Source organism: Choloepus didactylus (genome assembly GCF_015220235.1).
Source record: "Choloepus didactylus isolate mChoDid1 chromosome 25 unlocalized genomic scaffold, mChoDid1.pri SUPER_25_unloc1, whole genome shotgun sequence".
In the NCBI taxonomy this organism is placed as follows: Eukaryota; Metazoa; Chordata; class Mammalia; order Pilosa; family Megalonychidae; genus Choloepus; species Choloepus didactylus.
This window is the reverse complement of record NW_023637606.1, coordinates 3586265-3727063: the sequence shown is the minus strand read 5'-3', so window position 1 is coordinate 3727063 and position 140799 is coordinate 3586265. Positions and strand designations below refer to the sequence as shown.

Sequence of the window (140799 nt, the reverse complement as noted above, 5' to 3'; positions counted from 1 at the left end):
GAAGCTCTTTTCCTACTGGTGGTCGTGGTGGGGGCAGAGAGGAGAAGAGTGTGGGAGGGAATGGGAGAAAATTTCTCTGTGTGCAGGATTGCTAATAGAACAGCAATAAAAAAATGAGTCATCCAGGAGATCAGTCAAGGGCAGAGACCTCAAATGTCTGAAAAAGGCTGGAGAGAAAAATCAGGAATGTGCTGTTGTACCCACTTTCAAGGAGGATGGTATTCATGGCAATGTGTGTGAGTCAGAGAATTCTTTTTTTTTTTACTTTTTAATTTTTTTTATTGGAGAAGTTGTGGGTTTACAGAACAATTATGTATAAAATACAGGATTCCTATACACCACCCCAGCACCAACACCTTGCATTGCTGTGGAATATTTGTTACAATTGATGATGGCATGTTTTAATAATGGTGCTATTTTTAAAATAGTAGTAGCCAGCATTTATTGAGAAAGTCTATGTTCTAGGCATTGTGTGAAGCAATTTAATGGATTACCTCATTTAAAACACCCAATACACAGGCCTGTGAAATATGTCCTAGGGATTTTTAATTTCCATTACTTTTCAGCTCAAGAATTAACATTTAGTTCCTTCTTTTTCATTTTTTTTAAATTCAGTTTTATTGAGATATATTCACTTACCATACAATCATCCATGGGGTACAATCAGCTGTTCACAGTACCATCATATAGTTGTGCATTCATCACCCCAATCTATTTTTGAACATTTTTCTTATAGCAGAAACAGTAACAATAAGGATAAAAAATAAAAGTAAAAGAGAATACCCAAATCAACCCCCCCATCCCACCCTATTTTTCCTTTGTTTTTTTGCCCCCATTTTTCTACTCATCCATCCATACGCTGGATAAAGGGAGTATGATCCACAAGGTTTTCACAATCGTACTGTCACCCCTTGTAAGCTACATTGTTATACAATCATCTTCAAGAGTCAAGGCTACTGGATTGGAGTTTGGTAGTTTCAGATATTTACTTCTAGCTATTCCAATACATTAAAACCTAAAAAGTGTTATCTATATGGTGAGTAAGAATGCCCACCAGAGTGACCTCTCGACTCCATTTGAAATCTCTCAGCCACTGAGACTTTATTTTGTTTCGTTTTGCATCTCCCTTTTGGTCAAGAAGATGTTCTCAATCCCACGATGCTGGGTCCAGATTCATCCCCGGGAGTTATATCCTGCGTTGCCAGGGAGATTTACACCCCTGGGAGTCAGGTCCCACTTAGGGGGGAGGGCAATGAGATCACCTGCCAAGGTGGCTTAGTTGGAGAGAGGGCCACATCTGAGCAACAAAGAGACACTCCGGGGAATACTCTTAGGCACAATTATAAGCAGGTCCAGCCTCTCCTTTGCAGTAACAAGCCTCATAGTGGCCAGCCCCAAGACAGAGGGCTCAGCATGTCAAGCTGTCAGTCCCCAGTGTTTGTGAGAACATCAGCAGTAATCAAGGTGAGGAAGTCCAACACCTCCACATCCTCCCCCAGCTCCTCAGGGGGGCCCCAAATATATATTTTTATTCTCCGCCCAAATTACTTTGGGATGTGTTGTTATTTCAGGGTCAGAGTATTTTTGTGTAATAATGTACAGACATGTGGGAACACTATGGTAGATGATGACTGATGACTTTTTCAAACCTTGAAATCAGTCTTTGAATTTCTGGATGAAGAACAAACAATGATTGAAGTTTCCAGGGTTCTAGGACACAAAATTATCCCTATTGCCCCAGATGTGGACATACCTTCAGTCTTGGCATAATACATCAGAAAGGTAATCCAAAATCTCTGCTTGTGTCTGTGTTGGAAGCAATGAGATTTTTGCAACCAAGAGTGTATCAGTCAGGGAAGGCTAAGGTTATGCTGCAGTTACAAACATCCCCCAGTCTCAGTGGCTCAAAACCGAAAGCTATATTTCTTATTTGTGTTACCCCACCATTGGGGGTTGGCTGAGGGCTCTATGTGTCTTCCTCTGGGGTCTAGGATGATGGGATAACTACCACCCCAAACTTTGGCGGCCACTGTAGCCAAGGGAAAGAAAAAATGTGGCAACTTGTGCCCTGGCTATTAAAGCTTACACTTGGAAGGGTCACATGTCACTTCAGCTCAAATTTAATTGAGCAAAGCAAATCACACAGCCCCATCGGACTTCACTGGAGGCACACACCAAGGAGAAGAACTAGAAATCTTTGGTTTCCAACGATTTAGCCAATGGCTAACTCGGAGTAGGGGGTGTTATATTGTAAGGACTAAAATCTCAAATGCTACCTTAACATTTTTGATCTTCCCAGTGTCCTAAGGACCTGACTGTGAGTTCCCTAGCTCTCACCAGATATGTCCCTTCCCTTCCAGAAAGGCTTTCCACCCTGCTAGTTCCTGGATCAGCTGGACTTACTGCCCCTCACCCAGTCCTCAACCTAATGGGTTTCATTTCACAAAGAGGGTGCAAAATGGAGGTGATCATACCATATTTCATTGATTCTAAGCTGTGCATTTTTTAACATTTCTGAAAGCCAGGTATGTCTTGTAATGATTAGCATGCCAAGGCTTGACTGGGGGCACATTTCTTTTTTAAGATGTGGTCACACCTTAACTAAAAACAATATCTTCCAAAGGTCCTATTTACAATGGGTTCACACCTGCTAACATATTTTTCTCTGGGGTATGTAAGTCAATCTGCCACAACTGTTCAGGTGTTTTGTAGAATGTCCCTCAATGTAGGTTTTTGTGATGTTTTCTCATAATTAGATTGATGTCTTGCATCATAGACTGGAAGTGGTGCTATGTCATTCTCAGTGGGTAATTTCAGGAGGCATTGATTAGATATCGATGTGTCTAATCACCAATGTGTTGACTTTGGTTGCTTGGTTACCATGGTGCAAGCCAAATTTCTCCACTGGAAAGCAACTACTTTTCTCTTTGCAACTAATACGTATCTTGGGTGAAATACATTGAGACTCTGCAGATATCTTGTTTCTTTGTCTTGAACTTTTGCGTGCTGATTTTTTTCTGCTGTTTATTAATATTAAGTAGAATTTTGACCAGTTTCCTCCATTTCTATAGAAAGTGAAACACAGATTCCAAAAATGAGTTTGGATAGATTTACAGAAGATTTTCTTTGTCTTAAAATTTCATTAACTCCCAGGGATGAGCCTGGACCCAGCATCATGGGATAGAGAACATCTTCTTGACCAAAAGGGGAAGATAAATGAAACAAAATAAAGTTTCCGTGGCTGAGAGATTTCAAATGGAATCAAGAGGTCACTCTGGAGGGTATTCTTATATGTCATATAGATACCCCTTTTTAGTTTTTAGTGTGTTGGAACACCTGAAACTGTGGAAATGCAACCCAGTAGCCTTGATTCTTGAAGATGATTGTATAACTATGTAGCTTAAACAGTGTGACTGTGTGATTGTGAAAACCTTGTGGCTCACACTCCCTCTATCCAGTTGTATGGGCAGATGAGTAGAAAAATGGGAACAAAAATTAAATGTATAATAAGGATGGGGAGGATAGAATGTTTTGGGTGTTCTTTTTTACTTCTATTTTTTATTCTTATTTTTACTGTTTTTGAGTAATGAAAATGTTCAAAAATTGATTATGATGATAAATGCACAATATGTGATGGTACTGTGAAAACTGTACCCTTTGGTTGATTGTCTAGTATGTGAATATATCTCAGTAAAATTGAATTTAAAAAAAGGAAACAAAAGTTCATAATAGGCTGTGACAGATGATGGTAGATTTTATATTTTCAGAGGTAACAGAGTTTGTCTTGGATGGTGTGAAAAATGTACCAGTCTGCTGTTACAAAGATAACGGAATTTTTTTTTCTCTCTTTTTACAATTTTATATGCCTTCTGTGGATTTTGGCACAATAGGTTCATTAATTCATTCAATGCATATTTACTGAGTACGTGGTAGGTGTTAGGCTCTAGCCCACGATTTTGGCTTTTGTCTGTGGGTCTTGCCAGCAACGATTTCTGTGGTGTTCCGCTTTCCTCTCTATACTTTTGTCTGCTAATTTTAGCATGTGGATATATTTTGAAGGGAAAGCCTTGCGATTCCCAAGTTTCTAATTTTTTAGGCACTTTTGGAACCCACCCCCATCCTTCAGCCCACTCCAGATGTCACCTGCCATCGGTTTCCTATGGCTTCTTGCATCTTGCTAGTTGAGGGTATTCTCTGATCGGGGAGCAGTAAATGGCCAAGAAGTGACCCACAAACAGTGAGATGCAGAGTGTGTGGATAAATATCCTCACTTCCTTGCCTCTCGGGAGACACAACACTGAAGCGTGTTCTACATGGTTTTCCTGAAGCTTCCAGCAGGCACAAGCCCCGGTTGCCCACAGAAAATACCTCCTGCCTATCCCAGTCCCCTCCTGGGGCATTCTGGCTCCCACATGAGCTATTTGCCCCAGAACCTTGTCTCAGGAGCTGCTGAGAGGACCTGGTGTTCAGAAAACTCTCAGGAGTTCCAGCTTGGATCTGGGGATGCTTTAAAAAAAAAAAAAACAAGAAAAAAAAAAACAAATTTATTGGAGATATAATCCACATATCATACACTTCACCCCTTTAAAGTATACAATTCAAAGGTTTTTAGTGTATTCACAGAGTTTTGCAACAATCATCAGCACTAGTTTTGGAACATTTCATCACCCCATACCTGTTAGCAGCCACACTCCCCATCCCCTTTTTTCCCCTGACCCCTGGCAACCACTAATCTACTTTCAGTCTCTATAGATTTGCCTGCTCTGGACTTTTCATATACATGGACTCATACAGTTTATGGTCTTTTGTGTCTGGTTTCTTTCACTCAGCTTCGTGTTTTCAAGGTTGATCCACGTTGTCGCATGTTATCAGAACTTCATTCCTTTTTCATGGCTGAATACTATTCCGCTGCATGGAGAACCACTGTTTATCCATTCATCCTTTGATGGACACTTGGTGGTTTCCACTTTGGGGTTGTTATGAATCAAGCAGCTATGAACACCTGCATACAAGTCTTTGTGTGCACGTGCGTTTTCATTTCTCTTGGGCACGGCCTAGGAGCGGAATTGCTGGGTGCTGTGATAACTGCATATGCCACGTATTGAGGATGGGGTTGCTCTCGAGCCCTCTGGCTGAACAACTGCACCCACTGCCTACAACTATATGTACCTTATACAGGTAACTATTGGCCCTTCTGTGCCGCTACCAGCTCCACGAGGGCAGAACATTTCAAATGTTGTTCACTGATGGCCCCAGGGCCTGGCACCCAGGAGAACTTTGATAACTATTTGTTGAGTTAAAGAAAGAAGTAAAAGTAAGGGACAGCGAGAGTTTTAGCAAGTGTCTGGACACAGTTGGAGCACCATACCTAGGAACTACTGATTTTATTGCCAAACTGCCCCCCAGGGAGTGTGGGAGGCCAGGGAGCCCAAGGCTGTGATCGGAACCCCCCAATCCCCCATCTTTCGGTCCATTGGCTGCATCCTTTCTCTCTCACTCTCTTCATCTCGCCTTGAGGTCTGTCTGCACTTTTATGTCCGTGGGTCTTGACCTCTTTCTTGGTTTGTGTTTGCTTGTTTGCTTTTTACTTTTTTTAAAATCCTCTCTGTCTCCTTTTCTCTCTCTGTCTCTGGATTTCTCTCTCTCTCTGTGAGTCTCTCTTTCTCTCTCTCTCTCTCTCTCTCTGTCTGTCTGTCTGTCTCTCCCCTCCCCTGCTTCCCCTCTTTCTCTTTCAGGTCCCCCTGGCTCCACATTCTGTGAATCTGTGTGCACCCCATTCTCTTTCTGTCTGCCTTCCTCCCTGCCCACGAAATGCCCTTTCTGTCTGACCTCCCTCCTTGTCTTGCTGTTTGTCTGTCTTAATCTCCATCTCTGCCTCTCTGTCCCCTTTTATCTCTCCGTCTCTGTCGCCTGGTGTCACTGGGTCTGTCTTTCTCTTGGTCCCTGCCTCCACTTTTCTGCCTCCATTGGACTCTGTCTGTGTTTGTCTGTTCTGTCCCTCTGTCTCCCCACCTCAGGGCTCCCAGCCCCATCTCCTTTAAGGGCAAACGGGAGGAAATGCAGCCAGTGAGTCTGTGGGCGCCCCCCACCCATTGCCAGGACGCCGAGGCAGGGGAGGGGTGGTAGACCCTAATGGCCTCTTCCAAGGGTGCCCAGCAGCCAGGAAATGGACCACTTAGCCCTATTGGGGCTGACAGCTGCTTGTGGCCACCTCTGCCCACTGCAGCTGCCTTCACTGGCTGTGCAGGCAGAGGGGCGGAGAGAGTGGGAGAGGGGAAGAAAGAAAAGGGGGGAGAAGGAAGGAAATGGGGCCGGCGGGGAAGGGAAGAGAGGGTGGAGTGGCAGGAGAGCGCACCTCCATTTGCAGAGCTCATCAGAGTGTGCAGGAAAACACACTGGGCTTGGGCTGGCTGGGGGTGGGGTGGGGGGCACCCCAGGAACAGGGGAGCCCCATCCCGCCACACGCATTTGCACATCCCATTCCCCACTTCCCACTCAGGGTCAGCAATCCTAAAAACACAACATGCTAGCACACCGTGCTTCATGCACACAGTCACAGAGAATTAAAAGCATGTGCACCCTCCCTTTATCCAGTGTATGGATGGATGAGTAGAAAAATGGGGACAAAAACTAAATGAAACATAGGGTGGGATGGGGGGGATGGTTTGGGTGTTCTTTTTTACTTTTATTTTTTATTCTTATTCTGATTCTTTCTGGTGTAAAGGAAAATGTTCAGAAATAGATTGGGGTGATGAATGCACAACTATAAGATGGTACTGTGAACAGTTGATTGTACACGGTGGATTACTGTATGGTATGTGAATGTATCTCAATAAAACTGAAAAAAAAATGAAATGAATGAATAAATTGTCTTGCCTACTGTCACCAGAAACACTTATGGGCTGTAAATACATCTGGAGTAAGTCCTGAGTGTTATGTACAACTTCATATGGGTTGAAAATACACCTTCGCGCCCACGTCTGGGCACAACCCATCATAAAAACACACGTAGATTCATAGACTTGCAAACACGCAAGCACACGTGTAAATGGACATGAACGGTTGCACACAACACACGCAGCCCCAGTCACCCACGTGAATCCACACCAGTCTCAGCTCGCAGCCAGAGACCGTTACCAGGCAGGAAAGCAAGCCCAGCATGGCAAGAATTGACCTTTTTTTTTTCCAGAGAAGTTGGTAATTTGAATTTTAATGGAAAACCGTTTAAAATGCAAAAGAGAGAGAGGGAGAAAAAGAGAAAATAAGTAGCATGTTGGCCAAACCAGCTGAACTAGCCAGAGAGAGGGGGCTCCCTTCACACCGTTTTCTGCCCCCCAAGAGACCCCCTGAGCATGCTGTTGGGAATTTAATCATGTCCCCCCAAAACGCATGTTCACTCCCAACCCCTGCCCTATGGGTGTGCACCCATTCATAAATAGGACCCTGAAGCTGTTACTGGCTAATGGCTAAATATTTAACAAAAGGGCGGAAGTCCTCAGAAGCAGAGGAAATTGGATACACAGAGAGAAGCTCCTGGAAGCAGCCAGAAGCTGGGAGTTCAATGGAACATGGAAGAGAGAGAAGACGCCACCACATGACAAGCCAAGGACCGAGCTTGCAAGCAGCCAGCCTGGAAGTGCCAGTTTTGGGGACAAAGCATCGCCTTGCTGAAGCTTTCCTTGATTTTGGAGATCTCCTACTCTCAAAGCCATGAGCCAATAAAGTCCCACTGTTTAAGTCAGCCCGTTGCATGGTATTTATTTCAGCAGCCGGGAAACGAAAACACATGGGGGCCCCCAAGTGCTAAAAGACACAGGGATCCCTGAGCTCTCCAGGCTTTCACCCCCATCTCCCTAAGGGATCCCAGCTGCACCCCTGGATAGCCGGGTACCCCTTGGGTTCTCTGAGTCTAGAACGTCTCTTCTAGAAAAGGCAGTCAGGACATGCTTATCTCACAGGTCTGTTTTGAGGACTGACTTAGTCTGAGCCTCCTGCCCTCTCTACCTGCATGTTTCTGTCCCTGTCTTTTGCTTTCTCTGTCCTCTGCTGTGGCCTTACTTTACCTGGGTCTTTCTGTCACACACACACATACACACATTCACACACCTGGCCAGGGTGCTGATAAGAAGGAAGCAAGGAGGGGGTGCCTTCCACGAGGCAGAAGTGGAGTGTGTGTGGGTGTGGGTGTGTGTGTGTGGCTGGGCATGTATGTGTACCTTCTGGGTTGTTTGTGTCTGCCCAGTGTGGACCCAGGCTTAACCACCTGTTGTGTGTGCACTGGGTGGGCGTGGGGGGGTCTGGGGAGAGGCTTGTGTTTGAGATGAGCCTTCATTTCTCCAGGACACCGAGCAGCTGGCTTTTCATTTTGCTCAAAGGCCCTTGAGGACCCTTTGCCTTTGTGTGGCCTGGAATCGAGGCCCCTCCAATCCTTTTCAGCAGCAGCCGAACCTCACCTGAGCCCCACGGGAGGCTGAATGGAGGTATGTCCCCCACCACCACCTCCCCCCGGATCTCTGGGGTCACGCTGACCTGTCTTCCCATCTTGGTTGCCACTTTTTCTCGTTCTGTGGCCTCGGACAAGTCACTTCCCCTCTCTGAGTCCAGTTTCCTCTTTTGAAAAGTGGGACGAGTCCCCTCTCTGAAAGGGGCCTGTGAACATTAAAAGAATTAAAAGAACAACTAAGAGAACCAAGAATTTAAAAAGCAAAGGATTTACTCCCAGGGAGGAATGTAGACCCGGCATTGTGGGATGGAGAACATCTTCTTGACCAAAAGGGGGATTTGAAAGGAAATGAAATGAGCTTCAGTGGCAGAGAGATTCTGAAAGGAGCCAAGAGGTCACTCTGGTGGGCACTCTTACGCACAATTTAGACGACCCTTTTTAGGTTCTAATGAATTGGAATAGCTAGCAGTAAATACCTGAAACTATCGAATTACAACCCAGAACCCATGAATCTGGAAGACGATTGTATAAAAATGTAGCTTATGAGGGGTGACAATGGGATTGGGAAAGCCGTATGGACCACACTCCCCTTTGTCCAGTTTATGGATGGATGAGTAGAAAAATGGGGGGAAAAAAAAGCACCCATTGTTCTTTTTTACTTTTAATTGTTCTTTTTCACTTTAATTTTTATTCTTATGATTTGTGTGTGTGTGGTAATGAAAATGTCAAAAGTTAATTTTGGTGATGAATGCACAACTATATAATGGTACCGTGAACAATTGAATGTATGCTTTGTATGACTGCGTGGTATGTGACTATATCTCAATAAAATTGAATTTAAAAAAAAAGCAAAGGATTTGAATAGACATTTCTGCAAAGGAGATACACAAATGGCCAACAAGCAAATGAAAAGATGGTCTGCATCATTTATCATCAGGGAAATGCAAATGAGAACTACAGTGAGATTCCACTTCTCACCCTCTAGGAAAGCTAGACTGGAAAAGACAGATCGTAACAACGGTTGGTGAAGATGGAGAGAAATTGGAAACCTGGGGGAATATAAAATGGTGCAGCCACCGTGGAAAACACTTTGGCAGTTTCTGGAAAAGTTTAATAGACTTTCCATGACCCAGCAATTCTATTCCTAGGTAGATGCCTAAGAAAAATGAAAACATGTGTGCGCACAAAAACTGGTAAATGAATGTTCCCAGAAGCATTTTTCATCATAAGCCCCAAAGAGGAAACAATCCAAGTGTCCATCAACTGATGAAGGGACAAACAAATTGTGGCTCATATACAAGACAGAATATTATTCCACAGTAAAAAGGAATAAGCTCTGATCCATGCTACAACGTGGATACGTCTTGAAGATAATGTGCTAAGTAAAAGAAGCCAGACACAAAAGGATACGTATTATATAATTTTATTGCTATGAAATGCCCAGAACAGGCAACATCTCTAGGGACAGAAAGCAGAATAGTGGTTTCCAGGAGCTGGGGTTGGGGAGAATGGAGAGTGATGTCTAATGGATATGGGGTTTCCTTGGGGGATAATGAAAATGTCCAAAACTTAGATACCAGTGATGGTTGCAGAACCCTTTGAATATACTAAAAACTACTGAATTGTATACCTTACATGGGTGGAATGTATGTTATATGTGTATCTCCATAAAGCTGTTTGGAAAAAAGAACAGAGGAAGGAGGTTAGTAGGGAACCTGTATATAGTAGGTTCTCGAGGGATGGGGTCATTGCTGTTTTGTTATTATTTTGAGAATTCCTGCAGCTTGGCTCCAGGGAGTAGGGGAAGATGTGGACACTGGAGTCTCACCACTGATTGGTGAGACAGGCAGGGTCCAGAGTTTTTTCTCATTTTGCCAACAAGTCTCAGCAGCTCAGAGACATGAAGCTATTGGCCCAAAGACACACAGCGGGCTGTGGCAGAGGAAGTTTTCAAACCCTACATCCGGGATCAGCCACGAGGCAAAATGAAGACGTGAGGTCCCCAGTTCAAGGAGAAGGATAAAATGCCATGAAAGAGACCAAAATATATCATTTTTTTCCCTTTCCTCCGCAGACTCACAATTTCTGGTGATGTTCATTCGCTTGCTATTTAATGTTGTTCTAAATAAAGAATACGCAAAAGATTTAAATTATTAGCATTAATTTTACCATCCTTCTTTTTGTTTGGTTGTTTGGTTGATTGGGTTTTTTCCCATTTTTTAAATTGTGAACTTTAACATAGATACATAACGGTGATAACTTTCAATGTATGATTTCACAAGTAGTTAGAGACCAAATCTCAAAAAATGTCATGGGTTACAGTTCCACAACTTCAGTCATTTCTATTATTGTAAAATACAACAAACACAGAAAGGGGTCATCTCTCGATATACAGCTCAACAAGCAGTCATATAGGTAATTTCAAAAATTGTTATGGGTTACATTTCAACAATTTCGGTTCTTTCCTTATTATGCAATACAGGGTGTAGAAGAAAGGCACAATTCAATGAACAGCTATAGGGCAATCCCACGGGATGCTAAACATCCTTCTTTATGTAATGCAATGCTGGTTCAAAAAACAAAAGTGAGAGCACTTAATGTGTACACAGAATCTACCAACACTCTCTGTCTTTAGTTTAGTAATAAGCAAGGAAGGGCTGAAGTGAAAGTGACTATGGTGACTTTCCTTTACTTGTCCTACTATATTGTCATTTTCTTTATGTTTGGCTTACGGAGGGAAGCAACACAAGTACAAAAAGATGGGAAAGGGCTCCTTGTGTGTGTGTGTGTGTGTGTGTGTGTGTGAATATCTATTTATATTATATATAACATACAGAATTATATAAAAACATATAATTTATAGAAATGTAATATAAAATTATATATCAATGTACAGACATGCCCAAGACAACATGTTGAGTGAAATAAGCCAGAAACAAAAGGACAAATACTGTTGGATGATTTCGCTTCTGCAAACTCATAGGAGATAGAAAGCAAAAGATTGGTTTCCAGGGATGGCGGGAGAAGGGAATGGGGAGTTATTGCTAAATGAGTATGAGTTTTGGTTTGAGATGATGACAGTAATCTGGAAATGGGTAGTGGTGAAAGTTCCAGTCTTGTCAATATACTTAATGTCAAAGAATTGTCCACTTAAAATGTTTTAAATGATTTTTATGTGATGTGTATTTCACCACAATTAAAAATAAATAAACAATAATTTTAAAAATATTATATTGGGGTGGGAGAGAAATAAGGAGAGAGAGAAGTCTCCATTCTGTCTCCATTTGCTTGATTCTGATCCTTCAAAAAAAAAACCCACAAGTAAGCACTTCCTCTTTAATTATTAGAAAAACATATTTTTACCCCTTCCCTATTTACATAAAAGGTAGCGCTACCTACATGTGGCCTTGTGCCCTGTTTTTTATTTTTTATTTTTTATTTGCCCCCTTAGCAACCCATCTTGGAGGGTTTTTCAGATCCCTCTAGCAAGATCCTCCAGCGTCTTCTTACACAGCCCCTTGCGTTGTTTTCAATATCCCCGAATATAGATGTTTGTAATTTGTGTAACCAGTTCTCTCTGTGGGTGTGTGTGTGGGGGGCATTTTGGTAGCTTCTAGGTTTTCACTTTTAGGAAGGATGCTGGGTGACATTTTGGGCACCCCTGCTTCCCATACCTGGCGGAACCTCTGCAATTGTGTTCCTGGAGGGGAGAAGAGGGTTCTGGGGAGACTGGCTTTCCAGTTTGGCGTGCTGGTTTGAAGCTGTTATGTACCCCAGCAAAGGCCATGTTCTTTTTTTTAAATTCACTTTTATTGAGATATATTCACATACCCTATAATCACCCATAGTGTACAATCAATTGTTCATGGTACCATCATATTGTGCATTCATCAACACAATCCATTTTTGAACATTAAATAAAACATTTTCCAAGAAAATAAAAATAAGAATAAAAATGAAAGTAAAACAGAGCACCCAAAGCATTCCATCCCCCCACTCCACCCTATTTTTCCTTTAATTTTTGTCCCCATTTTTCTACGCCTCTGTCCATACACTGGATAAAGGGAGTGTGAGCCACAAGGTTTTCACAGTCACACAGTCACACCATGTAAGCTATATTGTTATACTATCGTCTTCAAGAATCAAGGCTACTAGGTTGCAGTTCAACAGTTTCAGGTATTTCCTTCTAGCTATTCCAATACACTAAAACATAAAAAGGGGTATCTATATAATGCATGAGTTACCTCCAGAATGGCCTCTTGACTCCATTTGAAATCTCTCAGCCACTGAAACTTTGTTTCATTTCGCATCCCCCTTTTGGTCAAGAAGATGTTCTCAATCCCACGATGCTGGGTCCAGATTCATCCCCGGGAGTCATATTCCACATTGCCAGGGAGATTTACACCCCTGGGAGTCAGGTCCCACGTAGAGGGGAGGACAGTGAGTTCACCTGCCGAGTGGGCTTAGAGAGAGAGAGAGAGAGAGACCACATCTGAGCAACAAAGAGGTTCTCTGGGGGTGACTTTCAGGCACAATTATAAGTAGGCTCAGCCTCTCCTTTGCAGTAACGAGCTTCATAAGGACAAACCCCAAGATTGAGGGCTCAAAGGCCATGTGCTTTTAATCCATCCCTGTGGGTGCTGACCTATTGTGGGTGGGACCTTTTGATTAGGTTATTTCAATTGAGATGTGACCCAGCCCCTTCAAGGTATGTCTTAATCAGCTTACTGGATTCCTTTACAAGAGGACAAAACACATGCAGAAGCTAAGAGATGAAATTAAGAGAAGCTGAAAGAGGAAATCACTGAAGCCAGAAGCTGGAAGCAGTAAAACCCAGGAGAGAAGGACCAGCAGACACGAGCCATGTGCCTTCCCAGGTGACAGAGGAGCCCCAGTTGCCTGCAGCCTGTCTTCAGAGTCCAGGTATCATCATGTTGATCTTTGACTTGGACAATTTCACAGACTTAGAACTGTAAATTGGAAGTTAATCAATCCCGATTGTAAAAGTCAACCCATTTCTGGTATACTGCATTCCGGCAGCTTTAGCAAACTGAAACAAATGGCTTCTGCCAAACTTCCTCCAAGCCTCTATCCTCTAAGGTAACTCTTGGGGTCTCCCTTGTAACTAATTAAGCCCATGGAAGTTGCATGCAGGACCGACCAGAGGAACATCATTCTCTCCCGAAAGTCAGTTTAGCCCCTTCTAGGTAGAATTTTAAACCAAGCCCTCAAAATGTTAAAATTGGTGGATCTGGCTAGCTCGGGATGGGGTAGGTGGGTTGGGTTAAGTTGGTGTCCTCTATATGGGGTTTGTATAATTTTTGCAACCCTTCTGTAAGCTTGAAATTATTTCAAATAAAAAGCAAACAAAACAAAATAAAACAAAACAAAAAACCCAAAACAAAAACAACCCATCCACTGTCATGATCGCCCAAGCTCAGGAACCACCAGGGAAACAGACTATATTGGGAAGAGACCAATAGCCACCATCTTCTCTTGAGAACCTGAAACTTCACCAAGAAGGAGAAAAAAAATCCAGTTGCTCAGGTTGCAAAGTTTCAACCTCTGCAGAAATGGTTTTCCTGGACTATCTTTTTTTTTTTTAATTTTTGGCATAAAACTGTGATCAAGTCTTCCTCTAATGGGTGACTAATTTAAAAAAATTATATGGTAACATATATTCAACATAACATTTCACAATTTAACCACTTCTAAGCATACAATTCAGTGGTGCTAATTACATTCACAATGTTGTACCACCATTGTCATCATCCATTACCAAAACTTTTTCATCACCCCAAGCAGAAACTCTGCACCCATTAAGCAGTAAGTTCTCAAATCCCTTCTCCCCCAGCTTCTGGTAACCTCAAATCTACTTTCTGTCTCTATGAATTTGCATATTCTAGTTATTTCATATAAGTGGAATCATACAATAGTTGTCCCTTTGTATCTGCTTTATTTCATGCAATATAATGTCTTCAAATTTCAACCTTGCAAAGAAGAATAATATCTATTCTTTTTTACTGCTGAATAATATTCCACCATCTGGGTGGACCACCTTTTGTTTCTCCATTCATCAGTTGGTGGACACTTGGGTTGCTTCCATGTTTTGGCACTTGTGAATAATGCTACAGTGATCACTGGTATACAAGTATTTGTCTGAGTCCCGGCTTTCAATTCTTTGGGTGTACACTAGAAATGGCATTGCCACATCAAATGGTAACTGTATGTTTAACTACCTAAGGAACCACCACACTGTTTTCCACAGTGGCTGCACCATTTTTCATTTCCATCAGCAATGTATGAGAGTTCTTATTTCTCCACATTCTTGTCAACACTTGTTATTTCCTTTTTTTTTAAATTATAGCCTTCTGAGTGGGTGTGAGGTGGTATCTCATGATGGTTTGGGGGATGGAGGGTGGGGTAGCAAATCACTTTATCCGAAGGAATGGTACAAGTGAAAGAACTTGGTGGGTGTTGATACATCATCTAGAAAAGGTAAGGTTAAATGTGACACACACGTACTGCCACGGTGACCCCAGAAGTCACCCCCCAGGTGGTGGGAAAGCCAGTCTAATGCTGAGCTCTTGTTATGGCTATTTTCTGGGGTGTGCTTGTCAAAGAGACACTCTGCCAAGCTAGATTCCAGGTTCCTCATCTTGTGCACCCAATTCTTTGGTGGACCTCACCTGCTCATTCAGTAATGAAGTCACATACGTGGGGGCCATTTCTGCCCGTGGCCAGTTTGTGCCATTCTAGGAGTGACAGATTCACTCTTCTTTGCAAGTGTCACACACACCCTACTGCATTCAGCATGCTCTCCCAGTCATCATGTTCTGGTTTCTTAATTTCTTGAAGGAAGGAAGATTCCACGACCTCATTGCTTCTGCAGCTTCATAAGTTTCTCACCTATTTTCTTTTTTTACAGCTAAATAATATTCCATCATCTGGGTGGACCACCTTTTGTTTCTCCATGTTCCCTCTCCTCATGAGATCAGTGAAGAAAATATTTGGCAAAGTTCTTCAAAGCCACATCATCATGGTCAAAGTAGTAAGACATCAACAGGTAGATGTAGGAGGCGGTTGATGGTGGCCTCCAAGTCCTGGGATGGGGACGTGGTCTTCATGGTGGGTGACTGAGAAGTGGGGATGGTGTCGGGGGCTCCAGGGTGATCCAAAGGCACTGTGGGATGGCAACAGTGGGCTGGCTCCAGAGTGGCTGGCAAAGGGGCATGAGCGCTGTGTTCCCTTCAAACACTGTTGAAGCAGGAAACCACAGAGGCTCTCTGAGACGACTCTTTTGACTCACGGTGGTTTTGATTTGCATTTCCCTAATGGCTAATGATGTGGAGCAACTTTTCATGTACTTGTTGGCCATTGGTTTGCCTTCTGTGCCAGTTTGGATGTATTTTGTCCTCCAAAATGCCATTATCTTTGATGCAATCTTGTGGGGGCAGATGTATTAGTGTTGATTAAGTTGGAACCTATTGATTGAGTGTTTCCATGGAGATGTGACTCAATCAACTGTGGGAAAGACTTTGATTGGATAATTCTCATGGAGGTGTTGCCCCACCCATTCAGGGTGGGTCTGAATTAAATCACTGGAGCCATGTAAATGAGCTGACAAACAGAAGAACTCAGTGCAGCTGTGAGTGACATTTTGCTGAGCAAATGAGAGTGACATTTTGAAGAGGAGCTGCAGCTAAGAGAGGACAAAACACCCCAAGAGCAACATTTTGGAGAACGCCATTTTGAAATGCAACCTGGGAGCAAGAGGATGCCAGCCACATGCCTTCTGAGCTAACAGAGGTTTTCTGGATGCCATTGGCCATCCTCCAGTGAAGGTACCCTACTGTTGACACCTTACCTTGGACACTTTTATGGCCTTAAGACTGTAACTTTCTAACTAAATAAACACCCTTTATAAAAGCCAATCCATTTCTGGTATTTTGCATAACGGCAGCATTAGCAAACCAGAACACCTTCTTTGAAGAAATGTCTATTCAGTTCTCCCCAGAGAGGCTCCAGGGCTCTGGAACTCTATGCCCTGTGGTATCTGAGACTTCCCTATCCTAAACCGAGCTAAGGATGGTGGTTCAAAGGTGGCCCAGCAAGGCAGAGACATCAGATTTGAGGGTCACATGTCCCTACCCTCCTTTTTGTGGCCCCTTTCCATCCCTCTGTCCACACAGTAGCCAGAGGGACCTTTGACTTTATCCTCTTTATTTTTAATTGAGATATATTCTACACACAGTAAAGTAGACAAACCCTCATTGTTTGGTCCTGTTGCTTTTTACATATGTGTAGACCCATGAAATCATCATCCAATTGAGCATGTAGAACATTCTGACCCCGTCCCCTTGTCCTCCCTCTCCTAAAATCCTTCTGTTAGTCCCCATTGTCATGGTTCAGAGGGTAAATTCTGGCCTTGATGGCCCACCTTGTGCCACCTTAGCTCATGATCCACCAGCAGCTTGTGCCTGCCACTGGGCCTTTGCATCTGCTGCTCCCTCTTCCAGGAATGCCCTGCCCCAGATGTGCACCTGGCTGCTTCTCATTACACAGGTGTCAGGTCATATGTCACCTTCTGTGACCCCTGGCATCCAGCTGTGGTCTTGGGTCAGTGGTTAGGGATAGGGAGAGAGAAAGATAAATAGATGGAAAGAAACAGAGGGACGGGGTAAAGAGAAACTGATAAAAAGAGACAGATGAAGACAAAGAGATAGGGCCGAAGCCCGGGCAAGGTACGCAGCAGGTGCTCAGTGCACATGCACAGGCTGAGCTGGCCGACCAGGGTGCGAGCCCGAGACCTGGGACCGAGGAGGCCAGTGGGGGCTGGGGGCAAAGAGCAAGACCCCAAACCCAGGAACATGTGCATGGAGCATGGTGAGGGGGCCTGCAGTGTGCCAGCCCACGTGAGGGTCTGTGTGTGTCTGTGAACCGTGTGTGTATCTTTGTGTTTCTGTGCAACCATGTCTGAGTGTCATGTGTTTCTGTGTAACAGTGTGTATCTGTGTAACCATAAGTGTATGTCTGTCTGTTTTTGTGTAACTGTGTGTATCTGTGTGTTTGTGTAATTGTGTGGAGTGCCGGTATGTGTCTGTGTAACCACATGTGTGTATGTGTCTGTTTCTGTGGAACTGTTGAGTGTCTGTGTGTTTTTGTGTAACTGTGTGAGTGCCTGTGTGTGTGTATAACTGTGTGTTTGTTTATGTAACTGTGTGAGTGCCTGTGTGTCTGTGTGTTTGTGTGTAACTGTGTGTCTGTGTCATTGTGTAACTGTGTGTGAGTGCCTGTGCATGTCTGTGAAACCACGTGTGATGTGTGTATCTGTGTTTCTATGTAACTGTGTGTATATCTGTGTTTTTGTGTAACTGTGTGTTTGTGTGTTTCTGCACAACTGTGTCTGTGTGTTTGTGTAACTGTGTGTGAGTGCCTTGTGTTCTGTGTAACCATGTGTGTGTCTTTGTGTCTCTGTGTGTTTCTGTGTAACTGTGTGTGAGTGCCTGTGTGTCTGTGTGTAACTGTGTCTGTGTGTAATTGTGTGTGTGTCATTGTGTAACTGTGTGTGAGTGCCTGTGCATGTCTGCGTAACCACGTTTATGTGTGTATGTGTGTGTTTCTGTGTAACCGTGTGCATATATCTGTGTTTTTGTGTAACTGTGTGTCTGTGTTTCTGTGTAACTGCGTGTTTTTGTGTAACTGTGTGCGTCTGTATTTCTGTGTAATTGTGTCTGTATAACTGTGTGTGAGTGCCTATGTGTGCATGTGTAACCATGTGTGTGTCTGTCTTTGTGTATTTGTGTTTCTGTGTAACTGTGTGTCTGTGTGTTTCTGTGTAACTGTGTGTGTATATCTGTGTGTTTTTGTGTAACTGTGTGTGTTTCTGTGTAATTGTGTCTGTATAACTGTGTGTGAGTGCCTATGTGTGTGTATAACTGTGTTTGTTTATGTAACTGTGTGAGTGCCTGTGTGTCTGTGTGTTTGTGTGTAACTGTGTGTCTGTGTCATTGTGTAACTGTGTGTGAGTGCCTGTGCATGTCTGTGAAACCACGTGTGATGTGTGTATCTGTGTTTCTATGTTACTGTGTGTATATCTGTGTTTTTGTGTAACTGTGTGTTTGTGTGTTTCTGCACAACTGTCTGTGTGTTTGTGTAACTGTGTGTGAGTGCCTTGTGTTCTGTGTAACCATGTGTGTGTCTTTGTGTCTCTGTGTGTTTCTGTATAACTGTGTGTGAGTGCCTGTGTGTCTGTGTGTAACTGTGTCTGTGTGTAATTGTGTGTGTGTCATTGTGTAACTGTGTGTGAGTGCCTGTGCATGTCTGCGTAACCACGTTTATGTGTGTATGTGTGTGTTTCTGTGTAACCGTGTGCATATGTGTTTTTGTGTAACTGTGTGTCTGTGTGTTTCTGTGTAACTGTGTGTTTTTGTGTAACTGTGTGCGTCTGTGTTTCTGTGTAATTGTGTCTGTATAACTGTGTGTGAGTGCCTATGTGTGCATGTGTAACCATGTGTGTGTCTGTCTTTGTGTATTTGTGTTTCTGTGTAACTGTGTGTGTGTTTCTGTGTAACTGTGTGTGTATATCTGTGTGTTTTTGTGTAACTGTGTGTGTTTCTGTGTAATTGTGTCTGTATAACTGTGTGTGAGTGCCTATGTGTGTGCATGTGTAACCATGTGTGTGTCTGTCTTTGTGTATCTGTGTGTTTCTGTGTAACTGTGTGTGGATGCCTGTGTGTCTGTGTGTGTAACTGTGTGTCTGTGTCATTGTGTAACTGTGTGTGAGTGCCTGTGCATGTCTGTGTAACCATGTGTATGTGTATATCTGTGTGTTTCTGTGTAACTGTGTGCGTTTATCTGTGTTTTTGTGTAACTGTGTGTGTGTGTTTTTGTGTAACTGTGTGTAACTGTGTGTGAGTGCCTTGTGTGTCTGTGTAACCATGTATGTGTGTGTCTTTGTGTATCTGTGTGTTTCTGTGGAATCATGTGTCTGTGCGTCTCTGTGTAACTGTGTGTGTATATCCGTGTTTTTGTGTAACTGTGTGTCTGTTTCTATGTGAATTGTGTCTGTGTTTGTGTAACTGTGTGTGAGTGCCTGTGTGTGTCTGTGTAACCATGTATGTGTCTTTGTGTATTTGTGTGTTTCTGTGTAACTGTGTGTGGGTGCCTGTGTGTCTGCGTGTGTGTTTGTGCATCTGTGAGCTGGGACCATAGTGACGAAGTGTGGTGCTGAGGGTGTGAAACTCAAGGAGATGCTCGTTCTCGGGGGTGCAGGGCACCTCCTTACACGTTGCACGCGGGGTGCCGCTCGCCTCACCCTCACCTTGGCATCTTCTGTGTGAACGACGGAGTGCGGGTGTCTGTGTAAACGTGCCGCGTGTCAGTGTCTGTGTGCGTCTGGGCAAGTGCTGATACAAAGAGGCAGAGGAGGGCGTGTGGGGGGCGACCACGCCTCACGCAGCCCTTCACACCGGGGGAGCTGGCCTCCCCTCTCCCCTCTGCCTCGGCCCCTGTCCCCCCACCCTGCGTCTCCCCCCACTCTCTCCGGTCCCCCCACCCAGGCTTCCCCTGGGCTCTTAGCCCCCCGTCGTTTCCTCCCTGCCTTTGGGTGTCCCCAGGCGCCTGAGCCGTAGGGGAAGGAGCGCGTCGGTGCACGCGTGTGTGCGAATGCATGTGTGCGCGCCCCTGCGCGCCCGGGATCCGAAGACGGTTCCGCGCACACGAGGTCACCATCGCAGCGCTGACACCTCCCACCCACGCCCCACCTCGCAGCCCCCCCTCCCCACTCCCAAAGGGCGCCCCTACTCCATCTCCCCACGAAGACCTCATCGCCCAGTCCCCCCCCTTCTCTGAACCCCCTCTCTCAGATCCCTCCTGCTCCCCGTCCTCTTCTGGAGCCCCCCTGAGCCCCTTTCCCCTCTCTGAGCCTCTCGGAACACTTCTCGGCCTCCTGAGAAGGGGACAGCGGATGGGAGCCCCTCCACCCCCAGGCCCCCAGACGGCTGGGGGAGAATCCCCGGTCCTCCCAAGCTAGCCTCAGCCCCCAGTTTCCAGGGGAAGGGAGTTCCAGGGTGGGAAGGAGGAGTGGGGGGCGGGGCTCAGAGAGGGGGAGGGGCTCAGAGAGGAGAAAGGGGTGCAGAGAGAGGGGTGTTCAGAAAGGGGCTCAAAAGGAGAAGGGGGGTCAGGAGATGAGGGGGCGTTAGGGGGGGGAGGAAGGCTCAGAGAGGGGAGGGCACTTGGGGCGCAGGGAATCCCCGGGAGGGCTCCAGAGCTTTCCCCTTGAAGGGTACCACCATCCTCCGCCCCCCGCCCCCCGCATTTGGGAGTCGACCCCAGGGGCAGCCGCAGACCTAAGGACGGACGGGCTGACTTAGTTGCCAAGCAAAGCCAGCTTGCACCTTTTGGCTTCTTGAGGGTGGCTGCCCCACAGCCTTCTGGATCTTCTGGGCACCCCACTTCTTCCTAATGAGGCACGCGGTGGGGGGGAGGGGGGAGGGCAGGCGTGGGGAAGGACAGCGCCCCCTCCTCTGTGTTTGGGGGTCCACGGGGCCCCCTTGGCGTGCATGCTCACACAGGTCTCCGTGGGCCTGGGGACCCTGGCCCACGTCCCCCCTACCTGGCTCACGTGGCCCAGCGTGCGGACCCCTCCCCCTCCCCCTGGACCCTCCCCCCTTCACCCTTCCCCTCCCACCTCTGCACAACCTCCTGCTGGGGCTTAATTGGCCTTCGTGGAGCTGAATTCTTTGGGACTCAGCTCGGACCTGCAGGGTGGGGCCGGGGGCCCCAGCTCCCCCCACCCCCACCGCCCCCCTGCCTGGCTAACTGGGGGGCTCTATCGTCAAGAGTCCCCCCCACCCCCACTCTGCCTGACGCTGGAATTTGGTCTGATTCAGCCCAGGAGACAGTGATTCGAGCTAATAGACAGACCCCTACTCTGCTTTCTCGTCCCCCCACCCCAACTTCGATTCCCAACCCCCCCTCCAGCCCTCCCTTCCCCCTCAACCAGGAGAAAGGAGGAAAGAACGGAGAGGAGCCCTGGTCTCAGTTTTGCCATCTTGGAAATGGTTTCTAGCCCCAAGCACTGTGTCCTGGGGTCTCCCCAAATCCCCGGCTCAAAAATCACGCCCCCCCACCCCAATGTCCAAGACGCCCCAACCAACGGCCCCTCTGCTCCCCGTTCTCCCTGTTCCTCTTTGCTCCGGCCCAAAATTCGGGGTGGGGTTTGTGATGAGGGTGGGGGTGGGGATGGGGTAGGTTCCCCCTGGGTCACCGTCGCGGGGGCACACAACTGCCCCCCACAACGGGGAACCTCGCGAGAGTTCCACCAGCCCTGTTTAGTTTACAGAGGTGGGGGCGGGGCTAAGGGTGGCGTTGCACCCAGAGTTGGCAATTTAGGGGAGCCCTCACCTTTGGCGGGTGGGGGAACAGAGAGGGGTTAGAAATGGAATCAATGAGGAGAGCCAGGGGGAGTTTCTCAACCTCAGAGTGATTGATCCTGGGGGCCGGGTCACTCTTTGTCATGAGCTACCCTGTGCCCTGTCGGATGTCTAGCAGCTTCCCTGGCCTCTATCTACAAGATGCACCCCACGGCACCCCCAGTGGTGACAACCTAAAGTGTCTGCAGACATTGCTCAATGTCCCCTGGGGGGCAGAGTCACCCCCTGTGGTATAAACCGATGCTGGGGGCATAAGCTTTGCCCCACAGAGAACTGAGTTTGTGTTTTGACTCTGCCAGGTACTCACTGTGTGATTTGGGGCAAATTTCTGCACCTCTTGGAGCCTCAATTTCCTCACCAGGAGATGGGAATTCTGGTCATTGTCCCCATCTTGCAATCTCGCGGCTGCTGTGAGCATCTGATGAGCTAATGCATGGAAACTATTTAGCGCCTCTCACAGTGCACAGCGATCAACACTCCATACATGGTGGCTGTTTTTATTACTGGGGACTCATGCTACAGACATTTGGCTTTAAGTGCTCAGCGGAGAGAGAGAGAGAGCAGGAAATGTGTCTGAGTAGCGTGGGTGAAGCCACCCCATTCAGTGAGATTTCCCTGGAGTGAGCTCCTGATGGGAGACCAGGAGGGGCTAGCCCTGGGCATGGTGGGATATTGAGCAACATCCCTGACCTCCACCCACTAGACGCCTAGCTGTGACGACCCAAAATATCTCCAGGCATTGCCAAATATCCCCTGAGAGGTAGAATCACCCCCTGATTAAGAGCCACTGGTTTAGATGGAGGACCCCCATGTGGTCTGGCAGGGCAGAGGTCAGGTGAAAAAATCTCCCTCTCCCCCCACCCTCCAATCTCCTGCTGGTGCCCCCACCCAGGTTAAACCCACTGGAAGCCATAGGATCAGGGAGTCCATGGATGCCGCCCATTCAGGTTGGCCCCTGGAGATGGAAGGTGGTATGCAGGGAGAAGGAAGAAGATGTAAACAAGGCCAGGGCCATCCTTGGAAGGGGGCTCCACAGGGAGTCCATGCATGAAATAAGGTAACAGAACCCCTCATCCAAGACTCATGAGTCCTTTGTTTAAGGGAAAACCATTCCAAACCCTTACTGGGTATTTGCCCATTCAACCCTTGCAACATCCACACTCCACAGAGAAGGTCAGCAGCTTGTCTGAGGTCACACAGCAATTAAGTGGCAAAGCCAGCACTTGAACCCAGAGGGCTGGCTCCAGTGTCTGTGTTCCTAAGCCCTAGGTTGTACTGCCTTGGGGAGCAAATGAAGAGTGAATGTAGTAGGCACTTTGGCAAGTGTGCCTCATTTACTCAAACAAAGGAAAAGCTTCTAGGATGGAGTCAGAAAACTCATCCATCCATGCATCCATCCATACAAACATCCATCCATGCATCCATCTATGCATCCTTCCATGCATGCATGCATGCATCCATCCATCCATCCATCCACCGATCCATCCATCCATCCACGCATCCATCCATCCATCCATCCATCCATCCACTGATCCATTCATCCATCCATGCATCCATCCATCCATCCATCCACCCACCCACCCATGCACCCATGCATGCATCCAAATACCCTTGCATCCATCCATCCATCCAAGCGTCCATCCAAACATCCATGCATCCATCCATCCACCCATGCATGCCTCCATCCATCCATGCATCCATCAGTCCATTGATCCATCCATCCATCCATCCATCCATCCATCCATCCATGCATCTATTCATACAATTAACGTCTTTACCAAGCACTGTGGAGCTATGTGCTATGTGTACAGCGATTGCCAATACAGGTGGCCTGGTCTTGAGGAAAAGCAGAAACAGCAAAAAGACCCCTTAAAGGAAAATCTGTCAATGATCCTGTTCCCCTGCCTGCATGGGGACAGATCAAGGATCAATTGGGGAGGGGGCTGGGCTGAACAGCCATGGAAAGTCTAAGTCCCCAGGGTCACTTATTGAGCATCAGGTAGCCTTTTTATCCTCACGACAGCCCCAGAGGCAGGTTTTATTAAAATCCCCATTTTACAGTCGACAATAGCAGGAGGGTGTGGGATGTTGCTTTGCAACAAGCATCATCTGTGATTGTTGGAGGGTCCATGCTCTTTATTTGTTATAAGACCCTCCGGCAACACGGAGGTGTGAGGAGTGGACTTCGTGCACACAGAGGGTGCAGGGAATGAACTGGAAAATTCAGCTGAAAATGTTCAGGGTGAGTTGGCTGACGATGCGGTGAGGTCAGCATTTGGGGGGCGATTCTTTTTCATCCTGGATGAGAATGCCGGCATTGAGTCTGAAATCCCAAGAAGGAAGACGACTTGGTCAAAGTCAAGTGTCCAGTTAACGTGTCCAGAGTGCATGCCAGTGTCCCCACTGGAGGGGCCCCCCAGCCAAACCACAGTCACTAGGGGCATTGTGTTTGAGTGCAAAGCCCTGTAATTAGCACCCCCCTTTTTTTCACTTTCATTAAAAAAATTATTGTGTAACAAACATAACATAAAATTGGCCACTTTAACCATTTTTAAGTGTTCAATCCAGTAGCATTAATTACATCTGCAATATTTTGCCACCATCACCACCATCCATGACCCAAACTTTCTCATCACCCCAAACAGAAATTCTGCACCCCTGAAGCAATAATTCCCCTTTCGCCCTTGATCACCTCTAATCTAATTTCTGTCCCTATGAATTTACCTACTCTGGGCATTTTGTATAAATGGAATGATACAATATTGTCCTTTTGTGTCTGGCTTATTTCACATAGCCTAATGGTTTCAAAGTCCATCCATGAGGCTGCGTGTATCAGAAATTCATTCCTTTTTGCAGTTGAATAACATTCCATTGTCTGGATGGACATTTTGTTTGTTCCTTCATCTGTCAATGGACACTTGCGTTGTTTCCCCCTTTTGGCTGGTGTGAATCATGCTGCTATGAACATCTGGGCCCAATCCCTCCACCCCCTTTTTAAAAATCCTCCTGTGACGTAGCACTGTTAATATTCCTGTTTTAGATATGAGCTGGTTGAGGCTCAGAGAGGGACAGCCACCCCCTCAAGGTCACACAGCGAGGGTGTGCTTACCACACCATGAAAGAGAGACTGAGAGAGAAAATCCCAGGGCTGGGGAAATTCCAGCAGGTTCTGCATGTGGGGACAAACGTGGGGTGTGGGGTAACTAGAGTGGCCTCAGAGGGCCCATCTCTGCCCACATTTAGCCTTCGGGTGGGTGGCAGGTTGATTGTGCAGAGCTGAGACTATCACTGAACAAAAGAAGTGGCCTTGAGATGTGGGAGGTGGGAGCCACGAGGGAGGGAGGGAAGAGAGCCTCAGCCCGTGCAATCCCCCCCCACACACCGGGCTCCCCCTCCCACAGCTTCTGGGCAGAGAATTCACAGCCTCCTGTAACTGCCATCCCTGTGTCCCCATGGGGAAAAGAAAAGGAAGTCACATTGTCATCATCTCTTGATTGAGAAGGCCCTTTCTGTATTTATAGTCACTCCATTAACTTTGGAAAGGATGGGAAGTCAGACTGCCAGGTTTACTCCCCCACCCACCCTGGCCAACCATGTGACTTCACCTCTCTGGGCCTCAGTTTCCCCATCTATAAAATGGGTGATTGGAAAGAGGCAATGCGGTAGAAGCTTGCCCAGCACTCAGGAGCTCTCCAATAATTGTTACCTAGTGTTAGGATTGTGTGTGGCAGAATTTAGGGACTCCCAAATGGCAGGGATCCTGTGTGTGTGTGTGTGTCTGTGTGTGTGTGTGTGTGGGGGCTTCAGACAGAAAGGATCATAGGGTAAATTGATGACAATTGCCAAGATGGTGGTGGAGTGGGGGGAGGGTGATTCCCAGCCTCTGTGAACCTTCCCAGGCTAATCAATCCAAGAATTGCCAGCGTGGCCTTGAGGATAAATATATTTGCTGTGGTTATGACACTGAGGGGACAAATAATTTAAAGGGATTTTTCAAGAGCAAGAATTCCTCTTAGTTGCAATAGCACTTTTGCAGGGTGCCAATGAAGGAGATTGTTTTTGAAATCCCTCAATCTCTCTCTTTCCCTCCCTCCCTCCCTCTCTTTCTCTCCCTCCCCTTCTCTCCGCAGTGCACAGCAGCTCCTAGAGTAAGTGACCAAGTCTCAGTTTGTCCATCTGTAAAATGGAGATAATAAAAGTCCCAACTCCCAACAGTTATTAAGATAAGGATGTGATTGAACAGCTGGATCAACATCTGACACTTTCTCAGTGTTAATTATCATGATGGTCTTAATTCGTTTTTAATTGAAAAATGTGACGCCAGCTCACAGAGGATGTCAATCGTATAAGAAATGACTTGTTTATTTTTTTTAGGATGGTTTGAAGCAAATGCTCTCTATCATAATTTTTAATGGGTTTTAATTATAAAACTAACATCTGGATCCTCAAAATTCAATACAAAAGGGTGTACGATATCAAGAAAGTCTTTCCCCCATACTTGCGTTACTGTTCAGAAACTGCCTTCCTCAATAGTTTCTCGTATATTTGATCCAAGCAATTTGCCAAGCATGTTTATTTTTACTTTCCTGATTTCATCATAAACAGGGTACCAATTTTTATTTAAAACAGTTGTAGAAGAAAAGAGGTTTCAGTATTTTTTTATAGAGACCAGATTTTATTTCCAGCAGTATGGAAAAAATGGTGATGTGATCACAATGATAAATACTCAAGAAATAATTAATATATTTGTTAGATCCCAGAAAGAAAGGAACCAACGTGTAGAAGGAGTTTCTACCCTAGAGGCCCCGCAGGTTATCTCACAGAAAACAGGTGCCCCATAAACTAAAGAATGAAGGCTGTTTAAGGCTGTCCCCGCCACAGTGGTGCCCCAACCCCAAAAGGCGGGTAAAAGCAAGATCAGATATTTCTGTAGGACAAACAACTGAAAAGGCCTGCTCTCCCTAGATAGATAATGTAGCTGCTTTTCTGAGAAGAATAATGGGCTAGAATCCTAACAACCTGTCAGCCTAGAAGTTGACAGACACCCACCCAATCAAGGCCCAGAACACACTTAGCAGGACCCTTCTCCCCCAACACCCTTCCCTCCCCACGTGGGTTTTTCCTTTAAAAAATGCTGCTCTCAGATAGAGGGCCAGAGCCATTTTTCCTTTCTTTCCTTTCTGATGGCTCCTACCTGCTTTCTTCTGGTTTCTTCCTCTAATAAACCTTAAATTCTCTACTTAAACCATGACTCGCTGCATTTGTGTGGATTCTTGAACGGCTCTGAACCCAACAATATTTAGGTTAAAGAATTTATTTATTTATTTATTTATTTTTAAACTTTATAAAAATTTTTAAAAAGCCATTTCAAACAAAGCAAAACAAAGGGATAAGAAAAACAAATATCCTAAAATAATTGCATTGCTTCCAATATGCGCCTACCATACCCCAAGAAAATTAACGAACCATAGTTATTCCTGAGCATTCCCATATCATTGATTACCCTCAGTATCTTATCTGTTCTTATTAGATTATCATTCCCCCTTCACTACTGCTATCTATCTCTAGGTCCCCTGTATTCTGCAATATAAGACACTTGTTTTACGCTTTTCACAAAGTTTGCATTTGTGGTACCATATAGTATCTCTCCTTTTGTATTAAAGGTTTTAGTATTAAAGCAACGAATCTATTGTCTCATGCACTTTTCAGTACATTTGAAATAGTTGCAAAGAAAAGGTTCAACTTGTATCAAAATGTATGTGTGTATCCACAATACGCAAAAAGTGGAAGCAACCCAAGTGTCCATCAAAAGATGAATGGAGAAACAAAGTGTGATCCATCTGCACAATGGAATAGTATGCAGCCATAAAAAGAAAAGAAGTCCTGATACATGTGACAACATGGAATGACCTCAAAGCCTTTATGCTCAGAGAAAGAAGCCAGTCATGAAAGGACAACTATTGTGTGATTTCTCTTATGTGAAATATCTAGAAAGGGCAAATTGGTAGAGATAGAAAGCAGGTTAGTGGTTATTAGGGACTAGGGTGAGGAGAAAGAGGGAGTTATTGCTTAAAGAGTACAGAGGTTCTGTTCCGGGTGATGTAAAAGTTCTGGAAATAGATAGTGGTGATGGTTGCACAACACTGAATGTAATTAATGCTACTGAGTTGTACACTTAAAAAGGTTAAAATGAAAGAGCAACTAAATGACAATTAAATGCCATATGTGACCCTGGACTGGATCTAATAATGGAGGAGAAAAGGCTCAAAAGGACATTATTGGTTCACATAAAAAAAAATTGGAATGTAGACTGTAAGTTTTATGTCAATGTTAAATTTCTTGAACTTGATAACTGCACTTAAGGTGGTTAGGTAAGTGAATATCCTTGTCTTTAGGAAATGTACCTGAAAATATTATGAGTCCAAGGAGCATGATGTATACAACCTACTCTCAAAGGTTTACAAAATAGGTAAATGGATGGATGGATGGATGGACAAGTGGATGGATGGGAGGATGGATGAACAGATGGATGATGGATGGATGGATGGATGGGTGGGTTGATGGATGGATGGATGGATGGATGGGTGGATGGATGGCTGGATGGATGAACAGATGGATGATGGATGGATGGATGGGTGAATGGATGGGTGGATGGATGGGTGGATGGATGGGTGAATGGATGGGTGGATGGATGGGTGGATGGATGATGGATGGATGAATGGGTGGATGGATGTGTGGGTGATGGATGGATGGATGATGGATGGCTAGAATGATACAGCAAATGTGGCAAAATGTTCAAATTGGTGGATCGGGGTATCTGGGTGGGAGCTATGTTAGAGTCCTCTGTGTGGAATTTGAATAATTTTTTAACTGTCTTGCAAGTTTGAAATTATTTCAAAATAAGTAGTTTGAGAAAAATATGGTTAAAATGGCGAATTGTATATTATATATATTTTTACAACTCCTCCCCAACAAAAGCATATGAGTGAAAAGAACCTCCAATCGCTTTTCCCCCAGACTCCAAGTCCCCACCCAATGGCCACCAGCAACAAACCTGCTTCCCATTTCCTGGATTCTTTGCAGAGATAGTCTGTGCATATGCCCAATTGTATTCAAATATATCTACATCCTTTCAGGGTCGCGATTCCTGTAAATGGTTGCGTATTACCTATGTCCCCCCAGCTTACTCCAGCTCAGAAAACAAAAAGCTTCCTCCTTCATTTTATGGCCATAGAAAAATGGGTTTGGTGGGGGGACATTAGGCTATTTCTGTTCTTTTGCCATTGCCCAGAAAGCTGTTGAGCTGCTAGGTCTCAAAATCCATGTAAGGAACACGCAGAATTTTCCAGTGACAGGATCACACTCCATGGACTTTTATTATTTTATTTGTAATTATATACCTTGAGCTTTATCTTCTAGATGACAGTCTAGTTTCATAGTTAAGAGCCTAAATTTTGGAGCCAAATCTCCTGGGTTCGAATCCCCATTCTGCCACTTAGGAGCTGTGTGACCTTGGGCAAGCTACTAAACTTCTCTGTGCCTGGTCCACTGCCCCGTAAAAGGGGCATGGCATGGCAAAGGGGTCTGGGGGAGGATTAAATGGGTTCAAAATGTGACATTTTCTTAGATGTCTGGCACCAAGTTCCATTATTCCATGCACGTTATTCTCGGATATAAAAAAGGGATTGGACGCAGCCAGTATTTGCAAGACAATTTTTCCCAGACTGGGATTCCTATGTGCCTTCCTGCTTTCCTTCCCTTTTCCTCTTCCTCCCACAAACCCTTGTTGGAGCTTCCCGGAACTGTCAGACCCAGGCCCACCAGCCCTGCAGACTGAGAAGGCCTGTTTGGGGAGGGGGCACCTCTGCAAATACAGAGGCGTACGGAGGGAGGGGTGGTATCTAACGTTAGGGCTGAGGCTTGGGGCCCAGAAAGGAGCTGGAGTGGAGGGGGGAAGGGAGCCTGGGGTGGGGGTGGGGGTGTGGGGCAGATGTGACTCCCAGATGTGCTCCTGCTGACACCTAGTGGTAAAAGGGCCAAGGCAACTCTCCGAGGTTGCACCCCCTCCCCCGCCACCCCACTCCCATGCCCACAACCCCCTACCCCCCATCCCTCCCTCTCTATGAACATCTTCCCAACCCCACGATGGCAAAATAGGCTCAGAGAGGGATAGTGACTTTCTGGATATCCCACAGCACGTGTCACAGACCCGAGTGGGATTGAACGGCCCAACAAACCATTTTTAAAGGAGGGGTACCCCACCCCCAATCATTGAGCTCCAAAGGCTTTGACACAGTTCACATGGGAAGCAACACGTCCTCCCAGATTCTCCCCCTCCCACCAGGAAGTTCACCCATATTCCTTCCCCTCCCCCTCCCCAAGCATTTTCTCTCCCTCCTTGTTTATAATTTCAGCCAATAGTTACTGAGCACCTAGAGACACAGCGGTGAACAAAATAGATCTAAAAATAAATCAACCAAATAAATAACAAAGGAGAAAACCAGTCCTTGAGGATCTCACAGCCCAGTGGGGGAGACAGAGGGGAAGAAGGAAACAAATCTACAAATAGGATTGTTTCAGAGTCTAATGAGCCGTTGAAAGAATTGGTGGGACTGAGTCTGTGGACAGGGCCGTGGGTGCCATCAGGGCACAAATGGAGTTTGAAGCCCAAGAGTGGACGAGGCCATCCAGGAGGGGTGTGGGGGGAAGAGGGCTGAGACCCAGGGACCCAGCCCCCAGCCTGACAATGGAGAGAAGGGGGAGACCAAGGAGGGGCCACCAGAGAGTTGGGGGGGGAACTTGGGAAATGCGGGGTCCCATAGGGGTGGAGGTACCAGCAGGCTCAGATGCTGCTAGAGGTTGAGAAGGATGAGGACTGAAATATTGAGCGCAGAAGGGAGCACAAAAGGGAGCATGCATGGGGCTGTCCCAGCCAAAGCCCGGGGCACGGTCACCCGAGCTCAAGAGAGAATGAGGAAAGAGGAATTCGAGACCAAGGGTGGAGACCAATTGTTCAAGGAGTCTGGCTGTAAAGAGAAGCAGACAAATAGGGCAACAATGTGTTCAAAATGTAGCAACAAGCCTGTCCAGACCAGCTCTGTTCATACAGTGAAGAACTGGAAGTAACATAGATGTCCAGCAATAGGGGATCGCTTAATCAATTGCAGTACATCACACAATGACTCTGCTTCCCTCTCTCCAAGGCCAATCCCTCCATTGTTTTAGCCTTCTCGGATCTTTTTTTTTTTCTTTTTCTGCTCTCATCCTTCATCCAAAACAACTCTTGCCATAGTTACTAATGGCCACCATTTTCCCAAAGCTCACTGACAGGTTATCAATTAATTTCTTACTAACTTCTCAGCAGTCCTTGGCTCCACTGACCCTTCTCTTTTCCTTTTTTTAAAGAAGACATTCTCCCGGTCTTCCTCCTATCTCTCTGTCTACTTCCCTTTCTCGCTTGCAGACTCATCCTTCTGCCTTGGAGCTCTTTAAGGATCTGTTATTATTATTATTATTTTGTTTAAGAATTGCTTCTTGCCTCACATTCTGTACTTCTCCTTGGGCTATCTTGTCATCCCCCAGGGGTTTAAATAAAATCTCTGATGATTTATATGTGCACAGTCAGTCCTCATTATTCACGGATTCCATATTTGTGGCACATTTGTGGTCATCTGTGGACATGCACAGAGTACAAAACATTTAAGTCACCCAACGCCCACGTTCTCATCTGGGGTTGAACAAGGTGATGTTCTGCCTTCTTGTTTCCTACTGTCTCAGACTGTCAATGAGTATCCTTTTCACAGTCTATCAAGTGCCATGTTTTTTGCATTTCTGTGCTTTTCGTTGGTGGTTTTGCTGTTTAAAATGGTCCCCCGAGTAGCGCCGAAGTTCTGTCCAGTGTTCCTAAGTGCAAGAAGGCCGCAATGGCCCTTATGGAGGAAATAACGTGCTTCTTTCAGGCGTGAGTGATTACGGATGAATCAACACCCTATTTAATGAGCTCTGATTACTGGGCCCCCAAGCAATTTATGCTTAAACTTGATTAAATGTATGTTCAGAGACTTTGTCTGAATGTTGCTCTACAGTGTTCTGAAGGTGATGACACTGTTTTCAGAGGGGGTTACAGAGGGACAGCCTCTAAAAGGCTGGTGAAACAAAGAACTGCTAAGGGAGTCCTTGTATGCAATTTTATAGAGGAAGCAAAGGATATAAAGTATCTTTAAACAGTAACCTGCATAAAACAAGGTTAAGTACAGATATTCGACATAGAGGCTCACAGGAAAGTAACTCCATATTTTCCCTTGGAGCAATGGATCAGTATTCACCAACTCAGGATTATTACCCCAAATAATGAGAATCAACTGTATATCATCAGTTCTGCCCTCTTCTCTGAGCTTTTGACCCCTATGGCCAAGACTTGATGATTTTTTTTTTTTAATTTCTCGAAGGCACCTCAAATTCAGTAAGTCATAAATTGTCCACTTCCCCATAAATTTCATCTTCTGGAAGGGTCATTGTTGGCACTGACTTCTTATGTTTCAGATGCAGCCCGTCACCAAGTCTTATCAAAAATTTTAACAGCTTTATGGAGATATAATTCACACATTACACCATTCGCTCCTTTATAGTGTATGATTCAGTGGTTTTTAGCGTATTCACGGGATTATGCAACCATCACCATATCTAATTCCAGAACATTTTCATCATCCCAAAGAAAACCAGGTACCCCGTTAGCTGTCCCTCACTCTCCTCCCCCCAGTCCCTGAAATCCACTAAGCCACTTCCTGTCTCTACAGAGTTGTCTGGACATTTTATATAAATGGGATCATATCCTGTGTGTCCTTTGGTGACCGACTTCTTTCACTTAGCATAATGTTTTCATGGTTTATCCATGTTGTAGCATGTATCAGTACTTCATTCCTTTTTATGGCCAAATAATGTTCTACTGTATGGGCAGACCACATTCTGCTTATCCGTTTACCAGCTGATGGACATGTGGAATATTTCCACTTTTCAGCATTATGGATAATGCTGCTGTGAACATATGCATACACGTTTTTGCATGGATGTATGTTTTTATTTCTCTTGCATATATGTCTAGGAGTGGAACTGCTGGCTCATATAGTAATTCTACATTGAACCTTTTGAGAAACTGCCAGGCTGTTTTCAAAAGCAAATGCCCCATTTTACCTTGCCATTATATGATTCTGTCTTTTTTTTTTTTGAGATTAATTATGATTTTTTAGAATATTGTATAAAATATTATTCATCTAGATTATTGAATTTTTGAAGCCAACTTAACTTTTGCGCTGGAGGGGAGGCGAGGGACTTCATTCACCTCACCCTAATCCTGGCCCTAAACAATCAGATTTCACAGCAGTCTGACCCTTTTTGCCTCCTTCTTTCTTTCTCCTTTTTTTCTCCTTTCCTTCTCCTGTCTATAAAGAGAGAAAGAGAGGCTAGTCCTAAATGCTAACAAGTGACCTCTGGGTGATGAGATGAAAAGCCATTTAAATTGTCTTCTTTCTACTTTCCTGACTTTTTTTTCCTTCCAAATTTCTTATACCTAGCATGCAAAAATGCACACTTTATAAAAATTCTTTTTTTGAGGGGAAGGGGGGAGTTCTATTAGAAAGTGGCTTAGGCTGGGGCAAAATGGTAAATATACAGAAAAATCTTCTTTCTACTTTTCTGTTTTTTCCTTTCAAATTTCTCATACCTACCATGCAAAAATGCACACTTTATAAAAATTCGTTTCTTTTCTTTCTTTCTTTCTTTTTTTTTTTTTTTTTTTTTTTTTTGAAGTTCTGTTAGAAAGTGGCTTGGGCTGAGGCAAAAATGGTAAACATATAGAAAAAACTTAAGAGACGTTATAAATGTAGATTCTATCTTAGAACTGAACCAAAGAAACATTGGCTTGATTCATCAAGGGTTTGTGGGCAGTTTTTGTCTTGGATTGTTTTGGTTTTTTTTTTTAGTCTTTTTTTTTTAAATTGTAGAATATAACATATACATAGAAGTGATACCTTTCCAAGTGAAATTTCACAAGTAGCTAGAGAACAAATTTCAAAGAATATCATAGGTTATGGTTCCACAGTTTCGTTTATTTCCTTATTGTGAAATATAACATATATACCAAAAAGTTAGTTATCTTTCAACGCATACTTTAACAAGTAGTTACATAGGAAATTTCCAAAGTTGTTATGAGTTGTAGTACGATAGTTTCGGCGATTTCCTTATTATGAAATATAACATACATACGACAATGTGACAGCTTTCAAAATACAATTAACAAGTAGCTATAGAACAAATTTCAAAGGATGTTGGATTGTTTTAATAGAGTCTATTGACGGTAAACTGTTTATTGGGAGGCCGTTTACTAGATCTTTCCTTCCTCCTGAGCATTCAGGAAGAGCGGAGATAAGTTCAGCTGATCACTACCAAATATTGTTCACATCAGTAACCACGTGTAAAATTATTCTTTTCTATAAGGGCGCCAAGAAATAAAGTTACCACCGGTGCAGGTTTCCGTAGTGTAGCGGTTATCACGTTCGCCTCACACGCGAAAGGTCCCCGGTTCGATCCCGGGCGGGAACATGTCGTTAGTTTTCCTTCTTTCCTCCATCTCCTAAAATTTACTTCCGATTTTAGAAAACAGTTCAGAACATTAGTAACAGGAAGTCAGGATCATTACTTTTCTTTGAAAATAGTTCCAGCTAATGGAAAAAAAAATAACCACCCCTTACTTGCGTTGGCCGGGAATCGAACCCGGGTCAACTGCTTGGAAGGCAGCTATGCTAACCACTATACCACCAACGCTTCACGAGGATTTTTGGCGCTGGGGATTCCTTAGTGGATGTGTCATCCGTTTGACCAGGCGATACCAAGTTGTACGGGGGGGTCTCGCCTCAGCGTTCCTGCGCCGGAAGACACCACCCCATGGGAGGTCCCCCCCCTCCCAGCGCCGTGGGCGCTTTGGTGCCGCCCGGGCGGTGGCCAATCCCAGGCCGCCGCCTCGGCCGCTCGACTTCCGGGTCAAAGGGGCCGCAGCCGCCGGGTGCCCCGTGTCCGCCGCCGCCGCCGCCGTGTCCCGCGCCCTCCACTTCCGGGGCCGCAGTCGGGGCATGGAGCCGCAAGCCTGAGGCGCCGCCGGCCCCGGGTCGCCCTGCCCAGCCCGGTCGCCGCCCCGCGCCAGCCCGGAGCCCCGGTGAGCAGCGCCCGTCCTCCCCGTCCCCCTTCGGCCCGGACCCCGGACCTGCCATTGACCGGGTCCCCGGGGCTCGGGCTCCCCTCCCGGGCCACCTCCCAGCCTCTCCCCTCCCCGGCCGGGCCTCCGCACCCATCCCGTGGCTGCTCCAGCCAGGCTGTCACCCACCTACCTGGCTTTGGCCCCTTCGGGGATTGGCCGCACCCGAGACCCCCTTCCAGCTTCGGACCGAGACCTCCCCCTTCCCTGCTGCCTCTGGAGGGCTCGACCTGCTCCGCCGACCCCCCGCGATCATCTCCACGGTGTGTGGGAGCACAGGCCACCTCCGTGATGTGCGTCCCTTTCCCGCAAGGTCCAGCCCTTTCTCTCAGCTTCCCTTTCCTAGGTCTGACGGGAGCCCATCTTTTTCCCACCCTGAGGCTTCCTCCTCGGTGCTGCAGCCGAACCATCACCGCTGGCCCCTTCCCTTTGCTCACCCTCGACCCCATCCCTGTTCTTCTGCCAGCTGTGGAGAAGTCCCTTGCTGCAGCTGCTAGAAGGAACTTGCTTTTGAGGGGCTGAGACTCCGGTCCCAGAGGTGGGGATTGTGGCCACCAATCCCTGTAGACTCTGCCTGGATCCTGGGAGATTCGGGCCTCGTGGGAACGGGATAACCACTACCCTTGCCCCACGTGCAGCCCAGACTGTAAGGCCAGCGCTGCAGGGCTGCAGGGCGAAGCTATAGTGTGTCCAGGTAGAGAAAATTAGGTCGGACAAGCTGAGACTCCCAAGTGGAAGGGGGAGCCAGGGGTTAGCCAGTTCCTCCAGCGCACTGTGCTAACGACATATTTATTCCATCGAGGTCGGTGTCTTCTGTCTGCAGCTGCAATGGAAGCTACCTGGACCCTTTAGAAGGTCAGTTGTGCTGGGGGCGTTGGGCAGCCAGGGAGGCTGGGGTGTGGGGCTGGTGGAATTCATTTGCCTGCTCCGGGACAGAGAAACCAACAGAAAATGGTTTTCTGGGGCTCTGGGAGGTGCTGCCCATTGCAGTGGCTGCAGCTCTCTGCCACTTGCTGGAAACTTTTCTTTCCACCCAGTGTGTTCCCTCCAACCCCTGACAAGAACCCTCTGAAGATCTGGGGGAGCCAAAGGGGAGAGTGCTGATCCCACCTGGGTTTGGTGGAGGTGGGCTTGCATTCTCCCACACCTACCAGCACTTGGCGCTCAGTTGGTGAATGAGGTGGATTCTGTCTCCGTAAAGGCCTTCAGTCCACGTCTTTTCTTTGTGTGATTTTAAATACTTGCTTAGTAGATCACATCAGCTGTCATTTCAGCTTATGATACGTCCGGCACTTTACTGTAAAAGTTTTGTGTACAGTCCCCTTGATCCTTACAGCTGCCCTAAGCACTGGTACCATAGTCCCATTTTATAGCTGGGAACATTGGGGGCACAGAGAGGTTTAAGTGGCTTCCCCAAGGTCACACAGCTCAGAAGTGGCCGAGCCAGGATTCAGACCCATCTCTTTCTGACACTAGAGCCCACACTTTTCAACACCAGCCTGTGAGTGAAGCCAGTGCTTCTTCATGGAAACGTTCTACTTCCCCTCTTCTATCGTGATTTCTCTCTGGTGGCCAGAAGTGTGCTAGTTTGCCTTTAAACACCTGGACAGCTGCCCCACACGGGACCTGACTTGTCAAGAAAGTGCTGCCAACTAAGTCACAGTCCCTTGCTTTAGAGTGCTTGCAAGGGAGGACGTTGACTCATTCATTCCACCCTGAAGGTTTAGTGGGCACTTCCTGGGTGCCAGGCCTAATTCCGGGCTCAGGGGATACAGGGGGAACAGGACAGATGCCAGCCCTGCCCCTGTGGGGCTGATGTTCCGGCGAGGAGTGCTCACACACTGAGAGTAGACTTGCCCACTTCGGTGCTGGTGGCATTTGGGGCCGGATCATTCTCTGGGGTGGCGGTCGTTCCGGGCCTTGTGGGGTGTTGAGCAGTGTCCCTGGCCTCCGCCCACCAGATGCCAGGAGCAACTCCCTTCCCCTATTGTGATGACCAAAAATGTCTGCAGACAGCCCTGCGGTCCCCTGTAGGGCAGTATCGCCTCTGATTGAGAGCCTTGGGGTTAAGGGATTCTACTGACCCTCCCCGTCCCCCACAGGAGACTCGGCATCCCATAATCCTCCAGCTACTGACTTTCTAGGAGGCTGCACGTTTTAAATACACAAACTGAGTGGGGGGTGGGGGGAAGAGGAAAGAGATCCCAGAAGCTGGGGGATCACCCTGGTTTACACCCTGTAACCCATCAGGAGCTCACTCTGGTGAATGGTGTGGGCTAAGGATGGAACTCGGTTTTTGTCTCACTTAATTAATGCCGAGTTTCTCCCTCTTGGTACTGTTGACTCTTGGGGCTGGGTCGTTTGCCAGGACGGGGGCCGTCCTGGGCACGTCCCGTGTGATGAGCAGCGTCTCTGGCACCCCCAGTCGTGAGAACCAAACATGTTTGCAGACGCTGCCCACTGTCCCCTGGGGGAGGGGAAGGGCAGAATCACCCCCGATGGAGAATTCCCATCCTAGAGCGATTGGATATGGGATGGGGGTGACGAGGTGGCATCTTTACATTGGAAAAGATAATACGGGGACCTGAAGGGTAAGAAGGAGCAAGTGATACAGAAAGCAGTGAAAGGGACTGGTGGGTACCCAGGCCCTGAGGTGGCATGTGCCAGCCTGTGTAAGGGAGAGGCCAGTGTGGCCAGAGCTCAGCGGTCAATGGCAGGGGTTGGAGGTCAGGTCAGAAAGGCTGTCAGGGACCTGGCCACCATGAGGAATCTGGAGTGATTCTGCTTCTGACAAGTCCCTGGATTCATTCCAAACTCCCATGGGCCTGGGGCCTTTTCACCCTGGGAGAGCTGCCTGGAGGAGAAGATGCTGGTGTTTGGCAGATGCCCGGCACTCTCTCACGTTTCAGGGCAGGGCCTGAACCATCCGCCTCGTCGGAACACCCTTGGCATCGGGGTGTCCCCCACGGCCTAGCAGGCTGCCCGGAGATGGGAAGGGGCGAGAGCACGTGCTCCGGGTTCTGGGGAGTCCCGGCCACACGGTCTCTCGTCTCACTTCCAGGCTCCCACCCTCCTGAAGCCAGCTGAGCGGTTAATGCGGAAAGTTAAGAAGTTACGCCTGGACAAGGAGAACACAGGAAGTTGGAGGAGGTAAGAGATGCCTCGGGGGCCTCACCCCCAGAGCCCTGATTGAGGGCAACTGCCACAGAAGTCCCTGCATTTCCAGCAGAGCCTTCAGTCTTGGGGGATCGCCTTCTCTCTCTTCCCACCGCGGTCCCTTTCACCCAGTTCTGGTTATTTGGCGTGAAGAGGCAGCACGGCTCTGTGCTGAGTCTCTCGCCTCAGCACCAATTCCATTTTGCGCTGGAACATTCTCTGGGGTGGGCATCGTAGGGCTTTGAGCAGCGCCCCAGGCCTCCACCCTCTAGATGCCCGTAGCAACCCTCCTCCCCACCCCCCGTCGTGACAGTTGCATCCATTCCTGGCAACCAGGGTGTCTCTAGACATCGCCCAGTGTCCCCTGAGGGGCAGGAGCACCCTGGCCTGGCAATCAGGATGTGGGTTTTGAAGTCCACTCTTGCTGTGTGACATCGGCCAGGCCGTTCAACCTCTCTGAGCCTGTTTTCTGTTCCCCCAAATGGGGCCGATCCCAGGAGCCCCCTCCCGATTTCACCAAGAAGGTCAAACGTAACCAAGCACGAAGCACTCCATCAGCCCACGTGGCAGTGCCTGGCACGGGAGGAAAAGACCACGTGGCTCCTCAAGAGGGCAAACAGCTCAGTATCAGTGTCCTGAGGCCCTTGGGCTCATTTGCTTTGCGAGAAAACAAGGGGAGGTAGGAAGGGGACCGAAGAGAAGTTCTGAGAAGACAGGGATGGTTTGAAGTTCAGGGGCTCCCAGATGCTGGGCCCGAAAACAGGCGGCCTCCGGGGTCCCAGCAGCTGGTGTGTAAACGCCTCAGGTGAACGCTTGCTGGCGGTGAGCTCCGTCTCCCTCCTTGTATCTGCCCACGTGGAAGGTGCCGGGTGGGCACAGGCCGTGAGCCGACATGATGTAAGGCCCGGGTAGAGCCAGGGCCGGGCCACCTGCTGCTTACCTGGGGCCCCTGTCCTGGGCCAGCCAGCTCAGGGGCACTTGGAGGCGTTTCCTTCCCCTGCGGCGTGATGGGTGTCCTCCACGCTCACACCCACGCCCCCGACCTCGGCCCAGCACCCGCTGAGCGTCTGCCCTCCTTCCTGCCTTATCACTCTGCGGTCAGCCTGAACCCTCAGAGAATCGCTGCCAACGCTGAGAAGCCGCGGCTCGCTCTTGGCTCCCCCCCTTCCCTCCCTGCGGGGGTCTCTTAGTGGATGCCCAAGAGGAGGTGGGCGGCCCCCGCATTTGAAGCACCAGCTCGGGCAGAGGGCGCAGAACCCCAGCCCGGCTGTGAGGAGAGACGTGGGGCTGTGTGTTGGGGATGTCGTGGGCTTTGAAGGCGTCCTCCCCCTTGTCTGAAAACCGAGGGTGCACTTGAGTCAAGTGGCTTGGAATCTGCTTGCCTTTCCCCAGCTGTGCAAACCCTGGGACTGGGCACCCCCCGCCTGGCGTTGGCACCAGGTCGGGGCCCGGCCCATCGTGGACTTGCTTCTTGAGGCCGCCATCTTGTTCACCTGCTCCCCTTCCCAGCCCCGGTGGGCAAGTCTCTGCCTCTGGGTGGGAGAGAGGCAGGGAGATGGGGCCGGGATACAGCACTGAACCTTAGCCCAGCCGGCTTGGAGAGCTGGTCACATCCAGAAGGTTCTTTGAAGCCTCTCCTAATGTTGCATCTCATTTCTCATCTCCTGGATTGCATTTTTGCCCCTCAGGCTGTCTGCGGTGATTGGAGGCAAGATAAGTTTATCGCTCTTTGCTTGTGGAAACAGGCTACCTGGTGTCTTTGGGGACACTCCCAGGCGCTTGGCTTGTGGGGTCTCATTGGGGAGTTTGAGACATAATGTTGTTGAGTTTTGTTTTTTTTTTTCTTTTTTCTGCTGTGAGCAGGGCTTGAATTGGGGTGGTGAAGTTTGCAGGGGGTGGGTGACTTGGCAGCTCCATGAGTGACCCTGGCTGGGTTTTCCGGGCCTGTTGCCAGAAACCCTTCGGGCCATGGGGGTTCTTGATCACTCAGCTGCTTCTGATTGTGGCCTTTTTAGCACCGTCCGTGGCTCCCCCCCACCCGGGGGGGTCACACCCCGGCATTGCCGCAGACCTGCAGAGCCCGTGTGCGGCCTCGGCAAATTGCTTTGCTCCCTGGACTTGTTCCCTTTGACCGAAGGGGCCCTGGAAGCTCTGATGTCCCCTGACCCGTGTCTTCAAAGCCATCTTTGAAGGGTCCTGCGGGCCCCTCTGCCAGGGAAGCCTCACTTTCCCCGCCTGAGATGTCCCGTGACCTTCCGGGGCATTCTGGTGGGACACAGGCGTCAGACGGAGGGCAGCGGGGGCCGCGCTCTGAGGCCACACCAGGGCGTCTTTCGGTGCGGCCACTCGGCCCCTGGGCCCAGCTGGAGTCCGGGGATTGCCAGGGGCCAGTTTTTCCCTGGCTTGTTCCGTGACACCTCCCCATCTGGGGAGGTTTTTAGAAGGCACTTGGCCGCGTTCTTGGATCTCCATTTCCCCTTGCCCGTTGGAGCAGGCCTGTGTCCCTTGTCCTGCGGGAGCCACCTTGTGTTGTCGACAAGGGGCAGAATCTTCTGGAGATTGGACACCTCAGGGTCCAGGGCTGCCCAGGTCTGCCCTCCAGTCCTGCAGAACCCGTCGGCTCCGTGCCGTCCTGTCCCGCGGGCAGAAAAGTAGCCAAGTCCCACTTTCCACAAGTGAGCTCGGACTTCCGCGGACAAAGCCGTTAGTCCCGGGGACCGCGAAGTCTAAGCCCAGCACTCGGGGCCTCAAGTCATTCGGCGTCCGTGGAGGAGAGGGGCAGCCCCGGCTTATTTTTGCTTCCCTCCCTTCTTCCCCCACTTGGCCGCTCGGGCTGTTCCAGAACCGGATCACCGGGGCCATATTTAGATTTCCTTAGAACAAATATTTACCTGGCCAGTCCAGGCCGGTCAAGAAGTGTGCTAAGCCACGAGGGTGGGAAGGGGAGGGGGTGTCCGTCCATCCTCCTGCCCTGACTTGTCGCATGCCTGCGGCTCAGAGCGCCTTCTCTGAGGCTCCGGAGCGTGTCCCTGCCCAGTGCCAGCCAACAGCGTGGGCGCAAGGTTTGGATGCTGATCCCTCCCTCCCGGGCCTTGATTCTGTGAGCAAGCGCGTCTCCCGGAGGACCCAGAGAGAGGGGGTCCCTCTGTAGCCGCTTGTGGCGTGTCCCAGGGACACAGCCGGGCAGGGGGAGGCAGGCGTTACATGAGGAGACCCTGTGGCGATCCCCCGAAGGGGGGGATAGCCTGGTGACAAGTACCAGGTGAGTGGGGAGGCGGCTTTAGTAGGGATGGGGGCGGAGGGTTTTGGGGGAACTGACTTCGGTTTAAGCCGAGCTCTGCTTGGGAGTCAGTCAAGCAAAGAGAAGGAAGAGAGTGTCCCGGGCAGCAGGGACAGCAGGTGCCAAGGCCCCGGGGCGGGCAGGAGTTTGGCCCATGTGACGGCCAGTGACCCAGGGCGTCGGGCGGTGGTGAGCCTTGCAGGAGGCGGCGAGCCCTTAGGGTCTTGTCCGAGTCGCCATGGAAACCAAGGCAGGTTTTAATTTGCAGGTTCCGATTTGCAGTAGATGTGGGGAGCCCGGTTAGGAGACGGTGGCAGGCATTCAGGGCAGCGGTGGCAGTGGCTTGGACCTTGGAGGGTCAGTGGTGTTGATGGGAAGCTGAGAGACTTGAGAAACATTTAGGGGCTGGAGCCGGGGGGACCTGGTGGTTGGTGGGGTTGACGTGCTTCCGGAAGACACCGGGCATCCAGAGCGGGGGGCGGCCTCCAGGTGGGACCCGGGCAAGCCTCTCCGGGCTCATCGCCTCCCCGCTTGTCCCTTCCCGCAGCTTCCCGCTGAATTCTGACGGGGTGGACGGGATGGCCAGCGCGGGCCCGGCGCCCGACCGGGGTGACGTGGCCGACGCGGAGGCCCCGGCACCCCGCTTCCAGGTGCAGAAGCGCTCGTGGGAAGGGCTGCGGAGCATCATCCACGGCAGCCGCAAGTACTCAGGCCTGATCATCAACAAGGCGCCCCACGACTTCCAGTTCGTGCAGAAGACGGACGAGTCCGGCCCCCACTCTCACCGCCTCTACTACCTGGGTGAGCTGGGCGTCCCCGGGCCGCGGCGCTGTCCCCGGGCTCTCCACTGGGCAGCTGCTCCAATGCGCCGTGAGGCCCACCTCGGCCGCTGTGGCCGTGGCCAAGGGTCTCGGGAGGCCGGGCCACCTGCCGGTTGACAAGGAAGAACACGGCAAACTTGGAGGGGGCAGGCGGGGTCCCCTAGAGGGTCAGGTGTGTGGGTGAGCGCGGGGTGCAGCCCCGACCCCCGTGAATCCGAGTCCCCGAGCTTGTTTCCAGGACGGTTAGCTGGGCCCAGCCCTGAGTCACTTCCCAGCAGCCTGGTCCCAGCGGGGTGGGACTGGACTCAAAGGTCCAGGGTGGGAGCTCTGAGTAACTGGCAGTGGCTTGCTTTGGAGCAGTGGGTTGGGAAAGTTCCAGAAGCTCCAGGAAAGGAGCCGCGCCCGTGTCACTGGGCCTACCGTGGCTAACCGCCGAGGGTGGCACATGCCCACCCTCCCTGCCCAAACGTCACTTGCTGCATCACCTGCGGGTGGTCACGGGGTGGCGTCCCCACTGGCCCGCGAGTGCTTCAGGTCACAGGTTAGATTGCGTTCACTTCTGCAGCCTCGGCAGCCAGTCCAGGGCCCCGCTCCAGGCAGGCGGACGGTCCCTGCCCGGCAAGTGACTCAGCGGTGACCTCGTTTGCCTGAAGGCCTTCCCGAGTAGGAATCAGCCAAGCGCGTTCCTTTGAAAGCAGCGTGACAAGGATCGTTGACCCCAGGCGAGGACTGGCAGCTGCGGCACACTTGATGTTCAGGGACCAGATCATTCTTTGGGGCTGAGGCCGTCTCGGGCTTCATAGGACATTGAACAGCCTGTGTGGCCTCCACCTGCTCAGTGCCAGTAACACCCCGTCCCTCACCCGAGTTGTGACCCTCAAAAATACCTCCAGACTTCGCCCAGAATCCCCTGGGGCCTTCCGGGTGAGGACGCCGAAGAGGAAGGGGCCGTGCTAGAATTGGTCTCCAGGCTGGGGTTCTCGTCCAGAAGGCTCGCTGCTGGACCATCAGGAAGCCTTTGAAAGAACAAACAAAAACCGTCCTCTGCCTTGAGCATCCCAAGTCCATCACTCGCGGCTGGCCCTGCGGTGAACGTGCCCGCTGGACTGTAACGGACGCAGGCAGCCGTCCTCTGCCCACAGACGCTGCCCGTTCTCCTCACAGACAGACCCACGTGATTATCAGGAAGCTACATGGCAACCCCAGAGTTAGAGGAATGTTCTAGAACAGGGGGCCAGCAAACAGTGGCCATCTGGTTTCGGAAATGAAGCTTCACCGGAGCACAGCCGTGCCCATCCGTTTCCATGTTGTCTGTGGCTGCTTGGGTGGTGATGGAGGCCATCTGGCCCTTTATGGAAAAAGTCTGCCAATTCTAGCCTAAAAGAAATCAGCACTGGAGATGCTTCCAGTTTCACGTCCCCAGGAGAGCGCTTGACAGTCGGGACTGAAAGTGTCCCCATCTTGCCGCCAAAACTCCTCGCCGGTGGTCACCCTGCCGCGAGTTCCACAGCCGCTGAGACCCCTTCTCCCGACTCCTTCTGTCTCAGGCTACGTGCTCATGAGCAAGTTGCAGTTCCAGGCAAGGAGCCTCTGTGAACGTCCTGTGGCTGCCGTGACAAATGACCACACAGCAGTGGCTCAGAAACAACAGATGTTTATTCTCTCACAGTCCCAGGCCAGAAATCTGTTTCACTGGGCCGAAATCAGGCTGTCTGTCGGTGGGGCCGTGCTCTCTCTGCAGCACTAGGGGAGAATCTGTAGCTTGCATCTTCCAGCTTCCGATGGGGCCTGGCAGTCCTTGGCCCGTGGCTCATCCCTCCATAGCCATGTTGCCGCCATCTCGTCTCTCTGCGTCTGACTGACTCCCTCTCCTTCCCTCCAGTGAGGAGCCTTGTAATGGCATTTAGGGTCTACCCAGATAATCCAGGTGAGCCCCTTCGTCTCAGGTTCCTTAGCCTCTTCCCCTCTGCAGGGTTCTCTTATGCCACATAAAGTAGCAGATTCATAGGTTCCAGGGCATATGGCGTGGCATTGGACACAGGATGAGGCCACCGTTCGGCCGGCTGCAGTGCTGTTGGAAGGGACGTGGGCCTGCCAAGCCAGCATGAGCCCCAGAGGGCAACTCACAGTAACGCCCAGGGGGTCCTCCAGAGCCCAGGGGCTGGAAATCCACCCAGACCTCCCACACAGCCCCTGAGACCCGGGAGGCCCCCACGAGCCCCGGCACCCGCCCTGCATGTGTCCTCCCCTCTCCCCATCCTCACCGCCCTCACCTCACCTCCCAGGGGACATGCCTTGGAGTCCAGCCACCGGCACCAACGAATCAGCTTTCTCCAGATCCAAGGGCCAGGAGAGGGAATCCGATTGGCTCCACGTTGGCCAGATGTCTGCCGCTCGTCCAGACAGCTGCATCTGTTGCGTATGTCTGGGGGTCCTAGTGGCAAAGAGCAGGCTGCTGAGGACCCACCCCAAGGAGAAGGGGGACAGGGACCGTGGGGAGTGCATGAGCAGAGACCCCCAAACCTATCTGGAGCCCAGCCCGGCAGCCATCGTGTCTCTTTTGGGGTGACATTGGCCCCCTTGAATCAATCCAGTCTGCGTCACCCCACACCCCTGATGCCACCCCCCCGCCACCCTACCCCCCGTATTTACAATGCACCTGGGTCCCCTTCGGATCACCAGGGTGGTGCTGGCACCCAGCGGGCATTGGTGGGTGGAGCTGAAGGGGATCCGAGGCATCACCCAGCCTGCTGCTCCAAGGATGTAACTGCCCTCTCTGCTCCCCCCAGGGGGCTGGGGTGCTTGCTTCTGGGCACCCCTACCTCTTCAACCAGAGCTGTGTGCTGCAGGAGGCACTGTGTGCCAGTTCGGATGTATTATGTCCCCCAAAACGCCATGTTCTTTGAGGCAGTCTTGTGGGAGCAGATGTATTAGTGTTGATTAGGTTGGAACCTTTGATTGTTTCCATGAACATACAACTCAATCAACTGTGGGTCATCACTTTGACTGGATAATTTCCATGGAGGTGTTACCCCACCCCATTCAGGATGGGTCTGAATTGAATCACTGGATTCCTATAAAAGTGTTCACAGACAGAAGGAGGTGCTGCAGCCAAGAGAGATGCTTTGAAGAATGCACAGGAGCTGAGACAGGAGCTGGAACACAACCCAGGCTCAGCAGACGCCAGCCACGTGCCTTCCCAGCTAACAGAGGTTTTCTGGATGCCATTAGCCTTCCTTTGGTGAAGGTACAGTCGTGTTGATGCCTTCATCTGGACATTTTCATGGCCTTCAGACTGTAAACTTTGCAACTAAGTAAACCCCCTTTATGAAAGTTAATCCATTTCTGGTGTTTTACAAAACGACAGCATTAGCAGACCGGAATGCATGGCCAGCTCATCCCTGGGTCATTGGTGTGAGAGGTGGAACCTGACCAGACTGGTCGGGCCAGGACGAGGACGTGTTGCCGGGGCTGGGGACCCCCACCACAGTGCCAGGAAGCCTCTTCCGCCTCAGCTTTCCCCTGCACTACATCTTGCCCCCTGTACACCGGCACCTGCCGAGTCCCCGGACAGCTCGCGGAGGCCCTCAGAAGGACAAGCAAGAACTTCCCTGCCCACGTCCTGCTCAGGTTCCAGGGTCTGCGCTGACCCAGCCCAGGCCACGGTGCCCAGCGATGCTGAGGCCTGCATCACCTGCCATGTCTGTGGCCAGGTCACGGACCAGCAGCACGGGTGTGTGTTAGTGTGGGGGGTGCACATTTCCCCGAGACAGGGGAGGGTCAGTGAGGCAGGAATTCTGGCCGTCTTTGCTGGCTCGGCCCCTTGCCTTGCCATGATCATCATCACTGTGCCAGCAGCGGCTCAGCCGGGCAGTGTGCCGGGGGGCTGTTGGGCATGATCGCTAGTTAATCAGCTTGAGAGGGAAGGTGACTGCAGTGTCCTTGGCAAGGCTGCTCCTTGGACTTCCTGTTTGGAAAGTTCTGGCTTTTCCAGAGAGTCCCTGTGGACAGGGGATCTCCCAGAGCAGATGCCACATGTTTAAAAACTGCTGCCTGCTCCCTCCCAGCCTTCCACTTTGCTGCCTAGTTCTTTTTTTTTTTTGAGATACAATTTACATCCCAGAAAGCTCACTCGACAAAAGTACAACTCATGGGTTTTTAGTATGTCGAGAGCTATGCAGCCGTCACCACACTCAATCTTACAAAATTTCCATCACCCCCACAAAAAAACCCCGTGGGAAGGATTGCGGGAAGATGGTGAGTAGAAGCTTTGGGAGCCAGTCCCTCCACCAAAAACAACTACTGAACTTGCAGCAACTGCCTGAGTCAGCTGTTTCGAAACTCTGGAACTTTGTGGGACACTGTGCAGCATCCAGGGAAGAGCCGGTAAATTGTGGTCAGTATCGGTGAACGTCACCATCTGTGCAGCAGCTACCAGCCCCCAGCCCCCAGCCATGTGGCAGGCAGCAGTGGGGACTGCAGCCCGGGTCCTGCTGCAGCTTGCTGGAGCCAGGGTGGGCTGTAAGGACCTCAGCTTCCAGACCAGGGGTGTGGGGTCCAATCGCCAACTGCTGCTTTTGACCAGCTCCTTCAGATCACTGGGGCCAGCTCTGAGGGCAGCCACTGTTCCCATCCCACTCAGGCAGAAGTGGAACAGGAGCCCTACAGAGGGAACACGTATTTTACTTTTTTCTTTTTCCATTCCCTGACTGGCTGCAAAAATAGTTTAGAAAAATCACAGCTTGACAGCTGCAGCCCTCAACAACACCAGCAAATAGCTAGTAATCCCTAGGAGTAGGAGAACTGGATTTCCAGAATTATAATAGCATAATACTCAGAAGGTCAAGTTCGCAACAAAAAAATGACAAGGAAATGGGAAAGTATGGTCCATGCACCGGAAAAAAAGAATTTGCTAGAAACCATCCCTGAGGAAGCTCTTACATTGGAACTATTAGTCAAAGACTTTCAGTCAACTTTCTTAAATATATTAAATGGATTGAAGGAATCCAAATACAAAGAACTAAAGGAAATTTGGAAAGCATCTGAACAAAATAAAGAGATGAAAATTATATAAAAGGAAGCAAGCAGAAATTTTGGAGCTGCAGAGTACAGTAATTGAAGTGGAAAACTCAGGTGGATTCAGCAGCAGATTTGAACTGGCAGAAGACAGGATCAGCAAATATGAAGATAAGATCATTGAGATCCAGTGTGAGGAGCAAGAAAGAGAAAATAACGAAGGAAAATGGACAAAGCCCAAGTGACGTGTGGGACAGACACCGTCATGTGAACCAACATGCATCATTGGAGCCCCAGAAGGACGAGAGGGAGAGAAAGGAGCAGAAAAGGTATTTGGAGAAATAATCGCCCTCAACTTCTGATATCTGATGAAAGACAAAAATATATGCATCCAGGAAGCTCAACAAACTCCAGGTAGGATCATCTCTAAGAGAGCTACACCAACACATGTTATAGCAAAATTGTCAAAATCCACAAAGAGAGGCTTCTGAAAGCAGCAAGAGAGAAGCAATCTGTCACATAACAAGGGATCCCCAATATTAGACTAACAGCGAATTTCTCAGCAGAACTAGAAGTCAGTGGGATGGCATGTTTAAAGTCTTAAAGAAACAAAACCATCAATGAAGAATTCTGTCTCCAGCAAAATTATCTTTCAAAAATAAAGGAGAAGTTAAGACACTTCTAGATAAACAAAAGCTGAAAGAGTTCATAACCAGATCTGCCCTACAAGAAATGCTAAAGGGAGTCCTTCAGGCTGAAATAAAAGGACATTAGATAGTAACTCAAAGCCATAAGAAGAAATAAAGAACGTTGGTAAAAGTACTACATAGGTACATGTAAAATCCTGTGTTATTGTACTTCTGGTTTGTAACTGCTTTTTCCCCCTTGTATGACTTCAATGTGTAGAATAACATTTTAAATCTATGTTAGTGGGCATACAATATATAAAGATGTCATTTGAGCCAATGACAATATAAGGGAGGAAGGAAAGGAAATATGTAGGAGTAGAAAATTTGTAGACTACTGAAACTAAGTTGATACTAGTTGAACTAGGTTGCTAGTAGTGTAAGACTGTATATCTGATAAGGGTTTAATATCCAGACTGTATAAAGAACCCTTACAACTTCACAACAAAAAGACAACCCAAAGAGGAAATGAGCCAAGGATTTGAATAGACATTTTTTCAGAGAAGATATTCAGATGGCCGATAAATATATGAAAACACTCTCAACATCGTTAGCCATTAAAGAAATGTGAATTAAAACTGTAATAAAACACCACTTCACACCCCCTAAGATGGATATTGTTTTAAAATCTGAATATAACAAGTGTTACATGTGGAGAAATAGGAAACCTTGTTCATTGTTGGTAGGAACGTAAAATGGTGCAGCCACTGTGGAAAGCAGTTTGATGGTTCCTCACGGAATCACTATCTGACCCGGCATCTCCACTCCTAGGTGTAGACCCAAAGAATTGAGAGCAGGGACTCGGACAGATATTTGCACACCAATGTTCATCGCAGCACGATTCATGATAGCCAAAGGGTGAAAGCAACCCAAGTGTCCTTCAGCAGATGGACGGATAAGCAAAATGTCCATCCAGTCATCGGAGTAGTATTCAGCCGTAAAAAGAAATGAGGCACTGGGCCACGTGATCACATGGATGAACCTTGAAGACCTCATGTTGAGTGAAGTAAGCCAGGCCCCAAAGGACAAATATTGTACAATTTATCTTGCATGAAATACTTAGAATAAGCAAATTCATAGAGGCTGAAAGCACAACAGTGGTTTCTAGGAGTAGGGGGAAGGGGGAATTATTGTGAAACGAGTGTGAGTTTTGGTACGGGATGATGAAAATTGTCTGGAAATTGATAGTGGTGAAAGTTCCACAGTCATGTCAATGTACTTCACATCAAAGAATTGTCCACTTAAAATGGTTACAATGATTTTTAAGTTATGCATATTTTACCACAATTAAAATTGTTAAAAAATAATTATTAAAAAAAACCCATACCCATTAGCAGTCAGTCACTCCCCACTTCCCCCAGTTCGCCACAGCCTCTGGCAACCATTAATCTGTTTTTTATCTCTGGATTTGCCTCTTCTGGCACTTCGTGTAAGTGGAATCATACAGCACACAATTTTCATTCCACTCATCGTAGGAACTTGAGAGGGAAGAGGCACGCACGGGCTGGGTGGGTAGGTGGCAGGGCCAGGTTTGTGCCTCGAGCCCAGAACAAGGGAACCAGACCCAGGGCTTGGTCCTCGGAGACCAAGAAATGAGCCTCCCCAGCCCTTGGACCTTTCCCGTCCCACCTGCGCAGAGCTAAATTTAATCCCCGTTTTTCTTAAACCCATCTTAAAAGGAAACCTATTAACTTAGTCTTTTTCTTCAAATCTGGTCTCTTTTGCCAATGAGACTTCACCACCAAACCTTTATTATAAACGGAAAACCCATACCACTTGCTCTAAGACACGACCTATAACAATAAATATAAATGGACAAATACTGATCATGGCTTCACTCTGGACTTGGGACCAGCCTGTTCTCCTGCTCTTGAAAGAGGGAAATTAGCAAGTGTGAGGAGGTCTTGAAAGGATAAGAGCCCCACGGTGAACCTTCCTCCTTGAGAATCTCAAGACCCAAAAAGGATCAAGATGGGAGAGCGGGTTGTGCTCTCTAACTTGTCGTTAGCCAGCCTCACTTTCGGGTCCCACCATAGACCACTGTGCAAGCCATAGTGCCGTTCCCGTGTGCAAAACACTTTCTTCGTCTCCCACCTTGTAGTGCAGAGAGAATCGCCCTGGATCTGCTGTGAACTTTATGATTAACACAGTACTGTGAGCCCCCACGTCTGAGTCGTAACCGGTTGTACTTATTTTATTGGCCACCAAGAAATACTATTGCACTTTAACAGGAGGACACATCCCATATTCAGAGATGGAAGAATGTAGAAACTTGTTCAACCTCCTGATGAAACATGGTGATAATTTAATATATATAAGATCCTCACTGTGCCGGTTTGGATGTATTATGTCCCTCAAAACGCCATGTTCTTTGATGCAGTCTTGTGGGGGCAGATGTGTTAGTGATGATTAGATTGGAATCCTTTGAGCGTTTCCATGGAGATGTGACTCAGTCAACTGTGGGCAAGACCTTTGATTGGATAATTTCCATGGAGGTGTTACCCCACCCATTCAGGGTGGGTCTGAATTAAATCACTGGAGCCATGTAAAAGAGCTGACAAACAGAAGGAGCTCAGAGCAGCTGTGAGTGACAGTCTGGAGAGCAACTGAGAGAGACATTTTGGAGATGGCCTTTGAAAGCAGACTTTTGCTCTGAAGAAGCTAAAAGGGGACAAATACCCCAAGAGCAACATTTTGAAGGACACACAGGAACTGAGGGAGGAGCTGGAACGCAATCCGGGATGAACAGACCCCAGCCACGTGCCTTCCCAGTTTGCAGAGATTTTCCGGATGCCGTTGGCCATCCTCCAGTGAAGGTACCCGATTGTAGATGCCTTACCTTGGACACTTTATGTCCTTACGACTGTGACTGTGTAACCAAATAAAACCCCTTTATAAAAACCAATCCGTTTCTGGTGTTTTGCTTAACGGCAGCATTAGCAAACTAGAACACTCATTATGCAGATACTCTTGTTACTGTCATTTTATAGGTAAGGTTGGATTAAGTTAGTGGTTCTCAGGGGTGACTTTTCCCCCCACCCCACCCCTGGACACTTGGCAGTGTCTGGAGACATTTTTGCTGGCATCAAGTAGGTGGAGCCCGGGAGGCTGCTCAACACCCTCCAGTGCCCAGGACGCCCAGACGATAAGAGTGATCCGGCCCCAAATGTCACCCCTGCCAAGGTTGGGAAACCCTGGATGAGTTGCCTTTTTTGCAGTTCCTTTTCATCAGCTTTGCCCCTGCCCTAGTCCTCGGTTGCTTTACTTCTTGCCCTTTGCAAAAGCATCAATAGAGAAGAACATTCCAGACGCGCTCTTTACCTGTCGAGAGTTGGCTGTCACCCACCGCTCTTTTTTTGTTCTCGTCTGTGGTATTTCTTCAGTATTTTAGAGGAAGATCTTCATGCAGGTAGCACAGATGAGGAAGGCTCTTTTGCTGATGTACTTAAATCCAGACCCTGGAGCCTTGCTGGAGAGATGTGCCACCGGCACTTAGGGGACGATGCAGAAGTGAAGAGAACCAGCTCGTCCAAGCTGCAAGGGGGCCACGGGGGAGCCAGGGCCATGGTCCCAGCTGCCATCCGAGGCCCTCTCCCTGCCCTAGGCAAGGCCCCTCCTGAGCCATGCTGCATTTCTCTCTTCTCTCCATAGGGATGCCTTACGGCAGCCGAGAGAATTCCCTTCTCTACTCCGAGATTCCCAAGAAGGTACGGAAAGAGGCTCTGCTGCTCCTGTCTTGGAAGCAGATGCTGGATCATTTTCAGGTGAGCTGGGCCAGTCCAGGCAAGGCTGTGGGGCACACCCCTGGGGCGCCCATTTGGGGCTGATCCCGCTCGGCATCCTTGGCCTGTGCCCTACTCCTGTGAACCCGGCAGGTTAGGCCCAGAGCCCTTGGCTGGGCTGCCCACAATGTCCGTCGGGACCCAGCCCCGGAGGGGCCGTAGGGCAGAGGGAAGGCTTAGGGCTTGGGGTCCCTGGGCTGTACATAGCCTGCCCCCCGCTCCCATTTGCCCCCAAGCTGCAGGGTATGGGTATCTGACCAGAACTCTTACCAAAAGTATTTGTGCCTTTGAAATACATCACCAAAGACTTGGAATTAACCTGAGGTGAGGCCCTTTCAAGGAGACTGGGTAATAATTACTGTCACCCAAAGTCTGCTCTCTCCCGGGGAGCTGACACTGGGGCAAGGGAGGGTGAGAGAGCATTCTGTATCGGTTTATTTTTTAATTTTGTATAAACTTTTATTTTGAAATAATTTCAAACTTACAGGATAGTTGCAAAAAATAATACAAAACCCTTACAGAGAACGCCAACATATCTCCCACCCAGATATCCAGATCCACCACCTTTTAGCATTTTACTACATTTGCTGTATCATTTTGTCTGTCTATCTGTCTGTGGATCTATGTATCTATCAATCATTTTTCTATCTGTCTATATGTGCTAAACATCTGAGTGTAGGTTGTATGCATTATGCTCCTTGAATGCATAATACTGCTGTGTGCGTTTCCTAAGAACGAAGATATTCATTTGTGTAATCACCTTAAGTGCAGTTATCAAAGTCCAGGAAATTTAACATTGTCGTAAAGCTTACAGTCTCTGTTCCAATTTTTTCATATACTCCAATAATGTCCTTTTGGGCATATTTTAATTTCATTTTGGTAGTCAAGATAATCTAACAGTGTCAGGGTTCCAGGGGACACACACTAAATGTCTCCAGGCCAATGCAGTAGCTCATTCTTGTGTGTCCCTTTTAGTTTCCAAGCCAGCGAGGTTGTGGCTTTCACCACAGTGTGGGCGTCCTTTTGGTTTTGATACAACTTGTTTTTTTCTTAAACTTTTTATTTTAAAATACTTTCAACTCATGGAACAGTTGCAAAAGTAACCACAAAACCCATAGGGAGAACTCCAACATACCCACCTCTTCCCAGATACCCAGATCCACCAATTTTAACATTTTGCCACATTTGCCAGATCATTCTGTCTGTCTTTCCAGCCAGCCAGCCTTCCATCTGTCTCTCTGTCCATCCATCCGTCCATCCTTCCTGCCTTCCATCCCCCCATCTCTATCTGTCCATCTTTTCCTGAACACTTAAGAGTAGTCTGTATGCATCACACTCCTTGAACACTTGATATACTTCCAAGTACATTTACTGAGAGCAAGGAGCTCTTCTTCCATGTTGGCGCAGCTCTTTTCAAGTGTCTTTCTTCTCGGCAGCACCTCTGGGGACCCCCACCCCATCTTCAGAGTTCTCCTCTGACCAGCCACCTGCAAACCCAGTAACTCACCTCCCCGGCCGCCCGGGTTGGGGCCGCCCGCCACCTGGGCAGGAATCAGGAATGTTGGGTGGCTGGTGGGGGCTTGCTGCCTGGGTCTAAACCGAGTGCTCCCGGCAGGAAAGGGGTGTGTGCACAGCAGGTGGCTGGTGTGTGGGATTCAAGTTGGGACCAGGGCAGAGGGCTCCGGTGGTGTTTCTCTGTGCCGGGGAGCAGAGAACTACTGCCCCATTGCCGACATTGGCCTTAGGGAGAGGCAGTGAGTTGTACCCTGCTTGGGGCGACAGGCAGGCCCAAGGGTTCCAGAAAGGAGGCTGTCGTGGGGGGCTGCTGCGTGCCCTTGTGGCCCACCACCCTTCGACAGCCAGGATGGCCGTGCCCCTCGGCAACCCCTTCTGCTGTGGACCAGTCAGAGCCCCCCGAGGAAGCCCAGAGCCAGGGGAGAGTTCTCCTGGGGGGCAAGCGGGGCCCTGTGACCGCCAGCCCGCTCCCCTGTGTCCGCAGGCCACTCCACACCATGGTGTCTACTCGCGGGAGGAGGAGCTGCTGCGGGAGCGCAAGCGCCTGGGAGTCTTCGGCATCACCTCCTACGACTTCCACAGCCAGAGCGGCCTCTTCCTCTTTCAGGCCAGCAACAGCCTCTTCCACTGCCGGGACGGCGGCAAGAACGGGTTCATGGTGCGCCGTGGGCCCCGCTCGGGGCTGGGGCAGGCGGGCAGGGGCAGCAGGGGGCCGGGGGCCTCCCTGCCCTGAGCCGGGCCCCTGTGTCCTCAGGTGTCCCCCATGAAGCCGCTGGAAATCAAGACCCAGTGCTCGGGGCCTCGGATGGACCCCAAAATCTGCCCCGCCGACCCCGCCTTCTTCTCCTTCATCAACAACAACGACCTGTGGGTGGCCAGCCTGGAGACGGGCGCGGAGAGGCGGCTGACCTTCTGCCGCACAGGTGAGGGCCTCCCCCTACCCGGCGCAGGCTTTACCTGCACCTCCTGGCACCCGCTCTCCGCGCCCCTCCGCCACCCACGCCGCCCTCCCTGCTGCCTTCACCCGTCACCTTCCCGTCGCACCTGCTCCCTGGGGTCTCCCGCCCAGCTCTGCCTGCCCGACAGGGCCCCGTCCCTCTGCAGACATTGGGAGAACTCTGTGCCAGCCGTCGAATCAGACCCCTGTTTCCCCCGTCCGTCACCCTAGCCCCAGCCCCCGTGCCGTTCAGCCAGGCATGTCCAGGGAACACTCTGCAACATCTGGAGACGTTTTGGGTTGTCACAGCTGGCGCAGGTGCTCCTGGCATCGAGTGGAGGAGACGCCACAGGTGCCGCTCAGTCCCTGACAGCGCACAGGACATTTCCCGCCCCACCCCACCCTGCTCCAGGAACATTCCAGCCCCAAACGCCAACAGGCCAGGGGCGGAGAAGCCCTGCTCTCAGCAATCCCCTGGGTTCCCCCATCTTGTCTGTGCTCTCCCGCACAGTTCCCGGCCTCTGCCCCACTAGAACACGGCCTCTCCCTCCTCTCTCTCCAGGCTTGTCCAACGTCCTCGAAGACCCCAAGTCCGCAGGGGTGGCCACCTTCGTCATCCAGGAGGAGTTCGACCGGTTCACCGGTTACTGGTGGTGTCCCACGGCCTCCCGGGAAGGTAGGGCCCGCCTCAGCTTCTGCACACACTGCTTTTGAGTTGCCCTCTGCGTACTTTTCCACTCTTTGCCTCTTTTGCTTAAAATGGACCTCCACGGCCAGTGCATCAAGAGCTTTAATGATTGTTGATGCCCAGTGGTGTGGACGGACCACCGTTTAATTAACTAGCTCCACGTCGATGGACACTTTGGTGGTTTCCAGCTTTGAATTTTGGTTTTGCTTAAGTGTTGTAAAGAATTCTATGATGAACATCTTTGCATGTCTGTCTTGGTGACATTCCGGGAGTAGATCAGTGGTTCTCACCGGGGGCGATTTTGCCTTTTGGGGGGCCGTTTGGCAGTGTCTGGGATGTTTTTGGTTGTCATGACTGGGTGGGAGAAAGTGCACCTGGCATCTGATGGGTGGAGCCAGGGAGGCTGCTCGGCACCCTACAGTGCCCAGGATGCTCCCACCCGAGAATTCTCCAGCTGAGAAGCCCTGCTGCAGAGAGAATTCCAACCACAGGAGAGTGGAGTTGAAGGTACCCACATCTCAAACCTCGCTGGCTATCACCAGCTGATTCTGAGAGAAGCGAGATCGGCGGGTCCTTTCCATCTCCGTGTCCCTGCCCACGTAGAACAGGAGCGTCCACTTCCCTCCGTACTCAGGCAACCTGGGGCCTCTCAGCTTGCAGCTCCTCACAGGCCTGATGAAGGTGTCTTCCCCTCCTTCCCTCGGTTTCCTGCTCTGTAAAACGAGGCCAGGCCCAGTGCAGGGTCTCCCCGCCTCGCCACTCCTGACACTCGGGGGTGGGGGTGCATTGTGGGGTGTCGAGCAGCAGCGTCCCTGTTCTCTGCTTACTGGAGGCCAGGAGCACCCCTCTCCCCAAGCCTTGACACCCACAAATATCTCCAGATAATGCCCAATGTCCCCAGAGGCGGACTCACTCCTGGGTGAGAACCCCTGGCTTAGCTGCCCTCAGAGGTCCTGACTCCGCATCCAACGCCTTAGAGGCCCCGCAGCCTCTGGCCACATTTCCTGAATGCTATGGCCAGGGGATGCTCGCCCCTTTTTGTTAATCCCTCCCCTTGGACCGTAGCTGTGTGGCTGCCTCCAGGCCGGCTGCCAAATCCTTTATGCCCAGCAGAGGCAGTGATGGCATGGCTGAGCTTGAGTGCCCGTGCTGCCACTTTCAAGCAGCAGGACCTCGGGCCCATCACGCAGTCCCTGGAGCCCCGGCTGCATCAGCAAGCGGCCGGCTCATCGGTCCGTAGGGTGGCGTAGCCGAGGGTGCTGAAAGAGCAGGCCTGGCCAGCTCGGGGGCTGAGGAAGGGGAAGGAAAGGGCATGTTGAAGCGTTGGCTACGAACCCCCTCTCCTGTCTCCCAGGCTTGTTTCTCAGCCGCTGCCCTGCAGGGCTCCACCTACATCCCACAGTGATTTTTAGCACAGTCCTTTTCCTTGGATCCTATAGCTACCTGCCATGCCATTTGGTGCCAGGAATAGCTCCATTCTTGTTCCCATATTATAGGCAAAGAAACAGCACAACCCACCCACCCACCCAAGGTCTAGCAAGCGGCAGAGGCCAGCTTCCAGTTGTGCAAGGGCAGAAGTTCCCGTGCTTGCAGGAGGGGAGCGGGCTGGGGCAGGGATCCCTGCAGCGTCCCGGTGTCCCCAGCTGTCCCCCACAGTGGGCTCAGCAGCTCCCCCGCCTCCCCTCCAAGGTGCTGAAGGCCTCAAGACACTGCGGATCTTGTACGAGGAGGTCGACGAGTCCGAGGTGGAGATCATTCACGTCCCGTCCCCAGCCCTGGAGGAGAGGAAGACGGACTCGTATCGCTACCCCCGGACAGGTGGGTCGGCTCAAGCCAGGGCTCTGGAGACTTCGGCCGTGGGTGGGAGGCCCTGGAAGGTTCTTGCCCTTTGCAAGTTTGTAATCTGCCCCAGAGACCCCCGTCCTCTCCCGGCTCACCGAGCCACATGATTACGGAGCTCAGAGGTCGATAAACTGCCCCTGTACAGGGCCAGAGGGCAGGTGATTTAGGCTTTGTGGGCCAGTCTCTGTCCCAGCTTCCTGACTTGAGCATTGCAGCACAAAAGCAGCCACCTGCCATATGTAATTGCCTGGCTGTGGCCGCGTGCCAGTGAAACCTTAGCGAGGGCACTGCTATTAGAATTACACAGAACCTTCCCACATGATGTGGTAGTATTTTTCTTTTGATTTTTTTTTAAAGCCATTTAAAAAGGTAAAATCTGTTCTGAGCCTGTGAACTATTACTGTACAGGAGGCAGGTGGGATTTGACCTACGGGCCATTGTCTGCTGACCCCCAGCGAGCCCCAAAAGGCCCACAGCCCACGCCAACCCCATCCTCGCTGTCTCTCCAGCTTTATTTTCCTTTTGCCTCGACTTCCTCAGTCACCTTTTAGTCCCTTTGTTCTGCGTGTGCTTCTGTTGAGCCGAGTTGCCTCCCTCACAGAACCAGGGTGCTCTTTCTGGAGCCAGGCAGGAATGCCACCGAGAGGAGCGCAGGCAGTGGGGCCAGTGCCACCACCGTACACAGTGCTCCTCGGGGCCCGGGGCCAGCAGGGGCCACAGGCAGGGGTGCGAGGGGACACGGCCTGTCCCAGGGGTGCACCAGCTGGTACAGCCTCCTGAGAACACCGGCCCATTTGCCAGCATGCCCAGTTTTTCACTAGAAGCCAGACACCCTGACTTCTCTGTGAAATCTCCCAATTCTTGCACTTTACTCAAATTATTTTAAAATTCTTAACGAACCAAACAAAACTTGCCCATGGGCCAGAATCTCTTCCCGTCAGTGATCTCTAAGAGGGCGTAGAAAAGCACTGTCACTGCTCGCTATGTGCTGTGCGAGAAGCTTCATACGTGACATTTCCAGTCCCCAGAAGAAATGGAAAACTCATTCTGTGCCCCCTTCCATTTGACAGATGAGAAACATCCACCGCCCTGGGCAGTAGAGCAGTAGAGCGTGAGGGCTGGGGTTGAGATTTGTGACAAGGGTAACAAAAGGACGTGAGCTTTCCCCACCCCGTGCCGTGGCCCTGTGCCTCCCTGGAGGCCTTTTTCCGGCTGTCCCAGCCCACACGAGCCCTCGTCGGGCGTGAACACATGCAGCCTCTGAGTGTGGTTAAGTGCTTTATGTTTGCAGTCAGCATCCGGCCCCCCGAAGGCAGGGACAATGTCTTTCTCATGTCTGGGTCCTCACGACTTCCCTCCCCCGACCGCAGCACAGGGTCTGGCCTGTGTCACCCCCTGCCAGAGAGGGCAGCTTGCTTGCGTCTGCGGACAGATCTTTGGACAATCAACACCCCCACCTGCCTTTCCGTGGGTGTCAGCTGCAGCCCCTCCCTATGCCCCATGCCACAGGCCATCCCTAGAAGGTTCTCACTGCGTTTTTACTTTTACAGGCAGCAAGAATCCCAAGATCGCCTTGAAACTGGCTGAATTTCAGACGGACAGTCAGGGCAAGGTAAGAGGGCCTGGTGCGTCCAGAGAAGCTGCTGGACGAAGGGGAAAGGCCCAGAGCCTGGGGGAGTTACCCTGCCCCAGCATCTTGGGGAGATCCCCACATGACACTTTGCTGGGGTCTTCTGCCGCTGTGGGGTCCACAGGGGCTGGCTCCTTCCCTTTTGCTACCTCACGTGGCCTCATGACGTCCAAGCAGCGTCCAGCCCAGGGGTCCCACTCGCCTTCTGAGTCACTGCTCCAGGCCTCCCAGCCCTAGGGAGGCGACAGGCAGCAAAGACGTCTCATTGGCAAAGCTCAAAGGCGTCACTGACGAAGTGCGCCCTCGTAGGGTGTCCCACTCAGGCCCTGTGCACCCTGCACCCCACAGCCCGTCCGTCTAGCAGCAGCTTCATGGGGCTCATTCTCTCGCCTGCAGTCCTTTCCCTGCTAGCTCAGTGCTAATCATTGGATAACTGCAAATCTCACAAAACACAGGATTCCAAGTTTGGCAAAGTCATGTTGGAGAACTGCACAAATCCCACAGGGGTTTAAAACACCCCATATGGCAGAGGTTTGCGAGGCCTGGTGCATACTGATGGAGCCTTTGCGTGTTTGTGCAAAAATGACTTCTTGTATAACGTTTCAGGGAAATGCAGAAGATAAAATTCATTTGTTTTCATTATCTTGGGGGTTCGTTTGTGGTTTTGGCGGACCCCTTTTCCACTCTTTCCTGAACATTCTGGCAGATTGTACACGCATTTGCTGTGGATGGCCTTTTCCCCATCCCGGCTTGGCTGAGCCCCATGCAGAAGCACCTGTCGTGCTAATTTAAGTGGTTCCTCTGCCCCTCAGACCTGCAGGGGCCTGAACGAGGCAGTGAGGGGACGTGATGGTGGTGACGTGGGCACGTGTCAGACCCGGCGAAGCCCGTCCCTCCTTTCCGTCCTTCCATCCTCCCGGGTAGATGTCGGGCTGTCCTCGTGGAGGCTGGAAGATGCCGCGTGATCCGGCGGCCGGGCCTCACCTGTCGGGCAGCAGCGTGACCCAGGTCTGGTTTTGCTTTAGATCGTCTCGGCGTACGAGAAGGAGCTGGTGCAGCCCTTCAGCTCGTTGTTCCCGAAGGTGGAATACATCGCCAGGGCCGGGTGGACCCGGGACGGCAAGTAGTAAGTGTTTCTGTTCCGTGCGACCCTTAGCCCCGGGAGGCCCCCGCTGCTGCCCCCCTGCCTTCCCTGCCGTTCGTTTGTTCAGAAATTTTGTCTTTGTGTTACCACCGTCAAGGCAGATCTTAGCCCAACTGGAAATGGCTCCGTTCCCAGCCTTCCTTTGTCTCCCAAGTTTCTTCCTTGTTACTGTTTCTAATGCTCCCTGTTATGCAAAACACCAGAAATGGATTGGCTTTTATAAAGGGGGTTTTTTTGGTTACACAGTTATAGTCTTAAGGCCATAAAATGTCCAAGGTAACACATCAGCAATCGGGTACCTTCGCTGGAGGATGGCCAATGGTGTCCGGAAAACCTCTGTTAGCTGGGATGGCACGTGGCTGGTGTCTGCTCCAGAGTTCTGGTTTCAAAATGGCTTTCTCCCAGGATGTTCCTTTCTAGGTTGCAGCTCCTCAAAAGTGTCACTCTCAGTTGCTCTTGGGGTGTTTTTCTTCTCTGACCTTCTCCGGAGCAAGAGTCTACTTTCAACGGCCGTCTCCGAACTGTCTCTCATCTACAGCTCCTCTCTCAGCTCCTGTGCATTCTTCAAAGTGTCCCTCTTGGTTGTAGCAAGCTCGCTCCTTCTGTCTGAGCTTATATAGGGCTCCAGTGAACTAATCAAGGCTCACGCTGAATGGGCGGGGCCACACCTCCATGGAAATTATCCAATCAGAGTTATCACCTACAGTTGGGTGGGGTGCATTTCCACGGAAACACAATCAAAGAATTACAATCTAATCAACACTATTATGTCTGCCCACACAAGACTGCATCACAGATAATGGCATTTTGGGGGACATTACACATCCAAACTGGCACACTCCTAAACCTCAGCCAGTCAGGATACAACAAATGGGTTTTTGTTTTTTTTTTAAGTCCCAATTTTGGTGCCACTGGGAGTTTTGACAGTATTTCCCAAACTGGGGTGTAAACCTCCAGAGGGCGATTTCAGGTGGCACCCAGGCTCCCCTTCGTAAGAAACGTCGACTCACAAAATAAAGGTGTTCCCTCCTCCATCACTTTCCAGTCCTGCTAATGTCAAGGAGAAAACCCTCTTCAATACCTTCTAAAGCAGAGCCCATGCTATATCCATGGGCTAAATCCAGCCATTGCCTGCTTGCTTTTCTTGTTTCTTCTTAAAATTTTTATCATAACATAAACGCAGCATAAAATTTCCCACTTTAACCAATTCAGTGGCGTGTAATTAATTCACAGTGTTGTGCTGCTTTCACCACCATCCATTGCCAAGACTTTTCCGTACCCCCAAACAGAAACTCTGCACCCCTTAAACTATAATTCTGCCTTCCTTTCCCCCACCCCAGCCCCTGGTAACTTCTAATTTACTTCCTATCTCCATGGATTTGCCTGTTGTAGACACTTCATGTCTCTATTTTTTTCCTTTTGTGTTTACGAACAATATTCGTCCTTTTACATCTGATTTCTTTCACCCACCATGAGGTCTTCAAAATTCATCCACGTTGTAGCATGTACCAGAACTTCATTCCTTTTTACTGCTGAATAATATTCCACTGTGTGGATATTTCGTTTCTCCATCCGTCTGTTGATGGACTCTTGGGTTGCTTCTACCTTTTGGCTGTCATGAATCATGCTGCGGTAAATGTTGGGGCACAAATATCTGCCCAAGTCCCTGTCCTCAAATTTTGGGGTCTATGCCTAAAAGCAGAATTGCCAGGTCATATGGTAGATCTATGTTTTACTTTCTGTGGAACTGCCAAACTGTTTTCCACAGTGGCTACACCATTTTACATCCCCATCAACAACAAGAACTCCTATCTCTCTCTGCCCTCGCTGATACTTATTTTCTGTTTTTTCAATAATAGCCCTACTAGTGGATGTGAAACGGTATCTCATGAGTTGATTTGCATTTCCCCAGTCCACTGCTTGCCTTTGTATGGCCTACAAGCTCAGAATGATTTTTACAATTTTAAATGCTGGGGGGAGGGATAAAGAGAAGCATAATATTTCATTTCACATGAAAATGCTATGAAATCCACATTTCAGCACCCACAAGTAAAGTTTTCTCGGCACACAGCCACATCCACTCGCGTGTTATCTTCGACGGTTTCCGTGCGCCAGAGACACAATTGAGTAGTTGCAGCAGACGCCATCTGGGCCTCAAAGCTGAAAATACTTCCTCTGGGGCTTTTGATAGAGTTCGTTCAGCACTGCTCCAAACCTGTGCTGGCCTCCCTTTTTAACAGAGTGCCCCCAGATTTCAGGCCCAGTGCCTTCGGTAGCCAACAGGTTCTCCTTAGGATTTCAGATCCCTATTTTATTTCATTTTAGTCACGCCCTCTTTATGGGGAGGTGCCGGCTCTTCCTTTGCAGTAGTGATACATCTCCTTTTAAAATAAATTAAAACTAAAAGAAAAATTGTCCGTTAAACGAAAAATTGGAAATAAGCAGCAGTACCAGGGGCTGAAGATTTGGCAGAAATTGTGACATTTGCAAAAGGCTGCCCTAAAATCGATAGCCCATGAGGCTTTCAGAAGTCTCGGATTAGAGTTAGGCAGAGTGTTCCATTGCCCTTGGCAGTTTTACTCTGTCAAGTGTAGGCACAGTCAGGAATAAAGACGAGTTCTGATTCCACGCAGGTTTAGAAGGGAAGTTGCTGCCCCAGGATGGGGGCGGGGTGGGGGGTACCAGCTTCCGTTCCCCTCTCCCTTGCAGTGCCTGGGCCATGTTCCTGGACCGGCCTCAGCAGCGGCTCCAGCTTGTCCTCCTGCCCCCTGCCCTGTTCATCCCAACCCCTGAGAACGAGGAACAGCGGGTGGCCTTCGCCAGAGCTGTCCCCAAGAACGTGCAGCCGTTCGTGGTGTATGAAGAGGTCACCGACGTGTGGATCAACGTAAGGGTGGTGGGGGGTGGGGGGTCTGAGTCTGCGCCAGGGCCTGGGCCCCTGGCGTCATCCACCCCCAGCTCCCCCGCTGGGCAGAATGCCGCGAGCAGGCCCAGGCGGGCCCTGGGCGGAGATGCAAGCTTAGAGCTCAGAGCCAGCCCTCCCGGCCTGGCAGCGGGGAAGCCACAGGGGCTGGGCTCTGGCCTCCATCTGAGCCCAGCTAGGCATAGAGCCCCATCTTCGTCCACAGGGCGATGGCCTGGTGAGAGAAAGAGACATAGTGATATAGGGTGATAGACCACAGCCTGGTGAGGTGGATGGATGGATGGATGGATGAATGGATAGATGGATAGATGGATAGACTGACCAACCACAGGCTGGTGAGATGGATGGATGGATGGATAGATACATGGATAGATAGATAGATGGATGGATGGATAGATAGATGGATAGACTGATCACAGCCTGGTGAGATGGATGGATGGATGAATGGATGGATGGATGGATGGATGGATGGATGAATGGATAGATGGATAGATGGATAGACTGACCGACCACAGCCTGGTGAGATGGATGGATGAATGGATAGATGGATACATGGATAGATGGATAGACTGACCAACCACAGTCTGGTGAGATGGATGGATGGATGGATAGATACATGGATAGATAGATGGATGGATGGATAGATGGATAGACTGACTGATCACAGCCTGGTGAGATGGATGGATGGATGGATGGATGGACGGATGGACGGACTGACTGGCTGACCACAGCCTGGTGAGATGGATGGATGGATGGATGGATGGATGGATAGATAGATGGATAGATGGATAGATGGATAGATGGATAGACAGACTAACCGACCACGGCCTGGTAAGATGGCTGGCTGGGTGGATGAACCATGGCCTGGTGAGATAGAGAGATAGATAAATATGGAGATAGATAGATAGATATGGAGATAGACAGAAAGATAGATGGTGGTATAGATCAATAGATGGATAGATGGTGATAGATAGGTAGATTTTTTTTTTTTTAGAGCAGCTGTGGGTTTATAGAACAATCATGCATAAACTACAGAATTCCCATACACCTCCCCGCCACCACCACTGCCTTGGTGTGGAAGTTTTGTTACAATTGATGATAGCACTTTTGCGTAATTCTATTTTTTTAATAGCGGTTACATGTGTTACAATTGATGGAAGGTTATTAAAGTAGTACTGTTGACTGTTGTCCATAGTTTACGCTGGGGTATTTTTTCCCCCCTATTCCCAACCTATTATTTTTTGTTTTTTTCCATGCATGTCTTTATTTTATTACTCATCTACCCATACAGTGGACAAAGGGGGCTTTCACAGTCACATGGTCACATGGTAAAAGCTGTATAGTTATAAAGTCATTATCAAAAATCAAGGCAGCTTCAGATATTCCCTTCAGGCTATTCTGATACACTAGAAACTAAAAAGAAATGTCAATATGTTGATTCAGTTGTCATAATCATTTGTTAAATCCTAACTTCTCTGTTACAACTTCTCCCTCTCATTTGATCATTCTCTCCATTCAGGAATATCTGGGCAATGACCATTCTAACTTCTTCATGCTAGAAAGGGCATAGACATTGTGGGGTAGAGGACTGAAACAGGTTGATGTTTTGGGAGAGACCGGCACCTCTGGGTTTCAGGGCTTATCTGGCATAGGAATAATCCAGAGGCCGTACGTTTCTGAAAAAACAAACTTACTAAGTAAAACTTTTATAGTGTCTTAGATAGAGCCCAGGGGATTCTTTAGGGTTTTCAGGAAGACTGTTGGTTGGGGCTTGGCATACCGTGGCAATTGGCAATACCTGGCTGAAGCTTACGTAAGAGAAGCCTCCAGAATGATCTCTCAGCTCTATTTGAAATCTCCCAGCCACTGAAACTTTATTTTATTCCCTTTCTTTTCCCCCTTTTGGTCAAGAAGGCATTATCAATCCCATGATGCCAGGGCCAGGCTCATCCCTGGGAGTCATATCCCCATGTAGTCGGGAGGGTAGTGAGTGTATTTGCAGAATTTGGCTTAGAGAGAGAGGCCATGTCTGAGCAACAAAAGAGGTTCTCTGGGGGTGTCACTTAGGCATAATCATAAGTAGGCTTAGCTTTGCTGGTACAGAAATAAGTCTCACAACAGCGAGCCTCAAGATGGAGGGCTTGGCTTATTAAATCTGGGAGTACCTAATGCTTGAGAGAATATCAGGAATTCCCCAGGTGGGAAAGTGTAATAGTTCCACATTTTTTTCTCCAGTCCCTCAAGAGACTTCAGAAATAATTTTTTTGTTAAGTCAGATTTATTGAAGTATAATTTTACATACATAAAATTCACCATTTTTAGATGTACGGTTTACAAATACTTTTTTATTTTCTGCCCAGAATGCTCTGGAATGTTTCAGGATATTGCAATAACCTGTACAGAATAACAAGATCTCATTCCCTGTTCTAGTTCCATGTAATTAGGTTGTTAAAATAAACTGACCATGGGTGATGTTTTGTCCCCACCCTTGTTTTCTGACGTGTCTTCTCTCTTCTCCTTGTCCAGGTTCATGACATCTTCTATCCCTTCCCTCAGGCAGAGGGAGAAGAGGAGCTCTGCTTTCTGAGAGCCAACGAATGCAAGACGGGCTTCTGCCACCTGTACAAAGTCACCGCGGTTCTAAAGCAGAGCAGCTACGACTGGATGGAGCCCCTCAGCCCTGGAGAAGGTGAGGACTGGCCGTCAGCTGTGGTTCAGGGGCCGTTTCTTCACCGCTCCGGCTCACCCTTCCCGAGCACGCCCCCGGGTGAGGGGGTACTCAGGAGTAAGAAACCAGCCTTGCTCACAGACACCCACAGCCTGGTAGGGGATGTAGACGACCGGCGACACATTTATCCCATCCACAATACTTATCGAGCACCCACAACCTGCCAGGCCCTTTTTTTAAAAAATTCAGTTTTATTGAGATATATTCACACACCATACGATCATCCAAGGTGAACAATCAACTGCTCACAGAACCATCATATAGTTGCGCATTCATCGCCCCAATCTATTTTTGAACATTTTCCTTACACTAGAAAGAATAAAAATAAAAATAAGAAATAAAAGTAAAAAAGAACACCCACATCATCCCCCCCGTTCCATCCTATTTTTCATTTAGTTTTTGTCCCCATTTTTCTACTCATCCGTCCACACACTGGATAAAGGGAGTGCGATCCACAAGGTTTTCACCATCACACTGTCACCCCTTGTAAGCTACACAGGTATACAGTCATCTTCAAGAGTCAAGGCTACTGGGCTGGAGTTAGTTTTAAGTATTTGCTTCTAGGTATTCCAATACACCAGAACCTAAATGGTTACATACATAGTGCGTAAGAACGTCCACCAGAGTGATCTCTTGACTCCATTTGAAATCTCTCAGCCACTGAAACTTTATTTTGTTTTGCTCCACTTACCCCTTTTGGTGAAGATGTTCTCAATCCCACCTTGCCGGGTCCAGATTCATCCCCGGGAGTCATATCCCACATTTCCAGGGAGGTTTGCACCCCTGGGAGTCAGATCCCACATGGGGAGAGGGCAGTGAGTTCACCTGCTGCGTCCTGCCAGGCCTTTTTGTAAAAGGTCAGGGGTCAGCAAACTCTGGTCCCAGGGCCAAATCCGGCCCACCTCCTGTTTTTGTAAATTGAGTTGCATGGGTACATGGCCACATGCGTTCGTTTACAGATTATCTGTGACCGCTTTCTTGCTGCAGCGGTCGAGTGGAGCAGTCATGACAGAGCGGGTCTAGCCCACAAAGCTAAAGGTGTTTACATTCTAACCCTTTATAGAGAAAGTTGCCGACCCCTGTTCTAGATGGGGGATACAAATACAGAAAAGAAAAAGGAACATTCCTGTTCTGGTGGAACATTCCTGTTCTGGTGGAACATTCTAGTCGAGGAGATGGAAAATAAGCCAAAAACACTGAAGATCCCTTCTCAGGGGCGATGAGCAAGCTGGGTGAGGGGTGCAAGAGGGAGAGGCCTTCTTTCCAGATGGGGTGAGCGGGGGGCCTCGGGGTAAGGCGCCGCTGAGCAGACACCTTACCAAGTGATGGAGGGAGCCAGGTCAATGGCACAGCCCGTGCAAAGGCCCTGGGCAGACCTGGGCCTGGCATGCTGGAGTGGGGAGGGCAGGGAGGCGCCAGGGGCAGGTCACCCAGGGCCCCGTGGTTTAACCCCGAGGGAGGGAGGAAGAGACTGGTGGACCTTGGGTTAAAAATGGTTCCTCTGGCTGCTGCATGGAGAGACCGAGAGGCGAGGAGAGGGATGGCAGCCAGGGTGATGGCAGGGGGCGTGTGTCAGGCTCTGGGTAGGCCCACGTCGAGCCGACATGATTTGCCGGTGGCTTGGAAGTGGGGTCTGAGAGAGAGCCAAGAGGCAGGGTTGCCTCGAAGGTTTCCAGAGATCTAATGCGAGACAGCAAGACTGGGAGGGACGGCTGTAGGAGACAGAAATCCAGAGTTTGGTTGTGGGCACGTAAGTTGACATGTGTAATAGTGGAAATGTCACATGGGCAGGTTCGTGGGCTGAGAGTTCAGGGGCCAGAGCAGACTCACAACGCAACGTGGCGTCCTTGGCGCATGGGTGGCGTCTCAGCCTCGGGGATGGGTGGCGCACCAGATGAGAGCTGGGGAGAGGAGAGACGTGGTCCGAGAGCCTCGTCGGGCACCACCAGGGTTGGAGCAGGCCTTCTCAGTGCCGTGGGCACACCAGCCGGAGCGTTCTCTGTGGCGGGGACATCCTGGGCACTGGAGGGTGTTGAGTGGCCTTCCTGGGCCCCCCCCACTCGATGCCAGGAGCAGCCCCTCTTCAGTTCACAGACGTCTCCAGACTTTGCCAAGTGACCCCAGGGGTCTGCTTGCCCCTGGCGAGAATGCCTGGGTTGGCGGCCAGGCTCACCCACGAGGCCGAGGGGAACCACCAGTAGGGGCCGAGACCTGGGGAGGGCGGTGTCCCCGAGATCCAGGAGCCAAGGGGAAAGAGTTTCCAGGACAAGCCATGTCACAAGCCGATGCGGGGATGGAGAAGTGACCACTGATGTGGGCTTTGTCTTAGCTGCAGCGCAGGTTCCCTGGCAGCCGCCCCATCCGGCCGAGTCCATCTTGCAGGTGGGTTTTGTTTGGCTTGTTGGCATTGGGCAGCTTCAGTGTGTCTGTCTGTTGGATTTAGCAGCCCCCACCTTACACGGGGAGATTTCACGCAAAAATCCTCATTTCTGCCCCTGCTCGGAACGCAGGATGGCCCGACAGCCCCGGCGTGCGCTTCACCCAGCAGTCGCCAATCGGAGTGCGCAGCAGCTGCCCCTCAGCCAGGACACAGGTTTTCCAGGGCTTTCCTGGGCTCCACAGTGCCCCACAGGCTGGCTCCTGCCCCCAGGGCCCCCTGCCAGGGCTGTGCGGTCGACACATCTGGTCTAACTCTGCCCATCTCTGAGCTCACCTGGTGAGCGTGTCACGTAGTGTGTGCTCACTGGATGGTTAGTGAACGGATGAGAAGGCAAGGCTGCCGGTGGCTTTGCATCAGAACATAATTCCTTAACGGCAAGGCCATGGAGTCCTGTGGAAGCAGGAGGCAGGTCAGGAAGCTTCCGGAAGCTTCCGGAAGTGGTCACATGTAGGTGGAGCCTGGAAGATGGGGAGGGGGAGCAAGGAGCAGCGACAGTCACGCCCTGGCAGAGGGAAGTGTGGAGATAAGAAACTTTGTCGTAGTGGAGAAGAGTTGCGCATGAAGGGGCTGGGAGGTGTGCCCCATGGTTCCCTCTGGGCCGTGGGTGCCCCCCACGAAGCTCGGGCTCCCATCCGCACAGTAGACGGAGCCACAGGAGGCTCTGGGAATGGGGAATGGGGAGGTCGGAGCTGCGTTGGAGGCCAGCGGGCCGAGCCATCGCCCAGGGGAGGCTGCAGAAGGGAGAGCGGACGGGCCAGCCTTGGGCACAGGGATGGGGTGGGTGGCCAGCAAGTCCATGGGGCCAGCTCAAGAGGGAAACTGTGTCGGAATCAACTCCCCCTCTCCCTGCCTCTGTCTTGCCCGTTGACCCAGGTAACCACCCCAGCCCCTGCACCCGGAGAAGTGTCTCTCTACCTGTCCTGTTTGACTTTTGCCCAGGAAATCAATCCTTCTGTAGGTGAATGTTTGGATAGTTGGCTTTGGACCCAAAAAGATATGAAAGCAAATGTAGCTGCCACCCATAACTGTCTTAATTTTGAATACATGGCAGCAAGGGTCCTGTACTATTTACCTGGCGAAATCTCCAAGCGAGGTTACCACCCTCCACAAAAATGCTCTAGTGAAAACGCGGCTGAGCCTTTGCCTGCAACCAAAGGGTTTTCATCAGGGCGTTTCTCCGAAACCCCCACGTGTCCCGAGATGGCAGGCCCAGAGCTCAGCAGTGCTGCTTCCCCAGCCGTGTTTGGCACGGACACACCTTGCTGGGCCTGTGCAGAGTTCTAAAATTGGGAACTGGCGGTAGATACCCGGGTTCCTAGTTTTTCTTGGAGAGCCCTGGGCCCACCGTCCCCACGACAGGAGCTGGCAGCACTGCAGCCCCCGTGGCCGCCCCGTGGCCATCCGACTGCCCTCCCCTCCCGACACCTGCCTGGGCACGTGGGCCTCGGAGTTTGCCAGCAGGTAGAGTTGATGCCCTGGCCTTGGCCCGGATGGAATTTGGCCTCGGAGCCTTTTGTCCACGCGGCAGAGTCCCGAGTCTCCCCTTCACCTCTTTTCCTTTCCTTACTTCCAGATGAATTTAAATGCCCCATTAAGGAGGAGATCGCTCTGACCAGCGGTGAATGGGAGGTTTTGGCAAGGCACGGCTCCAAGGTACCAGAGTCTCCTGGCACCCCTCGCACTGCTCCCGCACGCGCGCGCCCGCCCCCCCTCATACACGCACACGTGCACGCACACCCAGGCACACAGTAACACACTCTCACACATGCACCACCCCACAGATACACTGACTCACCCGCACACACTTGCATGCGCACACACACGCTTATGTTAATATGTGCATATGCTCGCACGCACATGCTCACACACCTGCACCCACACGTGCACACTCATGTGCACGCACACCGACACCATCAGATTGCACGCACGCACACTTGTGCACACGTGCACACCACTCATACTCAGGCACACAACACACGCTCTCATGCATGCACCATCCCACAGATACACTGACACACCTGCACACACACACACACACACATGCTTGCGTGTATATGTACTCATGCACACACTCATATGGTAATATGTACACATGCTCACACACCTGCACCCACACTCGTGCATGCTCATGTGCACACATGCACACCTGTGCACACTTGTACACACATGGCACACTCAGACACATTGACACACTCACTTGCACACATGCACCGCCCCACAGATACACTGACACACCCGCACACACTTGCATGCGCACACACACACACACACACACACACACACACACACACATGCTTGCGGGTGTATGTACTCATGCACACACACATGTTAATATGTGCACATGCTCGCACGCACATGCTCACACACCTGCACCCACACTCGTGCACGCTCATGTGCACACACATACGCCTGTGCACACTTGTGCACACATGTGCACACATTGACACACTCGCTCTCACACATGCACCACCCCACAGATACACCGACACACCCTCACACCCTTGCATGCACACACACTCTCACATAAACACACGCTTGCACATATATATCCCCCTGTGCACACACAGCAGCAGCTCTATATGTGTGCACATGCTCACACACACGCTCATTCGCCCGCACTCGCACTCCCATAGATTAACACTCCTGCTCGCACACGCCCTCCCGCCCACCCCAGAACCCGTGTGCCTGTGGCTTCTCTCCCCTCCCAGCCACTCCTCCCCTGCCGCTGTGCCCCGAGCCCCGCTCTCCCCTGTCCTAGGTGCCCACCCAGGGCCCCAGGGAGCTGTGGTTTCCACCTGGCTGGACCCAGGCTTGGTGCACGGAGCAGGGGCTGCCTCTGAGCCCCCACGGGCTGGGACCTCCTCACACACCAAGAAGCCAAGGCCCCCGCCACAGCCGGCGGGCAGGCCCAGCCCATCCTGGGCCCCCCGGGGCCTTCAGGAAGCCTCTGCCACTCCGTGGCACCATCTCCCCCAGCAGAGCAGCTTGCGGGGACAGTCACGCAGCTTCCCCACCCGCCACCATGCTGCTGGCCCCCAAGAGTGTCTCAAACAAGAGGTGCCACTGCAGAGGCAAGAGGCCCACCTTCCCCCCAACGTGGTGTCCAAAAAAACGCGCTCAGTCTTTGCCTGCCCCCAAAGTGTCTTCCTCACAGTCCACTTCTCCAGAACTCCACGTCTCGGGGGGGTACCCTGTAAGCAAACTTCCCGGCTCCCTCCCTTACGCCAAAACAGATCCCCGCTGGATCCAAGGTGGATCCAAGGTTCACATATAAAAAATGAAACTGGACAAGCCAGAGGAGGAGAGCACGGTGAACGTTTTTAATCATCTTGAGGTGGGGGCGCCACTTTTATCGTCTTGAGGTTAGACCACACGGCTTAACCTTTCGAGGGGTGCAGGCAGCTTGTGTTATGGTGTCCGTGTACTTCTCGTTTGATCTGGCACCCCCTGTTCTGGCGTGAGCCCCACAAGTTCATCACACGGTGCTTCTCAGATATTTGCACATGAGTGTGCATCTCAGCGTTCATAATGGGAGCAAACAGCCGGTCGCTAAAGTACAGGTGATGATAGACCCGTGTCTGCCGGAATGCCCCGTGAGTTAGGCTGAGCCCCCGGGTCCACTGACTCAGAAGGACGTCAGGGCAAATCGTAAAGCCATGCAGCACATTCCCACTTCAGTAAAATTCCCTCTTCACATCCCAGGGTGCAAAGTGAGGCCAGGAGCTCATTCACAGAAATGTTAAAGATGGCCGTTCCGGGCAGGCCTCTGAGTCAGCCCCGGGCCCTCAGCCCGGCACAGCCTGGCCCCTTCCTCACAGGGTGCCTCTCCGAGACCCGTATCCTCCTCTGTAAAAGGGGGGCCATCAGAGAACTCTGACCCCTTCATCTTTCTATCAGGGCTTCTCAACCTCTGTTCTTTTGACAACACAGGGCCAGATTGTTCTTGCTGGCGGGGGCTGTGCTGGGGGCACTGGGGGGTGCTGAGCAGCCTCTCTGGACTCCCCCTACTCGATGCCAGGAGCTGCCCCCTCCCCAGTCGTAGCAACCACTGGTGTCCCCTGACACTGCCCAGTGTCTGCTGGGGAGCAGCGTCGCCCCTGGGTGAGAACCAGGGCACCCCATCAGCCTCGAGTCCAGCCCACTCACGAGCTGGCGTTCCCATGTTCCTATATTGTTTGAATGTTTCACCAATTGCACGTCTTGCATTTTAAAAATCAAAAATTAGGAAAGGTGGCCTCTGATGTCCCGTCCAGGGCCATGCACTCTGTCCACCTTTGATCCGGACCTTGGCAGTGTGGGTGAGATGCAGCAGAGCTCGCTCAGCCCTGACTCAGCCCTGATGCCCCCAGCCCCACCCCGTGCCCACTGGGGCATTCCCAGGAGGGGGCTTAGCAGGGTCCCCGCCCGGAGAGAGCCAGAGGTGCCTCTCCCTCCTCTTAGCACAGAACCGGCGGATAACCACACGTGGCTTTGGACCTGCCAGTGACATCCTCTATTTCTGGAAAACCTGCACTTAAGAAGTCTGGTAACAACAAGTACATCCATATCTGTTATTTAAAAAAGGAATTGTTTCGGATAGGGCTAAAGCTGGAATGCCTTTTGCTCCGTGACCTCTTCCCTGCAAATCTGCCTCCCCGTTGACACAGGATTCACAGGGAAAGAGGTGGCGTCCTTCTTTCAGAGGGTTTGTGGGTTGCTCTGAAGATGTGGTTTCATGTGGCCACAGAAAACTGGGCCACCATTATGTGCCCAGTCCCCTATTTGGGGACATTTTAAGTTGTTACCATTTTCTGAGTCTTATGAAAGCTCTGAGAATCTTTGTCCATGCATTTTGGATGCCTCTCCGATTAATTCCTTCGAGAAATTTCCCAGGAGCTTCGTTAACCGGCCAAAGGATATGCCCTTCTGGAAGCGTTTTGCCTGCATGTTGCCAGGAGGCCCCAAAAGATTGGCCCCGAAAGGGGGTGGCCAACGAGCTCGTTTCCTAGCCCCTTCCCTGAGAATCTTCGCCCCTTTGTTGGGTGGCAGTGGGCGCAGGTGTTTGCTTGTCTCGTGTGAGGTGACTAGCGAAGCTGCGCTCATCTCCCCACCCCGATGACTTTGGCACTTGGGGAGCAGTCGCGGTGCAGAGTGTGGGGTGGCCTCAGGGCCGAGGTCACGGTAGTGTCCGGGCTTTGCTGGGTGGAGATTCCGAGAAGGAATACTGAGCAGCAGGTGAGGCGGGCGGCACCTGGCTGCCAGCCACAGCCCTTTTGGTCTACAAGCAGAGGAGGCCCCTGCACGGGGCACCAGAAGGGGTTCTGGAGCCTTCTCTGCGCCTCATGCCCTGGGGGGCTTGGCGGCCCGGCCAGCAGCAGATCACAGCAACCCCGCATTAGGGTCCAGGGGTCAGACAGGCCTCTCGGGTGCTCCCCGCCCCTGCCGGCCAGTCCCATGGGCACACCAGCCAGTGTGTTTGACCGGCAAGTTCTCTGCAATGCCAGGTGGGCTTGCCCAGGATCACAGCCCAGGTTAAAGCCATGCTCACGGGGGCTGCGCCTTCAAGGGGTAGCCTCGGCCCCGGCTGGGAAGGTCCCAGTTGTGTTCCCCTGCTCGTCTGTCTGTCCTGAGCTGCACCCACCCCTGCCTCCCCAGGAGCCTGCCTTGGCCTTGGTTCCCTTGCACCGTGCAGGGGCTTCCTGGAGCCCCAGCTGCTGACACCAGGGCTTAAGGGGGGCCCCCAGGAAACAGGCGGGGTAGAGCGAGCCACCTTTTAGCTCCTGAGAGCCTGGGTCAGAGGTCAGACAGACCCCCACAGGGTCAGAGCCAGGGACTGGAGGGCAGCAGGCCCGGGGTGGCCCCTCCTTGGCTCCAGAGTCCCACGTCCCCCTAAGTCAGGCCCTGAGGGAGCTGTTGGGTGGGTGTTCAGATCCCAGTCCCACCAGGACCCTGGGGTCAGCCCAGCCAGGTTGGGGTCTGGGTCATGGAGGGCTTCCCTTAGAGATGGGGCTCTACTGGCCAGAGCAGCAGGGAGAGGGGACGGCTCCGTCCACAGACGTCCCCTTCAAACAGGGCCCCTCACCACACCAGGAAGCCGCCTGGGCCCACCCAGGGGCGGGGATCAGGGACTGAGCCTGGGGGCGTGTGACAGGGGCCCCCGTTCCTCCTGCAGATCTGGGTCAACGAGGAGGCGAAGCTGGTGTACTTCCAGGCCACGAGGGACACGCCCCTGGAGCACCACCTCTACGTGGTCAGCTACGCGGCCGCCGGCGAGATCGTGCGCCTCACCACGCCCGGCTTCTCCCACAGCTGCTCCATGAGCCAGGTGGGCCCCCCGAGACCCCCCGGCCCTGTGGGGCTCCTCCAGTTCCCACGGCCTCACGGAGGCAGGCTGCACCCCACCTCACAGGGAGGGGAGGTGTCCAGGCCCCACCAACCCCCAGAGTCAGCAGTGGGGCTCCTCGGACCCTGGCCAGCAGCCCAGTGCCGCCCTCGGCCTCTGGGATGTGGGTTCTAGGACCACAGGCGTCAGGCGAGCGGGGCACGTGCTGGGTGACGGCCCCCGGCTGTGGGACAGCAGGACGGGCGGGCCAGACCTCGGGCTCTGGGTCCCACAGCCACTCCCCTTGGGATCCCACGTGGGGAACAAACAGCCTTCTCGGCCTCAGTTTCCTTACCTGCAAAGTGGGGGGGGATGGTAATGACACCCCCTTGTGTGAGTCAAGTTTCGCGATTTCAGCACATGAGCACAGAGAAACATTGCAAATGGTCAAGAAGGATTAGCGGGGGGTGGGGTGGGGTCCTCCAGGGTTGTCGGCAGAGGGCTGGTGCTCAGTGCCTCCCCTCCCCGCCCCTGCAGAATCTGGACATGTTCGTCAGCCACTACAGCAGCGTGAGCACGCCGCCCTGCGTCCACGTCTACAAGCTGAGCGGCCCTGACGACGACCCCCTGCACAAGCAGCCCCGCTGCTGGGCCAGCATGATGGAGGCGGCCAGTGAGTATCCGCCCGGGACCTTCTGGGGGGCCCGGCCGCTCCCGACAGTCTCGCTCGTGAGCCGTAGGAGGGGCCCGGGCCGCGCAGGGCAGGGATGGGAGCTGGAGGCACGAAGCAGATGCAGTCCCTGCCCTCGAGAGCACTAAGGCTGCTGGGCAGGGTGGCGCGTAACAAACGGGGTGCTGCCCGCAGAGACGGGTGCCCGGCCCCAAGGACCCCGGTACGGAGGCGCCTTTGGGCCCAGAGGCCTCCGTCCACCACGGCGCCCTGCCTTGTCCCAAAGCTTCTGCTGCTGCAAAGAGCAAGCGTGTTGCTTACACAAGTGGCCTCGGCAACAAGGGGCAGCGGCACGTTTTGGCAAAGAACCCGGAGGGGGCCTCAATTCCGCCCAGGTGACCCCGGGTGCAAACCCTGGCTCCGTGAGGTCCAGGCCGTGGGAGCTTGGGCCCAGCAGTTAACGGCCCTTCACTGTTTATCTGCGAGAGCGCGTGGAAGGAAAACTAAACACTTAGCCCAGCACCCAGGAACCACTCAGCCTCTCCTGACCCAGCCACGGGCTGCGTTTCCAGAACGCCCTAGACAATAAGAGTCTCTGGCACCCGTGGGGTTTGATTCACAGCACTTTATCGTCTCGTCACCCGTGGGAACAGAACGGAATAGAAGGCCTCCAGCCATCCAGCGGCTCAGTCCCTCCTGACGTCACCGTGGAGGCTGCTGGGAACTGGTGTGCTGGTTTTACAAATGGGGAGACCGAGGGCCTGGCGGGGGCCCCTAGTAAAGCAACGTCCTGATGCCCTGTGCTGGGTCTGCAGGGAGAAGGGCCTGGGACACCATAGCCCAGAACGCGGTCCTTTAAGTGTTCCGGAAACCCCCAGTCTGGGCCACGTTTCAGGACCACCTAAACCAGTTGTTGGCAAATCCTGCCACAGCCAGTCGTTGACACGTTGCCGTCACACCACACACCCTCTGTCCCACAAGACCAAAAATATTCACTATCTGGTCCTCTACAGAGAATGTTTGCTGACTCCTAATCTGTTCTACTGTTCACTCACTGTCTTTTAAGTCGGCTCTATTTACCTAAGTAAACTTACTTTGAAGAGACAGTAAGCCCCTGTAGGTGCCATCACCTCTGTGGGTGATCAGCACACGTTAGGGTGCTGCTTCGGGCCAAGCCGAGCCCTTCTCGGGGTACCCAGAAAGAAGGAAGACAAGCCAAGAGGGCAGCCTCTTGCTCACCGGGAGGATCGGGCTCTGAAAGGCCGGCTGTGGGGACGGCCTGCACCTTCACCCACGGCCACCCGGGGCGTATCCCCACGCTGGGCGCAGGCCTGGGTTTGCTCATCTGAATTGTTTCTGGCCCGAGGAGTCCGTTATTTAAACCACTGGAAAATGAAGAGTAAGAGAGGAGCTACCACTTCACCCCGTCTTAGTGTCCAGGGCCACCGTGACAAATACCTCTGCCTGTTACAGGGCACGCATGCTCGCTTGCTCACACACACACACATTCTCTCTCTCTCTGGCTTCTCCTGTTGGCTTCCGGCTGCTTCTGACTGTGAGCAGATTTCCTCTCTTTACGAAGCTTCTAGATTTCAATCTGGCCTCCTCCAAACGGGATCTTCGGAGAGCCTCTCCACCTGTGCGTCCACACTGTAACAGATCACGACATCCCAAGTCTGCTTCGCAAATGGCTCCTCACCCCCGGGATCAGGGGCTCTGTCTTCTGTGGGGGGCGTGATTCCATCCCCAGCACCCTCCACGGCAGGGGGTGAGGCATCAGAGTGAGGTGTCAGTCAGCGTGCCCCCCCCACTCCGGCCCACCTCGGCCCTCTCTGGCCTGTGGACCCCAAGTGCTCTCTCTTCCCCTGCAGGCTGCCCCCCGGACTACGTGCCCCCGGAAATCTTCCACTTCCACACACGCTCCAACGTGCAGCTCTACGGCATGATCTACAAGCCACACGCCGTGCAGCCGGGAAAGAAGCACCCCACTGTCCTCTTTGTCTATGGAGGCCCCCAGGTGGGTACTGGGCTCTCTACTCAGCCCCCCGCACACTCACACCAGGACTCAGAGCCTGTCTGCCTCCCCCCGCCCTTGCACACATCCCACTCTCTGCCTCCGCCTGCCCGCCCCGTCGTCCCTCTGGGAAGGCCCTGTAACTCCCGTGGGTCCATCTGGGTTACGTGCCCCAACCGCAGCCGTGAAGCACACTCGCTCCTTTCCCACCGGCTCCCAGCCAGGGCCACGGCCCTGTTCACTGGTTGAAGGGACAGAGGTGGCCCTGGGCCCCTTCCTCAAAGAAGGAGCAAGCCAGGCCAGCAACCGCAGGCGATTCTGCCCCCAGGGGACACCAGGCAGGGTCTAGAGACGTTTTCTGGCTGTCACTTCCTGGGGGGAGAGGGGTGGTGCTGCTGGCATCGAGTGGGTGGAGGCCAGGGTGCAGCTCAGCACCCCGCAATGCCCAGGGCGCCCCTATACACAGAGAACATGCCAGGCCCAGGGTCATTCAGACCAACGGGGAGGCCCAGAGGCTGCCACCTCCGGCCTCCCCGCCCCACCTGGTTTGGGTGCTCTCGCTCACTCTTTGTTTTCCTTTTTTAAGAGAACTGAATGGTACAAAGAGGGAGAGTGAGGTTGAATTGACGAGGGGGCCCGTCTTCCGGGAGGGACTGCAGCAGGGGCCTTGGTGGTCAGGGAGCCCGAGCTAGGCCTTTCCCTGAGCAGAGGGCCTGATGCAAGGGGACGCTGTAGGGCTCACACCCCCCGGCCCCAGAACCCGTCCGCAGCCCTCACGATGAAATACGGCTGCCTTAGTCGGGCCATAAGTCGGCCCCCTGCCCGTCCTGCCTGGCGTCTGCAGAGGGAGGGTCTGCTCATCACCAGCCCCTCGCGCCCCGCCCTCCCTCTGCAGGTGCAGCTTGTGAATAACTCCTTCAAAGGCATCAAGTACTTGCGGCTTAACACACTGGCGTCCCTGGGCTATGCTGTGGTGGTGATCGACGGCAGGGGCTCGTGTCAGCGGGGCCTTCGGTTCGAAGGGGCCCTGAAAAACCAAATGGTAACTTCACTTCCAGGTTGCTTCTGGGCCCCTCCTGTGTTGGGAAGGGAGCCCTGGGTTGGGTGGGCTCGGGGTTCAGAAATTGCTCTGGGGGCATCACCCTCAGATAGACCCAGCCAGGACATGTGCATGTATGTGGGGCAGCCTTTTGGAAACCAAGAGGGACATTCCACTTCGCTGCTCGGCTCTGAGCTGTACCCTGTGGGGAGGTACATCTACTGATGGTGATGATGGTGGTGATGATGGTGACAGAGGTGGTGATGGGTGACAGTGGTGATGACTGGATGGTGGTGGTGGAGGTGGTGATCATGGTGATGGTGGTAGTTGTGATGATGATTGAGGTGGTGGTAATGGAGGTGGTGGTGGTGATGATGGAGGTGGTGATGGGTGATGGTGGTGATGACAGTGGTGATGGAGGTAGTGATGGAGGTGGTGGTGATGGAGGTGGTGATGGTGATGATGGAGGTGGCGATGGAGGTGGTGGTGATGGAGGTGGTGATGGTGATGGAGGTAGCAGTGGAGGTGGTGGTGATGGAGGTGGTGATGGAGGTGATGTTGGAGGTGGTGATGGAGGTGATGATGGAGGTGGTGGTGATGGAGGTAGTGATGGTGGTGGTGATGGAGGTGGTGATGGAGGTGATGTTGGAGGTGGTGATGGAGGTGATGGAGGTGGTGGTGATGGAGGTAGTGATGGTGGTGGTGATGGAGGTGGTGATGGAGGTGGTGGTGATGGTGATGGAGGTGGCAGTGGAGGTCGTGGTGATGGAGATGGTGGTGATGATGGTGGTGATGGAGGTGGTGGTGATGATGGTGGTGATGGAGGTGGTGATGGAGGTGGTGGTGATGGAGGTGGTGGTGATGGAGGTGGTGATGGTGGTGGTGGTGGTGATGGAGATAGTAATGGTGGTGGTGATGGAGGTGGTGATGGTGGTGATGGAGGTGGCGATGGAAGTGGTGGTGGTGGAGCTGGTGGTGATGGAGGTGGTGGTGATGGAGGTGGCGATGGAGGTGGTGGTGGTGGTGATGGAGGTGGTGGTGATGGAGGTGGCGATGGAGGTGTGGAGGTGACGGTGGTGATGCCAGCTGTTTATTGAGCCTCAGAAGTGCCAGGCCTCTGAGTGTAGGCCATGTGCCATCTCATTTCACCCTCACACCCACTGGCATCCGCTTTTGACAGTTGAGGAAACTGAGGCCCTAGAGGGAACACGACTCTCTCAGTCCCTCAGCCCCAAGAAGGCAGAGCAGGGTTGGTTCGGTTCCACCCGCCCCAGAAGCAGGCAGGGTGTGGCCGGCCCCTGGGGCGACGGGCAGCTCCCCGGAGGGCAGCTTTTGATGGAAGTGGGAGAAGACAGCTGACAGGTGCCGGCCTTGTTTCCCAGGGCCAGGTGGAGATCGAGGACCAGGTGGAGGGCCTGCAGTTTGTGGCCGAGAAGTACGGCTTCATCGACCTGAGCCGCGTCGCCATCCACGGCTGGTCCTACGGGGGCTTCCTCTCGCTGATGGGGCTCATCCACAAGCCCCAGGTGTTCAAGGTGGGTCCTGTCCCGGGCCCCAGATCCTGTCCCCAGCCCCTGCCCCTGTCCCTCCGTCCCGCCCCCTGTGCCCCTCGGAGCCCGGCCCCCCGGGGGAGGCGCCGCGGCAGGAGCCTTGCCACGTGGCTGTTTCTCCCCGCAGCAGCCCCGTGGGGACCAGCCCCCCTCCTCATTGCCCGCCACTCCTGAGCCCAGGACCGCGTCCGGCTGCACAAAACCCCGCCAGCAGCTCTCGGTGGGAGGCTGAGCCCGGGACCCCCGCCTCGGATGGGCAGAGGTGGGGCATGGTGTGAAGAGGCGGCGGGGGGGCCCCCCGGCCGGCACTGTCCCAGGGCCCCACGGGGCGGCAGCGGCGAAGAGGAGGAGGAGGCAGGCTCGCGCAACTCCCCTGCCCTCAGGCGGCACCGTCCTCGGGGAGACACACTCAGAGGGTCCCCCACCCCGTCACCCCCTGAGTGCATGAGAGTCCCCAGTCCTGAGGGGAGGCCCCGGGACAGACGGCCAGGAGCTGGCTCCTGGGACCCGACATCTGTCTCTCTCTCTCTCTGTCTCTGCCCCGTCCACTGCATCCTCAGGTGGCCATCGCGGGTGCCCCGGTCACTGTCTGGATGGCCTACGACACGGGGTACACTGAGCGCTACATGGACATCCCCGAGAACAACCAGCACGGCTACGAGGCGGGCTCGGTGGCCCTACACGTGGAGAAGCTGCCCAACGAGTAAGGCCCACCCCAGCCGCCCTCCATGCTCATTCAGCCGTCCTGCCACCCGCACCGGGCACCCGGCCTCCTGGGTCACGAGCCCCCTGGGGTGCTTTGGGAGACAAGCAGGCCCACCCTGCCCTGAGAAGCGGGGAGGAAACCGGAGTTGCCCCACGTTTCACGGGCAGGCCCCCCTCACTCCCCAAAGCATTTTCCCATGAGTCAGCCCCAGCAAGCGGGCCCCGTCCGCGCTCTCGAACCGGCACCGTCTGTGTCACACGATCTGACCCTCTGTGGTTCGGGGCAGACGTTCACAGCAGCCGGCACATCCGAGCTCCTCGGACCAGCCCAGTGTCCCGTTTCCTGCTTTTCGTGTTAGCTCCTTCTTCTGGTTGGAAGGCAGTGGTGCTGCCAGCTTCTGGCTTCCTCTGCCTTCTTCATTTTTACCTCTCTCGACCCAGGCTGCACATCACAATCATCAAAGATGCTTAGAAGACTGCCTGTGTCCTGCTTTCTTTGGCCTGGGGCACGGCCTGGGCTCCCCTGGGGTTCTGCCCCGCACAGTCAGGCTTGAAAACCGCCACTCGAGACCTGCGCTGTCCAGTTCAGCAGCCACTGGCTACATTTGGCCATTTAAATTCATTTAACTAACATGAACCAAAAAAGGAAATTCAGCTCCTTGGCCGCCTTCCAGCCACTTTCAAGTGCTCAAGAGTGTGTGGGGCAGGTGGTGACTGTATCGGACAGCGCAGATCTAGAAAATCCCATTGTCACAGCGCTGTTCTAGAATATTCCCGGGAGCTGGGGGACCATTCCCTGTGCAAGCGCCCAGGTGCCCCCACACCCCTCCCTTCCTCACTGGCAGCAAGGGGGTCCCCCGGGCTCCTGCACCCAGATCCCGCCCTGTCCACTGGGGAGACGTGGCTTCCGCCCTTGCTCGCTGTCCTGCTGGGGCTGGGGAGGACTCGCCGCAGGCACCCGGCCCGCGGCTGTCACCCGTTCCCAGGAGGGGGCCCTGGCCTCAGAGCCCACCCCCACCTTGTCTTCCAGACCCAACCGCCTGCTCATCCTCCACGGCTTCCTAGACGAAAACGTGCACTTTTTCCACACAAACTTCCTCGTCTCCCAGCTGATCCGAGCAGGAAAACCTTACCAACTCCAGGTGAGTGTGCCCGGATGCTTCCGGAGCCCCAGTGGGCCCGTTTAGTCAGCAGGCGGGGTGAGCAGTCCCACACCCCACGCCATCTTCAGTGCCAGGAGCGCCGTGGCGCACGGCACAGGCCGAGCCCTGGCTCACCGTCCAGCGGGCAGAGCAGACGGTCCCCAAGTCATCTGTGTCTCAGACTGAGACAGTTGCTTGGAAGGAAGTGCACAAGGGGCTGAGAGTCCCTAATGGGCCAGAGAGGAATTCCCGGAGGGGGCAACGGGAAGCAGGGACCTTCCTGTTGGGGATCCAGTGTGGAGACACAGGGCAGAGGGAGTGGGTGGGAGGGAGGCCAGGCTGGGGGCTGGAGTGAGTGGGAGGATGCGAGAAGGGGGCGGGGCCTTGGTGGTGAGGGGTGGGGCCTCAGCAATAAGGGGTGGGGCCTTGGGGGGAGGCTGGCTCTTGTTCTAAGGGGAGGAGAGCTGTCTGGGGCCAGGGCAGTGAGCCGTCACTTCCCATTTGACCAGCCCTATAAGGAGGGGCTTTTGGGGGAAATGTGGGACCTGATACGAGGTGGTCGCCTGGGTGGATTTGGGAGGTTCTCTGGAAGCAAAACGGGCCTGTTTATTATGTGTCGCCTCCACATACTCCAGCCTGTCCTTGGGAGCACAGGGTTGCACTTAGCAGAAAGGGAAACCGAGGGTCACAGAGCAGAGGGGACAGAGCTAGGCTCAGATCCAGCCCCTGAGTCCCCACCCACCGAGTCTCCACTCAGGGCCTCAGGGACGTGTGTCCGGGCTGGTCCGGCAGTGCTTGCCGGCTGGGGCTGGTGGGAGGAGGGGCTCCCTCGAAGGGTGAAGACAGAGTGGGGTCCTCCTGGTGGCCCTCCCATGCCCCCCAGCCCATGTTGCCTCTAGGGCTCGCTCCACTGGCAAGCCCACCCCCAGGTCAGAGGGCTGGCCCAGTCCCAGTGGCTCCTGTGTGCCTCACTTTCCCATCTGTGAGAGACAGTTCCGGGGGAGGGGGGCATTGATTGGGGCAGACAGTACTACCCCCTTCTGCCCCAGGGTGTTTGGTGGAACGGTGGGCCCGGGTGGTGGCCACAGGCCTGGAGAGAGGGATGCTCCGGAAACCCGTCTCGCTGACGGGAACAGGTGGGGAAGGGGCAGCCTGGCTCTGCTGCCTCCAGCCCCAGCGGGAGACACACCAGGTTCTCTGGGAGGAGCTGGAGCAGGTTTCGCACCTGTCCCCCGATCCCCCAGAGACAGCGAGGAGCAGTGGGGGCCCTCAGGAGACCTCGTGTCCCGTCAGAGGAGAGGCCTGTGTTCCGTCTTGTCCAGCTGGTGGGCGGCAGCCCGGCCGGGTCTCGGGGGACCGGGTGGTTCCGTGGACGTGGCCCTTGATGCCAACCTGTCACTGTTCCCCACGGCAAGGGAAGTGACCTAGAGAACCCCTCCCAAAGCTGAGAGGAGGCCATCCTGGAGGCTGGAAATGGCTGTGAGGCGCGAAGCCACGGCTGCCCTGCCCGGATCAGCTCGTCACACCCTGTGAAAGGGCCTCTGTCCTCAGCAGAACTGGGGGGAAGCGGGCAGTACCATTTTTTCAGTCTCACAGATGTGAGTGGTTGGCCCGCTGTGAACGTTATCTTACTGAACCCCGTTCCCAAGACGGGGGGCTGCCACCAGGAGGCTGTCACCGGCCCCAAGTCACACAGCAGGGTGGTGGCGGAAGTGGGATCCGGACCCGGGTCTGTCCGCTCTGGAGCACGTGCTCCTCCCTCCTCGCCAGTCCCCCGGGAGGAGGGCGTTGGGGCACACCTGCTGAGGGGGGACGTCCTGAGCCAGAGGAGAGGCGGCGCCCCAGGACCTGCGTGTGTGACGGGGCCGGGTCCCCCAGAGCCCCCAGCGCTGCCTCCTCTCTCCTGCCAGATCTACCCCAACGAGAGACACAGCATCCGCTGCCCCGAGTCCGGCGAGCACTACGAGATCACCCTGCTGCACTTTCTCCAGGAGCACCTCTGAGCCCGGCCCACCCGGGGCCTGCACCTTCAGAGCACAAGTGGCGCCATCGCCACCGCCACCGGGGACGCCGACGGGAGAGGCCGAGTGGCCCTGCAGGCCCCGGCGCGGCACCTCCTCCCGCCGTGCCCGCCGGACCCCCAGCCCCTCGCCCGCCGGGAGCCACCTGCCTTTGCCCACCAAACGCCTTTGATTATTTTTTTAACGCTCCTGTTTTTTTTTTGCCTGCTGCTGCTGCTTCACCAGGACGGAGAGGTGGCGGCCATTGCCACGTGGCAGCTCCCCAACCTGCCCCTCCTGTCCCTGTCTTCTGGGGACTCCACAGGAGACAGGGATCCAAGCCCCACTAGAGAGTTAAGAGCTCAGAACTGGGGCCGCCTCAGCCAGAAAAGGTTCGGGAGGAGCTGGACAGGGTCCCCCGGTGCTGTCCTCTCGGCACCCCCCAGCTGCAGTGACCAGAACGTTCTCTGCCTCGGGGCCCCAGACGGCCTCTCTGTCCCCGACCCCCCTTGCAGCAGCACGCCTTTGCCTGCCCCCGACCCCAGCTTCCTCTGTGTTTTTTTGTTTTTTTGTGTGTGTGGTTTTTTTTTGGGGGGGGTGGGGGTCGTGTTTTTCATAATTATTTAAAAGACAAAAAGCAAGGGATGCCGAAATCTGGAGTCGGGGCCTGCTGCCGAGCAGTGGGGTTCAGCCCCACCCCTGGTGAGCCCCGCTTCTCCTGAAGCCCCCCGTGGAGGGGTCGCCCCTGCCACCCCGCGCCCCCCCAGGCCGGCACTGAAACCCACCAAGCTTCAGTTCTCTGCTGGTCAGTGGCTGTCTCCCGCCCTCCCCACCCCAGCCCCCCTAGAAAAGCGGGGTTCCGGGGCCCACAGCTGGAACCCCCACCCCCACCTCAGGGTCTGCCTCCCCTTCCGTCCCCTCCCCGCCAAGGGTTCTGCCAGGGCCGGGGCAATTCAAAAAAAAAGAAAAGAAAAAAAAAGAACAGAAACAAACCACCTCTACATATTATGGAAAGAAAATATTTTTGTCAGCTCTTACTCTTTTATAATTATGCGTGTAAGTAGTAGACTCATTAAAAGATTCCAGATGGAAACACTTACCCCTGCCTGAGGCTCTTTGGAGTGGTCCTCGGTACCCGGAATGGGAAGGGGACTCTGGGAGGGTGGCTGAGACCCCTCAGTGCCACCTCCTCCCCGGCTTGGGGTGGGGACAGCAGTGGGGTCCACGCTAGCCCTGCAGGAAGACGCCCCTTATCAGACTGACCCACTGGGGACTGTGCCAGCCAGCTTCTGAGAGCACAGTCCCCCGCAGTACAAAAAGGTGGGCCGCCTGCCCGTGTGTGTGTCATTTAGGGACACAGCTCAGGGTGACGCCCAAGGCCTCACCTGAGCCCACCGGCTTCCCCGGAGCAGCAGCACAAACTTACCTGAGCAGATGCCAACCCGGGAGGACAGGGCAAGGCACGCCCCTCTCCCCGGTGATCTGCCCCAACCACCAAGACGACATGGGTAAGCGACAACAGCACAGCCAGCGCACATCAGTAATCTTGTGTCTCTAACAGCGGGGACGGACGACACCCCTGTGCCATCTGCTCTCTGGATCCTTGGCAAACTCTGTGTGTTTTGCATTTTTCATTTGTTTAACTCAAGAGTCCAAAAGAATACACAGTAGAGGGAAAAGATGCCTCCCCCCCCCCAGTCTCTTGCACATCCTTTCAGGAACGGGCTTTGCAGATATGTACACACACAGGTGGCAACCTACATACATTCACCTGTACCTTGATTTTTCACCTAGTGTATCCTCATGATTGTACCCCACCATTGCTCTAGTCTTAATTTATTTTTAAAACCTGCATTCTATTCTGTGTAAGCATATCTTAGTTTAGTTTACCAGTCCCCTACCAATGGACACGTAGGTTATTTTGGACTTTTTGTTAGTATAAGTCGTGGCTCAGCTAACATTTTCTGTAAAGGGTCAGATAGTAAATATTTTAGGTTTTGTGAGCTGCACAGTCTGTGTCACCCACGTGACTCTGCCCTCATAGCACAAAAGCAGCCATAGATCATGAAAATGGACAGGTGCAGCTGTGTGCCAGTAAAGCTTTATTTATGAAGTCAGGTAGCTGGCCAGACTTTAGCCAATCCTTGTTATAAATGCTGCTGCGACAAATAGGCTTTGTTCTTTAGGCATGTGTGAGTTTATAGAGTAAACTCCTAGACTCATCAAAAGGCATATTCACTTTTAATTTTGAATATTGCCAAACTGCCCTCCAAAGAGGAGGTCCCGTTGTAGACGCCCACCAAGAGGGGAGACATGTACCTGTTTTTCTATTCCTTCATCAGTGCTTCATGTTATCAGTCATTTTTATTGTTGTCAATCTTTCGGGTGAAATGTGGCATCTCCCCGTAATTTGAACTCATGTTTCTCTTATGTGTGAGGTTAAGCATCTTTTCAAGCTTTAGAAGATACTTATTTTCTATTAATCATTTGTCCATGTCCTTTGTCCACCTTACTTTTGACCTGTTAGTCTCATTGATTTGTAGACACTCTTTACATATGAAGGAACTCGACCCCTTGTCATCCATGTTGCAAATTAAAGTATATTGCAGATCTCAATCTGTCATGCTGTTAGGAAGCTCAGCCAGGATCCTGGGGCCACAATGCCCAACACAGATTTTTAAAGAGTGGCTGAAACAGAACAAGAACGGGACGCCTTATTAATTATAAAAAAGTGATCGTTATATCAGCTGAATAAAACACTAAATCATCGCATCTAACACACCCAACGTTGATCTTCAAAATGAAAGTTTTACATTATTCTGTCGGAAACAAGAAGAATGTCATCCATCTAATCCACTGTAACCTAAAGTGGCGTGAGGCCCATCCGAATTGGCAAGCCACAGAATCTGGCTCTGGTTAATGGGGGCAGGTTTGGCAGGGTACTGGTGGGAACGGGGATTCAGGGTGACCCCAGGAGGCTCAGCAGCTGGAAACCCACAATTGTCTCAGAGCAGGAACCAGCTCCAGCAAATCCCTCTCTCCCTGCCTCACTCAGCTGACACTGAATTTGCCACAAGGCAGTATCCATTGGCCAAAGTTCCATCTTACTGCCCCCTGACAAGCAGGCAGGGCAGGAGAGGGGATTTATAGTGGGAAGTGGCCAACAGGAGTCCAGTGGGAGTGAGAATCCCCCAAGAGAAACTGGGGCCCCAACAAGGAGAAATGGATGGATGATGGGCAGCTGCAAAAAACCAAGGGCCCATGAGAGAAGATCTTGGTCTTTTAGAGATAGCAGATTGAGGCGTTTTGTCCCAGGATGACACATGGGCTGTTCACCTTCTGTGCCACTGCTGGCAATGCCACCAGCTGGAGAAGCCTGTTCACATTCTTGATCTCTTTTCTATTGTGAGTTTTTCCCCTCTTCCTCAGTTAGTAAGACCCCATATGTCATAGACACAAGTCCACTGACATATCAGCCGCAGGGATGTTCCTGGTTTATCATGTGATTTTCAAACACGTTTAGTTTATTTTACGGACACCCAGGAAAGCTGCAGAAATATTACAGTCCTGTGTACACTTCACTTTGGTTGCCCCAGTGCTAACATTTTACAAAACCACTGTCCATTGTCAAAACCCAGAAATTGACATGGCTACAATACAAGTAAGTAGACTCCGGATCTTATTTCAATTTTATCACTTTTTACATGCATGTGTTTGTCTGTGCATGTGTATAATTCTATCCCTTTTTATCCCCTGCAATAGGTTCCTGTAACCACAACTAAAATATACAACTGCTTCATCATTACACACACACACACACACACTCCTTCACGCCACCCTTTGGCTTCCACACGCACCCCATACCCCATCTATGGTGTCAGGTAAAGGGTAGAAGCCTTTGACAATCTGTATTATTAAGTTGTTTCCTTTAGGTTTGCCAGATTTTGGGTTTCCATGTCATATTAGAAAGCATCTTTTGAATGGTGGTTTGTTTTCTTTTAATCCCTTCAGCGTGATTTTTTTTTTTTTTTTTTTTTTTTTTTAACAAAAGACTGACAGTCTTTCTGAAAAAAGACAAAGCAAAACAAAACTCAAACAGCTCACACTTGAAATACTTTGTTAAGTCACGGGAGCCTGGCCTCACTCATTGAGACCTTCCTACTGACAGGTTGAAGGTCAAACACAGTGGAAGAGGGAAGGTGAAATCCAACAACGGGGCCGGGTTGAGTAGACTGGCAAAAGTAGCCAAGGAAGGGGGTGACAGTCTTCTAATTTCTGGAACCAACTTCTTTTTGATGGGTGCAGAGCAGGCGGGCACAAAAAGGAAGAAATTTCCTAACACTGGCAGGTACCTAAACTTAGGATGGGCTTCAATTCCCAAGAAGAGTCAGTCTGGGATGGCTTTTGTCCAGTGGGTGGGTGGGGGGTGCCCAGCGATTTGCGTTTCTCAAAGGGTGCCTTACAGCTCAGTTGAGGGGTTTCCTAAGACTTTCTCTCTTCGGGTTCTGTCCCGTGCCGGTTTGGATGTATTATGCCCCCCAAAACGCCATGTTCTTTAATGCAATCTTGTGGGGACAGACATACTAGTGTTGATTAGGTTTGAACCTTTTGATTGTTTCCATGGAGATGTGACTAGCAACACCTTTGATTGGGTTGTGACCTGTTGATGGGATGGTTTCCATGGAGGTGTGGCCCCACCCATTCATCTTGGGTCTTGATTTGATTTCTGGAGCCCTATAAAAGCTCAGAAACAGAAGGACCTCAGAGAAGCTACAGCCAAGAGAGACATTTTGAAGACGGCCTTTGAAAGATGACACTGACATTTTGGAGGACACCAATTTGAAACGAAACCTGGGAGCAAGCAGACATCAGCCACGTGCCTTCTCAGCTAACAGGTTTTCCAGATGCCAATGGCCTTTCTCCAGTGAAGGGATACTCATGTTTATGCCTTGGTTTGGACACTTTTATGGCTGTAGAACTGTAACTTTGTAATTAAATAAATCCCCACTATAAAAGCCAATCATTTCTGGTGTTTTGCAAAGGGCAGTATTAGCAAACCAGAACACCTTTCTAGTCAGATTTGTAGGAAAACAGATTCAGCCTTGATACTTTAGACCAGGCCATTGGTGCTTTCTTGAAACTTTAAGCAATTTGTGATAAAAAATTATTTCCTTCTATGAGTGAAAACCTGAAATTCCTTCCTTCCTCCCTCCCTCCCTCCCTCCCTGCCTTCCTTTCAACTGTGGAAGCACACATACAACAAACTATTCCCATCTCAACCACGCCCAAGCATATCATTCACTGGGATTTAATCACATTCACCATGTTGCACTATCCTCACCACCATCCATTACCAGAACTTTCCCATCACCCCAAAAAAGAAACCTTATACCCATTATGCATTAAATCCCCATTTCCCTCTCCTGCAACCCCTGATAACCTGTACTCTACTTTCAGTCTCTTTGCATTTGCATATTCTAGCTATTTCGTAAAAGTGGAATCAAACAATATCTGTCCCTTTGTGTCTGATTTATTTCATTCAACATGATGTCTGCAAGGTGCATTCATGTTGCAGCATGTCTCAGAAATTCATCCGTGCTTAGGCTGAAAAATATTCCATGGTATGGTGTACCATGTGCTTTCCCATGTGACAGTGGAACCCCGGATCCATCGGCCTTTCTTCAGAGAAGGTATCATCCTGTTGATGCCTTAATTGGGGCATTTTCATGGCCTTCAAACAGTAAGTTTGTGAACTAATAAACCCCCATTGTAAAAACCAATCCATTTCTGTTATATTGCATTCCAGCCACTTTAACAAACTGAAACAAATTTTGGTACCATAGAAGTGGGGTGCTGCTGAGTTTGCAAATAGCAAAAATGCTGGAACAGCTTTATAAAATGGATAAGTGAAAGATTCCAGAAGAACTGTGAGGAGCTTGATAGGAAAGGCTTAGATTGCTTTGAAGAGACTGTTGGTAGAAATATGGATGCTAAATGTTCTTCCAATGAGGCCTTAGATAGAAATGCTGAAGGTGTCATTGCCAGCTGGAAGAAAGGCTATCCTTGTTTTAAAGTGGCAGAGAAGTTGGGAAAATGGAGTACTGGTGTTGGTTGGAAGGGAGAATTCAAAAGCGATGAGCTGGGATACTTATCTGAAGAGATTTCCAAACTAAATGTGGAAAATGCAGCCTGGCTTCTCCTTGCAGCTTATTGTAAAATCAGAAAGGAAGGGGATAAGCTGAGAACTGAACTCTTGGGCACTAAGAAACCAGAAACTGATGGTCTGGAAAATTCTGGGCTTACAGAAATTGAGACCCCAGAGAACAGAGCCCCACATGAGGAATTACCCAAACATGGAAACAGTTGGCCATTTCAGTACAAGCCAGGATTAGAAATGGAGTTATCCAGAAGGATTTGTGGAAAGTCCTATTGTCTGATGGTTGGGATCCCTGTATGCTGCATGCCAAACCAACAAGTTTTTTTTGTGAGGTCGGTATAAACAGAACCACTGCCAGCCTGGATTAAAGGGGCAAAGAGGGGACAGACTGAAGGAAAAATAACTTCAAAGGCAGAACCAGGGAAGCCAACCTCTGGAGCCAAGAAACCTTGGGCCAGGAGAGTGGATCCACCATGCATGTGGAGAGGGTGAGTTTGCCCCCAGGTTTGCAGAGGGTCAGCCTTCCTCCCCATTGTTCAGAAAGAGTGTCATCACCTCAGGGCTCTCAGATGACTGGGGAATCAAGGGGAGCTTGGCTGCCCCAGGCTTCAGAGAGAGTGGAGCACATTCCCTGGGAATTGGGGAGATCCTGGCTACCACCCCACTGTTCTAAGGGGCTTCAGAGGTGCCCCAGAGATGGTAGAGAGTCTGGGTGCCACCCTGATGCCTGAAGAGGGTAGAGCTGAGAACAAGGTGGTCTCCCCAAAGCTTGGAAGTGTTGGAACCCTCACCCCAGTGTTTGGAGAGAGCAGGGCCCCTGCATAAGCCCTTGGAGAGGGTGGGACTGCTGCTTTCTCAAGCCCCGAGGATAAGACATCGTTTTGTACATGACTCTCAGAATTTGAAATCTAATGGAGTTTGTCCTGCAGGTTTTCAGAATGGTTTGGGAACTTTTACCCCTGTTTTCCTAGCAATTTCTCCCTATGGAGATGGGAACATTTATCCTATGACTGTCCCTTCTTTGTATATTGGAAGCAGATAACTTGTTCTAAGTTCCACAGGTCCACAGCCAGAGGGGAATTTTGCCTTAGGATAGAACATGCCTGTAACTGATTTTGATAAGATTTGGTACTTAATATTGTACTGAAATGATTTAAGGCTTTTGTGATATTGTGATGGGATGAATATATTTTGCATATGGAAAAATGTCTTTTGGGGGTCCAGAGGGTAGAATGTGCTGGTTTGAACCTGTTTTGTACCCCAGAAAAGCCTATGTTCTTTTAATCCACTCTTGTGGCGGCAGACCTATTGTGGGTGGGACATTCTGATTAGGTTGTTTCCAAGGAGATGTGACCCAGCCAATTCAACGTGGGTCTTGAACCTTTACAAGAGAATAAAAGGAAGAGACATTTTGGAGAAAGCCATGGAAACCAGAAGCTAAACCCAGGAGAGAAGGATCAGCAGAGCCAGCCATGTGCCTTCCCATGTGACAGAGGAACCCCAGAAGCCATCAGCCTTTCTTCAGAGAAGGTATCTTTCTGTTGATGCCTTAATTGGAACATTTTCATGGCCTTAGAACTGTAAATTTGTGAACTAATAAACCCCCATTGTAAAAGCCAATCTGTTTCTGGTACATTGCATTCTGGCAGCTTTAGCAAACCAAAACATAGGGATATACCATATTCCATTTATCCATTCATCTGCTAATGGGCATTTGGGTTGCTTTCACCTTTTGGGTCTTGTGGATAATGCTGCAATGAAACATGGGATTTCATAACTGATATTATCACTGTCTGATGTGGAATGAATTGTGTATCCCCATTTGGGCATGTTCTTTGCCCTGGTCCACCTTCTGATGGGTGTGGGCCCAACGTAAATAAGATCTCTTCAAGAGGGTACTTCATTTAAGGTGTGGCCCCATTGAATCAGGTTGGACTTTAATCTGGATTACTGGAGACCTCTATAAATAGAGTGAGAGTCAAATGGAGAGAGAAGTCATGGGGAGCAGCCAAGAGCTGTAAGTCAATGGAACCCAAAAGAGAAAGAGAAGATGTAGCCATGTGCATTGCCTTGTGATGGAAAAGCCAAGGACCAAGGATCTCCAGCAGCCAGTCTTAGAACGCCACAGTTGTTGGAGAGAAAGCATCACCTTGCTGACACCTCAATTTTGGACCTCCCATAACTGCAAAAATTAAATTACCATTAAATTAAATTACCATTATTTAAGCCAACCCACTGTATGATATTTGTTTTAGCAGCTAGAAAATGAAAATAACACAGAGTCTAATGACAGTAACAGCTAGTTTTAGAGATTTTTCCTTGGGCCAAGTCTGATGCTAGGAATTTCACCAACATTCCCTCATTTAATCTTTCCTTGAAGTAGGAATTTTTTTGGACCTTTTTTCTTTTTAATAATTTTAGACTCACAGAAAAATTGCAGAAATACCAAGTTCCCCAACACCCTTCAGTCAGCTTCCCCTAATATTCCACATCTTACATAACCATGGTCTAAACCTGGTTATTGAAGTGAGAAAATTAACATCAACACAATCCTATTAGCTCATCTACAGACCTTATTAGGGTTTCACTGGTTATCCCACTAATGTCCTTTTTCGGATCCAGGATCCAGTCCAGGCTACCACTTTCCATTTAGTTATCTCATCTCAATTTACAGTGGTTTCTCAGTCTTTGTCTTATGACTTTTGAAGAGCCCTGCTTCTTTATTTTGTGGAATGTCCCTCCGTTTGGGTTTGTCTGATGGCTGTTCATGATAAGATTGAAGTTATGCATTTTTGGCAAGAATCCCACTGAACTGATGATTGATCTTCAGTGTATCTCATCGATGGGTCTGTGATGTTGCTGCCTCCTTACAAGTGATGTTAACTTTGATCACTGGAATAAGGTGGTGTCTGCTGGGCCGCTCCACTGTTGTAACTGGGAAGTTAGGAATTACTGGATCTTTTTATAGATATTTTTTCTTACTTTCTAGTATATTAGAATAGCCAGAAGGAAATACCTGAAATTGTTGAACTGTAACCCAGCTGCCTCGATTGCTGATAATGATTGTATAACTACATAACCTTTATCTTGTTATTGTAAAAACATTGTGACTGGCCCCACTTGTACCCCCTCTCCTGTTTTTCAACTTTTGAGTCTTATGATCACAAAAAACAGTCCCTAATGTTTATTAATGAAGGAACTTAAGTCAGCCCATAACTAACCCATCCCACTTCCTAAACTAACTTACTAGACAAAGCTGGATCTAACCAAAATTGGCCTGCCTGATAAGCACAGTAGCTTATAATACTAAAAATCACACCCATCATCATATTAAGACAGCCATTTCCTTACATATATTCTATGACTAAGCATGTAATCTATATGCACATGCTCAATAATTACATCTTCTCTAACTTCATCATCTCAAGCCATTGTACTCATTATCCTAAAACCTGCTCATCTTTTGATGCTATAAACCCATCAGTTACTACAGTTCAGGGAGACAGATTTTTAGGCCGACAGGCCATCTGATCTCCAGCTTCTGCTTAGCAATAAACTCATCCTCTCTTTGACACCTGGTGTCTCAGGAATTGGTCGTTTGAGCACATCAGACAGTGAATCACCACTTTTGATCATTATCACTGTAAATAACCAATTTCCCTCTTTGCAATTAATAAGCATCCTGGAGGGAAATACTTTGAGACCATGCAACCATCCTGTTTTTCATCATAATTCCCCCCACTAATTTTTAGCACCCATCCAAGGACTGCCTGCAGCAATTACGAGGTCTGTTTTCCTCATTCCTTCTACATTCAGTAACTGTGGAAGGATGTAGAGTCAGCCATATGGCAAGCATGAGGAGATTACTGGACCCCGAGTCCAAAGACTTCCAGAGCCACCAACGGGCCCTCCCTGGGCTTCCCAGCCCTGCAGGGTCCCCCGACCTGGACCGCCCCTCCTAAGCCCCGCCCCCAGGCTGGCGGCCCAGGAAGGCCGGGGGGCGGGGCGGCGCAGGGTCACGTGGTCCCCGCCAAGGCCGACGTGGCCTCCTGCGAACGCCCCACGTGTCCCTCGCCGCGCCCCGTACGCCGCTCGGACCCGACGCACCCGATCCCAAGATGGCGGCGCCCAGCGGGAAGAGGACCGGCGGCGGCGGCGGCGCCGGCTTGTGGGTCGGGCTGCTCCTGGCGGCCGCGGCCCTGAGGCCGGCGGAGGCGGTGTCCGAGCCCACGACGGTGGCGTTTGACGTGAGGCCCGGGGGCGTCGTGCACTCGTTCTCCCAGAGCGTGGGCCCGGGGGTAGGTGCCACCGCCGTCCGGGGGATTTGAGCGGGAAGAGGGGGCGCAGACCGTCAGGGGCGGGGCCTCACTGGGGGACGCGGGGCGTCGGGGCGGGGCCTGAGGAGGGGTCTCGGGCATCGGGGCGGGGCCTGAGGAGGGGGCTCGGGCATCGGGGCGGGGCCTGAGGCTGGGGCGCGAGGCATCGGGGCGGGGCCTGACTGGGGGACGCGGGACGCCGGGGCGGGGCCTGAGGCGGGGGCGCGGACATCGGGGCGGGGCCTCAGGAGGGGGCGCGGGCTGTCAGGGGATGGAATGGGGTGGGGGTGGGCAAACCCTAGTAAAAAGATGGGGCTCCCGGAAATCTGGAGATTTTTGACAAGCTGGGGCCACCCGCCTCAGTCCCTGTCTCACCCACAGGGGCATCTCCAAGGCATGGGGTCACCCCTCACCTGCCCAGAATGTCTAGCCAGCCCTGTCCCCCAAACCCTGGGGGGCCAGGCGAACCCCAGGGCGTACCAGAGGTAGGGAAAGGGGAGCCATAGGAGATGGCAGGAAGACAGACTACAAGCCTGGAGGCTGAGGGGGGTCCCTCTTGCACAAGGTCCCCACCATTTTTATGGAGGGGTGAGGCCGAACCTTCAGGGGAGGAGCTTACCTGGAGGCAGCAGCAGGGTCTAGCTCAGCACTGTCCCCAGCTTGTCGGAGGAAGTCCCTCCCTCTCTCAGCTTGTTTCCCTGCCTGTACCAACGGGATCCATAGCTAGGCATTGCCGAGTGCTTTAGATGTTAGGCCCATTTTACAGATGAGGAAACAGAGGCTCAGAGAGGTTTTCACCTGCCCAGGGCCCACAGGAGAGAAGAGATGAGACCCCATGTGCCCCTGCTTCCACAGCCCCTGCTCCTAGAGGGGTGGGTGCTGGGGGATGACTTCCCCTTCCTGTTTTTCACCACCAGATAGCACATGGGTTGTTTCCCCTGACCCAGGGGCTCACTGGTAGAGAGGCGAGCTGGGATCTGAGCCACTGGAAGGGCTTTCGGGGCTGACCTCCACGAACAGTGGATGGAGGGAGCTTGCCCCCTTCTTCTACAGTGCTCGGAGGGGAAAATCTCATCTGCCCATACCGACTTGCTTCTGGATCTTAGATAAGAATCCTGGAGCTGAACAGTCGGCAGTAAGCATTACCCCCTGCCAAATCTTTCTTTTTCCCTCTTCCATTCTTTAGGACAGATACACTTGTGTGTTCACCTACGCCTCTCAAGGAGGGACCAATGAGGTGAGTTGTTCAAAACTTGTGGTTTAGTTCCTAGACATGTATCCATTATTAGACGGTGACAGTCTCCAGGGGAACGTACGTGCGTTAGCTCACACTCCTTGAACCATTCCTGCTCCAATAAAAGAGAGAGGGTTCAATTTAAATCATGGTGACAGATTCCCCTCATTCCACACTGCCAGCAAATGTCGGGGCAGAGGAGGAATGGGAGAGTAGAATCTGCTACTCCCAGGATCCTCTATTAGAGGCTGTTGGGTTCGTTTTCTCTGCTACCTAGCAAATCACCACAAATGTAACAGCTTCACATGACACCCATTTATCGTCATATGGTTCTGTAGGTCAGAAGTATGTGTGGGCTCGACTGGGTTCTTTATAAAGCCAAAATCAAGCTGTCGGCCAGACTGGGCTCTTACCTGGAGCCCCTTCCAAGCTCATTCAGATGGTTGGCAGAATTCAGTTCCTTGAGGTTGTAAGATGGAGGTCCCCGTGTCCTTGCTGGCTGTTTTCTCCAGCTGGTGTCAGAAGAGGAAGCAAGAGAGGTTCAAAAGTGCAAGAAGGAGGCACTGTACCACTGCTGGCTTCGAGGGGGCCACACAGCCAGGAGTGTGGGTGGCCTCTCGGAGCTGAGGGCAGCCCCTGGCGTCCTACAACCACAAGTTACTGAATCCTGCCACAGCCACGTACACTTGAACGAGGACCCCAAACTCTAGATGACAACACAGCCTGGGAAGCACCTTGATTTTAGCCTTGTGAGCTTCTGAGCAGAGAATCCAGTTACATCATGCCCAGACTTCTGATGCACAGAATGGTGAGCAAATAAATGTGCATTGTTTTAAACTGCTGAATTTGTGTTGATTTGTTACGCGGTGTAGTGGCTCGAATGGGGGTCCCCAAAAAAGGTTTGCACACGTCCTAATTCCTGGATCCGTGAAGGGTCTGAGATGAAGAGACCATCGTGGGTTAAGCAGGTGGGCCCTGAATCCAATGACAAATGTCCGTAGAAGAGACACACGGGGAGGGGGTTTGTTGAACAGAAGAGAGAAAGCTACTTAGAAGAGAAGGCCATGTGAAGACAGAGGGACAGATTGGAGCATGGCAGCCACGAGCCAGAGAATACCTGGAGCCCCAGAGGTTGGCATAGGCCTAGAGGGATTCTCTTCTGGAACTTTCCAAGGGAGTGCAGCCCCACTAACCCCTGCATTTTGGACTTCTGTCCTGAACCGGGAGAGAATTAATTTCGGTCATAACGTACCAAGCTTGAGGTGATTTGTTAAGGAAGCCCCCGGAAACAACTACATGCAGCAACAGAAAACTAATACAGCCTGTAAGTAGAAAATCTCCATTACAGATCAACATTCTGTGAATGAAGCACTGTCAGTAAACTCTAGCTAGATCTACGGCTGGGTTTTTTCTGAAGGGAGAGCAGCAAGCCTAAGAGAGAAGGCACAAAACTGAGACTTTCTCCTTGCGATTAGGAGAAAGAATGAAAGAAAAATTGAAAAGGCAAAATTATCGCTATGGAAATCAGTGTTACTAATTTCCCTTCTAAAAATACCTTTTGCATCCCAAATCATGTTCTCCTCCCCGACACCCAGACTTTGAGAAATGCTACTATAGTTCTGGAACAGTCCACAATTATCATGTCCTCTAACAACCTAGAGTTTTAGAGATTAGGAGGCTACCTGGGTGTGCTGGTTTGAATGTATTATGTCCCCCAAAACACCATGTTCTTTGATGCAGTTTTGTGGAGGCAGATGTATTAGTGTCGATTAGATTGAAATCCTTTGATTGAGTGTTTCCATGGAGATATGACTCAATCAAATGTGAGTGAAACGTTTGCTTGGATAATTTCTATGGAGGTGTTACCCGCCCATTCAGGGTGAGTGTTATTTGGATCACTGGAGTCATATAAAGGAATTCACAGACAGACGGACTCAGAGCAACTGAGAGTGACATTTTGAAGAGGAGCTGCAGCTTACAGAGACATTTTGAAGACAGCCGTTGAAAGCTGACAATTTGGAGAACGCCATTTTGAAACACAACCCAGGAGCAAAGGAAGAAGACACCAGCCACGTGCCTTGCCGGCTAACAGAGGTTTTCCGGACACTAATGGCCATCCTCCGGTGAAGGTATCCTGTTGTTGATGTCTTACCTTGGACACTTTATGACTTTAAGACTGTAACTGTGTAACCAAATAAGCCCCCTTTATAAAAGCCAATCCATTTCTGGTGTTTTGCAAAACAGCAACATTAGCAAACCGGAATACTGGGGAACCCCGAAAGCATTTGCCCCTCACTTGCCTAACCCTGGCAGCCACGCTCGGGGTAGTACCTGTTCCCAGAAGGGTTAAGAGTCCACCTCCTCCTCTCCTGCTCGGGAAAATAGGTTGAAATGGTCAAGAACAGGTTTCTCGACTATAGCATGAGGACTAGATCGTTCTCTGGGCTAGGAGCCATCCTGTGCCTTGTAGGGTGTCGACAGCCTCCCTGACCTCCATCCACTCGACCTCTGCCCCCAGTCATGGCAACCAAAAATGTCCTCAGACATTGCCAAGTGTCCCCTGGGGAAGCAGGGGGACAGAATTGTCCCCAGGTGAGAATTGCTATGCAAGAGTGCTGTAAATCCACCTTTATTATTTTAGGTCTACCCAATTTGTAAATAAATGTGAAGGATCCCCGACTTCACTCTTTTAACAAAATGTGGTAAATGAACTGTGGCAGACACACCTTCCCAGTGGCTCAGGAGGCACCCCAGGGGGTTGCACCTCTGCTGGGGCTGGTTGTTGCCTTTGCACAACCCTCCACCTGATGCCACACGGTGCACGTCTCGCAATTCCCCACCCTTCCCTGGGTCGCTGCCAGGCTGCAGCACTTGTCCCAAGCTTCTGCTCCATTGTTGGACGGTGCCAAGTGGTGGGACGTTCTTCCTGATAACGAGCCCAAGCTCTTTGGTCCAGCGCCGCCCTCGAGAATTAGTCTGGTTACTTCCTCTTTCATGTGCAGCTCTCTGGACGCCTCTTTGTTGTGGAGACAATCCATTTAGCAGACAACACAATCAGACTAGCTGGGAAATGGGCTGGGAAATGCCCAGCATCACCCGCCACTCGTGAAAAGCAAACGCACCTCCCTGGTGAGACTTCTCGAGATGGTCAGTCTACTCCAGTGTCAGGGTGTCAGCTGCAGTGACCAGGGCTGGGCCCTCCCCTTGGGACAGCCGTTGGGTCACAAGCTGTAAAACCCATCATACGCTCGATCCTTTTCTTTGGGACAAGGGGATTCTTCCTGAAGGCAGTCACCTGAAAGAAAAGGAGACACATTCTGTACAGACTTGGTCCAAAGCGGCTCTGACTAACAATCATGACAACCACGGGGGGCTGGCGGTGCCGCATGAGGTGCACCCCACAGCCATTCAGCATGGCTGGTAACCAGAATCCATGGGACTGAATCTGTAGCCATAGGCATAATAAAATAATTACGCTTTTGTCTGCTTGCCTGACACCACATCATGGGCAGACGGCTGAGCATATTCTCAGCAGATTTAGGGGGCAGTGTCTGAGATATTTTCACCTGCAGGATTTGCTTGTTGTGGTTGAATCACATCCTCCCACAAAGACATGTTCAAATGCTGACCCCCAGTCCTGGGGATGTGAGACCAATTGTAAGTAGCGTCTTTGAGAATGGTATTAGTTTAAGGTGAGGCCACACTGAATCCGGGTGGGCCGTCATCCAATATGACTGGAGTCCTTACCAACAGAGAGAATTTGGACACACAAATGCCATGTGTCAGAGGCAGAGACCGAGTCATGGGTTGGCAGCCAGCGACCCCCAGGACATCCCAGATTGGAGAAGGCATGATCTTGTTGACGCCTTGCTTTTGAACCCCCAGCCTCCAAAACTAGGATACATTAAATTCCCATTGTTTAAGTCAATCAATCTGCAGTAGTTGTTATGGCAGCCCCCGCAAACTCAGATGCTGCATGGCATATGGGATAGGGGTGAGGGGATACCTCAAAGAAACGGGGTGACTGAGACAGAGGTTGGTGGGTAGGCCTGTGCACCCACTTCTGCAGAAACACAGGCAGGTTACCCAGATCCACCAGCTTCTAATATTTTGCCAGATCTGCCGTATCATTCTCCATCTATACAGCTGTCTCTCTATCCATCCATCCATCCCCCCACCCACCCACCTGTCCATCTGTCCGTCCATCCATCCATCCATCCATCCATCCATCCATCTATATTTTCTAAACATTTGAGAGAAGGTTGTATGAATCGTGCTCCTTGAACACTTAATACATCCACGTACCTTTCTTAAGAACAAAGATATTCACTTAAGCAATCACCTTAAGTACAGTTATCAAGTTCAGTAAATTTAACATTGGTAAGACACTTACAGTCTATCTTCTAATTTTTTTTCTCATGTCCCAGTAATGTCCTTTTGGGGACCAGGCATGTTTTAAGGCTCTGTCAGTAGAGAAGTAACAAAGGTCTCCAGTGCAAACCCCCAGGAGGAGTCCGAGGATGGGCCCCTGAGAGGCCAGTCGGTGTCACGTGCCAGTAGGCCAGGGATATTCATAACAGCGGCTCTCAGTGCTGGCAAATGCAAAATGGTGCGGCCACGTTGAAAACCAGCTTGGCAGTTCCTCATAGTTAAATGTACATCTCCTCTATGACCAACAATCCCACCAGTAGGTATTCGCCTTAGGGAATTAAACCATATATCCACAAAAAAATCCATGCACGAATGTTTGTAACAGCTTTAGTCATGGTTGCCAAAAACTGAGACAACCCAAATGTCTTTCAACAAGGAAGTGGATAAACCAAACGTGGTGCATCCATATACTGGAATACTACTCAGCAATATAAATGAATGAACCTAAACTGGACTTCATCAAAATTAAAAACTTGTACTTCAAAGAACACTATCAAAAAAGTGAAAAGATGCCCCACAGAATGGGAGAAAATATTTGCAAATCATATATTGATAAGGGACTAGAATCCAGAATATGTAAAGAGCTGTTACAACTCAATAACAAAAAAAAAAAAAACAACAATCCAAATTTAAAAATGGGCAGAGGACTTAATGGCCATTTCTCCAAGGAGGATATACAAATGGCAAAAAAGCACATGAAAAGATGCTCAACATCATTAGCCATTAGGGAAATGAAAAGCAAAACCACAGTGAACTACCACTTCATGTCCACTAGGATGGCTAGAATCAAAAAGATGGACAAAAAGTGTTGACAAGGATATAGAGAAATTAAAACTCATATAAACTGCTGATGAGAATGTAAAATGACACCGCTGCTGTGGAAAACAGGTTGGCATTGCTGCAAATGGCTCAACACAAAATTACAATATGACCTGGCAATCCGACTCCTAGCTATCTACTGGAGAGAGATGGAAACTTACATTTCTCATAATAGCCCAAACTTGAAAACAACCGAAATGTCCATCAACTGATGAATGAATAAACAAAATGTGGTACATCCATTCAATGGAATACTATTCAGTAATAAAAAGGAGTAAAGTACTGATAGATGCTACAACACGGATGAACCTTGAAGACATGATGGTCATGAAACAAGTCACCTATTGTATGATTCCTACTATATGAAGTGTTCAGAATGGGAAAATCCATAGAGAGAGAAAGGGAATTAGTGGAGGAAGGGGAACGGAATGGGGGTGACTGCTAAGGGGTAAGGGGTTTCTTTTGGGGATGCTGAAAACATTCTGGAATTAGACAGAGTGATGATGGTTGCCCAACCCTGTGACTATACTAAAAAACACTGAATTATACACTAAAAGAGTGGATTGTGTGGTATGTGAACTATATCTCAGTTAAGCCATTAAGAAATGAATGAGCTAGTGATACAGCAGCATGGGTGAGTCTCAAACTCATCATGCTAAGTGAAAACAGACAGACTCAGAAGACAACAGGCTGTATGATTCCACCTAAATGATGTTTTTGCAAAGACAAAACTGCGGGGCCTGATGTGGTATCATCGGTTGTCAGGAGTTTGCAGGAAGGTGGTGGGCTCCAGAGGTACCTGAGGGATATTTTGGGTGATGGAACCAATCAACATCCTTGTTGTAATGGTGGATACGTGGCCATGTGCATTTGTCAGAATTCTCTGATCTGTACATGGAAATGGGCACATTTCACTACGTGCTAATTGTACCCTTATAAAAAATAATAGTGGCTGTCATTTATGTGTCATCTGCTCCACCAGCCACTGGTAACCATAAGGCCCCTAGGACATTGTTATCGCCCCTGGTTGTGTGATCCCTGTCTGGCAGATGAGACGACAGAGCCTCAGGTGAGGAGGCTGCCCAAGGACACTCCCTGCGATGCCCCGCGGCGGACATGTTGACCCTCAGCCACTGTCACGAGAGGAGGGTCATCGGACAAGGGGAAAACCATCCCCAGGCAGGTCGAGCCTCTGGCTAAGAGACCCTTGGCTTTAAATTCATTTGCATTCATAATTTTTTTTTAAATTTAATCTTACTGAGATATATTCACGTACCATACAGTCATCCAAAGTGTACAATCATTTGTTCAGAGTACCATCATACAGTTGTACATTCATTACCACAATCAATTTTTGAACGTTTTCATTACTCCAAACAAAATTAAAATAAGAATAAAAATAAAAGTAAAAAAGAACACCCAAAACATTCCATCCCCCCATGCGTTCATAATGTTTTAAGAGGAGATTTAAATATTTGCCTCATTTCCAAGAACTTTTCAAGAACTGTGGAAAACTTGCCCAAATGTATTTCACAGGTTCAGACTGTTTCTAGGTGCTCAGAGGCCTCTGTTTTTAAATAGAAGTTCAGTGGACGTCTGTAGCCATCTCAAGTCATGCAGGTATAATTGGTTCCCACATTTGTGCTCACAGGCAAAACACATCCATATGACCACTTACTCGCGTTATAATTAATGTAAAAATGGCCATGTTTCTGCTAATGAAAAAGCTCTGACTTTAAACTGGAGATACCTGTAATCCAAGTCCATTATTACTTTGGGGAGATTACTGTAAACACTATCATTTTACAAGCAAAACGTAAAAATGCCCGAGGCAGCCAGGAACGCAGTGGTAGGTTTGCTAATATCATTTGGCCATGTTATCAGAAGCCAGGAAAATTAGAATAAACAGGTAGCAGCATGTCTTGGAAACATTCTAGAAATTTAAATTAATATTTCAAATTTAATTTTTTTAAAGAGCATTCATGTTCAAAAAGAGAAAAAATATAGAAAGCTTTATAGAGCTTTCTCTTCGTCCAGTTGCCACCCACCTTCAATGATTATTCATCCCTGTGTCTTTCAGGACTTCCATTTCTTACACAACTAAGCATGAGTACATTGTTTTCCCTTCTTTTCTTTTTACTTAATTTGTAGCATATAATTCTCACTACCCTGGATCCCCAGATCCACCAATATTAACGTTTCGGCACATTTACCATGTCATTCTATCCATCCGTCTGTCTATCTATCCACCTACCTACCTACCTACCTACCTACTTATCTATCCATTCATCTACCTATTTATCAGTCTCTTTCTCAACACTTGAGTGTTGGTTGAGTACATCATGCTCCTTGAAACACTTTAACACTGCCAGGTACATTTCTTAAGAACAAGGATATTCACTTATGTAACCACCTTAAGTGTAGTTATCAAGGTCAAGACTTTTTAACATTGATATAATACTCTCAGTCTATATTCTAATTTTTTCATGTGTCCCAATAATGTCCCTTGGAGCCTTTCCTCCTCCCTTGCTAGATCCCATCCAGAATCATATAATGCATTTAATTGTCATCTCTTCAGTTGCCTTTATCCTCCTCCCCCTCCTCCTCCTCCTTCTCCTTCTCTTATTGTGGGACGTGTATACAGCATGAACTTTCCCATCCGACACTCCCAAGCACACCATTCAGTGGAATTGATCTCATTCACAATGTTGCGGTGTCCTCACCACCTTCCATTACTAAAACTTTCCCATCTCCCCAGACAAAAACCATACACCCATTATGCATTAACTCCCCTTTCCCCTGTCCCCCACCCCTGCCAACTGAGCTTGTGTATTCCCCCATATTTTTCTTTGTAGTTACCATGGGGCTTAAATATAACATTCTAAGTCTATAGCAATCTCATTTGTTTTGATACCAACTTAACCCCAATAGTGTTTTAGTTTCCCGGCTGCCCAGGCAAATAGCATACAATGGGTTAGCTTAAACAGTGGGAATTTATTGGCTAGGAGAAATCCCAAATCAAGGCATCATCGAGGTGGTGCTTTCTGCTAGAAGACTTGTGTCGTTTGGCACTGACTGCCGGCAAGCCGTGGTCCTTGGCATTTCTATCACATGACAATGCACATGGCGGCCTCTCCTGACTTCTCTACCAGGTTCTGTTGACTCCAGTTTCTGGCTGCTCCCTTTTTCTCTCTGTCTTTGGCCTTCCCTTTGAGGCTTTCAGTAATAGGATTGAGACCCATCCCCAGTCAGTTGGGCCACACCCTAACTAAAGCAACCTCATCAAAAGTTCCCATTTAGAATGGGTCCACATCCACAGGAATCGATCAAGTTTAAGAACATGCTTTTCTAGGGTACATAGCTCCAAGCTACCACAAATGGTATACACAGTCTATGTTCCTGTACCCCTCTGTCCTCCCACCTTTATGTAGTTCTTGTCACAAATTACATGTTTATACATTACGGGTCCCAAACCACTGATTTATCATTACATTTTATGAGTACAAAAATACATAGTACTGGCACTCATATCTACCCGTGTCGTTACCCTCACTAGAGATCTTTATTTCTTCTTGCAGCATCGATCTATTATGTGTTGTCCTTTCCTTTGAACCTGCAGAACTCCCTTTAGCATCTCTTGTAGGGCTAGTCTAGTGGTGATGAAGTCCGTCAGCTTTTTTTTTTTTTTTAATTCAGTTTCATTGAGATACATTCACACACCATACAATTGTCCATGGTGTACAATCAGCTGTTCACAGTACCATCATATAGTTGTGCATTCATCACCCCAATCTATTTTTGAACATTTTCCTTACACCAGAAAGAAACAGAATAAGAATAAAAAATAAAAGTAAAAAGGACACCCAAATCACCCCCCCCTCAATCCCACCCTATTTTTCATTTAGTTTTTGTCCCCATTATTCTACTCATCCATCCATACACTGGATAAAGGGGGTGCGATCCACAAGGTTTTCCCAATCACACTGTCACCCCTTGTAATCTACATCATTATACAATCGTCTTCAAGAGTCAAGACTACTGGGTTGGAGTTTGATAGTTTCAGGTATTTACTTCTAGCTATTCCAATACATTAAAACCTAAAAAGGGTTATCTATATGTTTAAGAATGTCCACCAGAGTGACCTCTCAGCTCCATTTGAAATCTCTCAGCCTCTGAAGCTTTATTTCGTTTCATTTCACATCCCCCTTTTGGTCAAGAAGATGTTCTCAATCCCATGATGCCGGGTCCATGTTCATCCCCGGGAGTCATATCCTGCATTGCCAGGGAGATTTACACCCCTGGGAGTCACCTCAGCTTTTGCTTATCTGGAAATGTCTTAATCTCACCCTCATTTTTGAAAGAGTTTTGCTAGAATTCCTGGATGGCAATTTTTTGCTTTATGCACTACAGATACATCCTCCCACTGCCTTCTTGCCTCCATGGTTTCCGATAAGAAGTCAGCACTTAATCTTACTGAGGCTCCCTTGTTTGTGACACTGTGCTTCTCTCTGGTGGCTTCCAGAATTCTCTCTTCATCCTTGGCGTTCGACAGTTTGACTATAATATGCCAAGGTGTGGGTCTGTTTGGGTTCATCCTATTTGGAGTTCGTTGAGTGTCTTGGATGTGTAGATTCTTGTCTTTCATTAAATTTGGGAAGTTTCTGCCATTGTTTCTCCAAATATTCTCTCTGCTCCTTTCAACTCTCTCTCTTCTCCTCCTGAGACTCCCATAGTGTGTGTATCAGTACCCTTGATGGTGTCCCACAGGTCTCTTGGGCTCTGTTCACATTTCTTCTTTCTTTCTGCTCCTCAGACTGGAGTGGATGATTTTAATTGTCTTGTCTTCAAATTCCCTGATACTTTCTTCTGCCAGTTCTGTTGAACCCCTCTAAGGAATTTTAAATTTCTCTTTCCGCAGTCTTCAGCTCTGTTGGGCTCCTTTTCATAATTTCCATCTCTCTATTGTTATTCTCTTTGTGTTCATTTGTCATTTTCTTGCTTTCCTTTAATTCTTTGTGTTTTCCTTTAGCTTTTGGGGCATATTTAGGACCATTTTTTTAGAAGTCTTTGTCTGAAATGTCCCAGGTCTGGTCCTCCTTATCGGTGGTTTATGTTTTGATCCTCTCCTTTGCCTGGGCCATCGCTTCCTGTTTCTTTGTATGTTTTGTAACCTTTTGTTGAAACCTGGATATTAAGATTGATATTTTAATGTGTTATTGCTGGAATTTAGCCTCTGAGGCATCTGTTCCTTAAGCTTGTATCCAGCTAGTGTTATCACAGAGCTTTCCTTGAATGCCAGAAGCTAACAAGATCAACAACAGCAACAACAGCAACAACAACAACAACAAAAAAAAAAAAAAAAAAAAAAAAAAAAAAGGGAAAAAAGCAAACACCTTTCCCAGTCCTTGCATATTGACGTGAGGGAGTGTTCTCCTTCAGGGCTTTCTATACGATGAGTTTACAGAATAGCTCCAGGCCAAAGCACAGGGGCCTCCCTGCTCCCTTCTGCGGGTGACTCTTGTCTTGAGCATGCAGATGTGGCCCTGGGAATTCCTGTATTTTCAAGGTTCTGAATGTCCCCTCTGGCCTTGGAAGCAGTTTCATCACTGCCCCGACCACAGCACGGTATGTCCGATGGCCAGCGGTCGCCCGCCCCAGGCAGCACCATTTGACTGCTCACCCACAATGTCCTGCAGGAGAGCTCGGTGAGCCTCCTTCCACACACAGGGCAAGTTGTGGGATGGTGAGTCCCTCAGACCGCCACCAGAGAGACGGGGCTGGACGTGCATACTCACAGAATGTGCATGAGGGTTACTCTGCTCCCTTTGGCTCCAGGACCAGAGTCTGCACTGGGAGCTGAACTGGAGAGGGATGGAGGACGGGTCAGCCAGGGCCCCACGAGATCCGGCCCCTTTTGGGTGGCATTTGTTTTCTCTCAGCACTTTAAATATATCAACCAACTGCTTTCTTGCCCCCATGGTTTCTGATGAGAAATCAGCACTTAATCTAATGGACCCAGCCCCTTTTCAAGTGGCCTTTTTTTCTTAATCCGAGCTCACCTTGTTACCACAGTCCTTGGTTTTCTGGAGCTTTGAGAAAAATATTTCTGCCAGTTCTAGCTGGTCAATCAAAGCTTCCATGGGGGGACAGAACCCCAAAGCATCTCACTCGGCCGTCTCAACTCCACTCCATGCTATTTTATGGGACAGCATTTCCTTAAAGATCTTTCCATATGCCATGTACAGTGCTTCCTCAATTCTTGTGACAGATATAGTTTATTTAACCATCTCCTTACAAACGGACAGGGGTTCCCTTCCAGTCTTATCCAATTATAAAAAGTGCTGCCACGAATTAACCTCATGCAAAGGTGTAGGTTCGGATGTGGTGTCACAACCCAGAACTGGGATTTCTGGGTACGATTTTTTTTTTTTTTTTTTTGTAATTCACCTTTTCATTTTGAGATCCTTACAGATTCACAAGCAGTTGTAGAAAATTTCTTAGACAGATCCCCAGGCCCTTTATCCAGTTTCCCCCAAAACTGTAGTCAGTTTCACAGGCAGGAGATTGGCCTCGGCAGGGGCAAAATGCCTCACCACGGTGCCCCCCACCCCCATGGCCCTTTTGTAGCCACACCCACCCCTGCCCAATCCTTGAGTCCAGGAGTTTGCAATGTGGGGTCCCAGGGGTGGGGCTAGTTACAGCCTCACCAGCAATGCCTGGAGTGTCTGAGACCCTCTCTCTCATCCACAGCTTGCATTTCTTTTTTTATAAGCGAAGGTGAACATCTTTTCATATATGTAAGAGTTGTTTGCATTTCCCCATTTGTGGGAGGCCGTTTGGGGTGATTTTGTAGGAGAGGCCTCATGTTTCGTGATTGAGGACACGGGATGGGCGAGCTTCATAAGCAGTGACGGATACCGAACCGCAGGCCACCAAGAGGGACGGGGGGGTGTGGGTGAGCCGGGCCCCCCAGCAGGGTGAGCCGTGAGGGACAGGAAAATGGGCTCGTGTTGCAGGACTGGGAATCAGCTCAGAGCTCGCTGAGCGCCTTGGCCAGAGCGGCTCTGGGCTCCGGGGCTGACCCTGTGCTCCTCTTCTCTCCCCAGCAGTGGCAGATGAGCCTGGGCACCAGCGAAGACGGCCAGCATTTCACCTGCACCATCTGGAGGTGAGCTGGGGACTCCCATGGGGAGACCCCACCCCTGGAGCCGCCCAAGTGCTGTTTCTGGCCCCGAGGAGAGATGAGGGGGCAGGGGGGGCAGGACAGACCGGGTCCTGCCCCCTTGGAGGGGCGCACAGGCAGTGGTGTGTCCACCACACGCCACACACATGGCCCTGCACTGTGCCGGGGCCTTGGTGGGGTGTGGCGATCGGGGAGGGCTCCCCAAGGACGTACGTGGACACTGAGGCAGGGAAGCCCAGGGAGAGTGTTCCAGGCGGGGAGAAGCCCAGGAAAGAGGGAAAGAAAGGAAGCTGAGAGGAGCCCCCAGTGGGAGAGACGGCTGGAGTGGGTGGTGGGCGGGCCTGGGGCTGCTCCAAGTCTCCAAAGGGCTTTTCTGGAAAATTTTGTGTGTGTGTGTGCAATTTTTTTTTCATTGAGATGAAATTCATGTATCATAAAATACACCATTTTCAAGTATGTACTTCAGGGTGTTTGGTGTGTTCACAGAGTTGTGCCGCGATCACCACTAGTTCTAGAACATTCTCATCACCCTCAAAAGAAATCCCAGCCCATTAGCAGTCATTCCCCATCCCACTCCCAGCCCCTGCATTCTTTAATCCATCTGCGTCTCCATGGGTTGGCCTGCCCTGGGCATTTCTCGTAAATGTGCCCACGCGGTATTTGTCTCTCTGTCTGACTTCCTTCACTCGGCATCTTGTCTTCAAGGTCCGTCCCCGTTGTCGCTGCATCAGAGCCTCCTTCCTTCTGCGGCCCAGTGATCTCCTAATGGGCTGTGCTCAGATCGGCAGCGGCTGTGGGGGTGGGTGGAGGCAGTGAGGAGGCAGCCGCACTTGTCCATCCCTGCAGGAGGGTCCTGCCCTGGGGGGCAGGGGGAGAGCAGCCCGTTTTGAGAGCTGCTCAGAATCGAGGCCTCAGTCCCCGATGGGAAATGGATTGGGTTGGGGGAAGCAGCTGGAGGGGGGAGTTGGGGAGGAGTCCCCAGTTGGGCTCAGCGTGGGCAACTGGGCGAAGATGGGCTGGGTCCCAGTGGGGGAGCACCAGGAGGGGACAGTCCCAGTGGGGGAGCACCAGGAGGGAGGATTCTACTGGGAGAGCACCAGGAGGGAGGATCCCAGTTGGGGAGCACCAGGAGGGAGGGTCCCAGTGGGGGAGCATCAGGAGGGAGGGTCCCAGCTGGGAGCACCAGGAAGGAGGGTCCCAGCTGGGAGCACCAGGAAGGAGGATCCCAGTGGGGGAGCACCTAGAGGGGAAGGTCTGAGTGGGGAGCACCTAGAGAGGAGGCTCTGAGCAGGGAGCATGAGGAGGGACAGGGGATGGCCGTGAGCAGCCAGGAATTCGTGTGGCCTGTTGGCACAGGGGTGGAGGCCACAGCCTCAATGTGAAGGCCCCAGAGAGAGTGTGTCTCCCAAGAAGACATCCTCAAAGGGGTCTGGTGGAAGCCAACATTCCCCCCAAAAGTCACCCTAGAATGTGTTTTCTTTTGAGCAGTTCTTTCACCAAAATGTTCTCTCCAAAGGAAAATCATGGCTCTTACCTTCTGCAGGTCAGAGACCTGAGAATCGGGCTAAAGCCGTGCACTCCTTCCCCCCAGAATGCCCAGAAACACGCACACAGTGTCTGTCCCCAGTTCAGAGGCCACAGCCCCTCGACGTCCATCTGTGGCCTGGTTCAGGCGCCATGGCTCTGCTTGGGGACAGGGGGCACATCCCCTGCCCACCCCTCCCAGGCCCCTCAGTGCCTCCCTCCCTCCCCGCACGTCACCCCGGCACGGTCGTGACTCACGGGTGTGGCCTCCCTGCCAGGTGGCCGCCTGGTCCTGCTCCTTGTCATGCCAGTGCCTCGAGCACAGCTCGATGACCGAGCCTGGAGCCAGAGAAGGTGTGGCCAGCCTCTGGGGTGGGGGACACGGAGCTGCATGGACTCTTGTCCCTTCCCTCCTGGGCCCTGTGGCTCCTGAACGCACCAAGCCCAGTAAATATTCCTGGAGCAGTCGGGACACACTGACACTGGGCAGGCGCTCTGGGTTCAGACCAAAGAGAAGTCCAGGCCGTGGGCCCGCCTTCCAGGGCCAGGGCTTTCCCCAGGGAGACAGAGCCACCCATGGGAGACAGTGAGAGGGCAGTGAAGGACCCAGAGAGCTGAAGGAGTCTCTGTAACCAGCAGTTACACCCAAGGAGTTTTGGGGATGGACCCCCCATTGGTGGCAGGCAGAGGCCAGAGGTAAGGAGCCCCCTGTCGAGAGAGGACCCCATTGGCAGTGTGGTGGCCAGGAGCCAGCTCGGGCTGATTACACTGGGGCTTGGCCTCGGCTGCAGCCCCTCATCCCACCCATCTGGCCCCGGAGGGCCCTGAGCACCTGGTGTCCCCCCAGGAGAGAGGTCCAGCTCCCCAGACGCTGCCTGAGCCCCCGTTGAGCCAGGCCCAGCGGCACCTGCTGGGGCACCCCCCACTCTTGTGTGCAGCCCACCCCCAAGTCCACCGGCTGTGCTCCCACTTGGCTGCTCTCCCAGTGGCCACTTCTCACAGACCTCACTGCCCCACTCTATCCCCAGGCCCCCTGTTTCAGTCACTAAAGCTGCTGGGATACAATATACCAGGAATGGGTTGGCCTTTTCAGTGGGATTTTATTAGGTTACAAATTTACAGTTCTGAGGCCGTGAAAATGTCCCAGTTAAGGCATGAACAGGATGATACCTTCTCTGAAGAAAGGCTGATGGCATCCGGGGCTCCTCCGTCACAGGGAAGGAACAAGGCCGGTGTCTGCGGATCCTTCTGTCCCGACTTCTGGTTTCGATGGCTGCCTCCCAATGTCTCTGAGCGTTTCTCTCTCAGCTTCTCTGTGGGTCCTTCTTGCTTCTCCTGGGGCGTTTTCTTTCTAACTCTCTGTCCGTGAGCTCTCTTAAAGCACTCCAGGAAAGGATCAAAACCCACCTTGAATGGGCTGGGTCACGTCTCCATGGAAATAACCTAAGCGAAAGGTCCCACCCCCAAAAGGTCGGCCCCCAAAGGGATGGATTAAGAGAACATGGCCTTTTATGGGGTACAGAAGAGCTCCAAGCCAGCACGCCCCCCGCCATCCCAGTCTCTTTTCCGCCGAGCGGCCCGGCAGGACTTCTCAAACCACAGGCATAATCATCTCACCGTCGCCTTCCAGCAGCTTCTCTCTGCTTGACTGTCCCTCTCTCCGCTGCTCGCTGCTCTGGCCACACTCACCTTGCTGTCCCTGCAGACACTGGGCCCTCTGCCTGGGAAGTCACCCCCTCCCCTTCCTAGTTAACCCCTGTACTTCCCCCCTGGGCGGTCTCAGCTGACCCCTGGTAGCCCAGCCCTGGCACCCGTCGCAAGGCCCACATGCCATGGGCACTCAGTGGAGAGTGTTCAGTCACCAGACACAGGGACCCCATCGTAGAACACCTGACAACCCAGAAGGAAGCAAGCCGGCAGAACATTCCAGCAGAGGGGAGAGAAGGGGTGACGCCGAGGCGACCCCGTCCCTCCATCTCAGGGACAGCACGTGCTAAAACCAGCCCCTCGCCTGACCTTTCCCACAGACCCCAGGGGAAGTCCTATCTCTACTTCACCCAGTTTGAGGCGGAAGTGCGGGGTGCCGAGATCGAGTACGGCATGGCCTATGTGAGTACTGGCTTGGACTTCGGGCTGGCCCCTGGGGGGGCAGCTAGGGGCGTGGGGGGGCTGTCCAGGTGCCACACTACGAGACCATCCTATTCAGACCACTGGGGAAAGGCTGGCAAAACCAGAGCCAGACCCTCTCGGAGACCTTCTGAGAGATTCCGTCACTTGGGGAATGTGGCACGGCTTGAAATGTATTGGGAGTCTTGGGCTCATCCTAAAGCCACAGGGGCATTTTATACCCAACACCGTATCTGCGTTTGGTTTAATAGAACCTTGTAATGCTCCCTGCCTGCCCCCACCTAGCATCTGGGAAAATTGGTGCCAGGACAGCGGGCCGGGTGGGTCTGTGGCTTTTTGTGTGCCAGGACTCACTGTTTCGGGCTCCTGGGGTGCATGTTTCTGGGGTTCAGACACTGCCAGGATTTCGGGCACAGAGCAGTGGAGAGCAGCTGGTCAGAGGGTGTGGGAAACTGAGGCACCGAGCTGCTTATGAGCTGCCTGCGTCCATACCACTGTGGGGCCCTAACTCTCCCCTCTGGGCCTCAGTTTCCTCATCGGGCCAACAGGGCTGACAACACAGGCTCCCAGGTCACTGAGCAAAGCCGTGCAACATGAGGGACCGTGTCAGGCTGGGGGCACATGCTCAGTGGCTGACGGAGACAGTGATGGTAAAGAGGCTGATGATGAAGCCGCCAATTTAGGGCAAAGGGTTTGAAACTGTGCCTGAGTCTCCGTGCAGGTGCCCTGGCGTCACCATGCTGGGCAGCCCCCCACCCCACCTGAGCCCCAGCAGCCCCCGGAGTGGACCACACTCTTAAGAAAGTGCCATCTTTAAATCAATCAGAGGACAGATTCTGTCCCGGCAGGAGCTGACGGCACAGGCCAGCAGGGTGTTTGAGGAGAGTTCAATCAAGTGTGGCTGGGGTTGGGGTAACTAATCAGGGGCCATGTACACCCCATAGAGGGACCCAGCTGGGGCCGCAGCCGGGAAATGTATGCCCTGACCTCTCTCCGCCCCCCGCCACCATTTTCCTGCCAGCACCCTTGTCTTGCGGTGCTGGCCGCTCGGCCTCCTGGGACACGAGCAGAGAGGGCGAAGGTGGAGGTGGACCTGCAGGAGAAGGCAGGAGACCCGGCTCCCAAGCCCGGGGACAGGACCCAGGGCCCCTCGGCCACTACTCCAAACCCCCGCAACGTCCACCAGAGTAGTGTGCCCAGACCGGGGAGGGGCAGCTCCCCACACAGGGGGCACGGGGCACACCACAACTCAGAGCCCATTGCATTTGGGCCCAAAGCAGTTTGAAAACCACTCGTATTTGTTGGGGTTCAACCAGAGATGCAAAACCAGCAGGAGTTAGTTATATATATTAAGAGATTGATTGCAAGGAATCTGTGTACATGACAGTGGGGCTGGTGAAGCAAGGCCCAAGTCCATAGGGCAGTGGGATCTCTCGGGCAAGGGCTGAAGCTGCCGTCCACAGGTGGGATTCCCTCTTCCACCAGGAAGTGTCAGCTCTGCTCTGACGGTCTTCCAACTGATTAAGTCAGGCCCACCCAAAAGGCCTAGGCCCATCCCCCTCACCCAGAGTCAGTGATCACAGACTCTGATCCCATCTTTAAAATAGCTTCATGGTGATACCCAGATTACTGTGTCACAGGGACGGAAGCCTCATCAAGCAGCCATATCCCCCTGACCATAGTCCCCCTGGATTAATCCCCTCCAGGGCCCCTTCTTACATTAACACTCTTTCATCTTGGCTGATCCGAAAGTGGCATAACCCAGGTTTGTAAAAACGACATTGAAGAAACCGCTGTGCTTGTACCATCTCCATAGGTTATTAATGGAAAGAAAAATGGATTAAATACCTTTCTCCCTCGGATTTGTCCGGGAGGCTTGAAATTTTAAGCTAGTCGACAGTCTCTTAAGGAGATTAACCAGCCGCTTCCATCAGATTTTCTCTTGTGCTTAGGAAAATAGCACTCGCCTCTTCAGTGAATGAACGTGGCTTTAGTCTGCTCCTCTAGAAGCCACCTGAGCCGTCTTCCTTCCTGATTTGAACGGCCATAATAAAGCTTCTGCACGTTCCCTTTCAGTCCAAAGCTGCTTCGGAGAGAGAGAGTGAAGTTCCCCTGAAAAGCGAGGAATTCAAAGTGACCAAAACAACAGGTACGAAACAGCGGGCCATGGAGGTGGGGCCCGGGCATTCAAGGAAAACAGTGGCTCGGGGGCCAGTTAGTGATGGGGAGGCTGCTGAGGGGGCGTCTTGGGGTTATGGACCAGGCCGGCACCTTGGGGTGGCTCACTGTTTCCATAAAAGACCAGAGAGTAAATCATTTCAGCTCCACGGGCCACGCGGGTCCTGTCGTGACCACTGGGCCCTGGTGTTGTAGCCAAGCAGCCAGAGTCAGCCATAAACAAGCAGGCATGGCCGTGTGCCAATAAAACTTTATTGGTGGATGCTGAAATGTGAACTTCCTATCATTTTCATATGTCACCAAGTACTATTTTTCTTTTCATGTTTTTTTTTTCTTTAACATTGTAAACATATGGAAACCTCCCTTAGCTCACTGGCTGTACAAAAACAAGCAACGGGCCACACTTTGCCAATCCCTGTTATAGGATTTAAGGCATGAGAGCCCACCATGCCAGCCTGTGTCCATGAGGCGCACCCAGCATGTCTCTCCAGGAGAAGGGGCAGGGTAGGGCCTGTAGGACGTGTGCACAAGGTGGCTGTCTTGGGCCCTTTTCTTTATGAACTGGATGCTTTGAGGCAGAAAGCATCAAATGATGTAGAGGTTCGTGGGGGGTATGGTGTCAGTCTGTGCTGGGTGAGGGGGGCTGTCTCTGTTGGCACCGGGTCCTCCTGGGTTGCGAGATCCCTGCTGTGTCTTATGAACAGCTTTAGGGCTCATGGGCAGGTGCTGGGCAGGTGAGGGGCCAGGCCCTAGGAGGGGCTGTGGGGAGGAGGGGCAGGGTCTGGGATGGGCTCTGGGGGCGGGGTGAGGCCTGGGAGGGGCTCTAGGGAGGATGGGCGGGGATTGGGCGGGGCCCTTAAGGAGGAGGGGGGCTGGGAGGGACTTTGGGGAGGAGGGGCGGGGACTGGGCGGGGCTCTCTAGGGAGGGGGCAGGGCTGAGACGAGCTCCGGGGGAGGAGTGGGACCTGGGCCGGGCTCTCAGGAGGGGCAGGCGTTTGGGAGGGGCTTTCGGGGAGGGGGGCGGGGCCTGAGTGGGGCTTTGGGGAGAGGGGCGGGGCCTGGGCAGGGCGGAGGGGCGGGGCCTGGGCGGGCGGAGGGGCGGGGCCTGGAGGCTGTGGTCGATCGAGACGTGGCTGGAGCAGCGTCGCTCGGGCGCGCCTGGTGCTCATGGTGTGCGTGGGGCGCACATGCGCTGTCCGGCTCCTCCGCCAGTCCATCCTCAAATGGGCAGAAAGAACATTGCGCCTCCCCGGCCCCCCAGCTTCCCTGGCCTTCCTGTCGCCCCCTGTTCCTCTCCCTGCCGCCCCCCCTCCGGTGGACCCGACCCCCTGCCGGGTGCCGACGCCATGTCTCCTCTCTTGCAGTGGCGCACAGGCCCGGGGCGTTTAAGAACGAGCTCTCCAAGCTGGTGATGGTGGCCAAGGCGTCCCGCAGTGAGCTGTGACCAGGAGCCCTTCGGGGTGGCTTTTCGTCATCTCCGAAGGATCCCGGGGTCCTGAGAGGCTGGCGCGTTTCTGGATTTTAGGGGGGCCCCTCGATTTCTGTCCAGCAAACGCAGCCCTGTTTGGAGGGGTTCACAGAGCACCCAAGGCCCAGAGGCAGAATCAAGGGGCCCAGAGAACCTGCTGGAACCCCTTCCTGCCTCTCCCGCAGGGGAGTGTTGGTCGCAGAACCGTCCACGTGCCTTTCTTTCCAGAAAGGGCATCGGGGACGAGGAGGGGTGCGTCTTCCTGGGCGCTCCGGGTCCTGCTTTCCTGTGACCCCCAAGCAGAGCCCACCGCCTGCCTCCAGGACGATTTTCCTACAGCCCACCTTCCAAGGGCCTCCTTTCACAATTGAGTTGGAAGAAATTAAATGTTCTTTTGTATTTAAATAAACAAGGCAGGGTTAAAATCGGAGTCCAGGGACGCTGGGGGGCCTGTGCTCCGGGCTTCGCTTCCTGCAGGATGCGGTGACACCGCAGCCCCGGGGACAGCCACGGTGCTGTGAGCTTCCCTTAAAAGGACCCAGCAGGGAAGCCAGGCCCCTCGCTTGCTGGTGCCCCCCGCGGGAGGCGGGACACACGTGGCCTCCCTCGCAGGGCAGAGGTCACCTCCCGGGCCCCTTCCTTGGCTCTGAGGACCCCACCCCTTGAACTCACGAGGCCCAACGGTGACCCCACTCCCGGGAGGATAAGCAGGCCCAGGGTGGGAGGGCAGACGTCTGCAGGAAGTGGGGCGGGGGCCTGTCCGAGTCGGCGCCTGGTGCAGGAGCCCTTCGCCATTTGGAGGTGAAAAGCGCGTGAATGCAAAGAGTAGCTGTTCTGCCGAAGAATGCCACGGGCCGGAGAATATTTTTAAAAAGCAAACACAAAACCCTCTGCAGCCTTAAGCTGCGAGCGGGCACCGCCTGCTGACAAAGGTCATCCCCAGGAAGAATCACGGGGGTGGGCACCCCTCCCAGGGCCAGGAGCGCGTCCGGCTCCAACTTGGGGCTCCAGAGGGTCCCTGAGAAGGGCCTCGTGCACGGAAAAGAAACAAATAGAAGCTGAGTGCAGAGATGCGTGTGCAACGTGGAGGTGTTCCCCTGACCCCTCTGAGGTCACCCTAGGATCCCGACAGCGACCCTCTGCTGTCCACAGCCCCTTGCTCAGAGCCGCTTCCCACTTTGGAATCCCTGTCCAGGACCCAGGGTGCAGCGTGGGTGGCTGCGAGGTGCCCGGACGCCACTGGGATGTCTTGGGACCGCAGAGAAGCTTCCCCAACGTGGGCCTGGAAGTGCACGCCAAGGCAGCTTTCAGCCACACTGAGATCTAGCCCCTGCGGCCCCGCAGCCCTGATCACAGTGAGGGGCTGAAACCAGCCCTGGTCTGGGGGTGCAGAAACCAAGCTCCAGAACTCCGTGTTCTGTCGCCTCTGCCTCTGGTGGCATGGAAATTGAACTTGTCACCCAGAGCCAGGAAGCATGACAGCCAGATGACTTTAACCCCAACTTAAAAGGCAAAAACTCTGGGCAGGCAAGAGAAAACTGTCAAACAGCACCCAACAATTTAATCACCACTCCCATCCAATACAGATGAAAGGCACACACGTTTGTCTAAACAGTTCTGCGGGGCTCTTTTTTTTTTTTTTAATGTAATTAAATCTCCAATTTATGGAAAGTCAAGACAGATGGCACAGCCCAGGAGGAAAAGGACAAACAATCACGCACATCCATATTCTCAGTCAGCAGATTTCACCTGGGGCTTCTTTGGGCTAATCAGAGAGCATTTTTGCTCTTGAATTTGAAGGGCTGCCTTTTGGCTGGAAGTAAGAGGATAAGTTTGCCTTTGAAGGATGGGGATAGCTGGAGGGACAGATGACTCTCGGGGGATCCTTTGGCCTTTTCAGGGAAGGAGAAACCCAACCACAGAAAGGCCGTCCTGCAACTGGGGTTAGCATCTCGTATCAGCCAGCAAAGCACAACAGAGGTGAAAGGGAGTGGTGGGGACTGTGGCAAAGAAGAGCGAGAGGCCACCCCTGGTGCAGCTTCCCCCGACTGTTATGAGGTGGGGAGGGGGGGGCAGCGCAAGCTCAGGTGGCTGGAACCGGCAAGCCTTGAGCTCCAAATCGAGATTTGTACGTGAAATTTCCTTCTTTTGGAATGTTGGCAACAAATTCCAAACATCTCGAGTGCTATATGGTGCCAACCAACCTGTCTTGCCTAACACAGTCTTGCCCGCCTGCCGTTTGTAGTCTTTACCCTAAAATGACCCAATTCTGCAAATCAAACATTTCCCTCCCTCCCTCCCCTGCAGGTGCCCAAATAACCTCCCTGACCCCTCAAGACTGACAGTCACATTTTGCAACCGTCAGAAACCCATGCCCCTTGTGACAGACAGAAATCGCAAGTACATTCCCCCACCCCGCTCCATGTCCACATCCGGGTGCCCCCAAATGCCACTATTCGTCGACCTTGACTCTCCTTTAGTCTGTTTTATAAAAACAGTCGGGTATTGTTTGCTTTTTCCGAACACGAAATTATAATTTAAAGATTTACACATCTCAGATGCCTCCACCCTCACCCGGGCATTTCCAACCCAAACTGGAGTGCACTTGTGACCGCACCAGCACCCGCAGAGCGGTCTCCCACTCGCTCTGGCGGCTTGGCGTCGCCCCTTTCTCTGGGCTCACGTGTCCTCACTGGAAAGAAGCCCGAGCAGCATGGCTGAGTGGAAGCGTGGGTGTCCCCACAGTCAGCTCGAGGGAGGAAGGTGGGTCCTTCCGGGTTGGCGCCGTTCCCGGTGAGCGGGATCCGTCTCGGGGGGAGCCCCTGGGCCAGAGGGCTGCAGCCTCCCCCAAACCCTCTCCCCATCAGGCCCTCATCCCCCAGCGAGAAGGAGGGGAGCCACCAAACACCCTTGAAACCGCTGGGACAGGTGGCCGAGCGTCCTCTTCAAAGAGGATAAACCCGTCAAAGGGAGTTTGGGAGAAAAGATTTAAAAAATAGTGATAATAAAAATAACGAACCCCACAAACTGCCCCCCGCCGCCGGCCCCGGACATCATATGCTGCCCTCTTCCAGCATCTTGCAGACGCCCTCGCAGATCCCGCGCAGGTGGGAGCGGTAGGGCTCGGCGGGGCCGTAGAGCGCGGCCAGGAAGTCGCCGTCGGCCAGGCGGCCGAAGACGTGGCTGATGCGCCCGTGGGACTTGGCCGTCAGGTGCGGGCCCACGGCCTGGTGCAGCAGGTCCCGGCACTCGAGCAGGGCGGCGGCCAGCACGCGCCGGTCGAAGGTGAAGTCCACCTGCTGGAAGCTGACCACCGTCATGGCCAGGCTGTGCGTCTTGCGGCGGAGGCGCCGCAGCAGGGCCAGCTCCTCGCCCCCGAGCTGGCCGGCACGCAGCAGGACGCCCAGCTTCAGCAGCACCTTCACCAGGTTCTTGACCAGCTTCTGCGCCTCCCGGCGGCTCCGCGTGAACTCCTTGGTGGCGCGGTACAGCTCGTCCAGCACCGCGCTGCCCGTCTCGTCCAGGAAGACGCCCGCCAGCGCCTTGGACGCCACCTTGCTCAGCAGCTTTTTCTGGGCCTGCAGGACCAGGCCCTGGGTGCTGAAGGTGTCCATCGGGCCTGCCGGGAGGAGAGAAGGAGACGTCAGTCCCACGGCGCCCCCAGCCCTGCGCCCCTCCACCAGTGGCCACTGTCTTCCCAATCCATGCAGTGGGCGTGCATCTGGGAGGGGGTGTCTAGATTCGGGGGCCATACAGGATACGAGTGTCCCTCCTTCCTGTCTCCCAGGACCAAGCCCTCATACCTCATCCTGGCCCCTGCCTCTTCCCTGGCAGACTCCTATACATCCCCCAATGCCCTGGCCTCTGAGCCCTGCCTCTTCCCTGGTGGGCTCCTATACATCCCCCGATGCCCTGGCCTCTGAGCCCTGCCTCTTCCCTGGTGGACTCCTATACATCCCCCGATGCCCTGGCCTCTGAGCCCCTGCCTCTTCCCTGGTGGGCTCCTATACATCCCCCAATGCCCTGGCCTCTGAGCCCTGCCTCTTCCCTGGTGGACTCCTATACATCCCCCAATGCCCTGGCCTCTGAGCCCCTGCCTCTTCCCTGGTGGGCTCCTATACATCCCCCAATGCCCTGGTCTCTGAGCCCCTGCCTCTTCCCTGGCAGACTCCTATACTTCCCCCAACACCCTGGCCCCTGAACCCCTGCCTCTTCCCTAGGGAACTCTTATACATCCCCCAATACCCTGGCCTCTGAGCCCCTGCCTCTTCCCTGGTGGGCTCCTATACATCCCCCGATGCCCTGGCCTCTGAGCCCCTGCCTCTTCCCTGGTGGGCTCCTATACATCCCCCAATGCCCTGGCCTCTGAGCCCTGCCTCTTCCCTGGTGGACTCCTATACATCCCCCAATGCCCTGGCCTCTGAGCCCCTGCCTCTTCCCTGGTGGGCTCCTATACATCCCCCAATGCCCTGGTCTCTGAGCCCCTGCCTCTTCCCTGGCAGACTCCTATACTTCCCCCAACACCCTGGCCCCTGAACCCCTGTCTCTTCCCTGGGGAACTCTTATACATCCCCCAATACCCTGGCCTCTGAGCCCCTGCCTCTTCCCTGGTGGACTCCTATACATCCCCTAACACCTTGGCCTTTGAGCCCCTGCCTTTGCCTTGGGTAAACTATACATTCCCCAATGTCCTGGCCTCTGAGCCCTGCCTCGTCCCTGGTGGACTCCTATACATCCCCTAACACCCTGGCCTCTGCATCCCTTCCCCATGCAGAGTCATCCCTCACCTCAGCCTAAACCACCTTTTCCAGGAAGCCATCCTTGAACTCCTTAGGCTGACAAGTGAGGCCCCTCCTCTGGGCTCCCTCCCCCAGTGCCCTAGGCTTCCCCCCAACTGCACTGCACCCCCTGATTTGTGCCTGCCTCACCAGGCGGGAAGGATGGGCCCCGATCCTGTATCTGCTCTGTCCTCACAGGTCTCCGGAGATGTCTGCCACATGAACGAGGGGAGACAGACAGAACTCTGGGACCAGTCTCCAGCCCTCACCCTGGCCCCAGGCCCAGGTCAGAGTCCACTCCCACCCCAGCCAGGCCAGGAATGCCCGTGGGTGCCCATTCGCCTCCGTTTGCCCCCACAAAGCCCGTCTTTGTGTGAGGTCAGACCCCGGAGAAGTCCCAACCCTCGGGCACCCTCTCGTCTGCCCTCAAAGGTCAGGGCCGGCCTGGGGGCTGCAGGGTCAGCCTTCCCCACCCCCGGCCCCGGTCACCAGACCCTCGTTCTCCTCGGCCTGGGCCAGCACAGGGGGGCCGCTGGCTCAGCTCCACGTGGCCGGTGACCTGTGCCTATTTTGTCATTTCCACTGGAAAACTGGGCTGGTGGCCCGTTTTGCAGAAGAGGACACAGGCTCAGAGAGGCTCAGCCACTTCCCCAAGGCCACACAGCAATACGGTGACAGAGCAGGGCTTGAACCTCAGTCTGCCTGCCCCCCACACTTCTCCCCAAACTCTCTATGCCCTGAGTCTGCCCCGCACCATGACAAAACCAGCCCCGATACTTAGGGCTTGCTCCTGGTTCTGACCTCGGGCACGCAACAAAACTGCCACATGCCTCAGTTTCCCCATCTGTAAAACAGGGAAGCTCAGGACCATCTTGTTCTGGGACAGAAGCCCGGGGCCACCCTCCCGCCCCCAAGTTGTGAACCTCTCCTGGGCAAGATGCAGGAACCCCCTGTCCGGATTTCCAACATCCAACCTCCCACCTCAGCTCTCTTTGAACACACAAACCTTGTTCTCGCCTCCTCTCTGCCCTGCCAGCTTCTCCAGAACATTCCGTTACTCATCCAGCTAACTCCTGCTCATCATTCAACGTGCAGCTTCTTAGCCACCTCCTCCTGGAAGCCTTCCTGGGTGCCCCAGGCTAGGTCACTTGCCCCCTCAGCTCTCACCACGCCCTTGGTGTTCCCTGACGGTGCTGGGAGGGGCTGCATCTGTCTAGCTCATGCCATGTCCCGGTGCCTAGCTCAATGCCAGGTATACAACAGGTGCCCCATAAGTGTTTGTTGAATGCTTCAGGGAAAGGATGTCAAGAGAAACTCCCAAGTACCTGGTCCAGCCTCCCAGTTTACCGATGAGCAGACTGAAGCTCAGAGAGTAGCAGTGGGGGGTCCTTTGCCTGAGTCTAGGGCTGGACCCCCAAGGGCTGCCAAGTCCCAGTCTTTCCACCCATCTCGGTTGCTGTGTGACCCCAGGCAGGGCTCCGTCCCTCTCTGGGCCCTGACCTTCCCATCCACAAATCCAGAGTGAGATTGCGCGTGTTGACTGGCCTTGTTTACCAGCTTCAGGAAGGGCCTGGGCTCCCAGCAGGAAAACGGATGGACGGGGAAGGGTGCAGCCGTGGCCGCCCCCCAGACCCGCCACCACCTGGGCCAGCCCGGCCCCCCGCTTCCTGCTCGCTGACCCATTGTTTTTCCAGCATCAGCCCCATGGAAGTGGCCAGAGCGAGACGACACCAGCTCACATGGACCAAAATAAACCTCGGCTTCCTGCCTGCTGCACTCACCGCGGTCCGAGGGGCAGGCGGGCTGGGGGGGCTCAGGCTGCACCTTCAGCCCTTCCCAGGCAGGGACCTTCTCGGGGGGCCAGGGGGCTGCCCCAAGGAGAGAGGCTAGGCATCCAGGGTCCCTGGTGCCTCCCACCAAATGCCAAAAACATCTCTCTAAAACCTTAGCAGCTTGGCCTGAGCACTTACCCCACTGCTCAGTGAGCATTTATGGAGCACCGACTGTATACCAGCCTCCTAGACCCCATGCTGCCTCCTTATTATAGAATAATTGGGGAGCCCCCCCCCGCCCCGTACTACCCTGAAATGGAAATCACAGACAATATCACCTCCCTCCACCCACCAATTTAAAATCAAATGAACAGACGGCCATAAAGGTCAGGCTCTGAGGGGGGCTGAAAATGAAGGGGCAAGACACAGGGTGGGCTTCGGGGGGAGATCCGGAATGTTCCATGTTCTGTGCCTTGATCTGAGTCTATATATACGTAAAAGGTGGCCGAGCTAGATGGTTGCACAAGTCTGTGAATATACTACAAACTGCTAAATTGTGCACTTTCCAAGAGGGAATTTTACGGTAGATGAACTATTATCTCCCTAAAAATCTATATAACAGTTCTCCAAAGAAGATACGCAAATGTCCCATAAGCATGGGAGAGGCCACTCAACCTCGCTTTCTACCAAGGAAAACACAAATCCAAAGCTCCGACGAAGATGGCCACACTGAAAATGACAGACAATCACAAGTGTTGGCAGGGATGGGGGTAACTCGGATGCCACATCCACCACTGTCGGCGACGTCAAACGACGCGGCCTCTTTGGAAAACAGTCCAGTGGCGCCTCGAAAGATGAAACGTCCAGTTACGATCGGACCCAGCAATTCTGCCCCCAGGGATTCTACCCAAGAAAAATGGAGACGCCTCCATCCACACAGAAACTAGTATACCAAGATCCATAGCCACGTGATGCAAAATAGCCAAAATGTGGAAGCCAGCCCAAATGTCCTGAATGGATAAACAGAGAGTGTTTCCTGCAGACATGGAATATTATTCAGGCATAAAAGGAAAGAGGCTCTGATTCATGCCATAATATGAATGAACCTTGAAAACATGATACTCAGTGACAGAAACCAGACACAAAAGGACAAATATTGTCTGATTGCAGTAATATGAAATGTCCAGAATGGGCAAATCCACAGGGACAGAAAAGAGACTGCTGGTTGCCAGGGGCTGGGGGAGAAGGACCGAGGGGCGTGATGGCTAAAGGGTGTGGGGTTTCTGTCTGGGGGTGATGAAAATGTTCCGGAACTAGATAGTGGCGATGGTTGCACAAACTTGTGAATATACTAAAAACCAGTGAATTGTACACCTAAAAGGGTCAGTTGTGTGGTATGAGAAGCATATCTCAATAACAAAATATATATGTGTGTGTATATATAAGTATAGTATATTTATATAATTGAGCTATATATGTATATATATGTATATATGTATATATTTAATTGTGATGAACACTTAAGATCTGTACCCCTTACTACATACATTTTGTACCTCATTTTTTTAATGTTAAAATAAATTTTTTTGTAAAAAAACAAAAAATCAGGATTTGGCCCAAACTGTCCCATGAACAGAAAATAAAAAGGCTCACACAGGTTGATACCGTAAACCGGGCCGAAGGTAGGTCCTCGATCCCCGTTTGATAAAAAAGAATCTCTCCTTAAAAGCTCAAGCCCCACTTCTCGCCAAGATGGAGGGAAGCCATCAGTCTGGCATCTGGATAAAGTTGCAGCCATCGGTTCCCAGCAAGACAGAACTCCATCTTCCCTCAACTTACCCAGGCATCGTCATCCGGGAATATTAAATATGAAAACTGTGAGAGAACCCCACCGTAGGCTTACGTGTTGAGCAGAATTTGATTTTTGCCCCACCATGGGAGTATGTGGGGGGACATCAGGAAGCCGCGGGGGCCGAAGGGAAGGAGGAGTCTGAGAAACCAGTAAACATGGAAATACACGGGGTACTTTCAGGGGGAGATGAGGGCCGTGGAGTCGGGGAAAGTGACAGCGACAGGCACTGATCCGAGCCACGGTGGCCACCTGGAGGTGGGACTGATTCAAGGACAGGAAACAGCCTGTGCAAAGGCCCTGGGGTAGGATGGGGCCTGGGGTGCTGGGGGAGCAGCGAGGAGGCCCGTGGGGCTGGAGCGGAGGGAGCGAGGGGGAGAGCGGGAGGAGGGGAGGGCAGGGAGGGGACGGGGCAGGGCGTGCAGGGCCCGGTGGGCTGCAGGGAGGACTTGGGCTTTTTCCCTGAGGAAGGTGGGAGCCATGGAGGGCTGTAGGCAGAGCAGGGACAGGCAGGGATGGGGACGGGGTAGGTCCTGCAGGACAGGCAGCGGGAGAACCTCAGACTTCCCCGAAGGAGTTCCTGGCCCCACATGGGGCCTCAGCCCTGCCCGAAGTCATCAAAATCGGGGAGAGCATGGGGGGTTCTCAGCCGTCTGGCCCCATCCCCGGAACCCCAGTTGCAGGAGCTCCCTGGGGCAGTGGGTGCAGCACCAGCTGCTGCACCCTGTCCCAGCTGCTTGGGTCACGTCCTCTCTCCCATCCCAGACAAGACCAGGCCCCGATGCCCCCCATGAGGAGCCAGGGCCTTGAACCGCTGCCTACACTTGTGCCATTCTGGCCCTCACCATGGCTCCTTTTTACCACGCAACCCTAGATCTTCCACACTACCTGTGAAGCCGTGAACACACGCCATCGATGGGGGAGACTTGGGGAAACGCTGGCCCTGTCCCAGGGATGTCCCGAGGGACGTTCTTCCCCACCAGCTGCCCCATCCTCAGAGGCTGCTATCCAGGGAACCCCCGACAGACTCCTCGGACCCTAAACTACCCCCCCCCCGGGTCCCCAGACAAGCCCCGCACCCCTGGGGGCAGCTTTCCCCTCTGTCAACAGGGGTTCAGGTGCCAACGCCCCGGCCTGGGAACTCCTGCCCCACCCCACCCCCCACACACTATTTCTGGAAACTCCGGGCTTCTGTCCACACTTGGGACTTTTGCCCTCTGCCAAGCCCAGCTCGTCTTTCGGACTCCAAACTTCACCCCCAGCTCCCAATGTTCCTGCAAAGGCACCTCAGGGTGACCATGGACGCCGGACTGTTCTGTACGTGCAGCAGACCAAGCAGGGGCAAAGAGACTCCAAACTCGGGGGCCGGGGCAAATCGCCCCTGCCAACCTCCCCGTCTACACCATCACCTCCTGCTGGATCCTCCACCCCGGGGGCCATCCTCACCAAAACAAAATGAATATAAGTTTGTTTATCGCAGGTTTTGTGGACACAGCGAATGTATACCTTGCAATTTACAAAAAAAAATCAATGTGCTTTATTGTCAATCCCATAAAGCCAATCGATTCTCCTAAAATGGTTTTGGTGATGTTTGTCAAACTCTTGTCTGCAGCGACCTACGACTGCAATTGACAGATGAATGTAGTTCTGATACAAATTTTAGTTGATTTCCTTTATGTTAGCAAGAGAGACTAAAGCAAAACCAGGAAGACATATGCTAGAGTTTCACTCACTCACCAGTGATGTGAGCAAACTGATGAATCAGTCTGCAAATAACTGCAAAATACTCCTTTGGGGGCCTGCACGAGATACACGGCACCCTTTTAAGTTTAATTTGCATTATTGACATTTTCGTCATCACGCTCTTAAGCTATAAAAGGAATTTGCAAACTAGGGCTGGCTGCCTGTTTTTGCGAATAAAGTTTTATTGGCACACAGCCACACCCATTCATTCATATATTCTCCGTGGCTGGTTTGAGTTGAGCTGGGCCACTCAAAGCCAAAAATATTTCCTATCTGACCCTTTACAGAAAACAAATTGCCAACTCCTGTTTTAGACAATCACGGAAACAATAAAGCAAGTCCTGATTTGTAGCATTTGCCAATTTCTGTGGTGTCAATTGTATCCCCACTGCCAATTTCAAGCTACTCAAGTGAACTAAGTGAACTTGGGGCTGGAAAGAGATGCGTGGTAGCTCGCCATCTCCACCAAACAGGTACAACAGACGAGAATAACCTCACGCGCACAGACAAAAGAAAAATCCAGTAAAATAATTAGAAAGTTAGGAGTTTTTCATATTTATCACCTTCGATTTTTTTATAACGGCTTTCTTGACGTAGAATTATTCAAATACAGTACCTTAAAAATCATCCTTTGAAAGTGTACAATTTGGTGATTTGTAGTATAGTCATAGAACTGTGCCACCATCACCACGGTCAATTTTAAAACATTTTCATCACCCCCCAAAAAAACTCGGTACATATTAGCCATCACCCACCAGTCGCCTGCTCTCTCCCAGCCCCTGGCAACCACCAATCTACTCCCTGTCTTTATAGATATGCCGGTTCTGGATATTTCATATAAATGGGATCTTATAATACAGGGCTTGTGCGTCTATCCTCTTTCACTGAATTTTCAAGGTTCATCCATGTCATGACAAGTATCCTACGTCATTCCTTTTCATGGATGGATAATATCCTATCCCTTCATTTTAAATATAGTTAATTTATCCATATATGGTCCACCTGTCATTTTTCCATCATGGCTGTGTTTGACAACCTGCTCGCAAGATTCCTGAAACTACCGCGAGCGGCTCTGGGGAGCTGGGACGAGCCACGGGCAGCCTGGCCCTGTCACATGAATTCTGCATGACCCTACACAAAGGGTGTCAATAATTGATGCACCGGCTGGGTCTGGCTCCGTGTCTCCCGCCTCCAGCCCTGGCTGCTGTGGCCCAAGGGCGGCTGCGGGAGCTCCAGGGGCCCCCAGGTCTGTGCCTGCCGTGGCCGACGTCCCCAAGGTGCTTGTCCCCAAATAAAGGCTGCCACCGGCGACGCGGAGCCCACCGCATCAAGGCCTTTGACAGCCATCACTCAGGCCTCACGAGTCGGTGCCCATTTCAGAAAAGCATCCTGCTTGCCTGGGGTGGGGGGGTGGCTGTGGGGGGCACCAGTGGTTCTCAAACTGGGTTCCCCAGAGCCCTTGGAGGAACCTGCCACCAGCCAGGTTGCAGTAGGAGAAAGGGATGCTTTCAGCTATGGTCACGTTTCCTGGAAAAAGGGTTTGGGGGCCCAAAACGAATGCCGGAGACCATGGCCCACCCCTCTGCTGACAAGGACAGTGCAGGCTGTAGCTCAGCCAGAGTAAAAGATTTTTAATAGCAAGATGAGGGTGAGGGTCACTGGCAGGAATGTAGATGCAGCCCCTTAATGAATCTTGGCTCCACCCACTTTTCCCCCCTCCTCTGCCTCCACCCTGGTTCCCCAACTCTCACCCTCAACCCCACAGTCTGTCCTCCCCATAGCAGCCAGGGGGCGCCTGTGAGCCCCCGAGTCAGAGCCTGTCCCTCCTCTGCCTACAATCCTCCGTGGCTCCCACCTTCCTCAGGGGAAAAGCCCAAGTCCTCCCTGCGGCCCACCAGACCCTGCAGCCCTGCCCCGTCCCCTCCCTGCCCTCCCCTCCTCCTGCTCTCCCCCTCACTCCCTCCGCTCCAGCCCCACAGGCCTCCTCGCTGCTCCTCCAACATGCCAGACCCGGGCCTGCCTCAGGGCCTTTGCACAGGCTGCGCCCTCTACCCAGAAGCTTCTTTCCCTAGTTCTCTGCATGACTGTTTCTTTCTTGTCATTCAGGCTTCACCTCAAATATCACCTCCTTGAGAGGCCCTCCCAGGACCCTCTCCCCCATCTTCGAAACTAACTTCTCCATCTATCTGTCCGTCCACCATAATCATGCAATTATAACTGAGTGTAACAACTTTTCTGGTCAAAGAACTTCTGTTGTCCCCAACCCCAGTGTGTGAGCCAAGGGAGGGAAGGCGCCGGATCAGACCTAGTCATCGTGAGGCCCCCCCAATGCCCACTCAGGGTAGGTGCTCGGCACCCGTTTGTTGAATGAATAAATGACCTCATGGCACTAGAGGGGCATAGTCCCGGGCCTTGTCCCAGGGCCTCATTGCTCCATCAGGGAAACTGAGGCTCAGAGAGAGGCGGAGATCACCAAGGTCAGGCAGCAGTGTAAGGTGAACACCTCTGAGCCTGCCTGACCTGCCCAGGGGGGGAGGTGGGGTGTGTGCTTAGATGCACCCCCAGAACCCCGACACCGTGCATTGCAGTGAACTTTGCAGGGAGCACTCACCACCCCACTAGGTGTTTTACCTCCAGGCCCTTATTGTCACGTTCCTTTCATGGACCTGCTAATCAGGATTATTACAGAGGGGGAAACTGAGTCGGGGTGGGGAGGGGCTAACCTAACGTCACAGGTAAATGATGTGGTAGAATCAGGATTGGAACCACTCCTGCGCCTCATCCGTGCCCACTGCTAATTTAGGGCTCCCCCATCCTGCCTCTGCTCTGCCCAGAGCCCACCCCGAAAGGAAGGGGTCCACGGAGGCCTCTTAGGAAGCTTAGAGAGCCAGTGTTTTCTGTAACCCCCTTTTCGGTGCCCTGAAGAGGACATCAGTCAAGACTTGCAAAATTCCTCACAAACTACCCTGCCCCTGGGTTATCTCAATGTCTTTCCCGTGTGGAGCAAATGGGGAAACTGAGGCCTGGAGGATGGAGCAGGTTCACGGCCCTGCCCTGGGGCTTTAGAAGATTGCAGGAACTCTGCCAGAGGGGCCTCCATTAGTTTAGGGGGGTGCGATTCGTGGGGGGTGGGGGGATTGGGTGGGGGGTGGCACGCCAGGTGACTGGGCCCAGACCCGCCCCTCTCTGGGCCTCGACCTCCCCATCTGCAGCACCCGGGGCTGCATCCGGTCAAAGATGAGTCATTCTTTAGCACCTGCCTCCGGGCGCGGCCGTTTCTATGACAACAGCTGGAGTTTTGTCCTCAAGGGGCCCTCTAGGAGGGACAAGACACTAAGACCCCTTGAACACGCCACAGGGAATTTTCCAGCAACCAAAAGTCCCCTCGCCCCCTTGGATGGACCCTCAGACGAGGAAACTGAAGCTCAGGGGGCGCCTGGGCCCCCCAAGACTCTACAATGGGAGGGGGACACTGGAACCTGTCTCTGCCTGAACTGTCCTCTCAGGGACCCCCGACTCCCCCAACAGAGCGGGGTTCGCCCCCCTACACCCCAGCATCCCCCAGGGGCACTCACCCACCAAGCAGGAGCGCAGCCAGGTGCGCGCGTGGCCGGGGCGGCTCTTTGTTCACCGTTTCCATAGGTGCAGCGTCGGCCCCGCCCCCACGGACGCCCCGCCCCTCGCGGACGCCCCGCCCCAGCCCCAGCCGCCAGGCCCTGGTCGGGGCAACCTGTTACGTTTTAAAAGTTGGCGCCTGCAGACCTGCCAGGGCAGGAAAGGGGACGCGCAGCCCGTGCAAAGGCCCTGGGGCAGGACGGCGCCTGAAAGCGCTGGAGGAAAAGCGAGGGGGCCAGTGTGGCTGGAGCGGAGCCAGCCAGGGAGAGGGCAGAGATGGGGACAGGCAAGGGCCTTCATTTCTGCATTTAATGCAGGAAATGGAGGGTTAAATGGAATCAACTGTCCAAGGCAGCCCAGCGAGCCCGCGAGGTTGTCCCAGTCCGCGATCTGAGCTCCCAAACCCAGGCTGAACCCCACCAGTTGGGGAGCCCAGACGTGCTCAAGGAGTGACCTCCTCGGGAGACCTGTTTACGGCTGGGACTGTCCCCTCCCCTGGCAGCCACGCCCCCCACCCCCCAGGAGGGAGGAAGTGGTGAGGGGTGCAGGATGGAGGGGGGAGACGCTAGGAGGAGCAGATTCCAGTTCTGCCTCTCTTCCCACTTCACCGGCTTAAGCACTGGCCCCTTCTGGGCCTCAGTTTACCCTCCCGGGGAAATGGGCCCAATTAGACTCCACAGAAAAGGCCAGGAGGCGGTAGATGTAGGTCAGATCACCTGCCAATTACCTCGGTGGTGGCTGGTGGTGGCCCCAGTTCCCAGCTGGCAAAACTGAGGCCCAGGCCGAGGCCCCCTGGGGAGCTTGCAGCCTGCCAGGCTGGGGTGGGTCTGGCCCTGGCTCTCCGGGCTCCCGGGACCAGCCAGAAGCCACGGGCAGTCCCACCTTCATACCTTCCGCCAGGCTGGCCGCTACTGGGAATGCCCTCCCGATTCTGGAATCTGGAGCTCTGTCAAAGGGCCAGAGTCCACCAGGACAGGACACCACGGATAAAAGCAGACAGTTCAGGCCCAACGTGTCTGCCCCTACCCAAGCGACCAGACAGAAACAGAGAGACAGACAGAGGGAAAATGAGAAATGGAGAGGAAGAGGGAAACTGAGGCAGGAATAAAATGGAGGGGGTGGGCAGGGGCATGGCGCAGAGCGGGAAAGACAGACACAGAGGCCAGCTGGCCCCCGGGATGGGGGAGACGGGGAGCGCCCCGGCCCCGCTCTGCTCACCGGCTCTCCGGGGCCCGTCCGTCTGTCCGACCGTCGCGGCGCTCTGTCCCGCCGCCTGGGAGCGGTGAGAGCCTTTGTGGCCGCCGCGGGACTCGCGCCGGAGCCGGGGGCGGGACGGGCAGCCCGGCTCCACCCTCCCGTCGCTCCGCCCCATATGGCCACGCCCCCTCTCCGCCCCCGCCCGCGCGGAAGCGACGGAAGAGGCGCCGAGCGTGGGCGCGCCGAGGACGCGGGCCCAGCCAATGGCAGCGCGGGCGCCGTATGAAGAAGCCAATGGGCTCAGGTCACCATCGGGGAGGCGGAGCCTAGGGGCGGGGCGGAGTTTGTGGGCGGGGCCTGGCGGCTGGTGCGGGGGTGGGGTGGGGGGATTCCTCCGGAATTGAGGAGGGGGCCGGATGCTAGGGGCACGGCCCGAGAAGGGGGAGGAAGGAGACAAGGAGTCAGAGGCAGAGATAGACTGAAAGGGATCCAAAAAAGAAAAAACCACCGCGTGGTCCCGGGCATGGCCTTACCTCGCTTTGGGACTCAGTTTACCCACCTGGGAGGAAATAGGAGTGTGGGCAGAAACATGTTTCTCAAAGTATGGCCCCGGGGAACCTACATCAGCCACCTGGGAGCCCCTTAAAAACCTAGGCGCCTTCTAGGGTGTAGACAGAACGATCCTTGGGATGAGGTGTGAGGCAGCCGCTGGGCGGACGATCCCGGGGGCCAGCCCCGACTTCCGTGAGAACGAGCCAGCGGACAGGACACGGTGGAGGGGGTCGGGGACAGCTGGGGCTCCAGAGGATGCAGCTGTGAGTGCTGGGAACGGGGCCCAGGAGAGGCTCCCACCTCCCGGAGTTTCCTCCCCCGAGTCCCAACCATGGGTCCCAGTCGCAGCTAGATCCTGGGGAGGCCTGAGCCATGTGGCTGCCCAGGCCACCTCCTCCAGGAAGCCAGACAAATGTTTATGGAGAACCTGCTTGTGCCAAGGCTTCCTGCTTGTAGTGGGGACCCAGAGGAGGCAAAAATAAATAAAATAAAATAACATAAAATATCTCCTTATCCTCATTTTGGATGAGGAAATCAAGGCCCAGAGAGGGAAAGTGACTTGCCTAAGGTCACACAGGCAGAAGTGGCAGGGTCGGGATTCGAACTCAGGGTGTTCTGAGGTAACTCCCTGCCCACCCTCACATGTGCCCCCCCAGTGCAGCCTCCTGTCCACCTCCTCTACCCTCAGACACATCCTGTCCTCTCTCTTACACCCACGCATCTCACCTTCTGCTCCATCTGCATTTGGGGGCAGAAATTGTGTCCAGACGGTCTTGTGGGCTGCAGGATGTTTAGCAGCAACCCTGGCCTCTGCCTACTAAATGCCAGGAGTACCCCACCAGCTGTGACAACCAAAGATGCTTCCAGACACATGTCATCGGTTGAGAGTTACTATCTTAGACCCCTGGGTCCCCGATTAAAGAGAAGGATTCACTTTTCTTAGGATCAGAGTGGCTCATGGGGTTTGTGCTGGCAGAGGAGACTGTTTTTAGTACCTCATCAAACCCAAGCAAACTGTTTCAGTGAGTTGGGGCCGGGCGAGCAGGTGTGGAGTGTGACAGGGGGATTCAAACCCAGCTTTGCCTGCATGCATTCTTTCCTCCATGCCTCAGTTTCCACATCTGTGACATGGGAATAATAAAACCTACCAATAGTCGGATAAGACAAAGAATAAAAAGTGTCCCATGGTGCTTTTGATTTATTTATTTATTGAGCACCTGTTATGTGCTGGCCTCTAAGAGATTTCAGACATTACTTCAATGAATCCTCCCAGCCACCTGTGGGGGGTAGCAGTGCACATTTCACAGATGAGGACATTGAGGCTCAGAGGCAGCAAGAGACCTGCCCCAGGCCACACAGACAGGAACTTGCCAGAGGTGGGATGACTCCGAAATCCTTGGGGTCCCCCCACCCTGGGTAGGGGCCAGGGGGTACCCGAACCTCCTTTCCATGTACAGATGAGAAAGCCGGAGCTCAGAGAGGTGGGGCCTCAGTTGGGTGGAGGGTGATCAGGGCTTGGCCAGGGTGCAGGCTCAGCCAGGATCCGGCTCAGCAGGGAGTTGGGGTTCAGTCAGGGTTGGGGTTCGATTGGGATCTAGGACTCAGCCCAGGTGGGGACTCGGTTGGGAACTAGGGTTCAGTCAGGATAAGGGCTCAGCCTGGGGTCAGAGCCCAGCCAGGATCTGGACTCATCCTCAGGTTCCAGGGCCCAGCCAGGATCAGGTCTCATCCTCAGGTTCCAGGGCCCAGCCAGGATCAGGCTCAGCCTGGGGTCTGGACCAGTCCAGGATCAGGGCTCAGCCCCAGGTTCCAGGGCCCACCCAGGATCAGGGCTCAGCCCCAGGTTCCAGGGCCCAGCCAGGATCAGGCTCAGCCTAGGGTCTGGACCAGGCCAGGATCAGGGCTCAGCCCCAGGTTCCAGGGCCCAGCCAGGATCAGGGCTCAGCCTGGGGTCAGGGCCCAGCCAGGATCAGGGCTCAGCCCCAGGTTCCAGGGCCCAGCCAGGATCAAGCTCAGCCTGGGGTCTGGACCAGGCCAGGATCAGGGCTCAGCCCCAGGTTCCAGGGCCCAGCCAGGATCAGGGCTCAGCTCCTGGTCCGGGCTCGGCCTGGGGGTCGGGATCTCGTGGCTGCGCCGATCCCGGCCCTGTCCCGCAGGGGGCGGGCTCTGCCCACAGCCCGGGCCGGCGGCGCCTTCGCTTTCCCGGGGAAGTGTCACCGGGATGGGCGGGATTTGCGCGCAGGGAGGGGGTCCCCGGGTCCAAGTCACCCAGACCCTAGATCCAAGCGTCACTCGCACTCCGAGACCAGGCCTAGCACCCCGCGGGGCTGTGTACCCCGAGACAAGCGAACCCCTTCTCTGGGGCTCGGCCTGGCGCCTGCGCAGTGAAGACCACGGTGCACGGTGGAGGGCCGGGGGCGCAGCGCCCTCTCCAGCCCGGAGGCTCCCTCCTACACACCTCGGCTGGGGCAGTTTGGGGGAGCCGATCTTGGTGGCCAGACTCTCCCCTCCCCCTGCCCAGCTGTGACTCCCACGTGCCCGCGATCTGTCTGTCCTCGGCCCATCTGTCTGTCCCACAAGCTCCCTCCCTAGGCCGCTTGAGAAAGGGAGAGGGTGGGCGGGCGCAGAGGGGGGACGGCAGGAAGGGGCGAACTTGCTTCAGCCCCCACCCAAGCCTGGCTAGGGGAGCTCATGGAACCGTCGACAGGGCGGGGGGCTGTGACCTGTCAATCAGTTGGGGTTAAGATCTCCGGGCACCTCCTCTCCCCCACCAAAGGGAAGGGGCTGAGGAAGGCACTGCCTCCATCGCCCCCATTTGCCAGCACCCCCAAAGGAGCGAGAGGATGTATTTACAAGTGTCAGCCGCGCAGACGCCAGCCGGCCGCCTGCGTGTGGGAGGCGCACGTCTGGGGAGAAAAATGTCCCCGTGTGTGCGTGTGCGCGCGCGTGCACGTGTGTGGGGGTGGTGGTATTGGGGGGGAGGGGTGGCCTGATTTGCTATTGCCCCTGAGGATACTGAGCCCCCCCTTTAAACAGAGATGCCTGGCAGAAGGAAACCTCAGTCCTTGGATCCTCAGTTAGTTCATCCTGGAAAACAGGTGCAGCAGCAGAGCTCGCTTCCAAGCTGTCAAGCTTCAAGGACACCATTGTCAAGTTACCAGAAGGCCTGGCACGTATCTGTGCTAAGTGACCTGTTGTTCTCTTGACCAGGCAACAACATCAGGGCTATGACGGGGAACACAAGCAACTGTGGTAGTCCACACGAGGGACTTGACCTCACCTGGGGGCCAAAGGAGGAGAGACCCTTAAGAAGGAGCAGGAGTCAGTCACGCGAAGACTCAGGCAGAGGGAACAGCCAAGGACAAAGGTCTGGAGGGCAGAAACACTAGATGCCTTTGGGGAACTGCCCTTGGCCTGGCTTGGGCAAATCAGAGGTCCACTCTGAGCCTCTGTTTCCTCATCTGTAAGTGAGACTTCTGATACCCACCTTGGAAGGCAGGTGCAAAGATAAGCTGAGAGGACGAGTAACCCAGTGTGAGTGGTGACTTGGTTCCACCTCCTGGCTCCCTGGCCTGAGGACCCTGCAGCCTCCACTCCCTCCTGCAGCCACCCTGGTGGGCCATCTCTTCTGGGGCCCCCCAGGCCTCCTGCTTCCCTCTGTAGTGGTGTTGCCACAGCTGCCGGAAAAGCTGCCTTACCCCAAGAGGCCAAGAAATTCCAAAGTCCCCAACCCCTTCTTTGATCAGTGCCTGCAGCAGCTCCAACAGGTTCAGCCTCCACCCTGTCTCCTGGGTCCCTGCCCTGCGTGTCCCCCAGCCCACCCCACCACCCTCACTTCTTCAGTCCCCTCCTCCAAAGAGCCCGCCATCTTCTCCCCTGCCAGGCTGGCGAGGCAGCTCCCTAAAGGAGCAATTCCAGCTCTGAATCACTCTGGCTTGGGTCCTGTTTGGCTCAGCTCCAAGCCTGTCTCGGTTTCTTCTATCTGTCAACTGAGGCTTGGCATACTGTCCCCACCACGCCGAGCTGTCACGGGACTCCCTGGGTGTTTGACCCACGTGGACTAGGTCCTATGACCCGTCCAAGGGCACTGGCGTGTCCATGGGGAGCCCAGGCGGGGAAATCAGGGCTCTGGCCAATCCCACCCTGGATCTCACCCCATGTCTGCATGCATGTATCTTTTTATTCATTCCACATATAGTGATTGAATGTGTGCCAGATCCAGAAAAGCCTCATCCTTCAGGCCCGCACCTCCAGAAGCCCCCAGAGTTCAGAGAGCAGAGGGGAGTGATGGTTTTTACCTATGAGAATCTGGGGTGGAGGTGGGGTCATTGGAGCTGGGGTCCTGATGGCTGAATAGGAGTTCGCCAGGAGAAAATGACATTTGGAAGTGAGAAAGGGAATGCTTCAGAAAGAGAGACTATCATAGGCAGAGGCCCAGGGGTATGAAAACAGCAAGCAGCTCATAATGGCTGGGATGGTGAAAGCAGGGTGGCCGGGGAGGAGTGAAATTTAAGTTGGAAGAAATTAAAGTTTCATAGCAGAGCTGTGAAAATCGGGATCTGAGACTTAATTCCGATAGGAAAGGAAGCCACAAAGGAGTTCTGTTGGGGTAGGGTAGAGCCTCACCATGAACCCACCATCACTTATTCATTCAACAAACCTTCACTGGGTGTCTTCATATCCCAACTCGGCCAGTTCCCTGCTGTGTGACTCCAGAAATATCACTTGCACTCTCTGATTATCACCTTCCTCAGCTGTAAAATGGGCCACTCTTATGTGCCTGGCCCTGGACTGGCTAGGGGTGCAGTCGGGGACAGGAGACACACCCAGTCCCTGTTCTCAGAGAGCTCACAGCCCCCAAATTATGGCTGCTGCCATGAGCCAGAAATTTGTAGGAGGGTTTTCTTGTTTTATCTGCCCCATAGCCCTGCGTGACTGCCACTGACTTTCTTCTCCAGGTAGGCCCTGCCTTCAAACCACCAGTAACTTCTTCCATGTCCACCCTCTCTCACCTCCAGACCTCCGCCTTGGCTGGAACTGCCACCAAGAGCCCCTGGACGACTTCCCCAAGGGTCAGCCTCCAAGGCTCCTTCTCTGTGATACCCCTTAAAGGGATCAGGGCCTTTTTGGGGTGTGCAGAACCCCACATGTCCCCACCAAGGCTGTGATCACCCTGCATTTTAACCCCTGTGTCCCATCCATCTCCCTCCACTGGAGTAAGAGCTCCAGGAGTGGGCAGGGCGAGTTCCCAGCACCCAACACAGGCCCTGGCATGCAGTAGGTGCTCACTAAATGTTTGTGAAGCAACTGAGCGAGATTTTCCTCCCCAACGTGTGGCTGAGAAAGCAGAGCCCAGAAGGGACAATGAACTTGTCTAGTCACCGAGCAAGCGAGCCCCCCCCAAACACCTTCCTACGAGACCCCTAAGGGCCGAAGCAACCCGGGAGGGCTTCCTGGAGGAGGAGGCTCCCAGGCTGCGTGTGAGGCCTGACTGCCTGTTCTGCTCCCACTGATGTGTTCATTGTCACCTCTCAGGGAGGCAGAGGGCACAGGTGGGAAATCTATTTTCACCACCATCCTCGCACCCAACCAACTGTCCGGGTGACTTCATCGGAGCCTGAGCTGGGGGTGCCTCTGAGCTCATCCTCCCGCCGCAGAAAGGATGTGTGAGCAGAATCCTGACCCAGTAAAGCAACAGCTCAGCAGCCCCACACGTGGCCTGAATCTGGGGCAACCAGCGCCTTCCAAGCATTATCTGTCTCTGAGTCTCCGCCACAGCCCCAGTGGGAAGATAAGGAAATGGAGTCCAGAGAGGGAGTTTGCTTGCCTGGGGGATGCACAGCATGTGAGAGACAGAGCTGGGACTGGTTTCTCCTCTGCCGCTGCACCCACCCCCTACTTCACTCCGTTCTCCCTGCAGTAGCCAGAGGGCGCCTGTGAGCAACAGAGTCAGGGCCCGTCCCTCCTCTGCCCACAGCCCTCCATGGCTCCCACCTTCCTTGGGGGAAAAGCCCAAGTTCTCCCTGCAGCCCACAGGGCCCTCCACGCCCTGCCCCGTCCCATTCCTGCCCCCTTCTCTCCACCTCACTCACTCCAGTCTCACAGGCTTCCTCCCTGTTCCTCCAACACATGAGGCATGTCCAGCCTCAGGGCCTTTGCACATTCTGTTCCCTCTGCTTGGGATGCTTTTCCCTGAAGATCCGCATCAAGCATCTCCTCACCCGCTGGAAGTGAGGGGGAGATTCCTGTTCACAGGACGGGAGGAAAGATGGAGCTGATGGAATGCCTTCTCTCTCCTTCCCATCTCCCCTCCAGGAGAAAGAACTTCTGCCCACCAGAAGGTTCTAGTTTGGGGAAGCCCTTCAGCTTTTCTGAACCTCAGCTTCTCTATCTTTCAAACGAACAGTTAACACCTCCTCATTCTGCACCATTAGTTTCTCACTTTTTCCATTTCCCCCATATGCACAAATGCTTTATTAATATTTTCCTTTAAACCCACTCACACTTGGAACATAAATAAATGTCATTTTAACCATTTTTAAATGTACCAGTCAGTGGCATTAATTCCATTTACAAGGTTGTGTTACCATCACCACCATCAATTACCCAAAACTTTTGCATCACCCCAAACAGGATCCCTGTACCCATTAAGCACCAGCCCCCCAGCGTGCCTCCCCCCAGCCCCTGGTACCCTGTCATCTGCTTTCCATCCCTAGGAATTTGTTTATTGCTAGGATAGAAAGTAGATTCACGTGAGTGGAATCATACAATATTTGTCCTTCTGTGTCGGACTTATTTCATTGAACATCATGTTTTCAGCGTTCATTCACGTGGTCACATGTCTCCGAGCTTCATTCCTTTTTATAGCTAAATAATATTCCATTGTCGGGATGGACCACATTTTGTTTCTCCATTCTTCTGTCAGTGGACACTTGGGCTGTTTCCACACTTTGCCTATTGTGAATAATTCTGCGATGAACTGAATCTGTTCTTTACAAAAAAACTTTTTTTTTTAAATCACAAAAGTGAAAGGAAAACCAGCATCTGTTGCCAGAGACAGAAGGTAACTGAAAATACAACTGAAGCTGATTCTCACCGGCAGCAGCCAGTGAGCCTGTGGTATGCAGTGGATTAGCAGAGGGAAGAGATGTTACAGAACCCCCAGCCCCCAAGGGAGATTTTCTTGGATAAAATTAGAAAGATGGAAAGAAATGCAAAAGGAATCACTTTTGCACTCTGGGGCTCAAAGTTGTCTCATAACCCGGGTCTCAACTACCCTGTAGTCACATTATTTGGGAAGAGCCTTGGGTGACTCCAGCCCCGAGATTCTAAGACCAGCCGCTCAGACGTCACCTCCTCAGAGAGGCCTCCCTGATAGCCACTACCAGACATTCTGCTTTCAGTTTATTTCATTAATTGTGTTGCCTTTCTTTCTCCCTCACAAGAATGTCTGCTCCATGACAGCCAGAATTTTTGTCTGTTTTCTTGCCTGCTGTATCCCCAGCACCTGGGGTACACAGTAGGCACTCAATAAATGTCTGTGGAATTAATAAATGAATGAATGCTATATCCCCAGCATCTGAGGATACACAGCAGGCACTCAATAAATGCTTGTGGAATGAATGAATGAACAAATGAATGAATGAATGCTGTGTCCCCAGCATCTGGGGTACACAGTAGGCACTCAATAAATGTTTGTGGAATGAATGTCAATATCTCCTTGCGCCAGATGTGGTTGGCAGAATAATGGCCAAAGATGTCAACATCCTAATCCTCAGAATCTGTGACTTTGGTGTCTTACATGGCAAAAGGGACTTAGCAGGTGGAATTAAATGAAAGGTTCTGAGATGGAGGATTCTCTTGGTCCATCTGGGGGGTGGTTCAGTGTCATCACCAGACTCCTAAGAGGAAAGCAGGAAGGGAATTATCAAGAAAGTGAAAAAGCAACCCTACAGAATGGAAGAAAATACTTGGAAACCATATACTGATAAGGGTTTAATAGCCAGAATATGTAAAGAACTTCTACAACTCAACAACAAAAAGACAAACAATCCAAATGAAAAATGGGCCAAAGATTTGAACAGCCATTTCTCCAAAGAAGATATTCAAGTGGCCAAGGAGTATATGAAAAGATGCTCAACATCGTTAATCAATAGAGAGATGCACATTAAAACTACATTGAGCTACCTCTTCACACCTGCTGGGATGCTATTATTTAAAAATCTGAAAATAAGCATTGGCAAGGATGCAAAGAAATAGGAGCCCTCCTATATTGTTGGTGGGAATAGAAAATGATGTAGCCGCTGTGGAAAATGTTTAGGTGTCTCTTCAGAAAGTTAAACATGGAATTACCATGTGATCCAGCAATCCCACACCTAGTTATGTATCCCACAGAATTGAAAGCAGGGGCTTGCACAGATATTTGTGCACCAATGTTCATTGCAGCGTGATTCCCAATAGTAAAAAGGTGGAAACTACCCAAGTGTCCTCAGCAGAGATGAATGGAGAAACAAAATATGGTCCATCCATACAATGAAATATTATTCAGCTGTAAAATAAGTGAGATGCTTGTCCATGTGACAACAAAGATGAACCTGGACGACATCATGTTGAGTGAAACAAGCCAGACATAAAAAGACAAATACTGTCTGATTTCTCTTGCATGAATTACTTAGAACAAGCAAATTCATAGAGACAGAAAGCAGAAAAGTGGTTATGGGGGTTGGGGGAATGGGGAGTTATTACTAAACGAGTATGAGTTTTGGTTTGATGATGAAAAAGCCTAGAAGTAGATAGCGGTGAAACTTCCACAGCCTTGCCAATGTACTTAATGTCAAAGAGTTGTTCACTTAAAATGGTTAAAATCATTTTTGCGTTATGCATATTTTACCCAATTAAAAATGAAAAGTTTTTTAAAGGGAGGAGGGTCAGTGTCAAAGAAGGAAATGTGATGACAGAGGCAGAGAACCAGAGGAATGCTGCTTAAGAAAGTCCCAACTGGTCATCATTGGCTTTGAAGATGGAGGAAGGGGCCAGATAAAGAAATACTGGGGCACACTCTCACTACCAAGAAAGGGGAGCCCACCTGGGAGTGAAACCAACTCAGAGGAAAGCAGAGTACAGAGATGACAAGAGTGAAATTCCCAATGACTGTGTCTGAGCTCCTGGATTGAGCCATACCTGAAGCTCCTCTAGAAGCTGGAAAAGACAAGGAAACAGATTCTCCCCTGGAGCTTCCAGAAGAAACACAGCCCTGCTGACAACTTGATTTTAGCTCAAGTGAGCTCAGTTTGGAACCCCAGGGAAAGAGATGTTTCAGGACCCAGGAGAGTTGGCCCTGATGCCCACTCAACTTCTATTTATCACCCCCTTCTGTGTGCCAGCCTCTGTTCTAGGCATTGGGGATACACCAGTGGAAAAAAAACAGACAAAAATCCCTGCCCTTGTGGAGCTGACATTCCAGAGGGGGAAGACACACACTCAACAAGCAAATAAAATACACAATATAATGGGTGCTAAATCATCTGACCCAAAAAGAAGTAGGTTAACGGGAAGGGCAAGGAGGGACCGAGGGGCCGATTTCAGGCAGGGTGTCCCAGGAAGTTCTTTCTTAGGAGGTGGCATTTGAGCAGGGACCTGAAGGAGATGGAGACACCCATGTGGATATCTGCAGGAAAAAGTGGAGGGAAAAACCAGTGCAAGGGCTAACTCTGGTCAGCTGTGGTTGTGGGGATGGACGGTGGAGGAGAACTGATACGTAGGGAGTGCTGGCTGGGTGCCTAGTTTTCCTCAACCTCGTTTATAGATAAAGCTCAGAAAATTGGTGCCAGTTTCCCAAAGTCATGGAGCCAGTAGATGGCAAACCCAGGGCTGGTCCCCAAACCCTGTGCTTTCCTGATACAATTGAGATTGATAGGAATCTGAATTTTCTGGTGGTCATCTGACATTCAGTTTTGCTGGCCTATCATCCATCACTTTGTCTTCCAGAAGAAGGAACCCCATTTTCTTTTTTTGGAACAGCCCCATTTACAGGAAACTGACTTCACTCTCCCCAAGCTGGCCAATCAGAGCATTACATCTTCTCCGGGTTGCTGTGGTTGGTTCAGGGCTGAGCCAATGAGAGTGAGCCAGGGAAGAGGTGCTTGTTTGGGGTCCTTGAGCTCGGAGAATGCAAGTTTCCCCCAAAAAGCTCACCTGGGATTGAAGCCAATGAAAAAGAAGGCAGAGCCTAGAGATGGCAACAGAAAACGCCTAATAACAGTGTCTGAGCTCCTGGATCCAGCCGTACCTGAAGCCCACATAGATTGCACTTGTCAATTGCTCTAGGCAGTAAATTCCTTTTTGTGGTGGTGGTAGTGGCTGTTTGAACCACTTGCAAAAGAATCTCGATTATTACCTTTCCACGGCAATGCATAGGATCTGGGAATTTCGGGAATATCTTTGGGAGGAAAGTGCTAGGACCTGAGATTTACCCACAGTTTTTAAGTGGCCTGAAGCTGGAGTCAGTTGGTTCTCTCCAGCCCTCAACTGGTAGTGATGATGTGTGAGGCAGGAAAGCATGCCTGGTGCTACGGAGTTACATTGGGGTAACTTTGGGGCAGAACCCAGAGCCCTGGAGGAGGAGAATGCCACAACAGATTCTGGAGGTGGAGGTGGAGGGGAGGCCTAAAAAAATCAGAGTTTAAGTGTCAGTGAGAATGTGGAGTTGGGGGGGCTTCCGAT

General features: G+C 51.8%; 3 protein-coding genes, 1 long non-coding RNA gene and 2 other non-coding genes across 14 annotated transcripts; 3 read left to right on the top strand and 3 right to left on the bottom strand.

Annotated features, from left to right (window-relative positions):
• The first annotated feature begins 34403 nt into the window (after positions 1–34403).
• On the top strand, positions 34404–34476 carry TRNAV-CAC. Its single transcript has one exon. It is a non-coding gene; the product is annotated as a tRNA-Val (tRNA).
• Positions 34477–34626: 150 nt separating this feature from the next.
• TRNAG-UCC lies at positions 34627–34698 on the bottom strand. The gene has a single exon. It is a non-coding gene; the product is annotated as a tRNA-Gly (tRNA).
• A 225-nt stretch (positions 34699–34923) lies between these two features.
• On the top strand, positions 34924–84162 carry DPP9 (dipeptidyl peptidase 9). 6 transcript variants are annotated; one of them, XM_037823968.1, is made up of 22 exons: positions 34924–35086; positions 35949–35980; positions 38187–38275; positions 42109–42362; positions 51736–51848; positions 53866–54039; positions 54136–54304; positions 54881–54994; positions 56696–56824; positions 58399–58460; positions 59504–59604; positions 62332–62509; positions 65072–65234; positions 69287–69366; positions 73865–74017; positions 74552–74687; positions 76556–76701; positions 77594–77740; positions 79120–79272; positions 79848–79990; positions 81023–81134; positions 83045–84162. In XM_037823968.1, the coding sequence occupies exons 3-22, from the start codon at positions 38220–38222 to the stop codon at positions 83135–83137; spliced, it is 2676 nt and encodes an 891-aa protein (XP_037679896.1). In that variant the 5' UTR covers positions 34924–35086; positions 35949–35980; positions 38187–38219; the 3' UTR covers positions 83138–84162. The 6 variants fall into 6 exon arrangements, 5 of the variants coding, with proteins under 5 accessions (XP_037679896.1, XP_037679895.1, XP_037679898.1 ...); XM_037823967.1 differs by having other exon boundaries at positions 35928–35980; XM_037823970.1 differs by lacking the exons at positions 81023–81134; positions 83045–84162 and adding an exon at positions 79418–79549 and having other exon boundaries at positions 35928–35980.
• Positions 68186–76107, bottom strand: LOC119525290. Its single transcript, XR_005214954.1, has 3 exons — positions 75924–76107; positions 68786–68857; positions 68186–68215 (listed from the first exon to the last, which is right to left on the bottom strand). It is a non-coding gene; the product is annotated as an uncharacterized LOC119525290 (long non-coding RNA).
• Positions 84163–93356: 9194 nt separating the features above from the next.
• MYDGF (myeloid derived growth factor) lies at positions 93357–114996 on the top strand. Of its 2 annotated transcripts, XM_037824159.1 has the most exons (6): positions 93368–93589; positions 94794–94844; positions 107198–107259; positions 110826–110907; positions 113002–113074; positions 114468–114996. In XM_037824159.1, exons 1-6 carry the CDS (start codon positions 93410–93412, stop codon positions 114545–114547), a joined length of 528 nt encoding a protein of 175 aa, XP_037680087.1. In that variant the 5' UTR covers positions 93368–93409; the 3' UTR covers positions 114548–114996. The 2 variants fall into 2 exon arrangements, with proteins under 2 accessions (XP_037680088.1, XP_037680087.1); XM_037824160.1 differs by lacking the exons at positions 107198–107259; positions 110826–110907; positions 113002–113074; positions 114468–114996 and adding an exon at positions 95354–95727 and having other exon boundaries at positions 93357–93589.
• Positions 114997–116887: 1891 nt separating this feature from the next.
• On the bottom strand, positions 116888–129679 carry TNFAIP8L1 (TNF alpha induced protein 8 like 1). 3 transcript variants are annotated; one of them, XM_037824156.1, is made up of 2 exons: positions 129547–129679; positions 116888–118190 (listed from the first exon to the last, which is right to left on the bottom strand). In XM_037824156.1, exon 2 carries the CDS (start codon positions 118183–118185, stop codon positions 117625–117627), a length of 561 nt encoding a protein of 186 aa, XP_037680084.1. In that variant the 5' UTR covers positions 118186–118190; positions 129547–129679; the 3' UTR covers positions 116888–117624. The 3 variants fall into 3 exon arrangements, with proteins under 3 accessions (XP_037680084.1, XP_037680085.1, XP_037680086.1); XM_037824157.1 differs by lacking the exon at positions 129547–129679 and adding an exon at positions 128289–128324; XM_037824158.1 differs by lacking the exon at positions 129547–129679 and adding an exon at positions 128293–128324.
• Between the last annotated feature and the right edge of the window lie 11120 nt (positions 129680–140799).

Bases quoted from the DNA above. Each gene is read 5' to 3' on its own strand.
- TNFAIP8L1 (XM_037824156.1), bottom strand. From the start codon at position 118,185: ATGGACACCTTCAGCACCCAGGGCCTGGTCCTGCAGGCCCAGAAAAAG.
- DPP9 (XM_037823968.1), top strand. From the start codon at position 38,220: ATGCGGAAAGTTAAGAAGTTACGCCTGGACAAGGAGAACACAGGAAGT. The intron at 38,276-42,108 runs GTAAGAGATGCC...CCCTTCCCGCAG, and splicing joins AACACAGGAAGTTGGAGGAG to CTTCCCGCTGAATTCTGACG. The intron at 58,461-59,503 runs GTAAGAGGGCCT...GTTTTGCTTTAG, and splicing joins AGACGGACAGTCAGGGCAAG to ATCGTCTCGGCGTACGAGAA.
- MYDGF (XM_037824159.1), top strand. From the start codon at position 93,410: ATGGCGGCGCCCAGCGGGAAGAGGACCGGCGGCGGCGGCGGCGCCGGC. The intron at 94,845-107,197 runs GTGAGTTGTTCA...TTCTCTCCCCAG, and splicing joins CTCAAGGAGGGACCAATGAG to CAGTGGCAGATGAGCCTGGG. The intron at 107,260-110,825 runs GTGAGCTGGGGA...CCTTTCCCACAG, and splicing joins TTCACCTGCACCATCTGGAG to ACCCCAGGGGAAGTCCTATC.